Below are 144,179 nucleotides of genomic sequence, written 5' to 3'. Positions count from 1 at the left end.
ATATGAACCTTTGCAAAATTCAACAAACGGGTTAGAGTACCAAATCCGGGTGTAATCGAGGATTACACCGCAAAAGAAAACACAGCAGCATGAATGTCAGGCAAAACAGTGCATAATTAACATAGAATCGACCAGATACGCATAGGACATAACAAACAAAATATTGGCGACTGTCCCGTTCGCCTCTGCCTCGCCTAGCGAAGGCCTAGCGAATACTCGCTACGTGCTCGCTTAGCGATGTGCTAGCGAGCGGCTGCGGGTTTTGAATTTCGGAACAGTATGATCTCAGCATGCTACATGTCTTATGGCATTCAATTACAGAAATAATATCGTCAAACATTCAGGATATTCAGGCGTACTTAAGCTCACATGCAAAGTCTAATTACATATCCAAAAATTCAATTAAGACGCATTATGTATTTAGAGATTACAAATTGGAAGCATGAAACAACAATGATACGCAAACCTGTTTGCAATGGAGTGGTAATGCTGAATTGGCGGATCACTTTTGGTATTGAGTGGAGTTGGGGCGGCAGGAGCTTCGGTGCGGGTGAGCGGCCGTCAGGGTTTATGTGCCAGGGTTTCCGTCCGTCTCCCTCTCTCTCTCTCTCTCTTTTTCGTCCTCCTTTCATTACTGAAGTGTTGGTATTTATAATGCTCTTTTTCATGACCTAATGGGCTCAGAATGAGGCCCGAAATTTTCTGTTGTCTGTCAGCTTCGCTAGGCGAGCTGGTAGCGAACGCGTAGCGAACATTCGCTAGGCGAGCGTGTAGCGAACGTAACGTTCGCTAGGCGAGCGCGTAGCGAACAAGCCAGTTTGGGCCATTTTCTGGATTGGGCCATTCGTGAGCTGGGCCTTGGTTCCTTTAAGATCAGTGTCATAAAAATGAGTCGGAATGCCTTGAAAAATGTCTTGGAATATTAATGGGCAAATTTTGGGGTATGACAGCTGCCCCTGTTCAATATTCTTGAACCGAGAGAGTTAGAATGGTGTGTACGCCATTCGTGGTCTGGAGGTGGAAGATTATTGAACACTAGAATGCCCCAAAAAATTTGCGCTTGTCAATCAGGAGCTAGTCTTGATGGAGATGGGCTTAAAGATGCCATCCATAGAATTTGATGATGAGAGCTTCAGAGTGCGTCGTACATTAGACGATATCTGAAGACATGGATGTCGTACCGGGTCATACGCTAGCCCGTATAGTGAGTTATCCATTATGTTGTCGACTTCGTTGGGGAGTCAGAATGTGTTATACGCTGCTGGGGATAAGGGATCAGAATGGATCATACGCTAGACCGCATCTGAATACCAGAGTGAGTTGTTCATTGGGCGGATGACTTTGCTGAGGATGAAAAATCAGAATGGATCGTACGCTAGATCGTCTCTGAGTTGCAGAACGAAATCTCCATTAAGCGGGTGATTCCACTGGGGATAGAAGATCAGACCGGATCGTATGCTAGATCGTATCTGAGTTGAAGATCCAAATGGGTCTTATGCTAGACCGTATTGGAGTTGCAGGATGAGCTGTCCGTTAGGCTGTGTCTGATGATGAAAGGGGGTAGTCATGTGCTAGACTACAATTCAGAAATATACCGTACACTAGGTAGCATCTGAGCAGATGAAGGTCTAACTGGGTCGTACATTAAACCATATCTGAGCAGAATGAGCCTTCCATTAGGCTGAATCTGATTATAAAAAGGGGGTAGTCATATGCTAGACTACAACTCAGAAATGTACCTGTCACTAGGTAGCATCTGAGCAGATGAAGGTCTAACTTGGTCGTACATTAGACTGTATCTGAGCAGAGTGAGCAGTCCATTAGGTTGAATCTGCTTATAAAAGGGGTAGTCGTACACTAGACTACAATTCAGAAATGTACCTGTCACTAGGTAGCATCTGAGCAGATGAAGGTCTAACTGGGTCGTACATTAAACCGTATCTGAGCAGAATGAGCCGTCCATTAGGCTGAATCTGCTTATAAAAGGGGTAGTCGTACACTAGACTACAATTCAGAAATGCACCTGTCACTAGGTAGCATCTGAGGAGATGAGGGTCTAACTTGGTCGTACATTAGACTGTATTTGAGCAGCATCTGGTCTAACTTGGTCGTACATTAGACTGTATTTGAGCATCATCTGGTCTAACTTGGTCGTACATTAGACTGTATTTGAGCAGCATCTGGTCTAACTTGGTCGTACATTAGACTGTATTTGAGCAGCATCTGGTCTAACTTGGTCGTACATTAGACTGTATTTGAGCAGCTTCTGGTCTAACTTGGTCGTACATTAGACTGTATTGAGCAGCTTCTGGTCTAACTTGGTCGTACATTAGACTGTATTGAGCAACTTCTGGTCTAACTTGGTCGTACATTAGACTGTATTTGAGCCGCATCTGGTCTAACTTGGTCGTACATTAGACTGTATTGAGCAACTTCTGGTCTAACTTGGTCGTACATTAGACTGTATTCGATGACTGGAAGGTCTAACTTGGTCGTACATTAGACTGTATTTGCAGAATCTGACTTGAAGGTCTAACTTGGTCGTACATTAGACTGTATTTGAGTGGCCTCTGAGGGCTTGAAGGTCTAACTTGGTCGTACATTAGATAGTATTTGAGTGGCCTCTGAGGACTTGAAGGTCTAACTTGGTCGTACATTAGACAGTATTTGAGTGGCCTCTGAGGACTTGAAGGTCTAACTTGGTCGTACATTAGACTGTATTTGAGTGGTCTCTGAGGACTTGAAGGTCTAACTTGGTCGTACATTAGACTGTATTTGAGTGGCCTCTGAGGACTTGAAGGTCTAACTTGGTCGTACATTAGATTGTATTTGCAGAATCTGAGGACTTGAAGGTCTAACTTGGTCGTACATTAGACTGTCACTGAGCAGGATCTGAGAACTTGAAGGTCTAACTTGGTCGTACATTAGACTGTCACTGAGCAGGATCTGAGAGCTTGAAGGTCTAACTTGGTCGTACATTAGACTGTCACTGAGCAGAATCTGAGAGCTTGAAGGTCTAACTTGGTCGTACATTAGACTGTCTTTGAGTGGTTGAAGGTCAGAATGGATCGTATGCTAGATCGTATCTGAGTTGTTGAAGGTCAGAATGGATCGTCCGTTAGATCGTATCTGAGTTGTTGAAGATCAGAATGGATCGTATGCTAGATCGTATCTGAGTTGAAGGAGTCATATGTTGTGCCGAATCAGGATGAACCGTACGTTAGGCTATATCTGCTAGTATTTGTATATGTTGTATTGGCAATGAATATCTGGGATGTAGTCGAATCTTGAATGTAATTGATAAAGATGTCCGTCTGAACAGATCTTTATTTTGACTGTATCAGGAAGATAGTTAACCTGAAAAATAAAGTTAGCTTTATGCCATGTCATGATGCATGAGATGTTTTATGCTTTCGAAAATAACTGCGAACAATGTATGCATGTATGTTATGAAATGATGTAATGAATGAATTATGCATCTGAAAAGTTCTTCCAGAGGACTCTACTGGGGAAATAAACCTCAGTCTTCTGGTTGGGAGATACTGGTATCGATGCTCAGTTCTTCCCAAGGACTCTACTGGGGAAATAAACCTCAGTCTTCTGGTTGGAGACACTGGTATTGATGAACCTTTCTTAGCCGGGGATGCTTGATTTCTGTCTGATGGTAGAAATATTCGACGGAGCCTGGCTGGGGATGGAAGAGATAACCGGTCTGTCTGGTGGTGCCAACCTCTTCTGGGGAATAGCTGGTTTCGCTGGAGGAATAGGATTAGCAACGGATTCATTGGGAAGCATGGTTAGACCTTCTCCTCGATCCTGAAGTCTGTTAGTAATTGCTATTGCTATTTTATGCATGTAGTTTTGATAAATATCAATCATATCCAAATGCATATATTAATTCGAATTAAATCAATGGACGTTTATGCAAACAAAACAGAGAAAATAAAACAAAACACCTTTTTGGAAATGAAATTGTATTGATTTTGAAAGAGGGCCTATAGACAGGCAATTTTGTGTACAAGGAGACAGAAATCCTAGTAAGAGGAAATTGCCAAGAGAACGAAGAGAAAGCTATGCAGAAAAAGTCCTATTGATTCTAATTCTGCTACTGTCATTATGTCTTCAAGCATCTCATCTCCTGCTGTCGGATAGAAGTGATTGGCTTGTTCAGTCCCTTTGACTTGGGTGAAGCTGTCTGAGAACGGGACATAGTCATACGCTTTAATCCCTAATTTTTGCCTGGACCGCCTTTTCAGGTTTTCAGTCCACCAGGATACCCTTTTTTGCCCAAGCCGCCTTTTCAGGTTTTCGACTTGCCGGGTGTACATGCGTAGTATTTTTTAACTATGTCCGTGTTCACGGGATGCGGGGATTCTTCGTCATCCATTGTAGCAAGTATCATGGCTCCACCAGAGAATACCTTCCTAACTACAAATGGCCCTTCGTATGTGGGGAGTCCCTTTGCCTCTAGAATCACCTAGTGGTAGAATGATATGCTCTATTACCAAGCCGCCACTTCGGAATTATGGTGTTTTATTTTGAACGCGGAGTTCAGCAACCATCTTGTTGTTCAGATTAGCACCATTATCAGTGATAGCTCTCTCAAGATACAGCAGGTTTCTCAAATGTATATTTGATAAGATCCATCTTAGAAATCAATAAAGTGGTATGATTCAACATATACTGTCTTAGTCGGCGAGCAACCTAAGCCAAAGCATAGCAAGCTTTCTCGAACTGGGAGTATCTTGTTTCACAGTCGGTACCTTGTGCTAAGGTAGTATATTGCATGCTCTTTTCGACCGGACTCGTCATGTTGCCCCAACACACACACTCTGTTGAATTTTCTAACACGTCCGAATACATGATTAGAGGTCCTCCTTCAATTGGTGGCATCAAAAATGGAGGTTCTTGGAGATACTTCTTGATTTTGCCTCAGTAATTTGAAGATGGATTTTGCAAGTAGTGGTCAAATGGGAGCTAAATCGGGCGACGTGGTCCAGATTTATGATTTAGATGGATGCCCCATGCGGCTGAATAGTCTTTTCTTCTTGCAGTACCAGTCTGGCAAGTTCTCCAGGGACCTCGCAATCTTCCTCACTCCCATCGTCGGTTTGGTAGATCGGATTTTCAAAGTCATAATGAACAGTAGTAGAGTTATTACCAACAGGATCCAGAGTGGATATGGATCGGCAAATTGTTACGTGAGTGTGTGCAAGAATACATAGCTTTGTTTAAAAGATGACAGGAAAGATAAAGAGCACAATATTTGAATGCAAAAAGGTTCATTGATTTATTGAATGTGAATATGCTTATGAACACGACAAAAACCCTTGAAAAATTAGCTATCGTGCCCCGGGCATAGACACAATGCTTTAAAATGCTAAAATAGCAATAACAATCACTCATGACTAAAGGAAATTGGGATAGTGTCTTCAGCCTTCCAATTATTGAGTCCGTCACCAATTGTTGGGAAAATCCAGCTATCCAAGTCGCAATCATTATCAGCATCTTCTACAGCATTAACAGTCTTGTCATGATTAGGCAGAGGAGCAGTGATGACATTAGGAGTCTCCGGAGGATCAAATTCAAATTCTCCAGCGTCGATCATATCCTGAATCTTATTTTTCAACAACCAACAATCGTTTGTATCATGCCCGGGGCTATTGGAGTGATATGCACACCTGGCATTGGGATTATAACGAGGAGAAGTAGTGTTGGGTTTTGCAGGAGGATCTCTGAGGGTAATCAAATTTGCTTTCAGCATACCCTGCAGTGCTTGTGCTAAAGTCATATTGATCTTCGTAAACTGCCTTCTTCCCGGGTTAATGTGACTCACAGATTTCTTGTCCTTTTTCTTCTTGAGCAAGAGAGCCTTCAGTTCCTCCTGCCCCTTGGATAAGTTCAAGATCATCCCCTGAAGTTGAGCATTCTGAGCATGGATATCTTTGACAGTTTGTTCGAGATCCATTTTTCTGTTTGGAGGAAAACCGTGAGAACACTGATCCCTTTTAGAATACCTGTTATGCAATGTTGTGTCATGCTATGCAACGTATGAAATGTTTTCAATGTTTAAAGTCCTTGGAATGGTTAGTACAATGCCACGATGTCATGATGTTATGATGTTATGATGTTATGATGTTATGATGTTATGATGTTATGATGTTATGATGTTATGACGGTAAGTAAATAACAAGCACATACAAGTCACACAACCATCATTCCTAAGTTTAAAGGCTTGCATGAGTTCCATAGGTAAGTACCCTCCCCACTGAAGTTTGGTTGGTTCAACCTGTCCTAGAATAGTAACCGGGTTCTAAAAGGATCTCCAATCACTGACCTTCCTTTAAGTCCACTTCAGTGCAACACCAAGTGGTTGACCGAAGCTTCCCTAAAGTCCAATCTCAAGGAGTGTAGTATCGAGTCTCAACCAAGCCCCAGTCGGAACCGAAGTCAGCTAGCTCACTACTTTCTACTGGCCAGGATGAGTCAATTAGGGTTCTAAAGGTCTGGTTAATGCTTTGATGACACCACGCGGAAGCCAAATTTTTCCTCAAATAACATGAGGACCATCAGGACAACCAAAGTGTCACATTAACCGTAGCCATCATTTTAACCATTCCAGTATACGCCGGATAGTCGCGATGATCTATTGCTACTTACCTAAGGTACACTAGGTCCGGGTGTAGGATCTTTCACTCAAAAATACCCAAGCAATCCCTTAAAAGTAAATCAAACAATTCAAATAAGTGATCTTGTTTTAATGTAACCTCTCTTTTTAATTTCCCCAGCAGAGTCGCCAGTTCTGTCATACGGTGAACTGACTTTGGGTGTTTTGCTTTTAATCGCAATGTCGCGGATAGCAAGAGTCGCCACCGACTTTTCTTTTATCCAATAAGGAAAGGTGGAAAAGAACAGGAAAGACCTCAATAGATTTTGGGTTCGGGAGGTACATTATACAAAGGGAAGGTGTTAGCACCCTTTGTATCCATGGTTATCCATGGGCTCTTAATTGCTGGATCACTTATATTTTTGTTTGAAAAGTGTTGGTGAATTGCTTAAAAATGTTTTGAAAAGAGAGTTTAACTTTGTAATGACTCTCGTATGAATGTATACAAAGTGTTTATCTCGTTTGATTTTGAAAACTATTTAGAAAAATATAACTTGGCAATGATTCTCGTATGAATGTATACCAAGTGGTGATTTTCTAGTATTTGGCAAAATGTGAGGTGTGGAAAATGTTTTAGGTTATGATCCAGCAGTTGAGAGTTATACCTTCCTAAGGTCGTTTCGAGCATTTCCTATCCTTATGAGGGTAAAACTGTCCTTACTATTGAGAAGTAAGTAGTTTTAGCCTTTGGATGTTTAAGGGTCATCGTAGGGTCATCGATAGGTCATTGAAGGCAACAGTTGTAAGGATACCTTAGCATTCGAAGGGACGATCATCATTTAACCGTAGGCTACACCGAAGGGTCATCGAGGGACAAAATCGTATTTTCGAAGGCAACATCCGAGGGACCATGATTTATTTTATGATGATTTAACCGAAGGGTCTTTGCTAAGTGTATCCCTACATTCGCGGGACATGACCGTAATACCGTAATACCGTAAGGCAACAAAGAGAGGTCCAAGATCACTTATTTGAAGGCCATATTTTAAAATCAATTAGGTAATTAAGTCCATATTAAAATCAATACATTAAAATTAATACATTAAAATCAATACATTAAAATTAATACATTAAAATTAATACATTAAAATTAACACATTAAAATTAACTAAGCCATTTAGGGTGAGTCTCCACAAGGGTATCCCACAAATAAAGTGGAAGACCTAAACGGCGATCTTTTTCTGGGACATATGAACCTTTGCAAAATTCAACAAACGGGTTAGAGTACCAAATCCGGGTGTAATCGAGGATTACACCGCAAAAGAAAACACAGCAGCATGAATGTCAGGCAAAACAGTGCATAATTAACATAGAATCGACCAGATACGCATAGGACATAACAAACAAAATATTGGCGACTGTCCCGTTCGCCTCTGCCTCGCCTAGCGAAGGCCTAGCGAATACTCGCTACGTGCTCGCTTAGCGATGTGCTAGCGAGCGGCTGCGGGTTTTGAATTTCGGAACAGTATGATCTCAGCATGCTACATGTCTTATGGCATTCAATTACAGAAATAATATCGTCAAACATTCAGGATATTCAGGCGTACTTAAGCTCACATGCAAAGTCTAATTACATATCCAAAAATTCAATTAAGACGCATTATGTATTTAGAGATTACAAATTGGAAGCATGAAAAACCAATGATACGCAAACCTGTTTGCAATGGAGTGGTAATGCTGAATTGGCGGATCACTTTTGGTATTGAGTGGAGTTGGGGCGGCAGGAGCTTCGGTGCGGGTGAGCGGCCGTCAGGGTTTCTGTGCCAGGGTTTCCGTCCGTCTCCCTCTCTCTCTCTCTCTTTTTCGTCCTCCTTTCATTACTGAAGTGCTGGTATTTATAATGCTCTTTTTCATGACCTAATGGGCTCAGAATGAGGCCCGAAATTTTCTGTTGTCTGTCAGCTTCGCTAGGCGAGCTGGTAGCGAACGCGTAGCGAACATTCGCTAGGCGAGCGTGTAGCGAACGTAACGTTCGCTAGGCGAGCGCGTAGCGAACAGGCCAGTTTGGGCCATTTTCTGGATTGGGCCATTCGTGAGCTGGGCATTGGTTCCTTTAAGATCAGTGTCATAAAAATGAGTCGGAATGCCTTGAAAAATGTCTTGAAATATTAATGGGCAAATTTTGGGGTATGACACTTAGTTACTCTATCTCTCATCAATCCGTCCTTTGTGTGTGACCCTGTAGGTTTTCGCGGCGTTGGCAATTATATTAAATCACGTATTTAACATAATAAACAGTGAGCGGTATCTAGCAACACATCACTGCTACCCAAGACATGAAAATGTCATGTGATCTGACAATTCCTTCTGTGATAATAATTATGTGTATAATTACCCTTTTGCCCTTATGTCTATATTGAACACAAGGCATAGACCGTGTCATCCTTGTCCAGTTCAATATTGGGCCCATAGACATTTATCCTGTTATGCAGGATGGGCAAATTCCATCTAGGTCACTCATGTCCCTCAGCATGCTTCGTGGGGTACCCATCAACTATCTTTATGGTTATCCAGTTACGGACAACGTTGGATCAGCAATAAAGCACTCGACTCTATATCTAGGATCCATAGTGGTTTCAGGTCGAAGAGTGATATACACTATTATCACTATGAGAATAACTTATGACACTTTTCATAACTTTCTATATAGTATTCTCATAGCGGGTCAATCCGGTATAAATATTACTCATAATATTCATACCTATGTTTAAGACTTGATAACTCTTTATCCATGATCCATGAGATGTGATCATCAGTCTACAAACATAATAGTCTTAATGCTTTAATGTTATCCCACTTCACACTAAAGCTCGACTACGGATACTTTTAGAATAGTGTCCTTATGTTTAATGTGATCTCATGATTAAGTCATACTTGATACATTAAACAGACTAACTATTCCAGGGACTTTATTAAACAAACGTAATAAAGAAAAAGCCTTTTATTATTAATAAATAATTCGATACAAGTACCAAAAGTATTGGCCTCTAGGGCTTACACCAACAATCTCCCACTAGCACTAGAGCCAATCAGGCATACCCTTAATACCCATAGATCTAGTATGGCCATCATGCTTTTGCTGTGCAAGAGGCTTTGTCAGTGGGTCAACAATATTGTCAAGTGTAGGTACTCTGCATATTTTCACATCTCCTCTATCTATTATCTCTCGAATGAGATGATAACGCCTAAGTATGTGTTTGGATCTTTGGTGAGATCTAGGCTCCTTGGCTTGTGCGATAGCACCATTGTTATCACAGTAGAGACCAATGGGATCCACAATGCTAGGAACTATGCCAAGTTCACTAATGAACTTTTTGATCCAAACAGCTTCCTTTGCTGCACTTGATGCAGCAATATACTCGGCCTCGGTTGTAGAATCAACAACTGTATCTTGCTTTGAACTTTTCCAGCTCACAGCGCCACCGTTTAAAGAAAACACATAACCAGATTGCGATCTAAAGTCATCCTTATCTGTCTGGAAGCTAGCATCGGTGTATCCAATTACAGCCAACTCTTCCTGACCTCCATATATTAAGAATGATTCCTTAGTCCTTCTTAAATACTTAAGGATATTCTTGACAACCACCCAGTGAGCATCACCAGGATCAGATTGGTACCTACTCGTTGCACTTAAAGCATACGATACATCTGGTCGAGTACATAACATGGCATACATGATAGATCCTATTGCAGATGCATATGGAATCTTATTCATGCGATCCCTTTCTTCCTTAGTTGAAGGGGATTGTGTTTTTGATAGACACAGGCCATGTTGCATAGGTATGAATCCTTTCTTGGAATCATGCATATTAAAGCGTCTCAACACTTTGTCTATGTATGCACTCTGACTTAGGCCAAGCAGCTTTTGTGATCTATCTCTATAGATTTTGATACCTAATATATAGGCTGCTTCACCTAGGTCCTTCATAGAAAAGCATTTCCCCAACCAAGACTTTACTTGTTGTAGGGTAGGGATATCGTTTCCAATGAGTAATATGTCATCTACATATAATACCAGGAAAACGATCATGCTCCCACTAACCTTCTTGTAGACACAAGGCTCATCTTCGTTCTTGATGAATCCATATTGTTTTACTGTTTCATCAAAACAAAGATTCCAGCTTCTGAAAGCTTGCTTCAATCCATAGATTGATCTTTGTAACTTACATATCTTTTGGGCTTCCTCTGGTATGTCAAATCCTTCAGGCTGTGTCATGTACACATCCTCAAGAAGATTTCCATTAAGGAAAGCAGTTTTGACATCCATCTGCCATATTTCATAATCATGATATGCAGCGATAGCAAGTAAAATCCGAACAGATTTAAGCATTGCAACTGGTGAAAAGGTTTCATCATAGTCAATCCCATGAATTTGTTTATATCCTTTTGCAACCAGTCTTGCCTTATAGGTATGTACCTTACCATCCATGTCAGTCTTCTTTTTGAAGACCCACTTGCATCCTATAGGGTTAATTCCTACAGGAGGCTCTACCAAGGTCCAAACTTGGTTTGTGTACATGGAATCCATTTTAGATTTCATGGCTTCTAGCCACTTCTCAGACTCGGGACCAGTTATGGCCTCTTGGTAGGTCACAGGCTCATCTTGATCCATGAGTAATACATCACCTTGATCAGTTATGAGATATCCATATCTCTCAGGTAGTTGACGTATCCTGCTTGACCTACGTTGGTCTTGTTCTACTTGAGCAGGTTGCTCTTCCACAACTTCTTGTGTTTCCTGCTCTAATTCCTCCATAGGTGTATCTATGCTTTGTGATTCTTGAATTTCTTCAAGCTCTACTTTCCTCCCACTGGTTCCTTTGGAAATAAAATCCTTTTCTAGGAAAACTCCAGTTCGAGCGACAAATACTTTGCTCTCAGAAGGATTGTAGAAGTAATACCCCTTTGTTTCTTTAGGATACCCCACAAATAAGCATTTGTCAGATTTGGGCTCAAGCTTTGTTGAAATTTGTCGTTTCACATAAACCTCGCAACCCCAAATCTTCATGTAAGACATATGTGGTTTCTTACCACTCCATATCTCATATGGTGTCTTATCAACCTTCTTGGATGGAACACGGTTAAGTGTGTAAGCTGCTGTCAATAGTGCATGTCCCCAAAAGGAGTTTGGAAGATCGGCGTGACTCATCATGGATCGGACCATGTCTAACAGGGTTCGATTTCTTCTCTCAGATACACCATTCCATTGGGGTGTTCCAGGAGGGGTAAGTTGGGATAGGATCCCACACTCTTTCAGATGGTCATCAAACTCTAGGCTTAAATACTCACCACCTCGATCTGATCGAAGAGTTTTAATATTCTTACCTAGTTGGTTTTGTACTTCATTCTTGAATTCCTTGAACTTTTCAAAGGACTCTGATTTGTGTTTCATTAAATACACATAACCGTATCTACTGAAATCATCGATAAATGAAGTATTGAAAACCTCCTCTGGCTGGAATGTTCAGTGGTCCACATACATCAGTATGTATGAGGGCCAAAAGATCATTAGCTCTTTCACCTTTTCCTGTGAATGGAGATTTTGTCATCTTCCAAGTACTTTGGGCAGTTTCTCTTCCAGTGTCCGGTCTTACCGCAATGGAAGCATGTGCCTGCCTTTGTTATGCCTCCACTAGGCCTCAAAGCAGCAACAGTGGGTCTGGGTTTGGCAACTTCCTTGCCTTTCCCTTTATCACCCTGCTTAGTGGGCCTTTTGTTCTGTCTCTTTCCATTTCCGATCATCAGAATGAACTTCCCTTTTGACTTCAGGTTCTGCTCGGTAGTTCTTAACATGGCGAGCAGTTCAGGAAGATATTTGTCCATATCAATCATATTGAAATTTAGGACAAATTGACTGAAACTATCTGGCAACGATTGCAAGATCAAATCAGTCGCAAGTTCCTTTCCGAGGGGAAAACCCAACCTATCAAGGTTTTCCACATACCCAATCATCTTGAGCACATGGGGACTTACAGGGGCTCCCTCAGCTAACTTGCTTTGAAAAAGGGCTTTTGAAACTTCAAACCTCTCATGCCTTGTTTGCTCTTGATAGAGCATCTTCAGGTGTTCGATCATATCGAACGCTGTCATGTTCTCATGTTGCTTTTACAACTCTGAGTTCATGACATCCAGCATGAGACAAGCAGTTTCATTGGCATCATCGACATGCTTCTTATAAGCATCTCTTTCTGCCTTAGGTGCAGAACTAGGGGGTTCCTCTTCAGGAACAGGTGTCTCCAAGACATACAGCTTTCTATTATGTTTGAGGACAATCCTCAGGTTTTGGTGTCAATCCAGAAAATTTGTCCCAGACAATTTTTCCTTATCAAGGATTGATCGTAAAATATTGTTTAGAGGTGTTTGCTGTCATGGTAATCTACACAAGGATTAATGAAAATATAAGTATCATTGACATATTTAATTAGGCCTTTAATTAAATATGCTCCCACTATTTTACTCAAAACAAATGACCCTCATCATTTGATTCGGAAAATCCCGTTGGAAGATTTTCTAGTGGGTCGAGATCCATATTTCACTTCGTTCTAAGTCCGCGTAGGCGGATTACACAAAACTAGGTTATTTAGGTAGGAACTCCTTCCAATTGTATCTCATACAACTCTCGAAAATTTCAGTTGGGTGAATAACTCCTTATTCGAATCCATCATATGGATCATTCCCAACTCTTGCTTCTAAAACATATATGATATTATTATAATTAAGTTTGAACCATTGTTTTAGCAGTTGGATATTACAATTATCCCATCGCACCTTACTAATATAGAACATGCACCTCGCTTTGGCGAAACCTACATTATCCGATACTAGTCTTGATGAGTGCTAAAACTTGGAAAACAAACATATATAATATTCTCATAATTTGTTTAGTTAAGTTTGACCCATTGTTTTAGCAGTTGGATATTACAATTATCCCATCGCACCTTACCAATATAGAACATGCACCTCGCTTTGGCGAAACCTACATTATTCGATACTAGTCTTGATGAGTGCTAAAACTTGGAAAGCATAAACTTAATATTTTAGTTTGAGGGAATTGCAATTGTTATGATCTCACCGGCTTGTTTATCATATAAATCGTCTCTCACATGCATCAACATACATTCACATGCATCAACATACATACATAATGAAACAGTTATGGCCCCTAGCGCAATTGTTCTCCCAAGCCAATGAGAGAACCTAAGCTAACCTAATAACGATCTAAGCTTCTCCAAGCAATATCTTCAAGGTTGTCATCCTTTAATATTGAATTCTTCTCTAAGCTTCTCCAAGCAAGACCTTCAAGGTTGTCCTCCTTTGATCTTGAATTCTTCTCTTTCTTCATATCATTATTCTCCTTTGATATTGAATTCTTCTTTTTCTTCATATCATTACATTACAGAAGAAACTCGTTTTCATACGAGGGATTTGAGATGAGAAAAGAATTTACATTAAGAGATCAAAAGGAGAGGCACGACACGCAGGTCGTATTTAAAACCCAAAACAAAATAGAGGAAGACTAAGGCCATAACTGATCACAACAAGGCAATAACAACAATCACATTATTATTATTAATTTTTAATTCCTTTAATTAATTAAAACAAAATTAAATTTCGGCGACCGATCACACTACGCAGAGTTAGTCGGGGTTTCCGCTGCCCGGTCAGCGGATTGTTTTGCATCAACACAACCCTTGCGTAGTCACAAAACAAAACCCCAAAATTTTGACTCTGTGAGTGTGACGACCGTTGTAACACCCTTCTAAAATACCCCAAATATTTAAATTAAAACAACAAATATATTTATATATATCAGAGTAATCATGCACCAAGGGTGTCACACACAACTTTTCACCATAAAGTCATAAAAATTCAGTCACGCTCATTATTTAATTCAACATAACACTTCTTGCAAAATACGCAGCGGATAGAAAACATTCAACATCTGTAATACATTACACATAAAATTATTCAACACGTTAAAACATCCCGTCCCGATGTTACATCTATCAGAGCATGACCCACTTAAGAGACTACACTAGACTCCAAGCATTAGCTTCTACCCAACTCATTGCTCGTTACCTGAAAAATAGTTGTAAGGGTGAGTTCCTCAATCGATATAACAAATATTATAAATTATCATGTTATGTTAAGTAATTTTTCACGTTAATCACCCTAATCATATCATGCATTCAGTAACGGCACATCAACTCAAATATCATATTCAATAACAACGAAAAATGCAACTCAATAACAACATAAAATGCAACTCAAATGAGACTCGACTCGTCATGCATGTGGTACCATTCGGAGTAAACTCCCAACTTAGAATCATTGCCATTTTAGTGGGCATCAAGGCATAAGCCTTCAACTTTCAACTTAAAATTTTGCCAATCCAGGCCAACATGGTGTGAGCAAAGCTCCATAATTTTGCCAATCCAGGCCAACGTGGTGTGAGCAAAGCTCCGACTTTATGCATATGAATGTACATGGCATATACGACTTGAAATTTCAACAACATAATAATAACAGCAACACGACAATGTTTTCAACATAATCAACTTATAATCGACTTGTAATCAACTTGTAATCAACTTGAAATCAACTTAAAATCAACTTTGGCTCATCAAGCCTACAACTCAGCATCTTTAACAACTGGAACACAACTTATCAGCATATTTGTATCAACATTGCATCACATAAACTCAACAATTTTACTCATCACAATTGACTACAATAGGTCAACCACCAATTATGTTCACAACATTAAATTTAACAATTTTTCTACACTGCAACAGTGTTAACCGGTTAACGCCCTGGGTTAACCGGTTAACGCAGGAAAAATTACATTTTCTGGCAAAACGCAACAGTGTTAACCGGTTAACGCCCTGGGTTAACCGGTTAACGCAGGCAAAACAGCATATTTTTACAAAATATAACAGTGTTAACCGGTTAACGCCCTGGGTTAACCGGTTAACGCAGACGAAATAGCAGTTCCTGCGCTAACACAAGGCAGAATGCAGAGTTCTCCGCATTTTCCGCCGTTGGAGGACTTCCGGACCTCCGATTCAATTTCCGTAAAAAGCTATACGTTCGGAAATTCATAATACACTCAAACACGGATTCAATTACAGTCTAAACACAATTTATCCAACATAGTTTCCAGCATTCAAAATCCAAATTAGGGTCAATTCAACGGTTTCTCACTACCCATGACATGTTAATCGATAATACCCATTAAACGACAATAAACCCCCCTTACCTGAGATAATCCGGCAATCTCTAAGCTTCAAGCTTTTCCGTTCTTCAACCTTTGCTCTCTAGCTCTTCCTCTTTGCCCTTTCTCCACTTTTCACCTTTCAGCCGTTTCTCTGTTTCACGTGAAAATCTTTACCAACAATGAAACCCTTTTTCCATATTCCAACTTATATATTTTCCACTAATTATTATTCCAAATAATAATAATAATAATAATCCAATAGTATTTCCAATTACTTAATTAAATTAATAAATATTATATTAATTTAAATTAGATAATTAGTCTTATTTCATCGGGGTGTTACAACTCTCCCCCAGTAAAAGAGTTTTCGTCCTCGAAAACATACCTCAAGCAAATAACTCTGGATAAGACTCTTTCATCTGACTCTCCAGTTCCCAAGTCACATTACCACCTGCTGGTCCTCCCCAAGCTACCTTCACCAAGGCAATCTCTTTACCCCGCAACTGCTTCAACTCTCGATCCTCGATCCTCATAGGTGATGTTTCAACAGTCAGGTTATCTCTCACCTGTACATCATCTACTTGGACTACATGCGACGGATCATGAATGTACCTCCTCAACTGAGACACATGAAAAACCTCATGCAAATTCGCAAGTGACGGGGATAAAGCGATACGATAGGCTACTTCTCCTATCCTCTCCAAAATCTGATAAGGACCAATAAATCGCGGTGTCAACTTCTTTGACTTCAAAGATCGACCAACCCCAGTTATCGGAGTAACACGAAGAAACACATGATCCCCTTCTTGGAACTCAAGTGACTTCCTCCTCTTATCATGATAACTCTTCTGACGACTCTGAGCAATTCTCATCTTCTCCTGAATCATCTTAATCTTTTCCGTAGTTTGTTGAACAATCTCCGGTCCAACCACAACACTCTCACCGGACTCATACCAACATAACGGTGTCCGACATCTCCTACCATACAAAGCTTCAAACGGCGCCATACCAATACTCGAATGAAAACTATTGTTGTAGGTAAACTCAATCAAAGGTAAATAACAATCCCAAGCACCTCCCTTCTCCAAAACACAAGCTCTCAAAAGATCCTCCAATGACTGAATCGTCCTCTCAGTCTGACCATCAGTCTGCGGATGATATGCAGAACTCAATCTCAACTTAGTTCCCAAAGCCTTCTGCAAACCTTCCCAGAACTTCGATGTAAATCTAGGATCTCTGTCCGAAACAATACTCGACGGAATACCATGCAAACTTACAATCTTCTCAATATACAACTCAGCTAATTTCTCTAACGGATAGTCCATTCTGATCGGAATGAAATGAGCCGATTTCGTCAATCTGTCAACAATCACCCAAATAACTTCAAAATTCTTAGTTGTTCTCGGTAAACCAGAAACAAAATCCATACTGATACTATCCCACTTCCACTCTGGAATAGCCAACGGTTGCATTAGCCCAGACGGCTTCTGATGCTCAATCTTTGACTTCTGACAAGTCAAACAAGAATAAACAAAACTCGCAATTTCTCTTTTCATCCCCGGCCACCAAAATAACTTTTTCAAATCATGATACATCTTCGTAGCTCCAGGATGAATACTCAACCCACTACGATGTCCTTCTTCAAGAATACTCTTCTTAAGTTCTGTAACATCCGGAATACACACCCGACTACCAAATTTCAAAATACCATTCTCATCAACTCTGAATTCGCCACCTTGACCTTGATTCACTAGAGTCAACTTATCAACCAAAAGCACATCGGATTTCTGACCCTCTCTGATCTCATCCAGAATACCACTTGTTAATTTCAACATTCCCAATTTAACACTATTGTGAGTACTCTCACACACCAAACTCAAGTCTCTAAACTGCTCAATTAAATCCAATTCCTCAACCATTAACATAGACATATGCAATGATTTCCGACTCAGCGCATCAGCCACTACGTTTGCTTTACCCGGATGGTAATTCAAACCAAAGTCATAATCCTTCAGAAACTCTAACCATCTTCTCTGTCTCATATTCAGCTCTTTCTGATCAAACAAATACTTCAAACTTTTATGGTCACTGAAAACCTCAAATCTTGACCCATACAAGTAGTGCCTCCATAACTTCAGAACAAACACCACAGCTGCCAACTCTAAATCGTGCGTCGGATAGTTCCTCTCATGAATCCTCAGCTGTCTTGAAGCATAAGCTATAACCTGCTTATTCTGCATCAATACGCCACCCAAACCCAACAATGAAGCATCACAGTAAACTTCAAATGATTCCGACGAACTCGGTAATATCAGAATAGGAGCAGTAGTCAGCCTTCTCTTTAACTCTTGGAAACCCTCTTCACATTTTGAGTCCCAAACAAATGCTTGCCCCTTTCTAGTCAACATCGTCAACGGTAACGCCAACTTGGAAAATCCCTCAATGAACTTCCTATAATAACCAGCCAAACCAAGGAAACTTCGAATCTCAGCAACAGACTTCGGAGCTCCCCACTTAGATACCGCTTCTATCTTAGAAGGATCAACAGCAACACCACCTCTTGAAATCACATGACCAAGAAAACTGACCTCTTCTAACCAAAATTCACACTTAGACAGTTTAGCAAATAACTTCTTTTCTCGCAGAACCCCTAAAACCACTCTCAGATGCTCAACATGCTCTTCTTCAGATTTCGAATACACCAAAATATCATCAATAAACACCACAACAAACTTGTCTAGGAACGGATGGAAAATCCTATTCATATACTCCATAAATACTCCAGGCGCATTCGTCACACCAAAAGGCATTACAGAATACTCGTAATGTCCATACCTTGTTCTGAAAGAAGTCTTCTGAATATCCTCGGTTTTCACACGAATCTGATGATATCCCGATCTCAAATCTATTTTGCTGAACACACTCGCACCAACCAACTGATCCATCAAATCATCAATCCTCGGCAAAGGATACCGATTCTTGATCGTCACTTTATTCAGTTGCCTGTAGTCCACGCACAACCTCATAGTACCTTCTTTCTTCTTAACCAATAGCACTGGTGCACCCCACGGTGACACACTCGGACGAATAAATTTCTTATCCAACAGATCTTCCAACTGACTCTTCAATTCAGTTAACTCAACAGCAAACATACGGTACGGAGCCATCGATATCGGTCTAGTACCAGGCACCAAATCAATCGAGAACTCCACTTCACGCTCTGGCGGTAATTCATTCACTTCTTCCGGAAACACATCAGGAAAATCACGCACCACGGCTAGATCGCAAATCACCATTTTATCTTTAGCCTCCAAAGTCGCTAACAGCATAAACAACTCTGCCCCATCAGCTACTTGTAACACCCGATGAAATTAAGATAATTGTTTAAATTAAGTTAATATTTTATTTATTAATTTAATTAAATAATTAGAAAATTTTGGATTATTAATATTATTATTGGGATAATATTATTGGGTTTTATTATTGGAGTATATAAGTTGGAATAATAAAAAGTCCCAATTTTTTTGGAAAAGGGTTTTCACGTGAAAAGGAAAGGAGAAGCGGCTGAAAGTGGAAAAAGGGCAAAAAGGCAGAGCAAGAGAAGAGGAAAGGCTTGAAGGTAACGGAACTGCCGGATTAACTCAGGTAAGGGGGGTTTATCATCGTTTGATGGGTCTTATGGGATAGCATGTAATGGGTAGTGATAAACCTCTGATTTTGACTCTGATTGAAATGATGTATGATGAAATTTGTGACATATTGGATGAACGAAATCTGGATTATAATCGAAGGAAATTTGTAGGAATTAGATGTAAAAATGTTAGAATTTGTGAAATCGAATAGGGTATGATTCGTGTTAGATGATACGAACGATTACTGTGTAAAATTGGACTGTGAAAGGTGGAATTGGATAGATCTCGTAGTAGAGGAAGCCATAGCAGATCTGGAAATTCTGGGTTCTGGTCATACGCGTATGGCACTAGGCAATACGCGTATGAGATGGCCTGGTACGCGTATGGCACTAGGCAATACGCGTATGAGTGAAAAAGATGAGGTTTTGAACGTGAAATTGCCTCTGTTGGTACGCGTATGAGGATGTGGTACGCGTAGCATACGCGTATGAGAGTGGGCAATACGCGTATGGAATTGGTCAGGCGTGGGCAATACGCGTATGGGCATAGGCGATACGCGTATGGGCAGATTTGTGATTTTTCTGAACTGTTGTTGTGCAGTTTTGGTTGTTAGGCTGAGTGATGTACTTAGCTGAGGTATGATGTCGTAGGGATCATTTCCCGTTGTTCGAGTAGTATAGGTATTAGTAGAGTGTGCTAATACTATGATTGATCATGTGGCATGATATGATATGTTTCTGTGATGAATGTATTGATGATATGTGATGGTATACATGATGTTGTGAATGTATGCATTGTGAATAGACTATTTTATGGCTTAGAGTGTGAGCATATATCTATTCTTGAATTGTTGTTGATGTTGCATTGCTAGGTGATTAGCATGCATATGTGGCCTTTTATGGTGGTAGCTAATTCCCATGGTGAGGAATTAGTGATGTTAGTCAGTTTGGACTGTTGTTGATGTTTGCATGCTAGGTGATTTAGCGTGCATAGCATGGCCCTTTGGGGGTGGTAGCTAATTCCCATGGTGAGGAATTAGTGATGTGAGTCACTATGTCTCAAATGAGTGGGACTAGTGAGCTTGGTAGCCGTGCCTGGATTTGGACGGTGAGGTTGAACTATATGTTCACAAAATAGTCGGTACCGCATGCATGGAGTCTCATTGCACAAAATATGTATGGCGTATAATATGAATGGATGTATTCCAATATTATACGTGTGTTTGTGTTGGTATTGCTGTGTTGTTATTAAGTATAATGTTTGAGTTGATATGCTGTTCCTGAATGTGTGTTTTGATTAGGGTGATGAAGTGTGTTAAATTACTTAACATGACATGATATTCTATAATACTTATTATATCGATCGAGGAACTCACCCTTACAACTATTTTTCAGGTAACGAGAAATGAGTTGAGTAGAAGCTAATGCTCGAAGTCTAGTGTAGTCTCCGTAGTGGGTCGTGCTCTGATAGATGTAACATCGGGATGGGATGTTTTATATGTTTTACTGTGGTTGTTGAACTATTTACATGTAGTATGTTGCATGTTTTACATAATTGATGAGATTACTATCCGCTGCGTATTATGCAAATATTTACCTTGTTTTAATAAAGAGCATGACTGTTATTTGGAACATGGTGTGAAGTGATTGTGTGACACTCTTGAAGGGTATAATGACTCTGATTGATATATGTTTATTATTTTTAAGTCAATATTTTGGGGTATTTTAGAAGGGTGTTACACTACTGCCTCATCCACTTGCCTTGCTGATAGAAACAAACTCTGTCCTTCCTCAATCTCAGGAAAGACCACCGTCTTATCAAAACAATTGATAGAAACTCGGTTAAACACCAACCAGTTCATACCCAGAATAACATCAATCTGCACTAGTGGAAGACACACTAGGTCCATCCCAAAGTCTCTACCAAAAATACTCAAAGGACAATTTAAACAAACCGAAGTAGTAGTCAATGAACCCTTCGCAGGAGTATCAATTACCATACTACCAAACATCTCAGATATCTCTAACTTAAGTTTCACAGCACAATCCAAAGATATAAAGGAATGAGTCGCACCTGTGTCAATAATAGCTACAAGAGGAAAGCCATTAATATAACACGTACCTCGGATAAGCCTGTCCTCACTGGAGGTTTGAGTTCCAGTCAATGCGAACACCTTCCCAGTCTGAGATTTCTTTGGCTTCTGACACTGACTTCCAATATGCCCTTCTTCGCCACAATTAAAACAAATCACTTCCTTGTGCTTGCAATCAGCTATTGCATGCCCAGTCTTACCACAGCGAAAACACCTCTTTACTTCAGCAGTGCATACATTACTCTTATGACCAGCCTGACCACATTTGAAGCAAACTATACCAGCAGGAGCACCTCCCCCACTAGCTCTCTGAGCCGGAGCAGCTCTTTGCTTCCCCTTTCCAGCTGGAACATCATACGGTTTGCCACGGTTTTGATGTTGCTTGCCTCTGCGATCACTGACAATCTTGTAATGAGCATTATTGTCCTCTTCAAATATCCTGCAGCTATCAACCAATTCAGTAAAAATGTGTATCTTCTGATACCCAACAGCCTTCTTAATTTCAGAGCGCAATCCGTTTTCAAACTTGATGCACTTTGAAAATTCAGCACCAGCACCAGTGTAATGAGGATAAAATTTGTACAGCTCCACAAATTTCGCAACATAATCCGTGACAGACATGTTTCCTTGCTTCAGCTCAAGGAATTCAATTTCCTTCTTACCACGGACATCTTCCGGATAGTACTTCCTCAGAAATTCCCTACGGAATACATCCCAAGTAATGACTTCACCTGCCACGGTCAACTTCTCGTGAGTCTCTAGCCACCAGTCATCAGCTTCGACTGCTAGCATGTGAGTACCATACCGAACCTTCTGAGCTGGAGTGCAATCCATAACACGGAAGATTCTCTCAATCTCTTTCAACCATCCTAAAGCTGCATCTGGATCATGCTTCCCTTTAAACACCGGCGGATTCTCTCTCTGAAAAGTCGCCAAGCTACGTGATCCAGCATCTCCACCAGCATTTGGCAAGTTCTGCACAGCTTGTGCCATTGCTTGCATTGCGGCAGCCATTGCAGCGTCATTCCTTCCAGCCATTTCCACTTATCAATACAACACAACTTAAAGTTAGATTGGTAACAATACATAATCGTTAGACAGTAACGACACGACAACTGGCCGGACAGACCGACCTGCTCTGATACCACTAATGTAACACCCTTCTAAAATACCCCAAATATTTAAATTAAAACAACAAATATATTTATATATATCAGAGTAATCATGCACCAAGGGTGTCACACACAACTTTTCACCATAAAGTCATAAAAATTCAGTCACGCTCATTATTTAATTCAGCATAACACTTCTTGCAAAATACGCAGCGGATAGAAAACATTCAACATCTGTAATACATTACACATAAAATTATTCAACACGTTAAAACATCCCGTCCCGATGTTACATCTATCAGAGCATGACCCACTTAAGAGACTACACTAGACTCCAAGCATTAGCTTCTACCCAACTCATTGCTCGTTACCTGAAAAATAGTTGTAAGGGTGAGTTCCTCAATCGATATAACAAATATTATAAATTATCATGTTATGTTAAGTAATTTTTCACGTTAATCACCCTAATCATATCATGCATTCAGTAACGGCACATCAACTCAAATATCATATTCAATAACAACGAAAAATGCAACTCAATAACAACATAAAATGCAACTCAAATGAGACTCGACTCGTCATGCATGTGGTACCATTCGGAGTAAACTCCCAACTTAGAATCATTGCCATTTTAGTGGGCATCAAGGCATAAGCCTTCAACTTTCAACTTAAAATTTTGCCAATCCAGGCCAACATGGTGTGAGCAAAGCTCCATAATTTTGCCAATCCAGGCCAACGTGGTGTGAGCAAAGCTCCGACTTTATGCATATGAATGTACATGGCATATACGACTTGAAATTTCAACAACATAATAATAACAGCAACACGACAATGTTTTCAACATAATCAACTTATAATCGACTTGTAATCAACTTGTAATCAACTTGAAATCAACTTAAAATCAACTTTGGCTCATCAAGCCTACAACTCAGCATCTTTAACAACTGGAACACAACTTATCAGCATATTTGTATCAACATTGCATCACATAAACTCAACAATTTTACTCATCACAATTGACTACAATAGGTCAACCACCAATTATGTTCACAACATTAAATTTAACAATTTTTCTACACTGCAACAGTGTTAACCGGTTAACGCCCTGGGTTAACCGGTTAACGCAGGAAAAATTACATTTTCTGGCAAAACGCAACAGTGTTAACCGGTTAACGCCCTGGGTTAACCGGTTAACGCAGGCAAAACAACATATTTTTACAAAATATAACAGTGTTAACCGGTTAACGCCCTGGGTTAACCGGTTAACGCAGACGAAACAGCAGTTCCTGCGCTAACACAAGGCAGAATGCAGAGTTCTCCGCATTTTCCGCCGTTGGAGGACTTCCGGACCTCCGATTCAATTTCCGTAAAAAGCTATACGTTCGGAAATTCATAATACACTCAAACACGGATTCAATTACAGTCTAAACACAATTTATCCAACATAGTTTCCAGCATTCAAAATCCAAATTAGGGTCAATTCAACGGTTTCTCACTACCCATGACGTGTTAATCGATAATACCCATTAAACGACAATAAACCCCCCTTACCTGAGATAATCCGGCAATCTCTAAGCTTCAAGCTTTTCCGTTCTTCAACCTTTGCTCTCTAGCTCTTCCTCTTTGCCCTTTCTCCACTTTTCACCTTTCAGCCGTTTCTCTGTTTCACGTGAAAATCTTTACCAACAATGAAACCCTTTTTCCATATTCCAACTTATATATTTTCCAGTATTATTATTCCAAATAATAATAATAATAATCCAATAGTATTTCCAATTACTTAATTAAATTAATAAATATTATATTAATTTAAATTAGATAATTAGTCTTATTTCATCGGGGTGTTACAACCGTCACATGCATGTGACGACCGTCACATGCCACGTGAGTGTGACGACCGTCACACAAAGCACGTTACGACCGTCACGGGGCAGAAAACAGAAACGCCTAAAATTCTGTGAGTGTGACGACCGTCACAAGGCACGTTACGACCGTCACAGGTCATGTGAGTGTGACGACCGTCACACAACACGTCACGATCGTGACAGCTAGCTTGTTACATTCGTCACAAGCTCGTGACGAACGTCACGCGGCCAACGTAACAAACTTTGAAACAGTCAACATACGTGTTCCAAAAGCCCACAACTCTTTGACGACACAACCCTTGCGCCGTCACCAACCCTAATGCGCCGATTTCAGACTATCAAACACACCTCGATTGTTGATTCAGTATGATTGATCAATAGGTCATTGCTTCACCATACTAATGTCGGATTCCGAAGCAAATGACCATTAATCGCTCAAAGGAAAACAATCATTTAGTGTTCGAATGAATGAAACAGAAACAGTATATCACATATACCGTATTTTGCATTAGGATTACTTATATCATATATAAGTTGATCGGTCTCAATTGTGTAACCTATGGACGATCGATGTATCGCTGCTTCACCATACTAATGTCGGATTCCGAAGCATAGTCAACATCAATCATCCAATTTGTACACTCATGATGCCAAATTTAATTACCCGTTTAATTAATTGATTCATTCTGTCTTTTAATCATATTAATACAGAAATTAAACAGCTATCCGATTCATGGTTTCGTAACCAGGCTCTGATACCACTGAAGGAGAATTGCGGTCCAAAACGCAGCGGAAATTAAAAAATTTCTCCTTTAGAGATCCTTACGAATGGTCATGATCAGTGATAGAATATTTACCTCTTGTGACGGTTGAAACCTTTGGTGCAAATCTCTTGTGACAATCAAAACCTTTGATTCAAATCCACGAAACGATCACGAACGTTGAACGATGACAACGTCTCTACTCAGTCCACACGAACGGATTCCTTCAATCTCAGTGCTAGCTGGTACGAATGAAGGCTTTGAGTGAGAGAGAGAGAGAGAGAGAGAAAACGAAAATAATACAACCGCAATTAATGCTTCTGCACAAGGGTTCTATTTATAGAACCACTTGTGTGGACTTCAAGCTAAAAGCCCACTTAAGTGTATTTTGGCCCATATCTTATAATATGCCCAAAATCACTTAAGCCCATGGTATCTTACCATATTTCGTATTCTACTCAAGTACACCGTACCTTACGATGTTCCATAACTCACTTAAGGGCACCGTACCTTACGGTATTCCTTAGTTACTCTATCTCTCATCAATCTGTACTTTGTGTGTGACCCTGTAGGTTTTCGCGGCGTTGGCAATTATATTAAATCACGTATTTAACATAATAAACAGTGAGCGGTATCTAGCAACACATCACTGCTACCCAAGACACGAAAATGTCATGTGATCTGACAATTCCTTCTGTGATAATAATTATATGTATAATTACCCTTTTGCCCTTATGTCTATATTGAACACAAGGCATAGACCGTGTCATCCTTGTCCAGTTCAATATTGGGCCCATAGACATTTATCCTGTTATGCAGGATGGGCAAATTCCATCTAGGTCACTCATGTCCCTCAGCATGCTTCGTGGGGTACCCATCAACTGTCTTTATGGTTATCCAGTTACGGACAACGTTGGATCAGCAATAAAGCACGCGACTCTACATCTAGGATCCATAGTGGTTTCAGGTCGAAGAGTGATATACACTATTATCACTATGAGAATAACTTATGACACTTTTCATAACTTTCTATATAGTATTCTCATAGCGGGTCAATCCGGTATAAATATTACTCATAATATTCATACCTATGTTTAAGACTTGATAACTCTTTATCCATGATCCATGAGATGTGATCATCAGTCTACAAACATAATAGTCTTAATGCTTTAATGTTATCCCACTTCACACTAAAGCTCGACTACGGATACTTTAAGAATAGTGTCCTTATGTTTAATGTGATCTCATGATTAAGTCATACTTGATACATTAAACAGACTAACTATTCCAGGGACTTTATTAAACAAACGTAATAAAGAAAAAGCCTTTTATTATTAATAAATAATTCGATACAAGTACCAAAAGTATTGGCCTCTAGGGCTTACACCAACATGTCTCCCACTAAGCACTTTGTTTAATGTCGCAAGTTCGACAGTAGTGTCGCGTTGTACTAGGTTTGGGATTGAGCGGGAAGCTCTATGAGTTTGAGACTGTTCAAATAGTCTTTGTTTTCTATATTATGATAGTGCTTTAAGCGCTGCCCGTTTACTACAAAAGGGTCGCTATATCTACCTTTTATTTCTATCGCGCAACTAGTGAGAACCTTGGTGATCTCGAAAGGACCAGACCACCGAGATTTGAGTTTTCCTGGAAAAAGTTTAAGTCTTGAATTGAATAGCAGTACTACGTCGCCAACTTTAAACTCCTTCCTAGAAATGCGTTTGTCATGCCATCTTTTGGTTCGTTCTTTGTAGATCCTGGCATTCTCGTAAGCGTCCAATCTGAGCTCTTCTAATTCGTGGATGTCCAGAATCCGTTTCTCGCTTGCGAAAGTGTAGTTTATGTTAAGGGTTTTGATTGCCCAATATGTAACACCCTTGTAAAATACCCCAAAATTAATTAAAACAACAAAATATAAATCAGAGTAGATATGCAATTTTAAGGGTGTCACACTTGACACTTCACACCATTCACCAAAATAGCTTGTCATGCTCATTTATTAATCCAAAGAAAAACATTGCACAGTCCGCAGCGGATAAAATCTAACAACATGCAAACCATGTAACACATTACATGTAAAATTATTCAACAACCAAGTGAAAACAAGGTAAACATCCCGTCCCGATGTTACATATACCAGAGCATGACCCACTAAGGAACTGCACTAGACTCCAAGCACTAGCTTCTACTCAATCACTGCTCGTTACCTGAAACATAGTTGTAAGGGTGAGTTCCTCAATCGATATAATAAGCATTATAAAATATCATGTAATGTTAAGTAAATTAACACATTTCATCACCCTAATCATATCACACATTCAGCAACGGCAACAACAACTCATAAACATACTCAACACCAACACAAAACACACGTATAATATTGGAATACATCCATTCATATTATACGCCATACACACATTATGCAATGAGACTCCATGCATGCGGTACCGACTATTCGTGAACACATAGTTCAACCTCACCGATCAAACCCAGATACGGCTACCAAGCTCACTAGTCCCACTCATTTGAGACCTAGTGACTCACTCACTAATTCCTCACCATGGGAATTAGCTACCACCATAAAGGCCATGCTATGCACGCTAAATCACCTAGCATGCAAACATCAACAACAATCCACAACAACGCACTCACTAATTCCTCACCATGGGAATTAGCTACCACCATAAAGGCCATGCTATACACGCTAAATCACCTAGCATGCAAACATCAACAACAATCCAAGATAGACATATGCTCACACTCTAAGCCATAAACAGTCCATTCACAATTGCATACATAACAGATACATTCACAGCATTATGCATACCATCATACATCATCAGCATGTTTATCACAGAATCATATCATATCATGCCCAATAATAAATCACAGTATTAGCATACTCTACTAATACCTATACTGCTCAAAACAACGGGAAATGATCCCTACTATATCATACACTAATATAGGCCAATCGTCAAATATGTACATAACATTTGAACATCAATTTTCCACTTTTCCAACAGTGTTAACCGGTTAACGTCCTGGGTTAACCGGTTAACGCAACACAGAACACGCTTTCTGGCAATTTTTAACAGTGTTAACCGGTTAACGCCCTAGGTTAACCGGTTAACGCAAGACAAAAAGCAATTTTTCATAATTCGTAACAGTGTTAACCGGTTAACACCCTAGGTTAACCGGTTAACGTAGAACAGAAAGCTGTTCCTGCGCTAACACGAAAACAGAATGCAGATTTCCCGCATTTTCCGCCGTCGGAGGACTTCCGGACCTCCGATTTCGATTCCGTAAAATGCTACACGTCCAGCAAATTACGACTAACCCAATTATCGATTCAATTACAGTTTTAACATAACTTATCCATCACAATTTTGCAGCATTCATCATCCAAATTAGGGTCGATTCAACGGCTTATCACTACCCATTACATGTTAACCCATAATACCCATTAAACGACGATAAACCCCCCTTACCTGAGTTAATCCGGCGAATCCTTTAGCTTCAAGCTTTTCCCTTCTTCAATCCTCCTTCTCTTGCTCTTCCTCTTTGCCCTTCTCTCACTTTTCTGTCGCTTCTCCCTTTTCACGTGAAAAACCCTTTTTACCAAATGGGACCTTTTACTGATTTCAACTTTTATATTCCAATAATAATAATCCAATAATATTCCAATTATTTAATTAAATTAATAAATATACTATTAACTTAAATTAAATAATTATCATATTTTATCGGGGTGTTACAACTCTCCCCCACTAAAAGAGTTTTCGTCCTCGAAAACATACCTCAAGCGAATAACTCTGGATAAGACTCCTTCATCTGACTCTCAAGTTCCCAAGTCACATTGCCACCTGCTGGTCCTCCCCAAGCTACCTTTACCAAAGCAATCTCTTTACCCCGCAACTGCTTCAACTCTCGATCCTCGATCCTCATAGGTGATGTTTCAACAGTCAGGTTATCTCTCACCTGTACATCATCTACTTGGACTACATGCGACGGATCAGGAATGTACCTCCTCAACCGAGACACATGAAAAACCTCATGCAAATTCGCAAGCGACGGCGGTAAAGAGATACGTTAGGCTACCTCCCCTATCCTCTCCAAAATCTGATAAGGACCAATAAATCGAGGTGTCAACTTCTTCGACTTCAAGGCTCGACCAACCCCAGTTATCGGAGTAACACGAAGAAACACATGATCTCCCTCTTGAAACTCAAGTGACTTCCTCCTCTTGTCGTGATAACTCTTCTGACGACTCTGAGCAATCCTCATCTTCTCCTGAATCATCTTAATCTTTTCCGTAGTTTGTTGAACAATCTCTGGTCCAACCACAACACTCTCACCGGACTCATACCAACATAAAGGTGTCCGACATCTCCTACCATACAAAGCTTCAAACGGTGCCATGCCAATGCTCGAATGAAAACTATTGTTGTAGGTAAACTCAATCAAAGGTAAATAACAATCCCAAGCACCTCCCTTTTCCAAAACACAAGCCCTCAAAAGATCCTCTAGTGACTGAATCGTCCTCTCAGTCTGACCATCAGTCTGCGAATGATATGCAGAACTCAATCTCAGCTTAGTTCCCAAAGCCCTCTGCAAACCTTCCCAGAACTTCGATGTAAATCTAGGATCTCTGTCCGAAACAATACTCGACGGAATACCATGCAAACTTACAATTTTCTCAATATACAACTCAACTAATCTCTCTAACGGATAATCCATTCTGATCGGAATGAAATGAGCCGATTTTGTCAATCTGTCAACAATCACCCAAATAGCTTCAAAATTCTTAATTGTCCTCGGTAAACCAGAAACAAAATCCATACTGATACTATCCCACTTCCACTCTGGAATAGCCAACGGTTGCATTAGCCCAGACGGCTTCTGATGCTCAATCTTTGACTTCTGACAAGTCAAACAAGAATAAACAAAACTCGCAATTTCTCTTTTCATTCCCGGCCACCAAAATAACTTTTTCAAATCATGATACATCTTCGTAACCCCAGGATGAATACTCAGGCCACTACGATGTCTTTCTTCAAGAATACTTTTCTTAAGTTCGGTAACATCCGGAATACACACCCGATTACCAAAATTCAAAACACCATTCTCATCAACTCTGAATTCACCACCTTGACCTTGATTCACTAGAGTCAACTTATCAACCAAAAGCACATCGGATTTCTGACCCTCTCTAATCTCATCCAGAATACCACTCGTTAACTTCAACATTCCCAATTTAACACTATTGTGAGTACTCTCACACACCAAACTCAAGTCTCTAAACTGCTCAATTAAATCCAATTCCTTAACCATTAACATAGACATATGCAATGATTTCCGACTCAATGCATCAGCCACTACGTTTGCTTTACCCGGATGGTAATTCAAACCAAAGTCATAATCGTTCAGAAACTCTAACCATCTCCTCTGTCTCATATTCAGCTCTTTCTGATCAAACAAATACTTTAAACTTTTATGGTCACTGAAAACCTCAAATCTTGACCCGTACAAGTAATGCCTCCATAACTTCAGAACAAACACCACAGTTGCCAAATCTAAATCGTGTGTCGGATAGTTCCTCTCATGAACCTTCAGTTGTCTCGAAGCATAAGATACAACCTGCTTATTCTACATCAAAACACCATCCAAACCCAACAATGAAGCATCACAGAAAACCTTAAATGGTTCCGACGGACTTGGTAATATCAGAATAGGAGCAGTAGTTAACCTTCTCTTTAACTCTTGGAAACCTTCTTCACATTTTGAGTCCCAAACAAACGCTTGCCCCTTTCTAGTCAACATCGTCAACGGTAACGCCAACTTAGAAAATCCCTCAATGAATTTCCTATAATAACCTGCAAGTCCAAGAAAACTCCTTATCTCAGAAACTGACTTCGGAGCTTCCCACTTAGATACCGCTTCTATCTTAGAAGGATCAACAGCAACACCACCTCTTGAAACCACATGACCAAGAAAACTAACCTCTTCTAACCAAAATTCACACTTGGACAGTTTAGCAAATAACTTCTTTTCTCGTAGAACTCCTAAAACCACTCTCAAATGTTCAACATGCTCTTCTTCAGATTTCGAATACACCAAAATATCGTCAATAAACACCACAACAAACTTGTCTAGGTACGGATGGAAAATCCTATTCATATACTCCATAAATACCCCAGGCGCATTAGTCACACCAAAAGGCATTACAGAATACTCATAATGTCCATACCTTGTTCTGAAAGCAGTCTTCTGAATATCCTCAGTTTTCACACGTATCTGATGATACCCCGATCTCAAATCTATTTTGCTGAACACACTCGCACCAACCAACTGATCCATCAAATCACCAATCCTCGGCAAAGGATACCGATTCTTGATCGTCACTTTATTCAGTTGCCTGTAGTCTACACACAACCTCATAGTACCTTCTTTCTTCTTAACCAATAACACTGGTGCGCCCCACGGTGACACACTCGGACGAATAAGTTTCTTATTCAACAGATCTTCCAGCTGACTCTTCAATTCAGTTAACTCAACAGCAGACATACGGTACAGAGCCATCGATATCGGCCTAGTACCAGGTACCAAATCAATCGAGAACTCAACTTCACGCTCTGGCGGTAATTCATTCACTTCTTCAGGAAACACATCAGGAAAATCACACACCACGGCTAGATCGCAAATCACCAGTTTATCTTTAGCCTCCAAAGTCGCTAACAGCATAAACAACTCTGCTCCATCTGCTACTGCCTCATTCACCTGCCTTGCTGATAGAAACAAACTCTTTCCTTCCTCAATCTCAGGAAAGATCACAGTCTTATCAAAACAGTTGATATAAACTCGGTTAAACACCAACCAGTTCATACCCAGAATAACATCAATCTGCACTAGTGGAAGACACACGAGGTCCATCCCAAAGTCTCTACCAAAAATACTCAAAGGACAATTTAAACAAACTGAAGTAGTAGTCACTGAACCCTTTGCAGGAGTATCAATCACCATACTACCATGCATCTCAGATATCTCTAATTTAAGTTTCACAGCACAATCCAAAGATATAAAGGAATGAGTCGCACCTGTGTCAATAATAGCTACAAGAGGAAAGCCATTAATATAACACGTACCTCGGATCAAACGATCATCTGCAGAAGTCTCAGAACCCGATAAAGCAAAGACCTTGCCTCCCGACTGGTTCTCTTTCTTCGACTTAGGACACTGTGGACTGATATGACCCACCTCTCCACAGTTGAAACAAGTCAAAGTCTTCAACCGGCACTCTGCAGCCAAGTGACCACCTTTTCCACACTTGAAACACTTCTTCTCAGTACTGGTACACTCATGGATATGATGTCCAGCCTGACCACATCTGTAACACTTAGTAGGGGCACTGGAGTCTCCCCCACTAGGTCTCTTCATCCCACTCTGTCTCTGGAAACCTTTGCCAGTTGCATACGGTTTCCCACGATCATTCTGATTCTTGCCTTTCCTATCAACCCTCCGCTGATAGCTCTCCGCTCTGGCCTTGGTATCCTGTTCAAAAATCCTGCAACAGTCAACCAAGTCAGAAAACACTCTGATCCGCTGATACCCAATAGCCTGCTTGATCTCGGGACGTAACCCGTTCTCAAACTTCACACATTTTGAAAATTCCCCAGTAGCCTCATCATAGGGAGTGTAATACTTCGACAGCTCTGTGAACTTAGCAGCATACTCAGTAACAGACCGGTTGCCCTGCTTTAATTCCAAGAACTCTATCTCTTTGTTTCCTCTGACATCCTCTGGAAAGTACTTCCTCAGGAATCTCTCTCTGAACACCGCCCAAGTGATCTCAGCACTCCCAGCAGCTTCCAACTCAGTGCGGGCAGCAACCCACCAATCATCTGCTTCCTCTGACAGCATATGCGTACCGAACCTGACCTTCTGGTCATCAGCACACTCAGTCACTCGGAAGATCCTCTCGATCTCCTTCATCCACTTCTGAGCACCATCTGGATCGTATGCTCCCTTGAACATTGGAGGATTGTTCTTCTGGAACTCACTCAGTTGACGAGCAGCTCCCAATCCCACAACATTCGGATTCCCTCCAAGTACTCCAGCTAGCATACCCAGAGCCTCAGCAATCGCAGCATCGTCTCTACCTCTTCCAACCATCTCTATTTTGAAAGCCCAACAAGCTAAAACAATAAGTACCGATAGGGTTACACAACACCTATCCCGTACAGGGAAACAGAATAATTACGACTCGACTCGACCAACTATGCTCTGATACCACTAATGTAACACCCTTGTAAAATACCCCAAAATTAATTAAAACAACAAAATATAAATCAGAGTAGATATGCAATTTAAGGGTGTCACACTTGACACTTCACACCATTCACCAAAATAGCTTGTCATGCTCATTTATTAATCAAAGTAAAACATTGCACAGTTCGCAGCGGATAAAATCTAACAACATGCAAACCATGTAACACATTACATGTAAAATTATTCAACAACCAAGTGAAAACAAGGTAAACATCCCGTCCCGATATTACATATACAAGAGCATGACCCACTAAGGAACTACACTAGACTCCAAGCACTAGCTTCTACTCAATCACTGCTCGTTACCTGAAACATAGTTGTAAGGGTGAGTTCCTCAATCGATATAATAAGCATTATAAAATATCATGTAATGTTAAGTAAATTAACACATTTCATCACCCTAATCATATCACACATTCAGCAACGGCAACAACAACTCATAAACATACTCAACACCAACACAAAACACACGTATAATATTGGAATACATCCATTCATATTATACGCCATACACACATTATGCAATGAGACTCCATGCATGCGGTACCGACTATTCGTGAACACATAGTTCAACCTCACCGATCAAACCCAGATACGGCTACCAAGCTCACTAGTCCCACTCATTTGAGACCTAGTGACTCACTCACTAATTCCTCACCATGGGAATTAGCTACCACCATAAAGGCCATGTTATGCACGCTAAATCACCTAGCATGCAAACATCAACAACAATCCACAACAACTCACTCACTAATTCCTCACCATGGGAATTAGCTACCACCATAAAGGCCATGCTATACACGCTAAATCACCTAGCATGCAAACATCAACAACAATCCAAGATAGACATATGCTCACACTCTAAGCCATAAACAGTCCATTCACAATTGCATACATAACAGATACATTCACAGCATTATGCATACCATCATACATCATCAGCATGTTTATCACAGAATCATATCATATCATGCCCAATAATAAATCACAGTATTAGCACACTCTACTAATACCTATACTGCTCAAAACAACGGGAAATGATCCCTACTATATCATACACTAATATAGGCCAATCGTCAAATATGTACATAACATTTGAACATCAATTTTCCACTTTTCCAACAGTGTTAACCGGTTAACATCCTGGGTTAACCGGTTAACGCAACACAGAACACGCTTTCTGGCAATTTTTAACAGGGTTAACCGGTTAACGCCCTGGGTTAACCGGTTAACGCAAGACAAACAACAATTTTTCATAATTCGTAACAGTGTTAACCGGTTAACACCCTGGGTTAACCGGTTAACGCAGAACAGAAAGTTGTTCCTGCGCTAACACGAAAATAGAATGCAGATTTCCCGCATTTTCCGCCGTCGGAGGACTTCCGGACCTCCGATTTCGATTCCGTAAAAAGCTACACGTCCAGCAAATTACGACTTACCCAATTATTGATTCAATTACAGTTTTAACATAACTTATCCATCACAATTTTGCAGCATTCATCATCCAAATTAGGGTCGATTCAACGGCTTATCACTACCCATTACATGTTAACCCATAATACCCATTAAACGACGATAAACCCCCCTTACCTGAGTTAATCCGGCGAATCCTTTAGCTTCAAGCTTTTCCCTTCTTCAATCCTCCTTCTCTTGCTCTTCCTCTTTGCCCTTCTCTCACTTTTCTGTCGCTTCTCCCTTTTCACGTGAAAAACCCTTTTTACCAAATGGGACCTTTTACTGATTTCAACTTTTATATTCCAATAATAATAATCCAATAATATCCCAATTATTTAATTAAATTAATAAATATACTATTAACTTAAATTAAATAATTATCATATTTTATCGGGGTGTTACAACTCTCCCCCACTAAAAGAGTTTTCGTCCTCGAAAACATACCTCAAGCGAATAACTCTGGATAAGACTCCTTCATCTGACTCTCAAGTTCCCAAGTCACATTGCCACCTGCTGGTCCTCCCCATGCTACCTTTACCAAAGCAATCTCTTTACCCCGCAACTGCTTCAACTCTCGATCCTCGATCCTCATAGGTGATGTTTCAACAGTCAGGTTATCTCTCACCTGTACATCATCTACTTGGACTACATGTGACGGATCAGGAATGTACCTCCTCAACTGAGACACATGAAAAACCTCATGCAAATTCGCAAGCGACGGCGGTAAAGAGATACGTTAGGCTACCTCCCCTATCCTCTCCAAAATCTGATAAGGACCAATAAATCGAGGTGTCAACTTCTTCGACTTCAAGGCTCGACCAACCCCAGTTATCGGAGTAACACGAAGAAACACATGATCTCCCTCTTGAAACTCAAGTGACTTCCTCCTCTTGTCGTGATAACTCTTCTGACGACTCTGAGCAATCCTCATCTTCTCCTGAATCATCTTAATCTTTTCCGTAGTTTGTTGAACAATCTCTGGTCCAACCACAACACTCTCACCGGACTCATACCAACATAAAGGTGTCCGACATCTCCTACCATACAAAGCTTCAAACGGTGCCATGCCAATGCTCGAATGAAAACTATTGTTGTAGGTAAACTCAATCAAAGGTAAATAACAATCCCAAGCACCTCCCTTTTCCAAAACACAAGCCCTCAAAAGATCCTCTAGTGACTGAATCGTCCTCTCAGTCTGACCATCAGTCTGCGGATGATATGCAGAACTCAATCTCAGCTTAGTTCCCAAAGCCCTCTGCAAACCTTCCCAGAACTTCGATGTAAATCTAGGATCTCTGTCCGAAACAATACTCGATGGAATACCATGCAAACTTACAATTTTCTCAATATACAACTCAGCTAATCTTTAACGGATAATCCATTCTGATCGGAATGAAATGAGCCGATTTTGTCAATCTGTCAACAATCACCCAAATAGCTTCAAAATTCTTAATTGTCCTCGGTAAACCAGAAACAAAATCCATACTGATACTATCCCACTTCCACTTTGGAATAGCCAACAGTTGCATTAGCCCAGACGGCTTCTGATGCTCAATCTTTGACTTCTGACAAGTCAAACAAGAATAAACAAAACTCGCAATTTCTCTTTTCATTCCCGGCCACCAAAATAACTTTTTCAAATCATGATACATCTTCGTAACCCCAGGATGAATACTCAGGCCACTACGATGTCTTTCTTCAAGAATACTTTTCTTAAGTTCGGTAACATCTGGAATACACACCCGATTACCAAAATTCAAAACACCATTCTCATCAACTCTGAATTCACCACCTTGACCTTGATTCACTAGAGTCAACTTATCAACCAAAAGCACATCGGATTTCTGACCCTCTCTAATCTCATCCAGAATACCACTCGTTAACTTCAACATTCCCAATTTAACACTATTGTGAGTACTCTCACACACCAAACTCAAGTCTCTAAACTGCTCAATTAAATCCAATTCCTTAACCATTAACATAGACATATGCAATGATTTCCGACTCAATGCATCAGCCACTACGTTTGCTTTACCCGGATGGTAATTCAAACCAAAGTCATAATCGTTCAGAAACTCTAACCATCTCCTCTGTCTCATATTCAGCTCTTTCTGATCAAACAAATACTTTAAACTTTTATGGTCACTGAAAACCTCAAATCTTGACCCGTACAAGTAATGCCTCCATAACTTCAGAACAAACACCACAGCTGCCAACTCTAAATCGTGTGTCGGATAGTTCCTCTCATGAACCTTCAGTTGTCTCGAAGCATAAGCTACAACCTGCTTATTCTGCATCAAAACACCACCCAAACCCAACAATGAAGCATCACAGAAAACCTTAAATGGTTCCTACGGACTTGGTAATATCAGAATAGGAGCAGTAGTTAACCTTCTCTTTAACTCTTGGAAACCTTCTTCACATTTTGAGTCCCAAACAAACGCTTGCCCCTTTCTAGTCAACATCGTCAACGGTAACGCCAACTTAGAAAATCCCTCAATGAATTTCCTATAATAACCTGCAAGTCCAAGAAAACTCCTTATCTCAGAAACTGACTTCGGAGCTTCCCACTTAGATACCGCTTCTATCTTAGAAGGATCAACAGCAACACCACCTCTTGAAACCACATGACCAAGAAAACTAACCTCTTCTAACCAAAATTCACACTTGGACAGTTTAGCAAATAACTTCTTTTCTCGTAGAACTCCTAAAACCACTCTCAAATGTTCAACATGCTCTTCTTCAGATTTCGAATACACCAAAATATCGTCAATAAACACCACAACAAACTTGTCTAGGTACGGATGGAAAATCCTATTCATATACTCCATAAATACCCCAGGCGCATTAGTCACACCAAAAGGCATTACAGAATACTCATAATGTCCATACCTTGTTCTGAAAGCAGTCTTCTGAATATCCTCAGTTTTCACACGTATCTGATGATACCCCGATCTCAAATCTATTTTGCTGAACACACTCACACCAACCAACTGATCCATCAAATCATCAATCCTCGGCAAAGGATACCGATTCTTGATCGTCACTTTATTCAGTTTCCTGTAGTCTACACACAACCTCATAGTACCTTCTTTCTTCTTAACCAATAATACTGGTGCGCCCCACGGTGACACACTCGGACGAATAAGTTTCTTATTCAACAGATCTTCCAGCTGACTCTTCAATTCAGTTAACTCAACAGCAGACATACGGTACGGAGCCATTGATATCGGCCTAGTACCAGGTACCAAATCAATCGAGAACTCAACTTCACGCTCTGGCGGTAATTCATTCACTTCTTCAGGAAACACATCAGGAAAATCACACACCACGGCTAGATCGCAAATCACCAGTTTATCTTTAGCCTCCAAAGTCGCTAATAGCATAAACAACTCTGCTCCATCTGCTACTGCCTCATTCACCTGCCTTGCTGATAGAAACAAACTCTTTCCTTCCTCAATCTCAGGAAAGATCACAGTCTTATCAAAACAGTTGATATAAACTCGGTTAAACACCAACCAGTTCATACCCAGAATAACATCAATCTGCACTAGTGGAAGACACACGAGGTCCATCCCAAAGTCTCTACCAAAAATACTCAAAGGACAATTTAAACAAACTGAAGTAGTAGTCACTGAACCCTTTGCAGGAGTATCAATCACCATACTACCATGCATCTCAGATATCTCTAATTTAAGTTTCACAGCACAATCCAAAGATATAAAGGAATGAGTCGCACCTGTGTCAATAATAGCTACAAGAGGAAAGCCATTAATATAACACGTACCTCGGATCAAACGATCATCTGCAGAAGTCTCAGAACCCGATAAAGCAAAGACATTGCCTCCCGACTGGTTCTCTTTCTTCGACTTAGGACACTGTGGACTGATATGACCCACCTCTCCACAGTTGAAACAAGTCAAAGTCTTCAACCGGCACTCTGCAGCCAAGTGACCACCTTTTCCACACTTGAAACACTTCTTCTCAGTACTGGTACACTCATGGATATGATGTCCAGCCTGACCACATCTGTAACACTTAGCAGGGGCACTGGAGTCTCCTCCACTAGGTCTCTTCATCCCACTCTGTCTCTGGAAACCTTTGCCAGCTGCATACGGTTTCCCACGATCATTCTGATTCTTGCCTTTCCTATCAACCCTCCGATGATAGCTCTCCGCTCTGGCCTTGGTATCCTGTTCAAAAATCCTGCAACAGTCAACCAAGTCAGAAAACACTCTGATCCGCTGATACCCAATAGCCTGCTTGATCTCGGGACGTAACCCGTTCTCAAACTTCACACATTTTGAAAATTCCCCAGTAGCCTCATCATAGGGAGTGTAATACTTCGACAGCTCTGTGAACTTAGCAGCATACTCAGTAACAGACCGGTTGCCCTGCTTCAATTCCAAGAACTCTATCTCTTTGTTTCCTCTGACATCCTCTGGAAAGTACTTCCTCAGGAATCTCTCTCTGAACACCGCCCAAGTGATCTCAGCACTCCCAGCAGCTTCCAACTCAGTGCGGGCAGCAACCCACCAATCATCTGCTTCCTCTGACAGCATATGCGTACCGAACCTGACCTTCTGGTCATCAGCACACTCAGTCACTCGGAAGATCCTCTCGATCTCCTTCATCCACTTCTGAGCACCATCTGGATCGTATGCTCCCTTGAACATTGGAGGATTGTTCTTCTGGAACTCACTCAGTTGACGAGCAGCTCCCAATCCCACAACATTCGGATTCCCTCCAAGTACTCCAGCTAGCATACCCAGAGCCTCAGCAATCGCAGCATCGTCTCTACCTCTTCCAACCATCTCTATTCTGAAAGCCCAACAAGCTAAAACAATAAGTACCGATAGGGTTACACAACACCTATCCCGTACAGGGAAACAGAATAATTACGACTCGACTCGACCAACTATGCTCTGATACCACTAATGTAACACCCTTGTAAAATACCCCAAAATTAATTAAAACAACAAAATATAAATCAGAGTAGATATGCAATTTTAAGGGTGTCACACTTGACACTTCACACCATTCACCAAAATAGCTTGTCATGCTCATTTATTAATCCAAAGTAAAACATTGCACAGTTCGCAGCGGATAAAATCTAACAACATGCAAACCATGTAACACATTACATGTAAAATTATTCAACAACCAAGTGAAAACAAGGTAAACATCCCGTCCCGATGTTACATATACCAGAGCATGACCCACTAAGGAACTACACTAGACTCCAAGCACTAGCTTCTACTCAATCACTGCTCGTTACCTGAAACATAGTTGTAAGGGTGAGTTCCTCAATCGATATAATAAGCATTATAAAATATCATGTAATGTTAAGTAAATTAACACATTTCATCACCCTAATCATATCACACTGTCGCACCTCAAAAAATGATGATAATGCGATCCCTCGCGATAGGACGCGTAAAAAATGTTGTTCGAAACAGAGTCGCCACCGAACTTTATTCATTCCAATGAAGGAATAGGAAAATATCGAGAAAACCTTTAAAGATAAGAATAATGGTCGTCGCAACCATATTCGGGTTCGGGAGTCGATTACGCAAGGGGAAGGTATTAGCACCCCTTACGTCCGTTGTACTCAACGGGAACCTCTTAGTCTGATTTTGCTATTTGACTGTTTAATTGACTGTTTATCTGCTTGCTTCGAGTGATTAAAATTGATGATAGATATGGATGAAGACCTCAGGAGGGGGAAATGGGAGGTTTTTTATTAGTGTGCTCGCGAAGATACAACAATCTTCTGCCTACGTATCCTTATAGTGCAATAAGGAAATCAGAGCATTCGTAGTTCGGGCTACTACGAATATTGGTGGGTTTTGTTTTGATGAACGACTGTGTAGGTCGGCGTTCTAACGGCTAAACGCTGGCTTGTCTACTCTCGGGGGAGGCTCTAGCACTGGTTTGTTGTGCGCATTAGAAAGGATTGACATTGTTCTTTTTGGAAGGGTTTTGGTCACGCGGGGGTGACAAGTTGAATTGATGTGTTTGGGTTTGATGGTTGATTGGTTTCGATCGCTCGGGGGCGAGAAATTAGGTTTGACATGTTTGAGATGTTTTTTGGAGAACGACGAAAGATTGAGCAATGTGGTGTACACCAATCGTCCAATTCTTTCGAAGAATAATAAGGCGTACGCCTTCTATTCCTTTTTCGTTCGAATTATTTTGAAAGTTTGTTTGTGGATGCTGAATACGCACGGTAATGAGGCGTACGTCTCCTACTTGCTTATTCAAGGAATAATGAGGCGTGCGCCTCTGTTCGCTGTGACTTTTGACGAACAACCTCTGGTTTACCAAAACTTGTAGAATTGGGTTACTTGCAGGATCAACCACACAAATCCTAGGACATGTGCAGAACTATATGGTCTTGAATATGTTTAGAATGATTTTTGTATATTTCATTTTGGTTCTCTAATCGTTTTATGTCGAAAAGGTGTTAATTACAGCGTAAAAGAAATGATCTTGACGGAATAAAGTAAAATAGCAAAAGATAAACTAGCGAACTGTAAAGCGTCGAAATTAAAGTGCAGAAGAAGTAATAGACTGGAAGATGTAAAAAGAAAATATGAAGAACTTTGCTTTCTATGAAATAAAACTTTGAAAGAAATTGGTGTTTTACACATACATGTTCCGAATATGACTCTTTTCTCTCACACGGGTACTTTGAGTGTTTTCAGGAATTTTGTACAAGTAAAATCTCACACTTTTTCCGATAACAACTACCCTATTTATATACAAATAACATAACTGTTACTAACGGCTAAATCCTAAAACGGTGACGAACGACTTTCAATTTTTCGCCAGGTGCTTCCATGTGTCCTCTGCCAATCGTCACGACTTCTTTGAATTTGAATTTGAATTTGTATTTTGAATCGAAATGACGTCTTCCTTCAGGCTTTCGTTTGTCGAATTGTTGATGCACTGCAATGTTTTTCCATGTTTGTCAAAGATGTCCCCCCTAGCTGTAGATATCCTGTCGAAATATTGAGACCTCCGTTTTGTCGAAGTGTCGAACCAAACTTATTGGCCAGACGTTGATCTCATGTCATCATATGTCGAAGGAATCATCCTATACACCAAATTTCATGGCGTCGAAAATGCATGTATACAAATTGCCCCCCAGCAAAGACGTTTCGACTACTTTTCACTAGAGAAACCGTCATTTGTTGTCAACCAGTATTCCGATGCCATGTCATTTAATCTTTATTAAATTCAAATCTGAATATCTCAATTTCCAATGCAGATTCATCATTACATTTCTTTCCAAAATGTCACCTCCAGCCCACGTTCACAGCCTACTTCCATCATTTCCTCACATCATGCTTTCTTTTCAACTTCCACCTCTCTATCATTCCTATCAGAAATGGCCACGTGTCCCACTAACACCATTTACACCTTGAAACGCTTCATCACACTCTTCCTATAAGTACCCATAAAACTTCTCTTTAAACCCTTTTTACTTCAGATTCTCTTTCTTCATATCCATTTCTCAAGCTTTTCCCATTTTCTGAGAAATCCTCCTAAGTTCATCCCAACAATGGCACCTCAAAAACCTTCTAGCAGCAAACATTCCAAGAGGAAACAAGATCCAGCTCTTCCCCCTGCGCATGATTTGAAAGGGGCAACTACCATTGGGAATCAGCAGTACGTTCCAGAACCTCCAAATGAGAAGGAAAAAGAATGTATATATAAATCTCAGGTACTAATCCCTGTTCTCATTTCTGGAAATTGTCATGCTATGTTAGGTCCTCTTCCAAACCCAGAAATTAAACCTGAGCGCTTAGGAGAACTTTTTCCATCTTACTTCCACACAAAGCCCATAGGCGCTGGAAGAAAACCCAAACCTAGGGAAACAGTTGCAGAACAAGACGATTCATCTGACACTGGGGATTTGGACTTAGGTTATTTAAATTGCAACAGGACTTTCAGAACCTGTCCATGGTCGAAAGACCCTTCTGACTATGTGTCTTGGTTAGATAAAGTCGAAAAGGTAAAATGGGTCTTTTGGAAAGAAGTAGGCATTTTCGACCTTATTCAATTGTCAAGAGTAGGCCCCAATATCTGCCCAAATATGCTTTTGGCCTCTCTCTATTTTTGGGATAGCACCTATAACACCTTTCACCTTCCCTGTGGGATGGTTACGCCGACCCTTTTTGACGCAGCATCCATTGTTGGTCTTCACCCTAATGGTGTAGATTTCGACCCTACTGTCCTTAATGGGGACACCATCGCTTTCGAAACTAGCCTTGCTCCCTATTCCTTATTTACATCCCATTATCATGACAAGAGCACCGACGAAGTTTCAGACGTCGAACACATAGCTTTTCTGACTTTATGGTTATCCAAATATGTGTTCTGCTCCCGCTCTCTTCAAGTTGCCAAAAGATTTATCACCATAGCCAACCAGCTTCATGCAGGCACGAAACTACGTTTGAGTGAAATGATCTTGGCGAACCTTTACGAATCGCTGAGTGAGAGTGTCCATTTTTTAAAAAACGCCAAAACCCTGGGTAAAATTAACTTATCAGGACCCTTCTGGCTTTTACAACTATGGCTTAATGCCACTTTTGAGGCCTCCTTCCCTATACGGCCTAAAATAGACGAAGAGAAAGTAAGTAGCAGGACTGTCGAATGGCCAAGGTTGGTGCAACTAACACCAACTGATGAAGGGATCAGCCTTCGACAATCTTTCCAGAGCTATGTCATGATGTTCGCCAAGAGCTATCAGTTTACTTCTACCATGGCGCCCTTTGCTGATAGGAAAATTGGACCTAAGTGGTTCACCCAACAACTGCCTTTGGAAATGCAGAAAGATGAAAATACATTCCTGAATGTTTGGGAATCATTCCTAACCCCTAGGCTCCTCTTTTCTTATCGTAACACCACTAAAAATCAAGTTTCTTTGATAGTTTATCAACCCAACCTTGTCTCCAGACAATTTGGTCTAATCCAAATCAAACCTCGACCTATATTCCCCAAGAAAGGGTCCATTATCTTTTATAATTTACTCCATACTGAAGAAGAAGGCAGAGAGTTGTCGAACAAACTGACTGATGATTCTCTTGAAATTCGACCTGTTATTTTCCGACCCTCATATCCATGTACTCCTGAGTTCGCTGAGTGGTGGAAAGATTACTACTCCAACAAGTTTTTTGACGTGGCTGACTTTACTACCCAATTGACAAACGCTTTCGCTTTTGTGCAGGATCGGACCAAAAAAGGTATTCAACGCCACATTAAGGAAATACAAAAATTTCAGAAATATTTTGAAACTGCGTATAGACCTGATGATATTAGTCGAACCATATGCGAAGCAGCGGCCGAATTAAAACGTAAATTGACGGAGAAATTTGAAAAACTGTCATTGCCTTACAATCTTTCACCAGAGGCGCGCTATGACCTGGCTTTCAGTTGTCATCCACCAAAGTTTCCTCCTTTGCCAACTGCTGACTTTGGGGTGGCGTTTGGTTTTCCACTTCCAGACTGGTTCCTTTGTGGGGTTTTTATGAAAATTCTTCGTCAAAAGTATCAAAAACCTGCTGAGCGTGTGGTTCCGACTAAGTATCATCTGGGCGAATATCCAGGACACCTTCATATTGGAATAGAACACGTTCGCGTGGAAGATCCCATTCTTGAAGGTGTTCACAGAAAAAAACATGATTTTTCCTTATGTTATTCTAACTGTCTTATCATGTATCTCTTATATTTGTTTCTGAATTTTCTTTCTTTCCTTAGCCGTGAAGATCCCTGCTAAGAAAGCTTCTGTCGAAGCGTCGCCCAGTACTGCTAAGAAGCCTTCGACAAAAGTATGGATCTTTATTCTTCTTATTTATTTTCTCCTTTCTAACACTAACTGACTTTGATTTGCATGACCAGGTAAGTCGAAAACCTGCAATAGTCCAAAAGAGAAAGAATGAAGAGGAAAAGGAGAAAGACGATGTTCCCGACGAAGGATCTGGTGACGAATCTCCAGAACTAATCCCCCCTCCTCAGAAGAAAAAGAAACTTACTAAGGTGTCTTCCCAAAGGTCTATAGTTAAAACAACTAAGAAAGATTCCGAAGGTACTTCTCCCGCTAAACTTCAGTCGAAAGACCCGGCAAGTGGGAGATCCAGTTTTCAAACTGAGATTCCTGAGGTTAGTTTCCTATCTTGACAGTATATATTCCCCTTCCCTACACCTTTCTCTAACGCTTAGAGTTATTTTCAGGAACAGGTGGATGTCGAAAAAACACCTGAAAAAACTCTGGAAGGCACAATCCTGGAAGAAGATAACCCCGCAAGTGACCCGAACAGGCAAACTGTAGCAGACTTCGACACTGCAATGGGTGAAACTTCTGAGGATGATTCTCCTCCTCATCCAGGATTAGATACTGCCACTCATGGTGATAATGCTGACATGGGGGCTAGGGTCGAAGATGATCTTGAAGACGAAGCTGCCAAAGATGAGGGCGGCCAGTCGAAGCCTACCGAGGTCGATCAAACTTCAGAGCGAAATGTTCCACCTGCTCTTGGTCAGACCCATGAGAGTGGCAAATCAACTGGTTCGACCAGCTTTTCTCGTGAGGAGCTTGAAAATCTCAAAGTGCAAAGGCCCTTAGAGTATCTGAAGGCTATGCTTAGCGCTCGTTTCAACTTTCAAGATTCTTCTCAGAGCAGTTCGACCAATTCAGGGGCCAATTCTGGAGCGTCATCGCTCAACTATGTCTTGAACAAAATTAAAACAAAAATCCTTGATGTCGATTTGTTCAAAATTTTGGAAGAGAACTCCCTTGCCCACCTTGACCTTAAGAAACTTCTGAAGCAAGTTAATGTCTTGGAGGCTTCTGCTGAGGTTGGAAGTTTTGTGATGGAGTTGACGACCCTTATTGACCTGGCCACTGCAGACCTTCTTCGTCAGACAGACCTTACCAATCAAATCTCCTCAAAATCTGAAACGCAAGCTGCTGAGTGGAATGTTGTTTCGACTTCGACTGACAAAGTCTCGAAGCTGCAAAAACTTTCTGAAACCTATGTCAATGAGGTTGCTGCTTGCGACGATAACATCCAAAAATGGGAGAAACAGATAGCAGCACTTCAAGAAAAAATCTCCCAAGAGAAAAAGCGTAAGGCATCCATTCAACAACCTAAACAGAGCGAGATCGACGAAGAATTGAGGGTGGGTATTCAACACGCGGAGAAAGCCCAACTACTTAGCCAGGAAATTGAGACTCTCTCTACTCACAAGAGTCTCTGTGATCATCGACTCCAATTTCAGAGGCAGAAATTCGCCACTTTGCGGGATACCTTTTCCAATTTTAATTTGTAGTCGAATTCATCTAGCAACTTTTGGCCCTTTGAGGCTTTGTTTGTAATAACTTTGAATGCCATTTTTATTTGGCCAGTCTTATCACAATTATGTTTGCATTTATTCTGTTATTACCTTTACTTCCTGCAATATAGGCTTATATTTTTTCAGATACTTGCCGTTTATTCTTAGGATTCTCTTATCTTTCTCTATTTCTTCTATTTCGTACGCGCCGTTTGAAAATGTTTTCACAACTTGGAAAGGTCCTTCCCATTTGGGAGACCATTTTCCCATTACTTTATCCTTTCGATCCATAGGAAGGATTACTTTCCATACAAGGTCACCTATTAAGAAGGTTTTGAATCTTACTTTCTTATTATAAAACCTTTCGACTCTCTCTTTTTGTCTTCTTATTAGGTTCAGCGCGCGCAGCCTTTCTTCGTCTAAATCGACTAGTTCGTCCATCATCATACTCCAATAAGTCTCCGACGGGATCTCATGATGCCTTTGCACTCTAACCGACTGCAAATAGATTTCGACTGGCAAGACAACATCATGTCCGTAGGTCAACTTAAATGGAGTCGAATTCGTCGCCTCTTTGGGGGACGTTCGACAAGCCCACAGGGCTTGATCCAAAGTCTTATGCCAATTTCTAGGCTTCTTTCCCACATGCTTCTTAATCAAGTTTATCACTACCTTGTTGGCTGCTTCAACTTGCCCATTGGCTTGAGCGTAGTACGATGTCGAAGTAAGGAGCTTAAAGCCTGTTTCTTGTGCAAATTTCTGCATGTTTTTGCCAGTGAACACAGATTCTTGGTCTGTCGTTATTGTCTCCGGTATCCCAAATTTGCAAATTATGTATTTTTGGATAAAGTCTATGACTGCTTCTTGGTCTACATTCGCCAATGGTATAGCTTCGGTCCATTTTGTGAAATAGTCTATCCCAACCAAAATGTACCTTTGCCCTTTTGAGGAAGCCGGTCGAATTTACCCAATTAAGTCCAAAGCCCATCCTCTAAAGGGCCAAGGTTTTATAATTGAGTGCAACTCACTTGCAGGGACGTGTGGTATGCCTGCATGTACTTGACATTCTTGACATCCCTTCGCAAATTCGATACAATCTTTCAGCATTGTAGGCCAGTACATTCCTTGTCGAAATAATAACCACTTCATTTTGTGCCCTGCTTGGTGTGCGCCACATGCTCCACTGTGCACGTTCGATAATGCTATGTAGGCTTCATCCTCACCCAAGCATTTCAGCAATACCCCTTCTGCAGTCTTTTTGAACAATTCGTTTCCGAACAGTACGTAACTCAAAGCTCTGTATTTTATCCTTCTTTCTATTTTCTGATTTAGGTCTTGTAGGTAACTCTTAATAGGCTTTCTCCAGTCTGTGACTCCTGAATCGTCTATGTTGAATATCTCAAAGTTATGTTCGTCTCCGTATCCTAACTTTATTGATTCCAGATCTGATGGGGACAACCTGGTGGACACGACTCTCCCTCTGACTTCGATGGCTTCTTCTAACCTTTCTTTCGACACCCTATATCCGAATGCTAGTTGAGCAAGATCGTTCGCCTCTTGATTCTTCGACCTGGGAATGTGCCTGAGGGCCACATTGTCAAACTCCTTGAGAAGTCTATTGGCTATCACAAAGTACATGATTAAGTTTTCTTTCACGCACTTGTATTCTTTCGTCAACTGCTTTATCACTAGTTCGGAGTCACCCATTATTTCGACTCTCGTTGCCCCCAATTTCAACAAGATTTCGAGTCCAGCAATCAAAGCTTCATATTCTGCTTCGTTGTTCGAACACAGACTTTCGACTTTGTACTTGAATCTTGTTGGGATTTTGTTAGGCGAAATAATCAACATTCCCACGCCCGTTCCATTTTTATGACTGGAACCATCGAAGTACAATTTCCAGGGTTCTAATTCGACGTATTCTACGTCTTCGTTTATAGAATGGTCGGCTATGAAATCAGCGACCACTTGCCCTTTCATAGCCTTTAAAGGCAGATATTTCAGGGAGTATTCTGTTAAAGCTAGAGCCCATTTTCCAATTCGACTATGTAAAATAGATTTTGACAACATATACTTTATTACATCGAAATGGGAAGAAATATGTACATCGACAGGTTTTATATAATGCTTCAGTTTTATACAGGAGAAATATACACACAAACATAACTTTTCTATAATGCTATATCTAGTTTCGGCATCATTTAAGACTCTACTGAGATAATAAATGGCTCTTTCGACGCCATTTTCGTCTTCTTGACATAACATACTTCCTAATGTTCTGTCCGACGCCGAGATGTACAATCTCATATTTCTTTTCCTGCAAGGAGACATCAGGATCGGGGGACTAGCCAGGTATTCCTTGATTCTGTCGAAAGCAGCTTGCTGTTCTTGCCCCCACGCGAAGTCTTCCTTCTTTAGTCGAAGTAGAGGAGAAAAAGCTTGTGTCTTCCCGCTGAGGTTGGAGATGAATCTTCTGAGAAAGTTGATCTTTCCTAGTAGAGACTGCAACTCTTTTTTGGCCGATGGCGCTTTCGCTTCCATTATGGATTTGGTTTTGTTTTCGTTTATCTCGATCCCTTTCTTGTGGACCACAAAACCTAAGAAATCACCCGCCTGCACACCAAAGGCACATTTAAGTGGGTTCATTTTCAAACCGAACTTCCTCATCCTCTCAAAAGATTGTCGAAGATGATCTATATGACTTTTCTCTGAAACAGACTTAATCACAATGTCGTCAATATACACTTGCATGAAAGTGTCGATAAAGTCATGAAAGATAGAGTTCATTGCACGCTGGTAAGTCGCTCCAACGTTCTTTAAACCAAAAGGCATTACTACCCATTCGTACGTTCCTATTGCTCTAGGACAGCGGAAAGCCGTTTTAGGAACATCTTTTTCAGCGATAAAAATTTGGTTATAGCCAGAGTATCCGTCTAGCATACTTAAGTACTCATGGCCGGCTGCAGAATCTATGAGCATTTCTGCCACTGGCATAGGATATTCATCCTTTGGGGTAGCCGAGTTTAAGTCTCGAAAATCAATACATACCCTTAGTTTGCCATTTTTCTTAATTACTGGAACAATATTTGCAATCCATTCGACATACCTGGTTGTGCGGATGAACTTGCATCTTAGAAGTCTTTCGACCTCTTCTTTTATTTTCGACAGGATTTCTGGTGCGAAGCGTCTCGGAGTCTGCTTTACTGGCTTCTTTCCCTCCATTATCGGCAACTGCATTTCGACCAGACTTCTGTCAAGACCAGGCATTTCGTCATAATCCCATGCGAAGCAGTCTTTGAACTCTTTCAGCAACTGGACTATTTCGACCTTGAACTGGGGGTCCATTTTTGCGCTTATGTACGTTGGTCTATTCTCTATTCCCACCCCCAGGTTTATTTCCTCTAAAGGATCTTGCGCCACCATCTTCTCGTTAGTTGACACTGGATCCTTTTCGAACCCCAGAGGTTCGTCGTCGTAAATGGCGTCAAGCTTTTGGTGTTGCCATTCGCCCATTTGGTTGGTGATATGATCTTCCGCAACGTCTTCTTGGGGACATTGTTTGTTGGCGTTCTCTTGGTTGGCTTCGACAGCCATATTTTTTACTTCAGCCTCAAGGGCCTCTTTTAGTTTGTTTTCGGCTATGTAAGCCGTAATCTTTTCGATCGCTGATTGTTCACTCGTCATCGTCAAATTCACTTCCCCATCCCGTCGGCGCTATATGCGTGGTTCCCCATATGTAGGTTTCGCCGATCACTTCTTTATCCCACTGGAAACCATGCGTTGGATGCAAGTACATGGAGCAATAGGCATTGTCTGTCGTCTTCAAGTCGAATTCCGCCGGGCTGCAGGGAGGTATATGAGCCAGGTTTTTGTCGAAGCTTTGGCTGTTGACACTGTTCACCTCGGTCATGAAATAGCTTTGGTCAGCCTCGATGTTTTCGACGATTCCATCTGGCCTCCATATGGCTATCCGCTGGTGCATTGAAGAGGGTACAGCTCCCACGCCGTGAATCCATTCCCTACCTAGCAGTAGGTTGTAGTTGGCTTTTGAAGCGATGACTATGAACATTGTAGGCCTCGTTATGGTTCCCACAGTTAAGTTCACTTGAATGACTCCCATAGTGTTCCTATCTTCCCCTCGTAATTCGACAACACCATGTTATGAGGTTTGGCGTCCGAATCGTCTTTTCCAATCTTCTTCAGCATGTAATGGGGCATCAAATTCACTGCCGCTCCCCCGTCCACCAGTATCTTATTCACGCCAACATTTTCCACCTTTCCTTTTATAAACAGAGGTTTCAAATGCGCTTTCATGGAGTCGTCTGGTCTTTCGAAGAAAGCGTTCTGCTCTTCGACGCATCCGTTGTTCATCACGTAGTAGCAGACGGGCTTGTGTGCCATTGTTTCTTCTTCCATTTCGTCTCCTTCATCCTCAATTTCCATGACTCTGTCATAGTCTCTGGGGAGAACAGAGACCACGTTGCAAATCACGTTGAAAGATGCTTCTGAGTCAGAGTTAAAATTGTCGGTTACTTCATCATACTCCTGCATCTTCTCTTTCGACGCCACCGATTCGACAACTCTGCTAGGATTGATCTAGAGGGGAGTCTCTTTTCTGCTCTTTATCTGCCGATTGTTGCTAGATTCGGCCTCGTCCCTTCCGTTTACGTTCTTCTTTGCCATCTCTATCTCTGCCCTCTTTTGCCTTTGGAACCTCCTCCATTGGGATCTAGACATGGGGTTCTTGCCTTTGTAATTCTCTGACGGGTACGGTCTTGGCTTATGTTTTTCCATTTCCTTCTTGCCCTCCATCGACGCACCTCTCTGAACCTCGAACTTTCCCCACTTCTTCTGCCCCTGGGCGTCTCTAATGGGTTGGACCCATTTGTCGTCCGTCGCTTTTCCCGATGGTTTGTAGGTGTTCTGGCGTCTCTCCCCGTGTCTCCACTGGTGGTGATCACTCCTCCTTGGGTCATATCTCACTGCCCTCCAATTCTCTTTTCTCTTGGCCTTATTTACCGCTTCCAGGTTGGTTGCTGCCTTCCTATCGAAGACTGCACTGCAGCGGGGGCACATCATCACCTCGGTTTTCATCCTTTGGCATCTTTTGATGAACTCCACTAAGTTTTCCTCTTCTCTCGGATACGCCAACCTTTGGTATTCTTTCTGGCGACGATCTTCGCCTTCTTCGGTCTGGTATTCCTGAGATAGTTCCACCATATTTGTTCCCACGTTTCGTTCGTCGGCGATGCTTAATTCGTTCATCTTTCTAACAAGTCTCTCCTCTTCGCCTTCGACGCTGTTTGGCGTTGTGTCGAGCTCTTTCCCTGGGCAGCAGCACCAAGACATGGCCCTGGGACCATGTTTGCAACAGCATTTGTTCCAGTTTCTTCTGGGATCTTCCATTGTCCTGCGCAGAATTCTACTGATCACGGGCTCCGAAAGACAGTTGACGGCTTCCGTTTTGGTTTTTGTGACTTCCTCGCTGAAAGGTCTCATAGTGTTGACGTAGTTGGCAGTATCACCCTTCTTTGTTTGGTCAGAATCAAGGCCTTCAGTAGCCTTGTTGTCAATGAGGGGATCTTCAGTAATCCTCTCTTTTATCTTAGGGGAGTGTTCACTTTCTTCGACTATTTCCTCATTGTTGTCTGATGACGCATCTCCCCAACCACTTGGTTGGATTGTGTCGATATCGATCTGAGAGCTTGCTGGCGCATTGTACTTCACAAGATAATCATACTTTCCACTCGGCTGTCCCAAGCGGTCCCAATTCTCCTCTTGTCGAACCTTCTTGTCACCGCCCTTCTTGTCGAAGCATTCGATGGCTTCCATTCCTTTCTGGTTGTCGAAATCTTCAGTGACTTCGACTTCGTTCTGGCTTGCGAGATCATCAGCAATCTCGACCATGTTGACATTTGCGTCGAAACTTCCAGGGGTCTCCACCATTTCCAGGTTGCCGTCAGGAGCAACCTCGACCTCCACCATGTTCACGATGGACGGTTCCACGTAGTGGGCTTCGACTGCCTGCATAGGATTCAAATCGATCTTCATCTGTTGTTTTAGTTTGTCACCAAACTTCAGCCTTCCGTCACGAATAGCATTCTGAATAAAATCCCTGAAAAGGAAACAACGAGATGTTTTATGACCCAGAAAATTATGGTATTTACAAAACCCTCTCTTTTTCTGTTGTTCCATAGGCGGCTCTTTAGCGCCTGGTGGTTTTATTAATTGGCCGTCTTTTACTAACAGATCGAAGATTTCGTCACATTTGGTGACGTCGAACGTATAAATTCTTTTGGGGAACTTATCGTTGGTTTCGACTGGGTTTCCGTTCGATGGCGTTAGCACTTTGCACGAATAAGGTGGGCCTTGCTTTAGTTCCGCCAGGTCGATTTCTTGTGCGTCAAAGTCATTAGGTTCATTTTCGTCGAACTCATCATTTTGGCGAACCCCTACATAGGCTACCCTCTCTTTTTTATTCTTATTCGCTTTGAATTTTTCGTCCCTTAATCTTTCGACCTGTCTTACTCTATCTGCTAATTGTGCCATATCCCTCAGATACTGGGTATCTAGTTTCTTCCTTATAGAATAATCTAGTCCTCCTGCGGCCATTTCGACCAACTCATGTTCTGGCACCGGGGTGAAACATCTGGCCTTTAGCAATCTGAACCTATTTAAATAGTCATCAATTGGCTCTGAGTGTTTTCTCTTAACACTGGCTAATTCTTTCAGAATTATTTTTGTTTGTCCCATGTAGAATTGCTCATGGAACAGTCTTTCTAATTGGGTCCACGTATATACTGAGTTTGCAGGCAGAGACGTAAACCAAGTAAACGCATTTTTTGTTAAAGAACTAGGGAAATATTTTATTTTCAAATTTTCATTACGGGCTACTTCCCCCGCCTCGATCAGATAGCGTGCCACATGTTCTATGGTTGACTCACTAGTGTCCCCTGAGAACTTTGTGAACTTGGGTACTTTCCACCTTGGTGGGAGTTCTTCTTGCAGGATATATTCCGAGAGTGGGGATGCGTAACTAGGCCTTTGTAAACCCATGTTCATCCCATTTTGTGCCATTATCGTTTCTACCATGGCTGCCAAATTGTTTTCGACAGGCGGATTATTATACCGTATCCGTTGTTGCAATACAGCATCCGCGTCTTGGCCTCTCTGGATTACTATCCTTCTAGGCTCTTGTGGAATAGGCATTTCGACACGAGGCTGTTCGACTACATCCTCTTGGTTTCTGAAGTTCGTTTGAGGATTTTCCAACGGCATCTGGTTTATCGTGGGCTCTTCCTGGACTGCTACCGCTGGGTTATGAACCATTCGCTCTCTGTGTTGCGTTTGAGGGACCCCAAAGAAATCAGCGATGCGCGTCATCTGCGCTGCCAATAATTGGTTTGTTTGGGTGGTGTTTTGTATAAGAGGGTTAAACACTGCACCCATCTGTTGCGTCAACATTTGGACCATATCGTGATTACTCTCGTCCATTTGTTGTCTAATTACTTGTGCCGAATTATTTGTTATCGGCGGCACGTAAAATGGTTGTTGGTTTAGTCTACTCACGTTTCCACCATATCCTGACCCTTGTAAGGGTGAAGACACGTTGGCCATCGAATCCGAATATATCAACGGGGAATTGTGCAAATTTTCCATTACCGAGGTTGGCATTCCGAAGGGTTGTTCCCTACCAGGCGGAGGCATGGCGAAATTTGTTACAAAAGGCCTAGAAGTGTTTCCCACGGGAGGGGGTGTCCTAACGGGCATTTGTTGTGCCCTGAAGGACGAACTAGGCGCGTTTTGTGATATCGAAACCGCTGGCACTGATCCTGTTGACGAAGGTACAACTTTTGACACCGCTATCGGTCCTATATTGCCTTCTGTCGAAGGGACGGGGTTGAGTACTGGGATGGATTCGTTTGGATTACTTGGATGGTTCGCCATTTCTCTTACTCTCGTTCTTTTAGGTATTTCTACGTCGGATACGGTCAATTTACCGCTTCTTAGTCTCATGCAACGAAGAAACAATTTGGCTAACGGTTATCTGCGTTTTTAGATTTCTGCACTGTCCCACTGGGCGTGCCAATTTGTTCGCTGTGAATTTTGACGAACAACCTCTGGTTTACCAAAACTTGTAGAATTGGGTTACTTGCAGGATCAACCACACAAATCCTAGGACATGTGTAGAACTATATGGTCTTGAATATGTTTAGAATGATTTTTGTATATTTCATTTTGGTTCTCTAATCGTTTTATGTCGAAAAGGTGTTAATTACAGCGTAAAAGAAATGATCTTGACGGAATAAAGTAAAATAGCAAAAGATAAACTAGCGAACTGTAAAGCGTCGAAATTAAAGTGCAGAAGAAGTAATAGACTGGAAGATGTAAAAAGAAAATATGAAGAACTTTGCTTTCTATGAAATAAAACTTTGAAAGAAATTGGTGTTTTACACATACATGTTCCGAATATGACTCTTTTCTCTCACACGGGTACTTTGAGTGTTTTCAGGAATTTTGTACAAGTAAAATCTCACACTTTTTCCGATAACAACTACCCTATTTATATACAAATAACATAACTGTTACTAACGGCTAAATCCTAAAACGGTGACGAACGACTTTCAATTTTTCGCCAGGTGCTTCCATGTGTCCTCTGCCAATCGTCACGACTTCTTTGAATTTGAATTTGAATTTGTATTTTGAATCGAAATGACGTCTTCCTTCAGGCTTTCGTTTGTCGAATTGTTGATGCACTGCAATGTTTTTCCATGTTTGTCAAAGATGTCCCCCCTAGCTGTAGATATCCTGTCGAAATATTGAGACCTCCGTTTTGTCGAAGTGTCGAACCAAACTTATTGGCCAGACGTTGATCTCATGTCATCATATGTCGAAGGAATCATCCTATACACCAAATTTCATGGCGTCGAAAATGCATGTATACAGAGTCACCACCGAACTTTATTCATTCCAATGAAGGAATAGGAAAATATCGAGAAAACCTTTAAAGATAAGAATAATGGTCGTCGCAACCATATTCGGGTTCGGGAGTCGATTACGGAAGGGGAAGGTATTAGCACCCCTTACGTCCGTTGTACTCAACGGGAACCTCTTAGTCTGATTTTGCTATTTGACTGTTTAATTGACTGTTTATCTGCTTGCTTCGAGTGATTAAAATTGATGATAGATATGGATGAAGACCTCAGGAGGGGGAAATGGGAGGTTTTTTATTAGTGTGCTCGCGAAGATACAGCAATCTCCTGCCTACGTATCCTTATAGTGCAATAAGGAAATCAGAGCATTCGTAGTTCGGGCTACTACGAATATTGTTGGGTTTTGTTTTGATGAACGACTGTGTAGGTCGGCGTTCTAACGGCTAAACGCTGGCTTGTCTACTCTCGGGGGAGGCTCTAGCACTGGTTTGTTGTGCGCATTAGAAAGGATTGACAGTGTTCTTTTTGGAAGGGTTTTGGTCACGCGGGGGTGACAAGTTGAATTGATGTGTTTGGGTTTGATGGTTGATTGGTTTCGATCGCTCGGGGGCGAGAAATTAGGTTTGACGTGTTTGAGATGTTTTTTGGAGAACGACGAAAGATTGAGCAATGTGGTGTACACCAATCGTCCAATTCTTTCGAAGAATAATAAGGCGTACGCCTTCTATTCCTTTTTCGTTCGAATTATTTTGAAAGTTTGTTTGTGGATGCTGAATACGCACGGTAATGAGGCGTACGTCTCCTACTTGCTTATTCAAGGAATAATGAGGCGTGCGCCTCCTATTCCCTTATCCAATTTTATTTAACATGTTTTAGTCGGAAGTCGATAATTTGTGCAATATGGCGTACGCCAATTATCCAAATAATTGAGAGATGGTGAGGCGTACGCCTCCCCTCTTTTATCATCCGAGGTTTAAATTGTAAACGATATGTTTTTTGATATCGTATTTGATTTGTGAAAATCGTTTGGATTTGAATTTGGTAGGTTTGCATTGATGACGAAGATTCGAGCAATGTGGCGTACGCCAATTATTCGAATAATCGAAAGATAGTGAGGCGTACGCCTCCTATCCTCTTTTCATCTGAAATATGGAATTAAAAGGATTTGGAATTTGTAGTTGATTTAGAAAATGAGGTTGGAATGTATATGATTAAGGTTTTAATTTGATGACGAAGATTCGAGCAATGTGGCGTACGCCAATTATTCGAATAATCGAAAGACAGTGAGGCGTACGCCTCCTATCCTCTTTTCATCTGAAATATGGAATTTAAAAGGATTTGGAAATTGTAGAAATGTTTTGAAATATTATGATTTGAAGTGTTGTGGTTTGAATAATGTTTTAATCGGGTGACGTCTAGCTCCCTGATAGCTAATCCTGGTTTACACACAAATGGTATGGTTAACTCTCATCACAGTCCCGTGATAGCATTTCCTTACACCATTTTAATCATGACGAACTATGTGCATTGGCAGTTTTTATTGGCTTTCTTCTATGTACACCTGCAGTTGATTCACAAGCTCGGTCCTTGTCATTGACGGCTAGCCAACAATCTCAGTCCTTGTTGAGACCTCCTAGTCAATTCTGCAGAAACTGTAGTAACAGGTTTTATTATGTGCCTTTTGTCTTGGTTTGTGTACTGAATCTGCAGCAAGTTTGTAAAGGAATAGGCCCTGGTTTAAGTGGCATATTCATGTCTTTAATTCACGTTATGCATTTCCAGACTGTAATGTAGAATTCACTGTTTTGCCGAATATACCGTCCTCATGATTAATGTAATTTTCTCGTGATGAATGACTGGAAATGGTGGCATGCTAAGTTATGTTCCACGGTTTTGCGCAACCTGGTTATGGTCTTAAGTTCAGAACACTGCCTGGTATTGTTTCCCCTCTTGCAACAACATGAAATCCCACGATAATACTGGCCTTTTGGCTTCGGCTAACCTTACTCACTCTAGCTGGTATATTATGTAATCGGCATCTGGATTGCAGTTTGCGGTATGCTTATCAGGACGTGTCTCGCGAATTCTTGGAATTACTTGATGAAGAGAGTGCTTTGTATTGCTCAGCTGCCATGCTATTTCACTGCTTGAATAATATTCTCTTGTATTGCCAACATGTCTTCAGATCATAGGCTAGGACTTCTGTGAACCGTGAAGTTTAAGAATACAAATTGTAAACTTATGCCTTCGCTTGCTGTTTGTATTAATGTGGAGCTTCTGCGGTCTTTGCAGGTTGCAGTTTTGGGTTTATGTTATACACGTTTGGATTTGGCTTGCAGCAGGTACTATACTTATAGCAAGTGGCGACAACAGAAACAAACCATGTATTCATTTGCCGGTCAGAGTATGGTGCTGGAGGATACCCCTGCGGTTCCTAAACGGTTTATGGAAGCATAATGCAGGGAAGGGCATGGGCGACTGTCATGACAGGATGATGTGTATTCTTGATTTTTTTAGAAAATTATTTCTTCCATTTGGCTTGGCTGTAATATTATTCAGAACCTAGGATTGCTTGTAATCGAAAACAATGATGTATTTCCATTAATGGCAATTGAAACAATTATGTTTGTAAAAATCCAAAATTTGTTCAGCTAATGTAATTCTACATTGATATTTTTAAACCATGCCATATTGTATTTTGGGATTCTTGGCCATTTGACACACGTCTGAACACTTGGTCTTTATCCTAAAGACCTCTTAATCTGTGGCCTAAATGATGATTACAAATGAAGAACAAAAATCGTGAATTTAAGTCATTCATTTAATATCTTGTCAACTCTTGCCAACTTGGTTCAGTAAGGTGCAAAAAACAAAATAAGCAATGTTCTCAAACCAACCGTGATCTCATTAAAGGTTATGGACTACTTTGGCATGTCAGCGATTGCTGTCTGTAATAAACCATGTTCATGACTTTGCTTAAGGATTTAGCATTATGGTGTTGGCAAGACGAAACTCAAACCTGACCTTGATCCATACTAGCATTCCACCTCAAGAAGATATCCCTTTTCCTTGTATTTGTGCAATAAACCATACTCCTAGACGAAATTGATTTTATTGAAATGCATGTTTTTATGCATTATTTATGATGGAATGCATGTTATGCTATGCATATGATGTAAAAAAAATGAAATTGATTTTTTTATCGAAATTTAAATATGCCCGGACAAAATTGGGGTATGACAGTTGCCCCTATTTAATTAACTTGAACCAGAGGGTAAGAATGACGACAGTCTTCGTACATTCGTGGTGGAAGGTAATTAAATATAAAAAGACCCAAATTTGTCCTTTGAAATGAAATGCAATGGATTCTAACGGCACCAAGGTATTGGGGTAGGATGTCCGATCAATGTCAACCCTCGAGTCAACATTCAAACCTTGTAAAGGTCGTTTCTGATGTAAAGACAAAATTGGGATCGGTTTTCTGACACCAAAAGGATGACAGAGATTCACCATGATTTTGAGGATTGTCATCACCAAAAGGATGATGGATAAGTTGAGTTTCAAAGGTAGTCATCACCAAAAGGATGATGGTTACAGTGGCTACAACAAAGATCGCCATCACCAAAAGGATGATGGTAAGATTAACAACAAATCTCGCTATCACCTAAAGGATGAAAGCTAGACACAATCCAAAGATTCCCATTACTGAGAGTATAGTATCAAGACTATCACCAAAAGGATGATAGTTAATTCATCAACTTCAAAGATCACCGTCACCAAAAGGATGAAGGTAATATCCAACAATCAAAACTTGTTATCACCAAAAGGATGATAATAAGTCAAACAACTTCAATGATCACCATTCACCAAAAGGATGAAGGTATAGTCACACAACAAACTTGTTATCACCAAAAGGATGATAATAAATCAACACACAATCGATCATCGTCACCAAAGGATGAAGGTAAGATCAAGACAAACTTGTTATCACCAAAAGGATGATAATCACCATCACCAAAAGGATGAAGGTATAATTAAAAGATAAAACTTGTTACCACCAAAAGGATGATAATAAGCACACAACGCAATTGATCACCGTCACCAAAAGGATGAAGGTAAGATCAAGACAAATTTGTTATCACCAAAAGGATGATAATCACCATCACCAAAAGGATGAAGGTACTGTCAAACGACAAAACTTAGTTACCACCAAAAGGATGATAATAAGCACTCACGCAACTGATCACCATCACTAAAAGGATGAAGGTAGGATCAAGACACAAACTTGTTATCACCAAAAGGATGATAAGAAGTCAACAATCACCATCACCAAAAGGATGAAGGTGTTGTCAAACGACAAAACTTAGTTATCACCAAAAGGATGATAATAAGCACACACGCAATTGATCACCATCACCAAAAGGATGAAGGTAGGATCAAGACACAAACTTGTTATCACCAAAAGGATGATAAGAAGTCAACAATCACCATCACCAAAAGGATGAAGGTATTGTCAAACGACAAAACTTAGTTACCACCAAAAGGATGATAATAAGCACACACGCAATGATCACCATCACCAAAAGGATGAAGGTATGATCAAGACACAAACTTGTTATCACCAAAAGGATGATAAGAAGTCAACAATCACCATCACCAAAAGGATGAAGGTATTGTCAAACGACAAAACTTGTTACCACCAAAAGGATGATAAGAAGCACACACGCAATTGATCACCATCACCAAAAGGATGAAGGTAGGATCAAGACACAAACTTGTTATCACCAAAATGATGATAATAAGTCAACAATCACCATCACCAAAAGGATGAAGGTATTGTCAAAAGACACAACTTGTTACCACCAAAAGGATGATAATAAGTCGATAGTCACCATCACCAAAGGATGAAGGCACTACAACACAACAGAAATCGTTATCACCAAAAGGATGATAATGAATCCACAATCACCATCACCAAAAGGATAAAGGTGAGATCATAACTTCAAAACATGTTACCACCAAAAGGATGATAATAAGTTATAATAACTTCAAATATTGCTGACACCAAAAGGATGACAGTGGGAATGGACTTTCCAAATGTCACCATCACCAAAAGGATGATAGCTTAAACTGAACTCCATAGTCCCTATCACCAAAAGGATGATATTGGATTGAACTGGACGTCATCACCAAAAGGATGATGGTTGAACCAAAATGACAAGGATTGCTTATCACCATAAGGATCGCCGACACCAAAAGGATGACGGTAGGCTGTAATAATTGTAGAGGTCACCATTCACCAAAAGGATGAAGGTTGGACCAAAACTTCAAGGATCTTCGACACCAAAAGGATGACAGTAAGATCGCAAATATCAAGGATTTACCATTACCAAAAGGATAACGGTGATCGTAAACAGGGTGATGATCAATATTATTCCTCATTGGGCTTCCACCAAAAGGATGATAGTGAGAAAAATATTGGAAAAACAAAGCTACCGACAAAGTTCAGTAAACCTGATTTGTTAGGTAGCATTGGAACATTGCTGGATGAGACTTGCTCGGGGTATTGACAACAAAAGGTTGCAAAGCCAATATTCTCTGGGGAGATGTAGTTTCTGTCAACAAAGGTTGCAAAGCCAATATTCTCTGGGGAGATGTAGTGTCTGTCAACAAAAGGTTACAGGAAACGACTCATTGAGGGACGCTCAATGTGAAACAAGGTAAGTGTTTAAAGAAACATTGCTTGACTTAGCTGAGGATGACATCTTATTAACCAAAGATTAAAGGATATAACTCAATGGGGAACGCCCAATAGGGTAGGAACTCACTCAGAGAAAGTGACAATGACTCAATTGAGGATTGGCCTGGATGCCTATGACTAAACCTTGGGTTTTGATTCGTGTTATGTACATGAATGATATGTATGCGTTATGTATGAGGTGATGTATGTGATGCATGTTTAAATGCAAAGAATGATTGGTTTGTTTGGGATTGGCCCCCTTTTAAAGGTGATGTATTTTTGGAAACCAATGTTGGTTATTTTTGTTTTGTGTAGGTGCCACCAAGGCGGGCTTTGGTTTTTTTGGTAATTGTCAATGTGGATTGGACTGTTGATTGGTGACATGATCTGACTTCCCGACACTCGGTAGCTGATGATGTGATGAACACGCAATAGATGCGGATACTCTTGGTGCCCCAAGTTTGATCTCTTGCTGATATATTATGTATTTGTCTTCGAGAAGATCTCGATTCTTCTTCTAAGATGCCTGGCCAGCCTGTAACTGAGCATAGCGACGTGATTAACGCATGATGATTGTGCTTTTGACGTGCTCTAAGGATTCTTGTCAAGGTATGATGTTGTACTGGTAGGAACTTTCGACGTTTTTGTTGTGAATTCAAGTAGTCGCTAATGTCTTGATGCAATCTGCTTGACTGACTTGAAGATATGAAGGGAATTTTGCCCCTTGCAACTTGTCTTGCCCCTGACTGTAGGGTGTTCAAAGGAATTTTCCTTGAAAGGTAACCTTAGGAGTGATTATCCCATGACATGGCCTGAGTTTATTTTTCCCAACTCCTGAATCTTGCAATGGTCTGCCCCTGATTAGCCTTTGAGGGACTTGCCCCAGACGGACTGAGTATTGAAGTGTTTTTTTCCCTGATCAACCGATGCTTGGAGATTTGTCTTACACAGACTACGTCTTAGGTCAATATGATCAAAAGATGCCATGCCCCTGATTCACAAGATGGTCTTGATATGTGTCAGCACCATCAATCAAGTGCCCCTTGAATTGCCCTTTGTAGGATCTTTCTCGATATCAAGTACTGACTGATAATTAAGAATTGTTATTCAAGAAATGGTGATTTTAATGCAACGATTATGCAAATTTTAAAAAACAATCATTCACTCAGAGTGTTGTGGTAGTGTGTGACGAGTGGACCATGAGTCCAAACGCGGTGCTGATTCAGCTAGTGTGTGAATGATATAGTGAGAAGAGAATATTAGCAAATCTTTGGGAGTCAGTTTACTCAACCTTGCTATAGTATGCCTTCAGAACAAACCTTACTTCAATTAGGTCTTTTGAGGGTTGTAACGTGGCTTGGTTCATGGTTATTGAAACAAAAGGATATAAGGCTCAAAGTTTATTTTAACCCACCCCTTCTTCATGATGACCTCCAATCCTACGTTCAGTTAATTCACACACGTTCGTCTTTTGCAGGTGTAAGGGTAAAGATGGTGATTCAAGGTCTCTTGGAATGGCAGCCACCTTATTTCGTTTTTTGGATGTCGGTGACCTTTTGATTCTTGATATGGTGGTCACTGAATCTTGTTTTGTTTTTGTTGAAGATTTTCATTGCCTCTTTTGATTTTTGCTTTGATCCCTAACTTTTGCATGGACCGCTCTGTTTGAAGCTTTAATCCATCGGGATTGCCCCAGTTTTTGCCTAAGTCTCCTTTCAGGGTGTTAGACTTAGCGGGTTTTTTCTTTGATTTTTTTTTTGGAATTGTGACTGCCAAGTCATTGGTCATTGAAGAACAACGAACCTAAATTTTGGATTTGTATGGTTTCTTCGACACTTCAATATGTGTGTGAAGAATATCATGTGATTGATCCTTGTATGGGATATTTCATCTTGTAATTTGAATGTGTAGTCAAATCAACTGAACACTACCCTGCCCCCGGTTAAGCATAAGGGTTTGTAGATCTGAAAGAAACTCCTACTTCTAGGCTCGAAGTGGTTGACTATGGATTAACTCCTTATCTCTCCAGTATTTGGGGATTTGAAACAATGCCTGTACATCATCAGCAAGGTTTTATCCGAAAGCATACAATCAGTAATTATGAGTATTTTGTTTTCGTCATCCTCCTTCCAACATTTACTAACAATAGTGTGATGAAAGAAAGTGAGGTGGAAAAGTATGTGTTTGTGATTTGCAAATGTGATAGATGAGTGAATATGAAAGATTGATTCAAAGCATGCATAATCATCCCATTAATAAAACCAAATACAAATGACAATGTTTAGAGCATACAGTACTTAGACAAACAAGATCAAATTACAAGAATGCAAAAATGGTAAAAATGGCACAATGATTGCCTTCATTCAGATGAACAGGCCTTCATCTTTTGATTCTTCGGAGGAAATGCTCTGCTTGTTCAGGCTGGTGGGAAGCTTTACCTTCGAGCTTCACTTGACTCTGCATGCGCCAGCATGGGGTTCGTTGCAACGTTTGGCCTCACTGGTGTGAATGTAAGTGCCTTACTATCAACCAAGTCCTGGACCTTGTGCTTGAAAGCCTTACAGTTCTCTATTGTGTGCCCTGGGGCACCCATGTGATACTCACAGTGAGCATTGACGTTGTAGCCTGGTAGATATGGCGGAGTTGCAGGTGTTAGCTCCTTCAAAACAATTGATCCATCCTTTAGCAGGTAGGGAAGGATCTTGCTGTATGGTACTGGCAAAGGATCGAAATGTCTTTCTGGCCTCCTTGCCCTTTGCTGGTTAGGTGGACGTGGTTGTGGAGCACGTTGCTGTTGATTTTGATGCGGCTGTTGGTAAGCCGGCTGTTGATAAGGCTGTTGATACTGTTGTTGATAGGGTGGCTGATATGGTGTCGGGATGACCGCAGAAACTGATCGTAAGGCATAGGAGCATACGGACGTGCCCTATATCCTCCTCCTCTCATTATGGCATTGGTTTGCCCTTCTGGCTTCTTTGGGAGATTAGGATAAGGTTTCTTCATCCCATTTGAGGCATTAGCAGCACAAGGTAGCTTTCCCTTCTTGATCTGGCTCTCAATTCGTTCTCCCACAGAGACGACCTCAGAAAAAGTTGGGAAACTGGATCCTACCATCTTCTCCATGTACTGGGTGTGCAGGGTTCCCATAAACATATCAATTAGTTCTTTGTCGAGGAGAGGAGGTTGAACACGAGCCGCTAGCTCTCTCCAACGTTGTGCATATTCCTTGAATGGCTCATTATTGCGCTGAGTCATGTCTTGCAGCTGTGTGCGATTGGGTGCTAGATCAGTATTGTACTGGTAATGCCTGAGGAATGCTTCAGCAAGGTCTCTCCATGACTGGACCTGACCTTTCTCCAATTGCATGTACCACTCCAAGGATGCCCCACTGAGACTATCTTGGAAGTAATGAATCAGGAGTTGATCATTACTGATGTGGGCAGCCATCTTACGGCAATAAGCTCTGAGGTGAGTTCTCGGGCAGCTGATCCCTTTGTACTTGTCAAAGTCTGGGACTTTGAATTTTTGTGGAATCACGAGTCCTGGCTCCAGGCACATATCAACGGCGTCTAAACCGGGAGTAGTGTGAACCTCCAAGGACTTAAACTTTTCCTCCAAAGCCTGGAGTCTATCAACATTTGGGTTTGGGAGACCTCCAACAGCAAGCTTGGCGGGTTGTGGCATGAAGAAAGCGTCATACGGATCTTCATCGCCCATCACGGATCCATGGCGAGCAGATGTAGCAGAATGCTCACGGGGGTTCATGTTGACCATGGGAACAGGAATAAGGATCGGTCCTCCCTCAGGATGGGCAGGATTACCATCAAGGTTAGTTACTCCAGGGATGCTAAGTGATGGCGATCCAAACTCGGCAGCAACTTTCCTAGCTTCAGCGTTAGTCTCAGCATCCTTCTCCTTTTGGGCCAAGAGTAACATGGTTTCCAGCAAGCGATCCATCTTTGCCTGCATGGAGTCAATGTCGGTCCTCATCGAAACTTGGTTGGCTTCAAGCTGTTCAAGTGTCATCTTGTAATTGCAGCGTGTCTCGTACCGGTGTCGAGTAGTCAGCGTTTACTGGACAAAGGGTAGAATATGGTGTAAGTTTTTGTTTCTGGAAGATGAAATGCAATGCATGTTTATGATATGCGAATGCATGAAATTGTGCCATGTTCTTCGGAAAGGAATACAGACTCAAGATTATTCACACGTCAGGTACGTCAGGATAAGAGGAAGAAGTACAAGTTTCTCTGATTAGAAATTCCCAAAGGTAGGTTCTAAAGTTATGTTTTCAAGGAAGGAACTTAGACTCACGGATCAAGTTCAAAACTTCCTCGCAATGGTGGGCTAGCCACAATGTGATGGGAGTTCTGAAATGATCTAATCTAAGTGGGATTCTCGTATTGTACGAACAGGGTGTACACCCTTCGGTTCAATACTACATAATCACCGATTATGAAAACAAAACTTGGTTTTAAGGCAAGGTCCCTAGAGTCACGGATCGTGTTTAGAACCTCCACCGCAATGATGGGCTAGCCATATTGTGATGGGAACTCCAAACAGATCTAATCTAGGTGGAGTCTTCGTATTGTCCCAATAGGCGTACGCCCCTCGGTTCAATACTACACAACTCCGGGTTCTAAGTTTTTCTCGAAGCTCGGGTATGGAGCTTATCTCACAACATACATCAAGCCCCATATTATAGCATCAAGAGGAAATACATACAACACAAACAATCAGAATAAAATACAGAAATATAAACGTGGAAAGAAAGAATATCTTTCAACAGTCATAGCAAAATCAGACTAAGTTAGGTTAGACTCTCTCTTGCTTGGAGCAGGGTCCCCAGCAGAGTCGCCAGTCTGTCGCACCTCAAAAAATGATGATAATGCGATCCCTCGCGATAGGACGCGGAAAAAATGTTGTTCGAAATAGAGTCGCCACCGAACTTTATTCATTCCAATGAAGGAATAGGAAAATATCGAGAAAACCTTTAAAGATAAGAATAATGGTCGTCGCAACCATATTCGGGTTCGGGAGTCGATTACGCAAGGGGAAGGTATTAGCACCCCTTACGTCCGTTGTACTCAACGGGAACCTCTTAGTCTGATTTTGCTATTTGACTGTTTAATTGACTGTTTATCTGCTTGCTTCGAGTGATTAAAATTGATGATAGATATGGATGAAGACCTCAGGAGGGGGAAATGGGAGGTTTTTTATTAGTGTGCTCGCGAAGATACAACAATCTCCTGCCTACGTATCCTTATAGTGCAATAAGGAAATCAGAGCATTCGTAGTTCGGGCTACTACGAATATTGTTGGGTTTTGTTTTGATGAACGACTGTGTAGGTCGGCGTTCTAACGGCTAAACGCTGGCTTGTCTACTCTCGGGGGAGGCTCTAGCACTGGTTTGTTGTGCGCATTAGAAAGGATTGACAGTGTTCTTTTTGGAAGGGTTTTGGTCACGCGGGGGTGACAAGTTGAATTGATGTGTTTGGGTTTGATGGTTGATTGGTTTCGATCGCTCGGGGGCGAGAAATTAGGTTTGACGTGTTTGAGATGTTTTTTGGAGAACGACGAAAGATTGAGCAATGTGGTGTACACCAATCGTCCAATTCTTTCGAAGAATAATAAGGCGTACGCCTTCTATTCCTTTTTCGTTCGAATTATTTTGAAAGTTTGTTTGTGGATGCTGAATACGCACGGTAATGAGGCGTACGTCTCCTACTTGCTTATTCAAGGAATAATGAGGCGTGCGCCTCCTATTCCCTTATCCAATTTTATTTAACATGTTTTAGTCGGAAGTCGATAATTTGTGCAATATGGCGTACGCCAATTATCCAAATAATTGAGAGATGGTGAGGCGTACGCCTCCCCTCTTTTATCATCCGAGGTTTAAATTGTAAACGATATGTTTTTTAGATATCGTATTTGATTTGTGAAAATCGTTTGGATTTGAATTTGGTAGGTTTGCATTGATGACGAAGATTCGAGCAATGTGGCGTACGCCAATTATTCGAATAATCGAAAGATAGTGAGGCGTACGCCTCCTATCCTCTTTTCATCTGAAATATGGAATTAAAAGGATTTGGAATTTGTAGTTGATTTAGAAAATGAGGTTGGAATGTATATGATTAAGGTTTTAATTTGATGACGAAGATTCGAGCAATGTGGCGTACGCCAATTATTCGAATAATCGAAAGACAGTGAGGCGTACGCCTCCTATCCTCTTTTCATCTGAAATATGGAATTTAAAAGGATTTGGAAATTGTAGAAATGTTTTGAAATATTATGATTTGAAGTGTTGTGGTTTGAATAAGGTTTTAATCGGGTGACAAGAACTCGTGTAATATGGCGTACGCCAATTATTCGAGTAATTGAGAAATAGTGAAGCGTACGCCTCCTATCTCCTTTTCATCCCACGTTATATTTAAGAGAAAATTCCTTTTTTAGAAGTTGAATGGTTTGAAAATTGATTTGAATTTAGAAATTATATTGATTTGAAAAAATTGATTTGAAAAAATTGATTTGAAAAAATTGATTTGAAATTGTATGATTATTAGGGTTTAGTCGGGTGACAAGAACTCACGCAATATGGCGTACGCCAATTGTTCAAGTGCTTGAGAAATAGTGAAGCGTACGCTTCCTATCTCCTTTTCATCCCAAGCTATATTTAAAAGAGAAAAATCTTTTGAAATTATATTATATTTTGAAAAGTGATTTGAAATTGTGTTTAAGGATGTAATCGGATGACAAGAACTCGCGCAATATGGCGTACGCCAATTATTCGAGTAATTGGGAAATAGTGAAGCGGAGGCTTACTATTCTCCTTTTCATTTAAAGATTAAAAGTAAAATACTTAGACATTTTAATTAATTATGATGTTCTAAAATTTGATTAGAAATAATAATCAAAATTAAGCTACTGTAATTATTTTTTATAAAACATACAAAATAAGAAATTAATAAACCAAAGAATTAGGGGGTATGGAAAATGAACAGGGGGTAAAGCCCTAAAAGCTGGCTAGGGTTCGCAATAGGCCCCAAGGCCCTAAAATCCTTTTTTATACTCAGCAACAAAAATTTGAAATGGGCCTTAAGCCCAAACTCTTCTAGACTCGCCCAAAAGGTTCCGAGTGAAAGGAAAAAAAAAAAACCCAAAACACTGAGTCCGCGTGACCACGGTCTTCCCCAGGTGGTGGACAACGCGTGCGTCTAGGGAAATGTTAGCACTTTATGATTAATTAATTGACCTGCATCTAGCTATGATTCATACTTTCCATCATCAACATAATTAAAATGCAATTAAAAAACCACCACAAAAACAAATCTCCACTCTCTTCTCTCAGATCTTCGACCCTCTCCATCTCCGAAACAATGCCATCATGTTTTTAACCAAAGTCCTAAGCAAAGATCTAGCAACAAATTGATTCATCCCTGGTGAACATCAAAACCGATCATACATACCCAGTTATCGATTATACCCTAAATCCCAAATCCCCAAAAAAATCAATAACCAACGAATTGTGCATGTATAGAGAAGCAAAGAAGCGTAAGGACTTCAAATGATATAGTCTAAACAAACCGACACACTCATTCAACAATTACCAAGTCACTATATGCTATGGTGGAAGTTGAAATACAAACTCAATCATGAACAAATAACAGTTATGTTAAAGGTTTCAGCGTGAAGGAAGTAAATGTGAAAGGATACCGACAACAAGGAGGTTTGATCTGCTTCAGGTATTTCTCTATTCTTTTTCCTTCCTTCGTGTTCTTCTTGTATGTATGGTTATCATTGGTCCGTTCCGTGTAGTGGTTTTTAGCTCAAACTTGTTGAGATCCAATGTGAAATCTCAACAAGCTCAGAAATTTTAGAGCTTTGATAAGGGTTTTGGACTTTTTTCTGCAGAGTACCGGTGCAAATTTTTTTTCCCCTTTCAATGATTAGAGACTCCTTATTTATAGAGGAAATCCAAGGTCCCCAATAATGTATTCATTGTGAGCTGGCGGAGGATCCCAAGAATCATTCTATTAGAATATCTCAGACTTAGTGGGGGACAAAAATGATTGTGGTAAGGCGAGTTTGTTGGTAGTGGAATCCCTCTATGATGCGTGGTCCCTCCAAACAGAAGTGGTCCCAAAGTGATAAGCATTAGCGGAAGAGTTTGTTGGTAGTGAAATCTCTTCGATGCAGTAAAATACATGCTTCCTGTGGTAAGAAAATTTGATTTTTACTGTTATGTAATTTCATCCTCAAAACACTTAACTATTCCTTGTTTTGCCAACGTGGCCTTTTTTTCAACTGATATGACAGGGCGTTTCCTCATAACTTCCAGAAATTTAAGCTTCTCTTGGTTTATGCAGGTAACGTGATGCTATTGCACTCGCATTTAAGCTGTTACGCAGTCCATGCCGGTCTGTTGTGGATTTGTTGGTTCGGCAAGGCTTCTGTCAAGGTTCAGCCCAGGTTTTTGATTATTTCTCATACCTTCATTCACTATGAATTTTGATGGTGGTTTGCCTTCTGACCTGTAACTCTGTCTTGGCAGGTTTATGGAATTGTTCCTTGCCTTTGGTTATTCCTGTTCGCACGACAACGATGTCTTTACTTGATTACCGCTTGTTTTGCTACCAGTGAACCGGTTTCCTTTAAACAGAGTAAGATGGATCAACTATGGCCCTTCTGATTTTCTTTTTTTCACTCTCTGCACACCTGGATCATAATTTATTCTTTTCTTGTAAGTTCAGAATTTGACGCTTGGGAATTAAGGACCAACTTCTGCTTACGATTTCTTGCGACCTGCTTCAATGTGCCATTGACATTTGAGCTTGGTATAAATAATGATTTTGATCTATTTATCCTGCATGGAATCCTGTACAATATGCTTATTATTATAACCTTGCTCTTACTTATTCATGATTTTACTTCTGATCAAACTGTTGTTTTACCATTCAGGTATTGCAAAACTTGTGTCCTGTATGTTCCTTGGCTCATTTATGGTATGCAGGCTGCAGCGGGCCTACTGACACGTCTAGCTCCCTGATAGCTAATCCTGGTTTACACACAAATGGTATGGTTAACTCTCATCACAGTCCCGTGATAGCATTTCCTTACACCATTTTAATCATGACGAACTATGTGCATTGGCAGTTTTTATTGGCTTTCTTCTATGTACACCTGCAGTTGATTCACAAGCTCGGTCCTTGTCATTGACGGCTAGCCAACAATCTCAGTCCTTGTTGAGACCTCCTAGTCAATTCTGCAGAAACTGTAGTAACAGGTTTTATTATGTGCCTTTTGTCTTGGTTTGTGTACTGAATCTGCAGCAAGTTTGTAAAGGAATAGGCCCTGGTTTAAGTGGCATATTCATGTCTTTAATTCACGTTATGCATTTCCAGACTGTAATGTAGAATTCACTGTTTTGCCGAATATACCGTCCTCATGATTAATGTAATTTTCTCGTGATGAATGACTGGAAATGGTGGCATGCTAAGTTATGTTCCACGGTTTTGCGCAACCTGGTTATGGTCTTAAGTTCAGAACACTGCCTGGTATTGTTTCCCCTCTTGCAACAACATGAAATCCCACGATAATACTGGCCTTTTGGCTTCGGCTAACCTTACTCACTCTAGCTGGTATATTATGTAATCGGCATCTGGATTGCAGTTTGCGGTATGCTTATCAGGACGTGTCTCGCGAATTCTTGGAATTACTTGATGAAGAGAGTGCTTTGTATTGCTCAGCTGCCATGCTATTTCACTGCTTGAATAATATTCTCTTGTATTGCCAACATGTCTTCAGATCATAGGCTAGGACTTCTGTGAACCGTGAAGTTTAAGAATACAAATTGTAAACTTATGCCTTCGCTTGCTGTTTGTATTAATGTGGAGCTTCTGCGGTCTTTGCAGGTTGCAGTTTTGGGTTTATGTTATACACGTTTGGATTTGGCTTGCAGCAGGTACTATACTTATAGCAAGTGGCGACAACAGAAACAAACCATGTATTCATTTGCCGGTCAGAGTATGGTGCTGGAGGATACCCCTGCGGTTCCTAAACGGTTTATGGAAGCATAATGCAGGGAAGGGCATGGGCGACTGTCATGACAGGATGATGTGTATTCTTGATTTTTTTAGAAAATTATTTCTTCCATTTGGCTTGGCTGTAATATTATTCAGAACCTAGGATTGCTTGTAATCGAAAACAATGATGTATTTCCATTAATGGCAATTGAAACAATTATGTTTGTAAAAATCCAAAATTTGTTCAGCTAATGTAATTCTACATTGATATTTTTAAACCATGCCATATTGTATTTTGGGATTCTTGGCCATTTGACACACGTCTGAACACTTGGTCTTTATCCTAAAGACCTCTTAATCTGTGGCCTAAATGATGATTACAAATGAAGAACAAAAATCGTGAATTTAAGTCATTCATTTAATATCTTGTCAACTCTTGCCAACTTGGTTCAGTAAGGTGCAAAAAACAAAATAAGCAATGTTCTCAAACCAACCGTGATCTCATTAAAGGTTATGGACTACTTTGGCATGTCAGCGATTGCTGTCTGTAATAAACCATGTTCATGACTTTGCTTAAGGATTTAGCATTATGGTGTTGGCAAGACGAAACTCAAACCTGACCTTGATCCATACTAGCATTCCACCTCAAGAAGATATCCCTTTTCCTTGTATTTGTGCAATAAACCATACTCCTAGACGAAATTGATTTTATTGAAATGCATGTTTTTATGCATTATTTATGATGGAATGCATGTTATGCTATGCATATGATGTAAAAAAAATGAAATTGATTTTTTTATCGAAATTTAAATATGCCCGGACAAAATTGGGGTATGACAGTTGCCCCTATTTAATTAACTTGAACCAGAGGGTAAGAATGACGACAGTCTTCGTACATTCGTGGTGGAAGGTAATTAAATATAAAAAGACCCAAATTTGTCCTTTGAAATGAAATGCAATGGATTCTAACGGCACCAAGGTATTGGGGTAGGATGTCCGATCAATGTCAACCCTCGAGTCAACATTCAAACCTTGTAAAGGTCGTTTCTGATGTAAAGACAAAATTGGGATCGGTTTTCTGACACCAAAAGGATGACAGAGATTCACCATGATTTTGAGGATTGTCATCACCAAAAGGATGATGGATAAGTTGAGTTTCAAAGGTAGTCATCACCAAAAGGATGATGGTTACAGTGGCTACAACAAAGATCGCCATCACCAAAAGGATGATGGTAAGATTAACAACAAATCTCGCTATCACCTAAAGGATGAAAGCTAGACACAATCCAAAGATTCCCATTACTGAGAGTATAGTATCAAGACTATCACCAAAAGGATGATAGTTAATTCATCAACTTCAAAGATCACCGTCACCAAAAGGATGAAGGTAATATCCAACAATCAAAACTTGTTATCACCAAAAGGATGATAATAAGTCAAACAACTTCAATGATCACCATTCACCAAAAGGATGAAGGTATAGTCACACAACAAACTTGTTATCACCAAAAGGATGATAATAAATCAACACACAATCGATCATCGTCACCAAAAGGATGAAGGTAAGATCAAGACAAACTTGTTATCACCAAAAGGATGATAATCACCATCACCAAAAGGATGAAGGTATAATTAAAAGATAAAACTTGTTACCACCAAAAGGATGATAATAAGCACACAACGCAATTGATCACCGTCACCAAAAGGATGAAGGTAAGATCAAGACAAATTTGTTATCACCAAAAGGATGATAATCACCATCACCAAAAGGATGAAGGTACTGTCAAACGACAAAACTTAGTTACCACCAAAAGGATGATAATAAGCACTCACGCAACTGATCACCATCACTAAAAGGATGAAGGTAGGATCAAGACACAAACTTGTTATCACCAAAAGGATGATAAGAAGTCAACAATCACCATCACCAAAAGGATGAAGGTGTTGTCAAACGACAAAACTTAGTTATCACCAAAAGGATGATAATAAGCACACACGCAATTGATCACCATCACCAAAAGGATGAAGGTAGGATCAAGACACAAACTTGTTATCACCAAAAGGATGATAAGAAGTCAACAATCACCATCACCAAAAGGATGAAGGTATTGTCAAACGACAAAACTTAGTTACCACCAAAAGGATGATAATAAGCACACACGCAATTGATCACCATCACCAAAAGGATGAAGGTATGATCAAGACACAAACTTGTTATCACCAAAAGGATGATAAGAAGTCAACAATCACCATCACCAAAAGGATGAAGGTATTGTCAAACGACAAAACTTGTTACCACCAAAAGGATGATAAGAAGCACACACGCAATTGATCACCATCACCAAAAGGATGAAGGTAGGATCAAGACACAAACTTGTTATCACCAAAATGATGATAATAAGTCAACAATCACCATCACCAAAAGGATGAAGGTATTGTCAAAAGACACAACTTGTTACCACCAAAAGGATGATAATAAGTCGATAGTCACCATCACCAAAAGGATGAAGGCACTACAACACAACAGAAATCGTTATCACCAAAAGGATGATAATGAATCCACAATCACCATCACCAAAAGGATAAAGGTGAGATCATAACTTCAAAACATGTTACCACCAAAAGGATGATAATAAGTTATAATAACTTCAAATATTGCTGACACCAAAAGGATGACAGTGGGAATGGACTTTCCAAATGTCACCATCACCAAAAGGATGATAGCTTAAACTGAACTCCATAGTCCCTATCACCAAAAGGATGATATTGGATTGAACTGGACGTCATCACCAAAAGGATGATGGTTGAACCAAAATGACAAGGATTGCTTATCACCATAAGGATCGCCGACACCAAAAGGATGACGGTAGGCTGTAATAATTGTAGAGGTCACCATTCACCAAAAGGATGAAGGTTGGACCAAAACTTCAAGGATCTTCGACACCAAAAGGATGACAGTAAGATCGCAAATATCAAGGATTTACCATTACCAAAAGGATAACGGTGATCGTAAACAGGGTGATGATCAATATTATTCCTCATTGGGCTTCCACCAAAAGGATGATAGTGAGAAAAATATTGGAAAAACAAAGCTACCGACAAAGTTCAGTAAACCTGATTTGTTAGGTAGCATTGGAACATTGCTGGATGAGACTTGCTCGGGGTATTGACAACAAAAGGTTGCAAAGCCAATATTCTCTGGGGAGATGTAGTTTCTGTCAACAAAAGGTTGCAAAGCCAATATTCTCTGGGGAGATGTAGTGTCTGTCAACAAAAGGTTACAGGAAACGACTCATTGAGGGACGCTCAATGTGAAACAAGGTAAGTGTTTAAAGAAACATTGCTTGACTTAGCTGAGGATGACATCTTATTAACCAAAGATTAAAGGATATAACTCAATGGGGAACGCCCAATAGGGTAGGAACTCACTCAGAGAAAGTGACAATGACTCAATTGAGGATTGGCCTGGATGCCTATGACTAAACCTTGGGTTTTGATTCGTGTTATGTACATGAATGATATGTATGCGTTATGTATGAGGTGATGTATGTGATGCATGTTTAAATGCAAAGAATGATTGGTTTGTTTGGGATTGGCCCCCCTTTTAAAGGTGATGTATTTTTGGAAACCAATGTTGGTTATTTTTGTTTTGTGTAGGTGCCACCAAGGCGGGCTTTGGTTTTTTTGGTAATTGTCAATGTGGATTGGACTGTTGATTGGTGACATGATCTGACTTCCCGACACTCGGTAGCTGATGATGTGATGAACACGCAATAGATGCGGATACTCTTGGTGCCCCAAGTTTGATCTCTTGCTGATATATTATGTATTTGTCTTCGAGAAGATCTCGATTCTTCTTCTAAGATGCCTGGCCAGCCTGTAACTGAGCATAGCGACGTGATTAACGCATGATGATTGTGCTTTTGACGTGCTCTAAGGATTCTTGTCAAGGTATGATGTTGTACTGGTAGGAACTTTCGACGTTTTTGTTGTGAATTCAAGTAGTCGCTAATGTCTTGATGCAATCTGCTTGACTGACTTGAAGATATGAAGGGAATTTTGCCCCTTGCAACTTGTCTTGCCCCTGACTGTAGGGTGTTCAAAGGAATTTTCCTTGAAAGGTAACCTTAGGAGTGATTATCCCATGACATGGCCTGAGTTTATTTTTCCCAACTCCTGAATCTTGCAATGGTCTGCCCCTGATTAGCCTTTGAGGGACTTGCCCCAGACGGACTGAGTATTGAAGTGTTTTTTTCCCTGATCAACCGATGCTTGGAGATTTGTCTTACACAGACTACGTCTTAGGTCAATATGATCAAAAGATGCCATGCCCCTGATTCACAAGATGGTCTTGATATGTGTCAGCACCATCAATCAAGTGCCCCTTGAATTGCCCTTTGTAGGATCTTTCTCGATATCAAGTACTGACTGATAATTAAGAATTGTTATTCAAGAAATGGTGATTTTAATGCAACGATTATGCAAATTTTAAAAAACAATCATTCACTCAGAGTGTTGTGGTAGTGTGTGACGAGTGGACCATGAGTCCAAACGCGGTGCTGATTCAGCTAGTGTGTGAATGATATAGTGAGAAGAGAATATTAGCAAATCTTTGGGAGTCAGTTTACTCAACCTTGCTATAGTATGCCTTCAGAACAAACCTTACTTCAATTAGGTCTTTTGAGGGTTGTAACGTGGCTTGGTTCATGGTTATTGAAACAAAAGGATATAAGGCTCAAAGTTTATTTTAACCCACCCCTTCTTCATGATGACCTCCAATCCTACGTTCAGTTAATTCACACACGTTCGTCTTTTGCAGGTGTAAGGGTAAAGATGGTGATTCAAGGTCTCTTGGAATGGCAGCCACCTTATTTCGTTTTTTGGATGTCGGTGACCTTTTGATTCTTGATATGGTGGTCACTGAATCTTGTTTTGTTTTTGTTGAAGATTTTCATTGCCTCTTTTGATTTTTGCTTTGATCCCTAACTTTTGCATGGACCGCTCTGTTTGAAGCTTTAATCCATCGGGATTGCCCCAGTTTTTGCCTAAGTCTCCTTTCAGGGTGTTAGACTTAGCGGGTTTTTTCTTTGATTTTTTTTTTGGAATTGTGACTGCCAAGTCATTGGTCATTGAAGAACAACGAACCTAAATTTTGGATTTGTATGGTTTCTTCGACACTTCAATATGTGTGTGAAGAATATCATGTGATTGATCCTTGTATGGGATATTTCATCTTGTAATTTGAATGTGTAGTCAAATCAACTGAACACTACCCTGCCCCCGGTTAAGCATAAGGGTTTGTAGATCTGAAAGAAACTCCTACTTCTAGGCTCGAAGTGGTTGACTATGGATTAACTCCTTATCTCTCCAGTATTTGGGGATTTGAAACAATGCCTGTACATCATCAGCAAGGTTTTATCCGAAAGCATACAATCAGTAATTATGAGTATTTTGTTTTCGTCATCCTCCTTCCAACATTTACTAACAATAGTGTGATGAAAGAAAGTGAGGTGGAAAAGTATGTGTTTGTGATTTGCAAATGTGATAGATGAGTGAATATGAAAGATTGATTCAAAGCATGCATAATCATCCCATTAATAAAACCAAATACAAATGACAATGTTTAGAGCATACAGTACTTAGACAAACAAGATCAAATTACAAGAATGCAAAAATGGTAAAAATGGCACAATGATTGCCTTCATTCAGATGAACAGGCCTTCATCTTTTGATTCTTCGGAGGAAATGCTCTGCTTGTTCAGGCTGGTGGGAAGCTTTACCTTCGAGCTTCACTTGACTCTGCATGCGCCAGCATGGGGTTCGTTGCAACGTTTGGCCTCACTGGTGTGAATGTAAGTGCCTTACTATCAACCAAGTCCTGGACCTTGTGCTTGAAAGCCTTACAGTTCTCTATTGTGTGCCCTGGGGCACCCATGTGATACTCACAGTGAGCATTGACGTTGTAGCCTGGTAGATATGGCGGAGTTGCAGGTGTTAGCTCCTTCAAAACAATTGATCCATCCTTTAGCAGGTAGGGAAGGATCTTGCTGTATGGTACTGGCAAAGGATCGAAATGTCTTTCTGGCCTCCTTGCCCTTTGCTGGTTAGGTGGACGTGGTTGTGGAGCACGTTGCTGTTGATTTTGATGCGGCTGTTGGTAAGCCGGCTGTTGATAAGGCTGTTGATACTGTTGTTGATAGGGTGGCTGATATGGTGTCGGGATGACCGCAGAAACTGATCGTAAGGCATAGGAGCATACGGACGTGCCCTATATCCTCCTCCTCTCATTATGGCATTGGTTTGCCCTTCTGGCTTCTTTGGGAGATTAGGATAAGGTTTCTTCATCCCATTTGAGGCATTAGCAGCACAAGGTAGCTTTCCCTTCTTGATCTGGCTCTCAATTCGTTCTCCCACAGAGACGACCTCAGAAAAAGTTGGGAAACTGGATCCTACCATCTTCTCCATGTACTGGGTGTGCAGGGTTCCCATAAACATATCAATTAGTTCTTTGTCGAGGAGAGGAGGTTGAACACGAGCCGCTAGCTCTCTCCAACGTTGTGCATATTCCTTGAATGGCTCATTATTGCGCTGAGTCATGTCTTGCAGCTGTGTGCGATTGGGTGCTAGATCAGTATTGTACTGGTAATGCCTGAGGAATGCTTCAGCAAGGTCTCTCCATGACTGGACCTGACCTTTCTCCAATTGCATGTACCACTCCAAGGATGCCCCACTGAGACTATCTTGGAAGTAATGAATCAGGAGTTGATCATTACTGATGTGGGCAGCCATCTTACGGCAATAAGCTCTGAGGTGAGTTCTCGGGCAGCTGATCCCTTTGTACTTGTCAAAGTCTGGGACTTTGAATTTTTGTGGAATCACGAGTCCTGGCTCCAGGCACATATCAACGGCGTCTAAACCGGGAGTAGTGTGAACCTCCAAGGACTTAAACTTTTCCTCCAAAGCCTGGAGTCTATCAACATTTGGGTTTGGGAGACCTCCAACAGCAAGCTTGGCGGGTTGTGGCATGAAGAAAGCGTCATACGGATCTTCATCGCCCATCACGGATCCATGGCGAGCAGATGTAGCAGAATGCTCACGGGGGTTCATGTTGACCATGGGAACAGGAATAAGGATCGGTCCTCCCTCAGGATGGGCAGGATTACCATCAAGGTTAGTTACTCCAGGGATGCTAAGTGATGGCGATCCAAACTCGGCAGCAACTTTCCTAGCTTCAGCGTTAGTCTCAGCATCCTTCTCCTTTTGGGCCAAGAGTAACATGGTTTCCAGCAAGCGATCCATCTTTGCCTGCATGGAGTCAATGTCGGTCCTCATCGAAACTTGGTTGGCTTCAAGCTGTTCAAGTGTCATCTTGTAATTGCAGCGTGTCTCGTACCGGTGTCGAGTAGTCAGCGTTTACTGGACAAAGGGTAGAATATGGTGTAAGTTTTTGTTTCTGGAAGATGAAATGCAATGCATGTTTATGATATGCGAATGCATGAAATTGTGCCATGTTCTTCGGAAAGGAATACAGACTCAAGATTATTCACACGTCAGGTACGTCAGGATAAGAGGAAGAAGTACAAGTTTCTCTGATTAGAAATTCCCAAAGGTAGGTTCTAAAGTTATGTTTTCAAGGAAGGAACTTAGACTCACGGATCAAGTTCAAAACTTCCTCGCAATGGTGGGCTAGCCACAATGTGATGGGAGTTCTGAAATGATCTAATCTAAGTGGGATTCTCGTATTGTACGAACAGGGTGTACACCCTTCGGTTCAATACTACATAATCACCGATTATGAAAACAAAACTTGGTTTTAAGGCAAGGTCCCTAGAGTCACGGATCGTGTTTAGAACCTCCACCGCAATGATGGGCTAGCCATATTGTGATGGGAACTCCAAACAGATCTAATCTAGGTGGAGTCTTCGTATTGTCCCAATAGGCGTACGCCCCTCGGTTCAATACTACACAACTCCGGGTTCTAAGTTTTTCTCGAAGCTCGGGTATGGAGCTTATCTCACAACATACATCAAGCCCCATATTATAGCATCAAGAGGAAATACATACAACACAAACAATCAGAATAAAATACAGAAATATAAACGTGGAAAGAAAGAATATCTTTCAACAGTCATAGCAAAATCAGACTAAGTTAGGTTAGACTCTCTCTTGCTTGGAGCAGGGTCCCCAGCAGAGTCGCCAGTCTGTCGCACCTCAAAAAATGATGATAATGCGATCCCTCGCGATAGGACGCGGAAAAAATGTTGTTCGAAATAGAGTCGCCACCGAACTTTATTCATTCCAATGAAGGAATAGGAAAATATCGAGAAAACCTTTAAAGATAAGAATAATGGTCGTCGCAACCATATTCGGGTTCGGGAGTCGATTACGCAAGGGGAAGGTATTAGCACCCCTTACGTCCGTTGTACTCAACGGGAACCTCTTAGTCTGATTTTGCTATTTGACTGTTTAATTGACTGTTTATCTGCTTGCTTCGAGTGATTAAAATTGATGATAGATATGGATGAAGACCTCAGGAGGGGGAAATGGGAGGTTTTTTATTAGTGTGCTCGCGAAGATACAACAATCTCCTGCCTACGTATCCTTATAGTGCAATAAGGAAATCAGAGCATTCGTAGTTCGGGCTACTACGAATATTGTTGGGTTTTGTTTTGATGAACGACTGTGTAGGTCGGCGTTCTAACGGCTAAACGCTGGCTTGTCTACTCTCGGGGGAGGCTCTAGCACTGGTTTGTTGTGCGCATTAGAAAGGATTGACAGTGTTCTTTTTGGAAGGGTTTTGGTCACGCGGGGGTGACAAGTTGAATTGATGTGTTTGGGTTTGATGGTTGATTGGTTTCGATCGCTCGGGGGCGAGAAATTAGGTTTGACGTGTTTGAGATGTTTTTTGGAGAACGACGAAAGATTGAGCAATGTGGTGTACACCAATCGTCCAATTCTTTCGAAGAATAATAAGGCGTACGCCTTCTATTCCTTTTTCGTTCGAATTATTTTGAAAGTTTGTTTGTGGATGCTGAATACGCACGGTAATGAGGCGTACGTCTCCTACTTGCTTATTCAAGGAATAATGAGGCGTGCGCCTCCTATTCCCTTATCCAATTTTATTTAACATGTTTTAGTCGGAAGTCGATAATTTGTGCAATATGGCGTACGCCAATTATCCAAATAATTGAGAGATGGTGAGGCGTACGCCTCCCCTCTTTTATCATCCGAGGTTTAAATTGTAAACGATATGTTTTTTAGATATCGTATTTGATTTGTGAAAATCGTTTGGATTTGAATTTGGTAGGTTTGCATTGATGACGAAGATTCGAGCAATGTGGCGTACGCCAATTATTCGAATAATCGAAAGATAGTGAGGCGTACGCCTCCTATCCTCTTTTCATCTGAAATATGGAATTAAAAGGATTTGGAATTTGTAGTTGATTTAGAAAATGAGGTTGGAATGTATATGATTAAGGTTTTAATTTGATGACGAAGATTCGAGCAATGTGGCGTACGCCAATTATTCGAATAATCGAAAGACAGTGAGGCGTACGCCTCCTATCCTCTTTTCATCTGAAATATGGAATTTAAAAGGATTTGGAAATTGTAGAAATGTTTTGAAATATTATGATTTGAAGTGTTGTGGTTTGAATAAGGTTTTAATCGGGTGACAAGAACTCGTGTAATATGGCGTACGCCAATTATTCGAGTAATTGAGAAATAGTGAAGCGTACGCCTCCTATCTCCTTTTCATCCCACGTTATATTTAAGAGAAAATTCCTTTTTTAGAAGTTGAATGGTTTGAAAATTGATTTGAATTTAGAAATTATATTGATTTGAAAAAATTGATTTGAAATTGTATGATTATTAGGGTTTAGTCGGGTGACAAGAACTCACGCAATATGGCGTACGCCAATTGTTCAAGTGCTTGAGAAATAGTGAAGCGTACGCTTCCTATCTCCTTTTCATCCCAAGCTATATTTAAAAGAGAAAAATCTTTTGAAATTATATTATATTTTGAAAAGTGATTTGAAATTGTGTTTAAGGATGTAATCGGATGACAAGAACTCGCGCAATATGGCGTACGCCAATTATTCGAGTAATTGGGAAATAGTGAAGCGGAGGCTTACTATTCTCCTTTTCATTTAAAGATTAAAAGTAAAATACTTAGACATTTTAATTAATTATGATGTTCTAAAATTTGATTAGAAATAATAATCAAAATTAAGCTACTGTAATTATTTTTTATAAAACATACAAAATAAGAAATTAATAAACCAAAGAATTAGGGGGTATGGAAAATGAACAGGGGGTAAAGCCCTAAAAGCTGGCTAGGGTTCGCAATAGGCCCCAAGGCCCTAAAATCCTTTTTTATACTCAGCAACAAAAATTTGAAATGGGCCTTAAGCCCAAACTCTTCTAGACTCGCCCAAAAGGTTCCGAGTGAAAGGAAAAAAAAAAAACCCAAAACACTGAGTCCGCGTGACCACGGTCTTCCCCAGGTGGTGGACAACGCGTGCGTCTAGGGAAATGTTAGCACTTTATGATTAATTAATTGACCTGCATCTAGCTATGATTCATACTTTCCATCATCAACATAATTAAAATGCAATTAAAAAACCACCACAAAAACAAATCTCCACTCTCTTCTCTCAGATCTTCGACCCTCTCCATCTCCGAAACAATGCCATCATGTTTTTAACCAAAGTCCTAAGCAAAGATCTAGCAACAAATTGATTCATCCCTGGTGAACATCAAAACCGATCATACATACCCAGTTATCGATTATACCCTAAATCCCAAATCCCCAAAAAAATCAATAACCAACGAATTGTGCATGTATAGAGAAGCAAAGAAGCGTAAGGACTTCAAATGATATAGTCTAAACAAACCGACACACTCATTCAACAATTACCAAGTCACTATATGCTATGGTGGAAGTTGAAATACAAACTCAATCATGAACAAATAACAGTTATGTTAAAGGTTTCAGCGTGAAGGAAGTAAATGTGAAAGGATACCGACAACAAGGAGGTTTGATCTGCTTCAGGTATTTCTCTATTCTTTTTCCTTCCTTCGTGTTCTTCTTGTATGTATGGTTATCATTGGTCCGTTCCGTGTAGTGGTTTTTAGCTCAAACTTGTTGAGATCCAATGTGAAATCTCAACAAGCTCAGAAATTTTAGAGCTTTGATAAGGGTTTTGGACTTTTTTCTGCAGAGTACCGGTGCAAATTTTTTTTCCCCTTTCAATGATTAGAGACTCCTTATTTATAGAGGAAATCCAAGGTCCCCAATAATGTATTCATTGTGAGCTGGCGGAGGATCCCAAGAATCATTCTATTAGAATATCTCAGACTTAGTGGGGGACAAAAATGATTGTGGTAAGGCGAGTTTGTTGGTAGTGGAATCCCTCTATGATGCGTGGTCCCTCCAAACAGAAGTGGTCCCAAAGTGATAAGCATTAGCGGAAGAGTTTGTTGGTAGTGAAATCTCTTCGATGCAGTAAAATACATGCTTCCTGTGGTAAGAAAATTTGATTTTTACTGTTATGTAATTTCATCCTCAAAACACTTAACTATTCCTTGTTTTGCCAACGTGGCCTTTTTTTCAACTGATATGACAGGGCGTTTCCTCATAACTTCCAGAAATTTAAGCTTCTCTTGGTTTATGCAGGTAACGTGATGCTATTGCACTCGCATTTAAGCTGTTACGCAGTCCATGCCGGTCTGTTGTGGATTTGTTGGTTCGGCAAGGCTTCTGTCAAGGTTCAGCCCAGGTTTTTGATTATTTCTCATACCTTCATTCACTATGAATTTTGATGGTGGTTTGCCTTCTGACCTGTAACTCTGTCTTGGCAGGTTTATGGAATTGTTCCTTGCCTTTGGTTATTCCTGTTCGCACGACAACGATGTCTTTACTTGATTACCGCTTGTTTTGCTACCAGTGAACCGGTTTCCTTTAAACAGAGTAAGATGGATCAACTATGGCCCTTCTGATTTTCTTTTTTTCACTCTCTGCACACCTGGATCATAATTTATTCTTTTCTTGTAAGTTCAGAATTTGACGCTTGGGAATTAAGGACCAACTTCTGCTTACGATTTCTTGCGACCTGCTTCAATGTGCCATTGACATTTGAGCTTGGTATAAATAATGATTTTGATCTATTTATCCTGCATGGAATCCTGTACAATATGCTTATTATTATAACCTTGCTCTTACTTATTCATGATTTTACTTCTGATCAAACTGTTGTTTTACCATTCAGGTATTGCAAAACTTGTGTCCTGTATGTTCCTTGGCTCATTTATGGTATGCAGGCTGCAGCGGGCCTACTGACACGTCTAGCTCCCTGATAGCTAATCCTGGTTTACACACAAATGGTATGGTTAACTCTCATCACAGTCCCGTGATAGCATTTCCTTACACCATTTTAATCATGACGAACTATGTGCATTGGCAGTTTTTATTGGCTTTCTTCTATGTACACCTGCAGTTGATTCACAAGCTCGGTCCTTGTCATTGACGGCTAGCCAACAATCTCAGTCCTTGTTGAGACCTCCTAGTCAATTCTGCAGAAACTGTAGTAACAGGTTTTATTATGTGCCTTTTGTCTTGGTTTGTGTACTGAATCTGCAGCAAGTTTGTAAAGGAATAGGCCCTGGTTTAAGTGGCATATTCATGTCTTTAATTCACGTTATGCATTTCCAGACTGTAATGTAGAATTCACTGTTTTGCCGAATATACCGTCCTCATGATTAATGTAATTTTCTCGTGATGAATGACTGGAAATGGTGGCATGCTAAGTTATGTTCCACGGTTTTGCGCAACCTGGTTATGGTCTTAAGTTCAGAACACTGCCTGGTATTGTTTCCCCTCTTGCAACAACATGAAATCCCACGATAATACTGGCCTTTTGGCTTCGGCTAACCTTACTCACTCTAGCTGGTATATTATGTAATCGGCATCTGGATTGCAGTTTGCGGTATGCTTATCAGGACGTGTCTCGCGAATTCTTGGAATTACTTGATGAAGAGAGTGCTTTGTATTGCTCAGCTGCCATGCTATTTCACTGCTTGAATAATATTCTCTTGTATTGCCAACATGTCTTCAGATCATAGGCTAGGACTTCTGTGAACCGTGAAGTTTAAGAATACAAATTGTAAACTTATGCCTTCGCTTGCTGTTTGTATTAATGTGGAGCTTCTGCGGTCTTTGCAGGTTGCAGTTTTGGGTTTATGTTATACACGTTTGGATTTGGCTTGCAGCAGGTACTATACTTATAGCAAGTGGCGACAACAGAAACAAACCATGTATTCATTTGCCGGTCAGAGTATGGTGCTGGAGGATACCCCTGCGGTTCCTAAACGGTTTATGGAAGCATAATGCAGGGAAGGGCATGGGCGACTGTCATGACAGGATGATGTGTATTCTTGATTTTTTTAGAAAATTATTTCTTCCATTTGGCTTGGCTGTAATATTATTCAGAACCTAGGATTGCTTGTAATCGAAAACAATGATGTATTTCCATTAATGGCAATTGAAACAATTATGTTTGTAAAAATCCAAAATTTGTTCAGCTAATGTAATTCTACATTGATATTTTTAAACCATGCCATATTGTATTTTGGGATTCTTGGCCATTTGACACACGTCTGAACACTTGGTCTTTATCCTAAAGACCTCTTAATCTGTGGCCTAAATGATGATTACAAATGAAGAACAAAAATCGTGAATTTAAGTCATTCATTTAATATCTTGTCAACTCTTGCCAACTTGGTTCAGTAAGGTGCAAAAAACAAAATAAGCAATGTTCTCAAACCAACCGTGATCTCATTAAAGGTTATGGACTACTTTGGCATGTCAGCGATTGCTGTCTGTAATAAACCATGTTCATGACTTTGCTTAAGGATTTAGCATTATGGTGTTGGCAAGACGAAACTCAAACCTGACCTTGATCCATACTAGCATTCCACCTCAAGAAGATATCCCTTTTCCTTGTATTTGTGCAATAAACCATACTCCTAGACGAAATTGATTTTATTGAAATGCATGTTTTTATGCATTATTTATGATGGAATGCATGTTATGCTATGCATATGATGTAAAAAAAATGAAATTGATTTTTTTATCGAAATTTAAATATGCCCGGACAAAACTCAAGTCTCTAAACTGCTCAATTAAATCCAATTCCTTAACCATTAACATAGACATATGCAATGATTTCCGACTCAATGCATCAGCCACTACGTTTGCTTTACCCGGATGGTAATTCAAACCAAAGTCATAATCGTTCAGAAACTCTAACCATCTCCTCTGTCTCATATTCAGCTCTTTCTTATCAAACAAATACTTTAAACTTTTATGGTCACTGAAAACCTCAAATCTTGACCCGTACAAGTAATGCCTCCATAACTTCAGAACAAACACCACAGCTGCCAACTCTAAATCGTGTGTCGGATAGTTCCTCTCATGAACCTTCAGTTGTCTCGAAGCATAAGCTACAACCTGCTTATTCTGCATCAAAACACCACCCAAACCCAACAATGAAGCATCACAGAAAACCTTAAATGGTTCCGACAGACTTGGTAATATCAGAATAGGAGCAGTAGTTAACCTTCTCTTTAACTCTTGGAAACCTTCTTCACATTTTGAGTCCCAAACAAACGCTTTCCCCTTTCTAGTCAACATCGTCAACGGTAACGCCAACTTAGAAAATCCCTCAATGAATTTCCTATAATAACCTGCAAGTCCAAGAAAACTCCTTATCTCAGAAACTGACTTCGGAGCTTCCTACTTAGATACCGCTTCTATCTTAGAAGGATCAACAGCAACACCACCTCTTGAAACCACATGACCAAGAAAACTAACCTCTTCTAACCAAAATTCACACTTGGACAGTTTAGCAAATAACTTCTTTTCTCGTAGAACTCCTAAAACCACTCTCAAATGTTCAACATGCTCTTCTTCAGATTTCGAATACACCAAAATATCGTCAATAAACACCACAACAAACTTGTCTAGGTACGGATGGAAAATCCTATTCATATACTCCATAAATACCCCAGGCGCATTAGTCACACCAAAAGGCATTACAGAATACTCATAATGTCCATACCTTGTTCTGAAAGCAGTCTTCTGAATATCCTCAGTTTTCACACGTATCTGATGATACCCCGATCTCAAATCTATTTTGCTGAACACACTCGCACCAACCAACTGTTCCATCAAATCATCAATCCTCGGCAAAGGATACCGATTCTTGATCGTCACTTTATTCAGTTGCCTGTAGTCTACACACAACCTCATAGTACCTTCTTTCTTCTTAACCAATAACACTGGTGCGCCCCACGGTGACACACTCGGACGAATAAGTTTCTTATTCAACAGATCTTCCAACTGACTCTTCAATTCAGTTAACTCAACAGCAGACATACGGTACGGAGCCATCGATATCGTCCTAGTACCAGGTACCAAATCAATCGAGAACTCAACTTCACGCTCTGGCAGTAATTCATTCACTTCTTCAGGAAACACATCAGGAAAATCACACACCACGGCTAGATCGCAAATCACCAGTTTATCTTTAGCCTCCAAAGTCGCTAACAGCATAAACAACTCTGCTCCATCTGCTATTGCCTCATTCACCTGCCTTGCTGATAGAAACAAACTCTTTCCTTCCTCAATCTCAGGAAAGATCACAGTCTTATCAAAACAGTTGATATAAACTCGGTTAAACACCAACCAGTTCATACCCAGAATAACATCAATCTGCACTAGTGGAAGACACACGAGGTTCATCCCAAAGTCTCTACCAAAAATACTCAAAGGACAATTTAAACAAACTGAAGTAGTAGTCACTGAACCCTTTGCAGGAGTATCAATCACCATACTACCATGCATCTCAGATATCTCTAATTTAAGTTTCACAGCACAATCCAAGGATATAAAGGAATGAGTAGCACCGGTGTCAATAATGGCTACAAGAGGAAAGCCATTAATATAACACGTACCTCGGATCAAACGATCATCTGCAAAAGTCTCAGAACCCGATAAAGCAAAGACCTTGCCTCCCGACTGGTTCTCCTTCTTCGGCTTAGGACACTGTGGACTGATATGACCCACCTCTCCACAGTTGAAACAAGTCAAAGTCTTCAACCGGCACTCTGCAGCCAAGTGACCACCTTTTCCATACTTGAAACACTTCTTCTCAATACTGGTACACTCATGGATATGATGTCCAGCCTGACCACATCTGTAACACTTAGCAGGGGCACTGGAGTCTCCCCCACTAGGTCTCTTCATCCCACTCTGTCTCTGGAAACCTTTGCCAGCTGCATACGGTTTCCCACGATCATTTTGATTCTTGCCTTTCCTATCAACCCTCTGCTGATAGCTCTCCGCTCTGGCCTTGGTATCCTGTTCAAAAATCCTGCAATAGTCAACCAAGTCAGAAAACACTCTGATCCGCTGATGCCCAAAAGCCTGCTTGATCTCGGGACGTAACCCGTTCTCAAACTTCACACATTTTGAAAATTCCCCAGTAGCCTCATCATAGGGAGTGTAATACTTTGACAGCTCTGTGAACTTAGCAGCATACTCAGTAACAGACTGGTTCCCCTGCTTCAATTCCAAGAACTCTATCTCTTTGTTTCCTCTGACATCCTCTGGAAAGTACTTCCTCAGGAATCTCTCTCTGAACACCGCCCAAGTGATCTCAGCACTCCCAGCAGCTTCCAACTCAGTGCGGGCAGCAACCCACCAATAATTTGCTTCCTCTGACAGCATATGCGTACTGAACCTGACCTTCTGGTCATCAGCACACTCAGTCACTCGGAAGATCCTCTCGATCTCCTTCAACCACTTCTGAGCACCATCTGGATCGTATGCTCCCTTGAACATTGGAGGATTGTTCTTCTGGAACTCACTCAGTTGACGAGCAGCTCCCAATCCCACAACATTCGGATTCCCTCCAAGTACTCCAGCTAGCATACCCAGAGCCTTAGCAATTGCAGCATCGTCTCTACCTCTTCCAGCCATCTCTATTCTGAAAGCCCAACAAGCTAAAACAATAAGTACCGATAGGGTTACACAACACCTATCCCGTACAGGGAAACAGAATAATTACGACTCGACTCGACCAACTATGCTCTGATACCACTAATGTAACACCCTTGTAAAATACCCCAAAATTAATTAAAACAACAAAATATAAATCAGAGTAGATATGCAATTTTAAGGGTGTCACACTTGACACTTCACACCATTCACCAAAATAGCTTGTCATGCTCATTTATTAATCCAAAGTAAAACATTGCACAGTTCGCAGCGGATAAAATCTAACAACATGCAAACCATGTAACACATTACATGTAAAATTATTCAACAACCAAGTGAAAACAAGGTAAACATCCCGTCCCGATGTTACATATACCAGAGCATGACCCACTAAGGAACTACACTAGACTCCAAGCACTAGCTTCTACTCAATCACTGCTCGTTACCTGAAACATAGTTGTAAGGGTGAGTTCCTCAATCGATATAATAAGCATTATAAAATATCATGTAATGTTAAGTAAATTAACACATTTCATCACCCTAATCATATCACACATTCAGCAACGGCAACAACAACTCATAAACATACTCAACACCAACACAAAACACACGTATAATATTGGAATACATCCATTCATATTATACGCCATACACACATTATGCAATGAGACTCCATGCATGCGGTACCGACTATTCGTGAACACATAGTTCAACCTCACCGATCAAACCCAGATACGGCTACCAAGCTCACTAGTCCCACTCATTTGAGACCTAGTGACTCACTCACTAATTCCTCACCATGGGAATTAGCTACCACCATAAAGACCATGTTATGCACGCTAAATCACCTAGCATGCAAACATCAACAACAATCCACAACAACTCACTCACTAATTCCTCACCATGGGAATTAGCTACCACCATAAAGGCCATGCTATACACGCTAAATCACCTAGCATGCAAACATCAACAACAATCCAAGATAGACATATGCTCACACTCTAAGCCATAAACAGTCCATTCACAATTGCATACATAACAGATACATTCACAGCATTATGCATACCATCATACATCATCAGCATGTTTATCACAGAATCATATCATATCATGCTCAATAATAAATCACAGTATTAGCACACTCTACTAATACCTATACTGCTCAAAACAACGGGAAATGATCCCTACTATATCATACACTAATATAGTACAATCGTCAAATATGTACATAACATTTGAACATCAAATTTCCACTTTTCCAACAGTGTTAACCGGTTAACGTCCTGGGTTAACCGGTTAACGCAACACAGAACACGCTTTCTGGCAATTTTTAACAGTGTTAACCGGTTAACGCCCTGGGTTAACCGGTTAACGCAAGAAAAACATCAATTTTTCATAATTCGTAACAGTGTTAACCGGTTAACACCCTGGGTTAACCGGTTAACGCAGAACAGAAAGCTGTTCCTGCGCTAACACGAAAACAGAATGCAGATTTCCCGCATTTTCCGCCGTCGGAGGACTTCCGGACCTCCGATTTCGATTCCGTAAAAAGCTACACGTCCAGCAAATTACGACTCACCCAATTATCGATTCAATAACAGTTTTAACATAACTTATCCATCACAATTTTGCAGCATTCATCATCCAAATTAGGGTCGATTCAACGGCTTATCACTACCCATTACATGTTAACCCATAATACCCATTAAACGACGATAAACCCCCCTTACCTGAGTTAATCCGGCGAATCCTTTAGCTTCAAGCTTTTCCCTTCTTCAATCCTCCTTCTCTTGCTCTTCCTCTTTTCCCTTCTCTCACTTTTCTGTCGCTTCTCCCTTTTCACGTGAAAAACCCTTTTTACCAAATGGGACCTTTTACTGATTTCAACTTTTATATTCCAATAATAATAATCCAATAATATTCCAATTATTTAATTAAATTAATAAATATACTATTAACTTAAATTAAATAATTATCATATTTTATCGGGGTGTTACACAATACGCTTTGTGTTCCAATTCTACAGGGAGGTGGCATGATTTATCATAAACTAGTTTAAAGGGTGTGGTTCCTATCGGGGTTTTGTAAGTCGTCCTGTAGGCCCACAAAGCTTCGTTTAGTTTGGATGAGCAGTCTTTTCTCGATATTCCTATGGTCTTCTCAAGAATTTGTTTTATTTCTCGATTCGAGACTTCGAGTTGCCCGCTAGTTTGTGGATGATACGGTGTTGCTACGTGGTGTCGGACTCCATACTTCAGAAGGAGTTTCCCAAATATGTTCGATATGAAGTGGGAGCCACCGTCACTGACTACTAATTTTGGCACACCGAATCTGGGAAAAATAATGTTTTTGAATAACTTGATCACTACTCGTGTGTCATTTGTTGGAGAGGCTACAACCTCGATCCATTTTGAGACATAGTCGACAACAACGAGTATGTATTTATTACCAAAAGAAGCTGGGAACGGTCCCATGAATTCAATCCCCCATACGTCAAAGACTTCGACTTCTAAGATTCCTGTTTGTGGCATTTCATCGCGTCTTGAGATGTTGCCAGTGCGTTGGCACCAGTCGCATTTTATAACCACATTATGGATGTATTTCCATAGAGTAGGCCAAAATAGGTCGGATTGCAGGATCTTAGTGCAGGTCTTTGAGGTACTTGCATGCCCTCCATAGGGGGCGGAATGGCAATTAGAGATTATATCATCGATTTCATCCTCAGGAACACATCGACGGAAAATACCGTCGGTCCCTCTTTTGAAAAGAAGAGGTTCATCCTAGTAATACTGTTTTAGGTCATGAAAGAACTTCTTCTTTTGTTGATAAGATAGGTTCGGTGGAAGTACTCTGACGGCTAGGTAGTTGACAAAGTCAGCGTACCATGGCAGAGTTGCATTCGCGTGTACTTCTTCCACGGATTCTTCTATTTCTGTATCGTTTAATGTCAGTTCAGACATATCACTTTCCATTTGGGCTATGAGTCGTTCGTAAGGTAAATTATCATTAATTGGGATTTGTTCAGGCTTGTTCCCTTCGATACAAGATAAGTGGTCTGCTACTACGTTTTCAGTACCTTTCTTATCTTTTATTTCTAAATCAAATTCTTATAAGAGTGGGATCCATCTTAAAAGTCTTGGTTTGGTATCCTTCTTAGTTAACAGATATCTAATAACGGCGTGGTTGGTATAGATGATAATTTTTGCCCCTACCAGGTAGGAACGGAATTTGTCCAAAGCGAACACGACAACTAGAAGTTCTTTTTCAGTGGTGGCGTAGTTCATTTGGGCAGGATCAAACGTTCTACTCGCATAGTAAATAGCATGAAGCTTCTTATCCTTCCTTTGTCCTAGTACTGCGCCTACCGCATAATCACTTGCATCGCACATGATTTCAAATGGTAATCTCCAGTCAGGTGGTTGCATTATGGGTGCGGTGATTAAAGATGTTTTCAGTTGGTTGAACGTTGTTAAGCATTTTTCATCAAATATGAAGTTAGCGTCTTTCATTAATAATCCTGTAAGTGGCTTGGTTATTTTTGAGAAATCTTTAATAAAATGTCGGTAGAAACCGGGGTGTCCTAGAAAGCTTCTTATTTCTCTAACGATTTTCGGAGGTTGAAGGTTCTCTATAATTTCGATTTTAGCTTTGTCTACTTCAATTCCTCTGTCAGATACCACGTGACCTAATACAATTCCTTGTTGAACCATGAAGTGGCATTTCTCCCAGTTTAAAACGAGGTTTACTTTCACGCATCTTTCGAGTACCATTTCGAGGTTAGATAGACATTCTTCAAAACTCTTCCCGCAAACAGAAAAATCGTCCATAAAGACTTCCATGATGTCGTCTATAAAATCGACGAAGATTTCCATCATGCATCTTTGAAATGTTGCGGGAGCGTTACATAAGCCAAATGGCATTCGGCGGTAGGCGAATGTACCATAAGGGCATGTGAAGGTAGTCGTTTCTTGGTCGTCAGGATGGATTGGGATTTGAAAGAATCCTGAATAACCGTCTAGATAGCAGAAGTGAGAATGCTTAGCTAGTCGTTCAAGCATTTGATCAATGAAAGGTAGGGGAAATGATATTTCCGAGTGGCTTTATTTAGTTTTCTATAGTCAATGCACATTCTACTTCCGGTCACAACTCTTTGTGTTATGGATTTGCCCTTCTCGTTCTTAACGACGATAACACCTCTTTTCTTGGGTACTACATGAACGGGGCTAACCCATTGACTATCGGAGATCGGGTATATGATTCCAGCGTCTAGAAGTTTCTTTACCTCATCCTTGACTACGGTATTTAGGATTGGGTTGATCCTTCTCTGGTGCTCTCTAGAGGTTTTACAGTCTTCCTCCAGCATAATACGATGCATACAGATCGAAGGACTTATTCCTTTTAGATCGGCGATGTTATATCCTACCACTGTTGGATATTTTCTTAGGACATCTAGTAATCTCTCAGTTTCCATCTGTCCTAAGTCAGCGTTGACTATTACTGGTCTTTTCAGTTCAGTGTCAAGGAATTCGTATCTTAGGTTCTTTGGTAGTGTTTTTAGTTCCAAGTCAGGTTTCTTTGGGCATGGCATGTGGTTGGGTGTAAGTGCTAAGCATTCGCTTAGACTTTCGTTTTGGTATGGTTCATGCCAATTATTGTCTTCAAAGATTGGAGGGATTTGGATTTTCATTATCTCAGAGTACGTGGTTTCTTCCATCTCCATCTCTCTCACGCATTCGTCTATGACATCAAGCAGATAGCAGGTGTCGTCTATGGTTGGCGCTTGTAAGAATTGGGTTAAGATGAATTCAACCTTTTCCTCTCCAACTTCGAATGTCAACTTACCTCTCTTTACGTCTATTATTTCTCCTGCGGTAGCTAAGAATGGCCTTCCTAGTATGATAGGTGTACTAGCATCTTCTTTAATGTCCATGATTGTCGCATTACGCGAAAAACCGGCGGGAAAACAAGAACAACAGAGCCGCCACCGTGCGTTATTTATCCCAAAAGAGGGAAAGGAAACGCTCAGAGTAAACCTGGAAAAAGCATGGTCTCGCGACCAAAGAGAATGGGATCGGGAGTCGGTTATGCGAAGGGAAGGTATTAGCACCCCTACGCATCCGTCTACTCGACGGGATCCACGCACAATAGGAAGGAAAATGGTTGCTATAAACACTGCTCACACACACACTGGCTGGAAGAGACACAAGAAAACAGACTGAAACTGACTCGGCAGGATATCGCATCCTGGGCCTACTTAGTCTATCAAGCATAGACATCAGAGTCGAAGTAGTTCGGACTGGGGAAACGACACAAGCTCGCTAGGATATCGCATCCTATGCATACGTATCTCCTTTGGACGAAGGAGAATCAGAGCATTCGTAGCTCGGCTAACACGCACACAAACAAACACAAGCAAAGGCAAACGTGGAGCCTGAATGCCAATCACTAGACTTACATCAGCATCCGAACCAAAACACACACAAGAAGGCAAACGTGGAGCCTGAATGCCAATCACTGGACTTACATCAGCATCCGAACCAAACAAACCCACACTGGAGCCCGAACGCCACTCGATGGACTTACATCAGCTTCCAAGCACACAACAACACAAAACAAAGACACAGGCGCCCGGAGAGATCTGCTCATCTCCTGCCTACGTACCTCATCTGGTATGAGGATCAGGGCGACGTAGTTCCCTTACGGAGGGACACAGGACTAGCTTAACCAGATGACAGAGGGAAACACAACTAGGGAGACTAACTCGAGCCTAGATGTTATCATGCAAGATTGTCCCTAAGTCAAGGTTTCTAGCTAACTTGCACAGGAAGCAAGCCTATCCTATTCAACACAAGTAAACAGCAAATCAAGCATTCACAAGTAGCACACACTATATGCACACAAAAGGGGCTCAATCAAAGGGTAAGACTGCAAGAGCAAGTCATCTGTACAGGGGTAGTGTTAGCTCTTAACCTTGCCATTGAGGGGATAAGGTGAAGCTGATGAAAGGAGAGTGAAGATAAGACTTCACAGCTCTTATCCCTGGTTAGGGAGAGCTTCAGACAAAGGAGCATGGGTCCAGAAAGTGGGAACCCTTCTATACTCAAAGACTCTGACACAATGTGCACTGCACAAGATCTTGGGTTTGTATCCCAATGCATCAACACCAGTTGTGTGAGCAAAGGGATGACTCAATAGAATAATGGGGGATAGATTGCATATCCCTAGCTTCCACCAATTGCCTCATAGAGGTCTTTACCTGCTTGGGCACAAAAAGTAAACAACCACAATCATTGCCTCTTAAGGAGGACTTCAGACATTTGCCCGGCCCGGTAACAGGCCCGGTCTCCCAGACTACATGAAGTCAGAAAAGTTATACCTCAGTGCAAATTGCTTAGCAAGCAAAGCAAATCAATATTAGCAACTAATGTACCTGAAATCAATCAAATATCATCAGTATACTAATCACACAACTAAACAGCAAATAGTTTACAATTAGCTATACACAGACAAACACAATCCAATGCACCAAAGTGCAAGCAACTCAAAAGCCAAACATCCTACAAAACAAAACATGTTAGTGTACAATGTCAAATGACATCTCAATCAAAAGTGAATCCACCTCCTTAAGGTACTTTGCCCCTTAACCTGAAAATCACATTCAAACATGAGATACAAGACCACTAGGACAAGCCTAGGGTCAAAAAGAAGGAAAAAAGTCAAAACAGCAAGTCAAACATGATCAACATCAACTTTAATCACATACAAAGAGAATCCAATTGGCCCCATGTCAAAACTATACACCAAGTTAATTTCATGTACAATTTAAGTCAAGCTAGGCAAGTAAGAACCACATATACACAACCAGAATGATTTCAATTAAAGCCACACCAAAACAATTCCAAAATTCCTCAAATAATTTACACCTAAACAGGACATATTCAAGGTATAGCATGTCAATTTTCAGCTTAATTGGACAAAAGGAACTATGTCAATGAAAATCAAGAAAAACAGACACAAATATTTAAGCCAAATCATGACCTCAACACATGCATTCACTTCAAAAAATCATAAGTCAATTAAAACAATTAAGAAATGAATGGGACCAAAACAGGGATGTCCTACAATGTGTCTACAACCATCATACCAAATTTCATGTTCATCTAATACCATATGAGGATTTCACAAAGATAATGCCAATACATGTCATACAAGCTTGCATATTGGACACACAGTGAAGAAAAATACCAATCAAATTGAAAATGGCATAGAAAAATCCAGCAAAAAACACATAGCATCTCAACACATCCATAATCCATCATGCAAAATTTCAATTCATTTGAACAATCATAGGCTAGGCAAATAATTTCATGAAATTGCGCTAATTAGGTGTGACACAAATTGTCACACCTAAGTTCAAAAAATCATATCTCATTCCACAGGTATCCAAAATTCATGAACTTTACATGTAAATCACCAGCAACATGTCTAGAATCACCACAAAAAATTTCAAACATTTCTTTTTAAGTATGAGGATTTCACATCAAAAATGGCAAAATGTGCACAAAACTAGAGACAAAATGGAAACTCTAGAAAAAATCCTCACATTTTTTTTACTTTCCAATAATTTTCTATGAATTTTTTAATGTTTGTGATTTTTTAATAATTAATTGAATTAAATTAACTAATTAAATGTTATAATGGCAATATGGTAATTCACGGAGCCAGGATGCAAAACGCATCGTTCCACTTAATGTGGTGGCTGCACGCGATTGGGCGAAACAGGCGCCAAACACCAAATTCGAAAATCCAGGCGAAGGAACGGATCAAAGCCTGAAATATTTCCAGAATTCTGCTGTTCTTCATCGTGTCCAGGTGTTCTTCGTTCTTCATCATCCAAAATTCGGTTACAAGCAAATCTCCACCAAAATTCGCAAACAATATATGAATGGAAAGGTCTAAATGCGTAGATTACGAATATCATGACGAAATCGTTCAAAAGTTTATGTACAGAGCGAATCGAGCGAATGAAGTTATTGCATACGAACTTTAATCGATGATATCTCAGCCAATTCACAACGAAATTACAAACTACAAGTTTCAGACTACTCTACAATGAATGCTCTATCAAATCCCTAACATAATTGAAGCAATCGCGAGATTTGATTTCCAACCTTGCTCGAAGTGCAGCTATGGAATTGCGCTCGTTTTGCTTGGAAAGGTGAAAACAGGTGCGTGTTGAGGTGTGGAGAAGATGATGGAATCAAGATCCTGGCTCGAAGCAACTCCAATTCTTGGAAATCTCCAACTGTTCTCTCTTGGAGCAAACTTGGACAGTGTAATTTCAATGGATTTGAGCTTTAATGGATTTCAACAGTTCTCAATCAACACTTGCAGATGAGAGATTCACCAAGAAATAGCACGAAAATTGATGGATTATTGGTGAAAAATTTAAAAAAAGTGAATATGCTATGTGTGAAAAGTGAGAGAAATGAGAGATTTTCTTGAGATTTTGTGTTTGGATCTGGAAAAAAAATGATTAGTGTTAGTGCAATACAGTTACAATTAACTACTTATACCAATGCTTAATCTCAAAGTTAATCTCAATTAGCAAAAATGGAAGATTTAGTGTTAATATGAAATTTCAAGTGTGGCCAAAATACCCTCTCTCAAACCAGCTAATTTTTCTGTCCAAACTTGGTTCCAACAGGTCACAAATGACTTTTAGAAAGTGTTGCAAAAAGCCTCATCTCAAAATTCCAAGTAATTCTCAAATTGGACCATTTTGCCCTTGGTTTTTTAATTGTGCACTTGAAAATTGACCTTTTGCATTGACCATTTTTGATGAAATCCAATTATGCACCATGAAAGTACATGTCAAATGGAGTTTGTGCATAAAAAGAACATCCAATTTGGACACTCCATGTGGAAGTTATGCCACTTTGATTTCAGGCATTTTTGGAAAATGACTGGACCATATCTTGCTAACCACACATGGGAATTTCAAGTTCTTGGACTTTTTGGAAAGGTGAGATCAAGATATTCAACTTTCATGTTGGACAAAAATCCATTTGAAGCTTGTATGATGAAGTTATTTTGAGGAGAAAAAGTTTCCATTTTGGGCAGCTGAAATTACAGGTCACCTGCTATTTTTTGAAACTTTCTGTCTGACCTCCAAATCTTCAACCTTGGTCTTTGATATGTCAAATGAGACTTATATGGACATGAATGAGGCCTTTCAAACCATCTCACACCTTCCAATCCATAAAATCAGGCACAGTTGACCACAGTTGACTTTCTAGGGTTTCTGGTTGACTGAACAATGACTGGTGACTTCTGAGCATCCAATCTTTGGCCAAACCACTTCAAAATGATCCTTGGACCATATGAGCTTGAAAAATCAACCCTAGGGCCTTGTCTCAATGAAAATGGCACTTGCTTGCTTGATTGACTGATTCTCCTAATCAGTTTGACCTGATTCATCAACTGAGCTTGCACTTGGGCAAATGGACAATGCAATGTTATGCAGTGGACATTGTTAATGCTATGACCTAATATGAAATGAATGTACAAAATGGAGGGTGCAAATTTGAGGTGCTACAGCTGCCCCTATTCAATCAACTGGGAACCCGAACGGATGAGAGCAACGGCTGTCAGACTTTCAGGGTAAACAGGGATTGAATACCAAGAACCGTAGAATTTGCACACTGCTGGGAAATTTTTGTTTTCTTCTTTTTCTGTTTCAGGGTACAACCACCTCCAGACATCGACACACGATGAATGGGAACAGAAATCATCTCAACTAGATGCCAACGGACAACTAGGAAACACTCAACGTTTACCAACACCAACGGAGAGGTAACCAATCAATAATGAGTGACTGGAAGGATAATGATACAACCATACGTCAGCGGATGTAATGGGGAAAAACTCAACGTTTACCAAGACCAACAGAGAGGTTACCAGACATCATATGATGAATGGGAAGACTCGACCAGACGTCATCGGACGAAAGGGAGAAGCTCGACGTTTATCGACACCAACGGAGAAGGAGAATACTCAACCAGACGCCAACGGACGAAAGGGAGACTCGACCAGACGTCATCGGACGAAAGGGAGAAGCTCGACGTTTATCGACACCAATGGAGAAGGAGAAAGCCACTTCACGAGGGAAAGGCACCACAACCGGAAACCGAATAGGACGTCTACTGGGGATTCTGGCTGGGAATCAACCAGACATTAATGAATGATTGGGAATAGGGTATACAATCAGACGTTCACGGACGAATGAGAAAAACACAACGTTTATCGAAACCAACGGGGAGGTAAATTCACATGGGGAAGGGTACAACTAGACATCATAGGACGAATAGGAAAAACTCGACGTTTATCGACACCAACGGAGAGGAGGAAACTCTGAGGGGATTCATCTGGTATTACCAAATGATCTGTGAGGAACAAGCAACTATACGTCATTGGACGCATAGGAAAAACTCGACGTTTATCGACACCAACGGAGAGGAGGAAACTCTGGGGACGACCCTGCGGGGAAAGATATCAACTATACGCCAATGGACGCATAGGAAAAACTCGACGTTTATCGACACCAACGGAGAGGAGGAAACTCTGGGGACGACCCTGCAGGGAAAGATATCAACTATACGCCAACGGACGCATAGGAAAAACTCGACGTTTATCGACACCAACGGAGAGGAGTAAACTTCACTAGGGAAGGAGGACGACGTTACGAACATCGAAAGATGATGTTTACCGACATCAAAGCAAACCAGACACTTACGCATGACTGGGAAAGCACCGAAAGATGGTGTTTACCGACACCAAAGAAGACCAGACACTCGGGTGCTGACGGTATACTGACATCTACAAGATGACAGGGCAAGGCTGAACACTTGCAGGGGGTCTCACTGGGGAGAGACAGGCTTTCCTTTCACCAACGGATGAGGAAATAAACCTCTGTGGGGATTAATCCCGAACACCATCAGGAGCAACAGCAGCAACTGTGCCGTACAGGTTGAACAAACATCCGCCTCTACCGGGGATACGGTCTGACTGGGTTTCGAACACATGAATGCATATGTTTGAATTTTTCTATGGCGTAATACTCCATATTGAATGGAAATGCTACGCGTTTTGAGGATGCAATGATCACTACATGCAAAATGCAAATGCACTCTGGCTACGGAGCCAAAAGATCAGATACTCCAACTCTGCAGGGAGACCCTGACCGAGGAATACTCTGCGGGGAGAGCCTTCATCTAGGAATGCTTTGTGGAGAAAGTACCGACGACTTCTCACTCATGCTAGTGAAACAAAACTGTTGCCGGGAACAGGATAGACTTCGCTGGGGACATCCTTCACAGGATCCAATCCACTCGGGAACTTCGCTTGGGAAGCAATCAATACTCCGCTGGGGAAGATAACACCAAGAAACTCTTCGGGGATGATACTCGTTGAGGAGTAACAAGATCACCTTACTGGGGAATGATATAGCACTTCACTGGGGGAAGACTTAACCAAACCTCAGGTAGGACAACTCTGCTTTGGGGAATAACTTCTACTCCACTGGGGACGACCCACACAATCCACAGGTAGACTAAACTCAGCTGGGGATGCAAATACCGATCCGCCACGGAAACTCGTCCAATCCACAAGTAGGATGATTCTGCTGGAGAAATTTTCTTTGAAACCCGCTCCACTCGGGGAACTTGCTGAAGAAAATCCACACCTTTCTGCTGAGGAGAACAAATCTGGTGGGGAGAAGCATTCACGACCATGCTGGGGATAACAATATCACAAAACCAACTGCTGGGGAACAACATTCTCATGACAAACTCCGCTGGGGGAACTCCTGGGGAAACATCTGCCAGGCACTCAGTGGGGATCCCAGCTGGGGAACCTGCCAACACAAGCCTACTGGGGGTAGGCAATCCTTAGATCTGCTGAGGAAAGAAGATACTATCCACAGGCACCTCTGCAAGGGAACACAGCTCTGACAGCTCTCAAACTTGCTCCGAGAAGGACCTGCTAGGGAGATGATCACAGAAGACGACCCGTAAGACAGCACAACACAATGCCCCAGGGGTACACGGACCAGCTATGCTCAAGTGTCCTCAACATTCAAAATGATTTTCAAATGTTTTATCTTCCTGCAAGTTATTGTTTAGCCTTCATGTTTTATTATATGCAATGTTTATCAAAAATTCGAACGTTTTTGCAAACAAAACAGTAAAAATAAAAACGAGAGAGCTATTTATCTGAATAACGACTTTTATTGATTGAAAATGTGCCTGAAAAGGCAAATACATTGGGAAGCAATTCCTAGAAAGAGGTAATTGCGCACAAAAGGAAAATAAACTATCCTAATGGCAACGTGAATACGGCATCCACTATTTCCCAATTCTGTTATAACCCACAAATCATCAGTTTTCCTCCCCACTCCTTGCTTTCTGAGAAGAATGACTGGACCGATCACATCTTTTGAGATGGCAGACGAATGAAGCGCGATGAAGTACAGATAACTCAGACTGTAGTCTTCGCTTTAATCCCTCTTTTGGCTGGATCGCCCCTTCGGGTTTTCAATCCACCGGGATACCCATTTTTGCCTAAGTCGCCCTTGCGGGTTTTCGACTTACCGGGTGTACAAATTCTTTTCATTCTAATCCTAACTTTTTCCCGAACCTTTTCTTTCTGTTTTTTTGGTTCGCCGGGATGCCCATTTTTGCCTGGACCCTTTTTGTTCTTTTTGTCCAGCGGTTCAATTTACGCGAAGTATTTTTTGACTACATCTGAGTTAACAGGGGACGGGAAATCTTCACCATCCATTGTTGTAAGCATCAAGGCTCCACCGGAGAAAACCTTCTTCACAACATATGGACCTTCATAATTAGGAGTCCACTTGCCCCTGTTATCTGTACCGGGAGGAAGGATCCTCTTCAGAACTAGATCGCCAGTCTGAAATGTCCGAGGACGCACTTTCTGATCAAAGGCTCGCTTCATCCTTCTCTGATATAACTGCCCATGGCACACAGCTGCTAGCCGTCTCTCTTCGATAAGGCTCAACTCATTAAACCTTGTTCGAATCCACTCGGCTTCGTCCAACTTGACATCCAATAATACCCTCAGAGAAGGGATCTCCACTTCAACTGGTAGGACTGCTTCCATACCATACACAAGGGAGAACGGGGTTGCCCCGGTCGACGTACGCACTAAGGTACGGTATCCATGCAAAGCGAAAGGCAGCATCTCGTGCCAATCCTTGTACGTGACGACCATCTTTTGCACAATCTTCTTGATATTCTTGTTAGCTGCCTCTACAACACCATTCATCTTTGGTCTGTAAGGAGAAGAATTGTGATGTTCAATCTTGAAATCCTTGCAAAGCTCTTTCATCATTTTGTTTTTGAGATTTGAACCATTGTCAGTGATGATTCTTTCAGGAACCCCATAACGACAGATGATTTCTTTCTTGATGAACCGGGCAACCACTTGTTTGGTAACATTAGCATAGGAAGTCGCTTCCACCCATTTGGTGAAGTAGTCAATCGCAACCAGGATGAAGCGATGTCCGTTAGAAGCAGTAGGCTCAATCTTCCCAATCATATCAATGCCCCACATAGCAAACGGCCAAGGCGAGTTCATGACATTCAACGGGCTTGGTGGTACATGCACCTTGTCAGCATAGATTTGACACTTATGGCACTTCCGAGCGTACTTAAAGCAATCGGATTCCATAGTCATCCAATAATATCCGGCTCTCAACAATTTCTTCGACCTTGCATGACCACCAGCATGGGTACCAAATGAACCCTCGTGCACTTCTTGCATCAACATGCCTGCTTCGTGTCTATCCACGCATCTGAGCAAGACCATGTCAAAGTTCCGCTTGTACAGCACATCATCCTGATTCAAATAAAAGCTTCCAACTAGCCTTCTCAGGGTTTTCTTGTCATTCTTCGACGCACCTTCAGGATACTCCTGAGTCTTGAGGAAGTTCTTGATGTCATAATACCACAGCTTCTCATCAATAGCAACAACAGACTCGGCTGCAAACACATACGCAGGCCTCTCGAGTCGATTCACCGTAACATGTGGCACATGATTCCACCAATGAACTTTTATCATGGAAGATAAAGTAGCCAAGGCATCATCCATCTGGTTCTCGTCCCGGGGGACATGATACAACTTCACCTTCTTGAAGAACGTCAGTATTCTTCTGGTGTAATCTCTATATGGAATCAAATGAGGCTGATTCGTATTCCAATCTCCATTGACTTGGTTGATCACTAGAGCTGAATCTCCGAATATGTCAAGTGTTTTGATTCTTAAATCAATGGCTTCTTCTATTCCCATGATACAAGCCTCATACTCAGCTTCGTTGTTGGTGACATCAAAAGTCAATCTGGCAGAAAAAGGCATATGAGCACCTTTAGGATTGATCAGCACCGCACCAACGCCATTACCATTCACATTCACGGCCCCATCAAACATCAATGTCCACTTGTCATCAGGATCCGGTCCTTCCTCGACAAGAGGCTCGTCACAATCTTTCATCTTTAGATACATGATGTCTTCATCAGGGAATTCAAACATCATAGGCTGATAGTCGTCGATCGGTTGTTCGGCGAGATAGTCTGACAATACACTACCTTTGATAGCCTTCTGCGACGTGTACTGGATATCATATTCAGTTAAAATCATCTGCCAGCGGGCAACACGTCCAGTGAGAGCAGGTTTCTCAAAGATGTACTTTACTGGATCCATCTTAGAAATCAATAAGGTAGTATGGTTCAGCATATACTGCCTCAGTCGGCGAGCAGCCCAGGCCAAAGCACAGCAAGTTTTCTCGAGCAGTGAATATCTTGTTTCACAGTCGGTAAACTTTTTGCTAAGGTAGTATATGGCATGCTCTTTTCGACCAGACTCGTCATGCTGACCCAATACACACCCCATCGAGTTCTCAGTAACTGACAAGTACATTATCAATGGTCTCCCTGGAACTGGAGGGATCAGGATTGGAGGTTTCTGTAAATACTCTTTTATCTTGTCAAAAGCTTTCTGACAATCATCGTTCCACTTGATAGCCTGATTTTTTCTGAGCAATTTGAATATTGGCTCACACGTGGCAGTTAGGTGAGATACGAACCTTGCGATGTAATTCAATCTCCCTAAAAACCCACGGACTTGCTTTTCTGTTTTCGGTTCAGGCATCTCCTGAATAGCCTAGACTTTAGCTGGATCAACCTCAATCCCTTTCTCACTGACAATGAAGCCTAACAGCTTCCCTGATCTCACTCCAAACGTACACTTGCTTGGGTTCTGCCTCAGTTTGAACTTGACCAACCTGTCAAACAACTTCTGTAAATTAACCAGATGCTCCTCTTCTGTCTGCGACTTCGCGATCATATCATCCACATACACTTCGATCTCTTTGTGCATCATGTCATGAAAGAGAGTCGTCATTGCCCTCTGATAGGTAGCACCGGCATTCTTCAGCCCAAATGGCATCACCTTATAGCAGAACATGCCCCAAGGTGTAATGAATGTCGTCTTTTCCATGTCCTCTGGCGCCATCTTAATCTGATTATAGCCCGAGAAACCATCCATGAAAGAGAATACCGAGGATTGAGCCGTGTTATCAACCAATACATCAATGTGAGGTAATGGGAAATCATCTTTCGGGCTCGCCCTGTTCAAATCCCGGTAATCGACACACATCCTGACTTTGCCATCCTTCTTCGGCACAGGAACGATGTTGGCAACCCACGGCGGGTAAGTTGTTACTGACAAGAACCCAGCATCGAACTGCTTCTGAACCTCTTCCTTGATTTTCACTGCCATATCAGGACTCGTTCTACGAAGCTTCTGCTTGACCGACGGACAGTCATCTCTGAGAGGTAGTCTATGAACCACAATATCAGTATTCAGCCCAGGCAATCTTGATAAGACCAGGCGAATATCTCAATGTACTCTCTCAGCATCTCAATCAACCTGCTCTGGACCTCAGGTTTCAAAGCGGCCCCGATCTTGATCTCCTTTCTGGCGTCCTCAGTGTCGCATCCTGCGAAAAAACCGGCGAGCTAAAAAGAAATAAAACACACAGAGCCGCCACTAAACGTTATTTATCCCAAGAGAGGGAAAGGAAACGCTCAGAGAAACCCGGAAAGACATGGTCTCGCGACCAAAGAGAATGGGTTCGGGAGTCGGTTACGCAAGGGGAAGGTATTAGCACCCCTCACGTCCTAGGTACTCCTAGGGATCCACATTCTAAAACAAAGAATAGGTTGCTAAACATCACACACACGCACGGGGAACGCAGGTGGGGTTAAGAAGAAGGAGCTCGATAAGGCATCGCACCTTATGCCTACATATCTCGTCGTCTGAAACGAGAATCAGAGCCACTGTAGTTCGGCTTACGCACGCCAAACAACACCAACACAATCAAACAAACACACAAGGGTGGCAAACATGGAGCCCGACAACCACTTGATGGAATTACGTCAGCATCCGAACCAAAACGCACTCAAATGGGCAAACATGGAGCCCGACAGCCAATCCTGGGCTTATGTCAGCATCCGAACCCAAAACAATCAATAGCATACAACACACATACAAACAAACAACAACTGGCTAAGGAGTCGGGGACTCGAGCCTAGCATTTGTCAAACAACACACACAAAAAGAAAAAGGCGCCCGGAGAGGTCTCGCACGACCTCCTGCCTACATACCTTGTCTGGAACAAGGATCAGGGCGATGTAGTTCCCCTACACAGGGGAGAAACTCTCCTAACCAGAAACAGAGGGAAAGACACACTACCAGGGAGCTGAGACTCGAGCCTAGCGTTATCATGCATCGTTGCCCTAAGTTCAGGTTTCTATCCTACTTGCATAAGCAAACTATCCTAACCAGGAAAGAAGCAATCACACAAGCATACAATTATCAAATGAGAACAGGCATCTCAATCAACACAAGCATAACAATCAAATATCCACATAACACCCGCTATAGCCAAACAAGGGGGCTCAATCAATCAGGTTTGACTGCCTAAGCAAGTCGTCTGTACAGGCTGTTTTTGCTCTTAACCTTGCCATTGAGGGGCTAAGGTGAAGCAGATGAAAGGATGAAGTGAGGATGAGACCTCACAGCTCTTATCCCTAACCAGGGAGAGCTTCTGACAAATGAGCATGGGTCCAGAATAGGGGAACCCTTCTATACTCGAAGACTCTGACACAACAGATCTTGGGCTTTTGATCTCAATGCTACAACCATGTAATGGGAGCAAGGAGAAGACTCACTGAATAGTGGGGGATAGATTGCTTATCCCTACCTTCCACCAATTGCCTTACTTGAAGGACTTTTCCTGCTTGGGCTTAAAAAATAAACATACACAAGCATTGCCTCTTAAGGAGGACTTCAGACAATTGCCCGGCCCGGTAACAGGCCCGGTCTCCCAGACTACATGAAGTTAGGAAGTTATACCTCAATGCAAGTTGCTTATGCAAAGCAAAGCAAAGCAATAGTTCACAAGGAACTGAGCAACTAAAGTACCTGGAAACAATCAAACTCAGTCAGTACTCAAGCAGACAAACTGTAAACAACAAACAGTTAACCAGTCAAACTATACAAGCTATTGTACAACACAAAGCAAGCTCAAGGCTTAAGCCCAAGCTCCACAACCTACAAAACAATGTTATGTTAGTGTACAAACATCAATAACATCAATCAAAATTGATTTGGACCATTATCCATCTGCATTGCTTTTTAATCCTGAAAAATCAAGCAAACATTAGCAACTAGACCACTAGGCCAAGCCTAGGGTCCAAAAGCAAGAAAAAATTTAAAACAGCAAGGCATTCACCAACCAATCTCAAATTAACATCAAACAAGAGCAAACATCATTGGTCTCATGTTTATATCATCCATCATGTTCATATTATGCACAAAACAAGGCACATTGGTTCATATGAAGCATCAAACATACCAACAGAAGTATTGCATTCAAATCCATACCAAGACATATCCAAAAATTCTCAAATTAATTGCACCTAAACAGGGGATATTCAAGGTCTACCATGTCAAATTTGAGCTCAATTGGGCAAATGGAACCATGTCAATGAAAATCAACAAAAACAGACACAATTTCATGCTTCAATTCACAACATCAATGCATACATCCACTTCAAAAATTCATATCTCATTGAAAACAAAAAAGAAATGGATGAGACCAAAACAGGGAGGTCCTAATATGTGTCTACTACATGCATATCAAATTTCATGACCACACAATACCATATGAGGATTTCACAATCATTCTACCAACCTATGCCATATGATCTTGCAAATTCAATCACCAGAAATGAAAAATCATGATCAAATTGGAAATGCAACATAAAATTCCACAAAAATTCATACAATATCTCAACATGCCAACCAATTATCATGCAAAATTTCAATCAATTCTAACAAGCCTAGGTCATGTAAAAAATTCCAGAAAGTTGACATCAAGAGGTGTGACACAAATTGTCACACCTAAGTTACAAAAATCATATCTCAATGGCCAGGTATCAAAAATCCATGAAATTTATATGGAAAAAAACCTCATCCAGTCAACATTCATCACAAAAATTGGCAAGAATTTCTTTTACAATATGTGCATTTCATGAACAAATTGGTGCAAGGTAACAAAAATGGACATGTGTGAAAAAACCCTAAGGAAAATGATTTTTCTACCAAGCACAACTTTGACCAATAGGTCAAAAAAAATTCTACACTCAACAAGGAAACCATAGAAAAAATTTCCATATTTTTATGATTTTTCTACTATTTTTTATGGATTTTTTAATGTGCTAAAATATTTTTGTGAATTAAACAAATAAATCAAAATTACACAGTGGCATTATTGTAAATAAAAGGCGCGGGGGAGGGAAACATGAAATTTGAAAATTCAAATGGAAAATTGGATCAAACAGGCTTCTGCGCAAAGCTTCATCATCTTCTCGCACGCGATTTCCAGAAATCCAAAAAATTCGAAGAACATCAAATCTTAATGAAAATGGACAAGCATGGGATCATTCGAACCGTATGAACATCAATAACACGAATATGAACTTGATTTTGGCTAAATATTTCTCTATTTCGTGAATCGAGCAAGTTAGGGTTTATGTTCATATCTTAAAATCCAGATTTCTCCTCCTACGGTTCACTATTTGCTAAGCTACAACTATCACCATGATCTACAATCACTACACTACAAAACGCATATAAGCATACAACAAATCTTGATATTCGAATTTCTTTCAAACCTGGAATGGCAGTGCTTGTTCGTGCAGCTTCGAGCCTTACTTCCACAAAACAGATGAAGAAAAGCTATAATGAAGATGATTGATGCATCCAAATCCACGTGCCTTGGCTTCTATCGCTCAAAATCCGATCTCACCATGGATGAAGCTTCTTGGCACAGTCGCGATTCAATGCTCCTCATGCTCCAATCTTCCAAAACAGTTGATGTTGATGATGATGTGAATTCAGATCAAAAAATATTTCGAAAAATGGTTGAGAATTGGTGATGAATTTTGGAAATGAAGGTTTTGAGTTCTTGATGATTTTGAGAGAGTTTGAGAGATTTCAGATCCGATCTTGGAGTGTGTGAATTCTGTTATGATTAACAGATGATTATGATTATATATGATAGCTTAAACCATGCTTAAGTGTGTGATTAACCAAATTAGCATTGTTAGTGTAAATGGTATTTTCAAATGAAGGGTAAAATTGTCAATTCCATATGCCAGCTAGTGCCACCTGTTTTGACAGCACATACACCTTCCAATCATCATATGTGAGCTGTAGAAACTTGCCTCATGCTCATTGGTTGTGTAAATCTCAATTTCACTATGTGATACCATTTGTCCATTTTTAACCATTGCATTTTTCAAGCCACATCTCAATTTACAAGGCCTATGCAAGAAATGATGATTCCAACACACTCCAAATTCCATTTATGAGGTGTAGAAAAAAGTCCCATCTCCAAATTCCAATTATTTTGAGAGTTGGACAATTTTGCCCCTGGTCCAATTCAGCTGTCCAGTTGAAAAGTGACTTTTTGCCTTGGCCAATTTTGGAAAAATCCAATTATGCACCCTCAAAGTACATATCAAATGGAGTTTGTGCATATAAAGAACTTGCAATTTGGACAAAGTATGTGGAAATTATGGCCTCCTGATTACAGGTCATTTTTGAAATTCACTGAGCCCTAATTTCCAAACCATATATTGGATTTTCAAGTTCTTGGACTTTTTGGAAAGGTGAGAACAAGATCTACAACTTTCATGTTGAAAAATTTTGCATTTGAAGCTTCCTTGGACATCTTATTTTGAGGTCAAAAACTTTCCATTTTTGGAAACTTCAGTTACAGGTCACTTTCTATTTTTGGCAGTTTTTGTCCTGACTTGATTTTCTTCATTTTTAAGCTTTGCAATGTCATTCAACACTTGTTTCAACATGAATGAAGTGTCTTCAACTCATTTCCACCTCCACATCCATCAAATCATGTACAGTTGACCACAGTTGACTTTTTCAACTGACAGATGAATCTGGCAATGCACAGATCAAATTGAGCCCCAATCTTCAACTGAAATGGCTCAAGGGTGAAGCCCTAGCCTCAATTAGCTCAATATAATCCAAAATGAACCTCATCTCCATCTCAAACCCCATCTCCTGATCCAGCCCTGATTGGCCCAATACAACTGATTAGGGTTGACCAGTGGTCAAAACCCTAATCTCAAGGAATCTTCTTCAACCTCCTGATGACATCCAACCATGATGATGATGATGTATCAATTCAATAAATATGAAGACCAACACCCTTGAGGATCATGAAACCCTAATTCACAGCCCAATCCTCAGATGGCCATGATCAATCAATAAACCCTAGGCTTGCACCCTCTGACTTCCTCATCTTCTGATCAAGACTTGGGAAGATGGCTTGCACAATGTAACCACATGATATGCAATATGAAATGCCTAATGACCTAAAATGATATGCAAATATGTTAATGCTAGTCCCAAGAGAGGAGGGCAAATTTTGAGGTGTTACAGCTGCCCCTATTCAATCCACTGTGAACCTGTCGATACGAAATAGCCTCGGCTTTCGGATGATCAGGATGAAGAGTGATTGAATACCAAGAACAGACGAACAATTTGCACTCTGATGGGATAATAATTAACAACGCCTGTCAGCATCGGCGAAGAAACAATCTCGAAAAACGTCGACCTGGATACCAAAATAAATGGTAACACAAGGATAACCATGGCCTGATCACCACACATCCGCTCGGGATGAGTATTCTCTTCTTTTTTATTCTTTTCTTGAACCCCGAAATTTTCTTTTCTTCCCCTTTTTTTTTTATTTTCTTGAACCCCGAAATTTTCTTTTCGCAAACGATCCTCGGATCTCTGCATTTGAACCCCGGAAAATGCCTCAGCACTCCTTTTTGCCAGAATAATGAACCCCGATCTCCAATTTGAACCCCAGTCGCCTGACGATCACTCGCGATCGCCAATATGAACCCCGTTCTCCAGAAAATGTCGCAACATCTCCCTTTCTCCATTTGAACCCCGTCTCCAGAAAATGTATCCACATTTCCCTTTCTCCATTTGAACCCCAGAAAATGCCTCAGCATCTCCTTTTCTCCAATCTCTCGTGATAATTCCGCTGGCAACGTCGGAAATAACACCAAACCACTCTGAGGGCGACATGTCAGAGGGTAAACCTTCATAAAGAAGGTAGCATGTGTATCTCTTCCTCAGAAGACACCTGTAACGACCTCCATCGGCCTCAGCCAGAGCCTAAGGTGACACACGAACAGAAGATAATCCTAAGGACCTCATCCCGGATAAAATCTTCAACTCCATCTCTGTTTGAACCCCAGAAAATGCCTCGGCATTTCTTTTCTCCATTTGAACCCCGAAATTGCGCTGATCGCGTAACGTCCTCTGATTTCATTTCCATCTCCGTTCGACGGAAACATTTCCTCCAATATCGCATTACTGGGGAACATTGCTGATCTGACGTCATGACGCTAAACTCCTCAGAGTAACATCTTCACCATCTGTCTCGCACGACAGAAACCTCCTCCAGTATCACACTACTGGGGAAATACCTTTGATCAAGTCATGAGGTTAAACTCCTCGGAGCAACACCTTCATTGTCGGGCAAGAACCACTTCTCAAACGGTAACCACAGCTTGAGACTAGCTTATGCTCGTAATGATGCATGATCGATTTTTTCTGCGTAATGCTCCATAACCATGGAAATGCTACGCTATTGTTTATTTTTCTATGCAATATGCCATGTTATTTTTTCATGATGAATGCATAAAAGAAATATCCCCCTCAAGGGACTTTTCTGGGGAATACGAGACACTTTGCTGAGGAACTCGTCACCGCTCCGATTCCGCCCTGCTGGGGAATAACACTGCTGCTGGGAAAAGGCAACCCTTGCTGGGGAAGAACCTCCTTTGCACCTAATCCACTCGAGAAACTGCTGGGGATAAGCACCACCAACATTCTGTGGGGATACAACAGTCTTTGACTTGCTGGGGATATCAATCCTGACTCCACTTCGGGAAAACCCTCACAGATACCTGTTGACTTCATTGGGGAAATACTCACAGAAACTCTGCTAGGGGAATAGCAACCTCCAGGCTCAACTGGGGAAGCATCGAATCATCACCTGCTGGGGATAACCATCCCGACCCTGCTAGGGAACTGCATACTACTCCGCTGGGGACAACCCATGCAATCCATAGGTAGAAACCATCTCAGCTGGGGATGCAAAATCTGTCCGCTACGGGGACTTGTTCAATCCACTGGTAGGATGAACACTGTTGGAGATATATTTCTTTGAAAAAAACCCGCTCCACTCGGGGAGTAGCAACCTTCAGGCTCGGCTGCTGAGGAAACACCGTTGTAAACCTGCCGGGTATAACCATACTAACTCGGCTGGGGAAGTACAGATCTGGAACCTGCTGGGAGTTGGTCCCCTAAACTCTGCTTGGGGAACTAGCCGAGAAATGAGAAAAGTTGGTACAGAACACCCGTCGACTCGTCGAACCACGGTATATACCTCCAATACTCATATCAACTTTCCACTTTTTGAGAACTCCCAGACTCATCTGGACCTTTTCTGCTCCATCATCTTGTATTCCAAATCGCTCCGCGCTCGACGAGAACGCACTCCGTTCTTTACTCACACTCATCCCTGATTGGACTCTGTGGGGAATTACATACTTTCAAACCTTCCGATTTTGAAGAGTCTTCTTGATTACCATCATGGATCGCCGTACGTCGCAACGTCTTCGTCATTCTTTTTATACATTCGTTCCTGAGCGAACTCTCTGGGGATTTCTCCTGTCAAAGCTTCCATATCACAACCTGCAAGTGAGTGAAAATGTCTAACAGTTCCTGCAAAACAGACCGTCAGATAAAACCGTGCCCCAGGCGTGTCAAGATTTCAACACTTGGGTCACTCAACCTTCCAAATAAGATTTCAAGCTTTCAATCTTACAAACATGCATTGGAAGGAACCTGTATGTATTAAAATGCAAAGTTCTTTATCAAAATAATCAGATGTTCTTGCAATCAAAGCGGTAATGAAAAACAAAAACAAAATTATTTGACTGAATGTGCATTTTATTGATTGGAAAAATGTGGCTCAAACGAGCAATACAAAAGGAAGCAACTCCTGAAAAGAGGTAATTGCGCTCAAAAGGAAAAATCTATCCTAATGGCAATGTGAAACCCGTAATCTCATCGAGTTCCAACTCGGTTACACCCCATATGTCCTCAGATTCTCCTTGCTTTCTGCCTTCTGAACAAGACGATTCCAACTGATCCCTACCGGGTATTATCCATGATGCCTTAACCAAAGCGCAAACGATCGTGCTAGACGCAATTGTTCGTTTCAATCCCCCTTTTGCCTGGACCGCCCTTTCGGGTTTTCAGTCCACCGGGATACCCATTTTTGCCCAAGTCGCCTTTTCAGGTTTTCGACTTGCCGGGTGTACATTTTTCATTTATATCCCTAATTTTTGCCCGAACCTTTTTTCTGTTTTTGGTTCGCCGGGATGCCCATTTTTGCCTGGACTATTTTGTTCTTTTCGTCCAGCGGGTCTATTCATACGAAGTATTTTTTAACTGCGTCCGCATTCACAGGGGATGGAAAATCCTCACCATCCATGGTCGTTAACAATAAGGCTCCACCAGAGAAAACCTTCTTAACCACGAATGAACCTTCATAATTCGGTGTCCATTTGCCCCTTCGATCGTTTTGCGGAGGAAGGATCCTTTTCAGCACCATATCACCTACGTGATACACCCGAGGTCGCACCTTCTTGTCAAAAGCACGCTTCATCCTCTGCTGGTACAACTGCCCGTGACAGATGGCTGCTTGCCTCTTTTCCTCAATCAGGCTCAACTCCTCATACCGGGTCTTTACCCATTCAGCCTCTTGCAATTTCACGTCCATCAGGACCCTCAAAGAGGGAATCTGAACCTCAACAGGTAATACAGCCTCCATCCCATATACCAATGAGAAAGGAGTTGCCCCAGTAGACGTGCGTACCGACGTTCGATACCCATGCAATGCAAACGGCAACATCTCATGCCAGTCCTTGTAAGTTACCACCATTTTCTGCACAATCTTCTTAATGTTCTTGTTGGCTGCCTCAACCGCCCCATTCATCTTCGGACGATAAGGAGAAGAATTGTGATGCTCAATCTTGAATTCCCGACACAGTTCTGCCATCATCTTATTGTTCAAATTAGAACCATTATCAGTAATGATTCTCTCGGGAACCCCATATCTGCAAATGATGTCTCTCTTGAGAAATCTGGCTACTACCTGCTTCGTCACATTCGTATAAGAGGCTGCTTCAACCCACTTGGTGAAGTAATCAATAGCCACTAATATGAATCTGTGCCCATTCGAAGCTGTAGGCTCAATCTTTCCGATCATGTCAATGCCCCACATAGCAAACGGCCACGGAGACGACATTAAGCTCAACGGATTTGGAGGCACGTGCACCTTATCAGCATAAATCTGGCATTTATGACACTTCCGCACGAAATTGAAACATTGGGCCTCCATTGTCATCCAGTAATAACCTGCTCTCAGCAGCTTCTTCACCATTGCATTCCCACTGGCATGGGTACCGAATGACCCCTCGTGAACCTCTTTCATCAATTGGCTTGCTTCTGCATCATCAACGCATCTGAGCAAGACCCAATCAAAATTCCGCTTATACAAAACCCCATCCTTATTCAGATAGAATACCATGGCTAACCTCCGCAGAGTCTTTCTATCTTTCTTTGACGCCCCCTCGGGATACTCTTGAGTTTCAAGATATCGCTTGATATCATAATACCACGGCTTCTCATCATCAGACGCTGTATCAACAGCAAACACATAAGCCGGTCTATCCAGACGACCCACTTCCACACTGGGGCACTGATTCCACCTCTGGACCTTAATCAAGGCAGCCAGAGTAGCCAAGGCATCTGCCAAAGGATTCTCCTCTCTGGGCACATGATGCATCTTCACCTTGGTGAAAAACGTCAACAATCTCCTCGTATAATCTCGATACGGAACCAAATGAGATTGATGCGTATACCATTTCCCGTTAACCTGATTTATCACCAGGGCTGAATCTCCATATATCACAAGGTTCTTGATTCTCAAATCAATCGCCTCTTCTATACCCAATATGCAAGCTTCATATTCAGCTACGTTGTTGGTGCACTCAAATGTTAGCCGGGCAGCAAAAGGAATATGGGATCCTTTCGGCGTAACCAAAACAGCACCAACACCGCTTCCATTCACGTTAACGGCCCCATCAAACATCAGAATCCATTCGGATTCAGGGTCAGGCCCCTCCTCCGGGATTGGTTCCTCGCAATCTTTCGATTTGAGAAACATGATGTCCTCATCAGGGAATTCAAACTTCATCGGTTGATAATCATCAATAGGTTGCTGGGCGAGGTAGTCAGACAATACACTCCCCTTAATCGCTTTCTGAGAAGTATACTGAATATCATACTCAGTCAAAATCATTTGCCACCTCGCAACCCGTCCGGTCAATGCTGGCTTCTCAAAAATGTACTTGATTGGATCCATCTTGGAAATCAACAAAGTGGTATGAACCAGCATGTACTGCCTTAGTCGGCGAGCAGCCCAGACCAAAGCACAACAAGTTTTCTCGAGCAGTGAATATCTTGTTTCACAGTCGGTAAACTTTTTGCTAAGGTAGTATATGGCATGCTCTTTTCGACCAGACTCGTCATGCTGCCCCAATACACACCCCATAGACCCCTCGAGGACTGTCAGGTACAGTATTAATGGTCTTCCCTCCACAGGAGGCATCAGAATCGGAGGCTCCTGCAAATATTCTTTTATTTTTTCAAATGCCGCTTGGCAATCCTCATTCCACCTGACCGTTTGATCCTTTCTCAACAATTTGAATATTGGCTCACACGTGGCTGTTAGATGAGATATGAACCGTGAAATGTAGTTCAATCTACCTAAGAAACCACGAACCTCCTTCTCCGTTCTCGGCTCAGGCATTTCTTTTATTGCTTTTACTTTTGCAGGATCAACCTCGATTCCTTTCTCACTTACAATGAACCCCAGCAATTTACCGGACCGCACTCCAAACGTGCACTTGTTTGGATTCAACCTCAGTCTGAATTGTCTCAGCCGGTCAAACAACTTGGCCAGATCTACCAAATTCCCCTCTTCTGTTTGGGACTTTGCTATCATGTCATCAACATAACATTCAATTTCATGATGAATCATATCATGAAACAAAGTCACCATGGCTCTCTGATAAGTAGCACCGGCGTTTTTGAGACCGAACGGCATCACCTTGTAACAAAAGGTACCCCACGGTGTAATGAACGTTGTTTTCTCCATATCATCTGGCGACATTTTGATTTGATTATAGCCAGAAAAGCCATCCATGAAGGAAAACACCGAGAATTGAGCTGTATTATCAACCAACACATCAATGTGAGGTAATGGAAAATCATCCTTCGGACTAGCTCTATTCAGATCTCGGTAGTCCACACACATTCTCACCTTTCCGTCTTTCTTCGGGACTGGCACAATGTTCGCAACCCATGGCGGATAATTAGTGACAGCAAGGAAACCAGCATCTCACTGCTTCTGCACTTCTTCTTTGATCTTCATCGCCATATCAGGTCGAGTTCTGCGCAACTTCTGCTTTACTGGAGGACAATCTGTTCTTAACGGTAGCTTGTGTACAACAATATCGGTATCCAACCCTGGCATATCTTGATAAGACCAGGCAAAGATGTCGACATACTCTTTCAACAATGCCACCATTCTGCTCTTGACACTTTCCTCCAACGCAGCCCCGATTTTCACCTCTTTCTTAGCTTCGTCGGTACCCAGATTTACAACCTCGATCTGTTCCTCATGCGGCTGAATCACCTTCTCCTCTTGTTTTAACAACCTGGCTAATTCCCCTGGCAGTTCACAATCTTCTTCGTCTTCTTCTTCAGCAAGATAGATCGGATTGTCGAAGTCATACAAGGGTGTAACAGGATTGTTATCAATGAGATCCGGAGAGGAATCGCATCTGCATGAATGTTGATTCATGCATTGCTTTAGAACCGGTGTGAAAAAACAAAAAGAAAAATGAAAATAATGCCATTTTTATTTGTTTTTATTTTTAAACTGCAAAAATAAATGAAAAACAGGGAACACCGCTTTTGATTGAAAACCATCCTTTATTAATGATGCAAAATCTTGCAAATTTAAACATGAGGTGGCCCTTACAATGGACCATTACGTGTCGGGCAACACGTATGGTTTGCATGCAAATAAGAAAGAAAACCAGAAAAATATTACTCTTCAAGGAGAGTGACCCGGATGATCTCTTCGGCCTTCCAGTTGTGGATTTCCATCCCTGGTGCGCACGGCTTTATCCACCGGTCAATATCGCAGTCACTGTCAGAGTCTTCACTCAGCATGCAGATACGATCCGGATCCAGCATTCTGGCGCTTGTGAAGGTAACTGGCGCACGACGTCCTCTTCCTCGTCCGGAGCCTCGGCCCGGTTGATATCCAACCCCAAAACGGTCCTTCTTCTCAGGGACCTCCATCATTTTGCCCCAACCAGGAGCCTCTCCGCTCTTGACCACCTCAGCAGCTTGCTTGTATGAAGCGATGGATGGTTTCTCTTCCTCCTGCTTCGCGAACAGAGCATTCTCCACCTTAACGGTTTCGAATGCCTGGCTAGGCGTCTCCCATATTTCTCCATCCATCTCCACATATTTAAACGAGGACAAGTGGCTGACAAAAATGTCCTCCTCTCCGCACACGGTGACGACTTGGCCTCCCCAGACATATTTCAGCTTCTGGTGCAAAGTCGATGTAACTGCTCCCGCAGCATGGATCCATGGGCGACCCAACAGGCAACTGTATGCCGGCTGAATGTCCATAACATAGAAAGTCGACTTGAACACCTCTGGTCCAATCTTCACCGGTAATTCCACTTCCCCAAACACGGCCCTTTTCGACCCATCAAAAGCCCGCACGATCAAATCAGTTGGGGTCAAAATCAGCCCTTCACAGTTAAGCTTCGCCAAGGCTTTCTTTGGCAACACATTCAATGAGGAGCTGGTATCAACCAGCACATGCGAAAGCACGGCTCGTTTGCATTCCATCGCAATGTGTAAAGCCCGGTTGTGGTTTCTACCATCCACGGTCAAATCCATATCAGTAAAGCCCAACCCATGGCTTGCATGCACGTTGGATACGACCGTCTCTAGTTGGTTGATTGTGATCTCCTGAGGCACATAGGCTTTCTTCAGAATCTTCAACAAAGCTTCCCTATGACCTTCAGAACTCAACAGCAGTGAAAGGATCGAGATCTTTGAAGGAGTCTGCTGCAAGTGATCCACCAACTTATACTCCGACTTTTTGATTATTCTCAGAAACTCTTCAGCTTCATCATCAAATTTGTTATCCGACCCCGCAGGCGCCGGTGTCATCACAGGAGTATTATCACCTTCAACCACAGCCTTCCCCTTTGCCCTGGCTAAAGCCTCGGCCTTTTCTTTTTTATCTTTTTCTTCCTCCCCTCTCCTCAGAGCATCTGGAGCAAACAACCTTCCACTGCGAGTGAAACCACTGGGACCGGCATTATCCACCTTTAGCACGGTGGTTTCACTAGCAGATTGCTCTTCAACTTTCTCCCCATTACAGTACACCTCTCCCCCATAATGCCATGGCACGGCATCATCTTTGTCATATGGAATCGGCCCAGGTACCGTGATGGTAACTGGAGCCTCCTCCACCAGGTTAGACAAATCAACCGGGTCGTAGAAAATGGTTATGGTGGAGACCTCTTCCTTCTTTCCTCCAGCCTTCTCAATCAGAATATCTCCTCTGTCCATCAGACCCTGGACATGCTTCCGCAGAAGCTCACACCCATTCACAGACACCGTGCATTCAACACAACCATGGCCGCAGCCCGGATAGACCCCATTTCTTAACAACTGCCTTTTGACCTCAGTCAAAGGCGTCTTCAGCTGATCAACATCAAACAGCCCAACTCTGCTCTCCTCAAAGATTGCATTCACCCCCCTCTGACCATGCGCAGGCATGGGATTGGCATTGACATTAGGGGATGGAGCAAAATTGATGGCCTTGGAATCCACTAAATCTTGAACTGTGTGCTTAAAAGCTTTACAGTTCTCAATGTTATGCCCGGGCGCACCCGAGTGGAATTCACACTTCGCATTCTCATCATAGCTGGCCGGCCTTTGATCAGGTCTCAAAGGCGCCAGAGTTCTAGTCTGCACAAGGCCCAAATCCTGCAGCTTCTTAAACAAGAAAGCATAGCTCACTGGTGGCCTATCAAATTGACGATCCTGCGCTCTGCCCCGGATCTGATAACCAGCCCTTTGTTGCCTCTGCTGAAAGGGTTGTTGTCTCTGTTGCTGTTGCTGCTGTTGTTGCTGTTGCGGTTGTGCTGAATGAGACTCAGCAGGGATTGTTACCGCAGCAGTGTGCTGGAAGTAACGGTCCCTACCGGGTCCGCGCTGAGTGTACACTGCACTGGTGTCTCCTTCCTTCTTCCTCTGCCCACCGTTACCAAAAGGTTTCTTCGAACCGGAAGAAGAAGAAGACGCACCCTGGATCTTGCCCAACTTTAACCAGCTCTCAATTCTTTCGCCTGCCACCACAATATCTGAGAAGTTGGTGACAGGACAACCCACCATCCTCTCTGCAAACGGCCCTTGCAATGTCCCCATAAACAGATCTGACATCTCACGGTCAACCAGAGGAGGTTGCACCCTAGCAGCCAGTTCTCTCCACCTCTGAGCATACTCCTTAAAGCCCTCATTGTGCTTTTGAGACATACCCTGCAGCTGGGTACGGCTCGGAGCCATATCTGCATTGAACTGGTACTGCTTAAAGAAAGCATCTCCCAAATCCTGCCAGCTTTTGATATCAGAAGATCTCAACTTGGTGTACCATTCCAAGGAACCTCCGGACAGGCTGTCCTGGAAAAAGTACATCCACAGCTTTTGATCTACGGTGTATGCAGAGATTTTGCGGACGAATGCCTGGAGATGAGTTTCCGGGCAAGAACTACCATTGTATTTATCGAATGCGGGCGCCTTGAATTTCTGAGGAATCACAATCCCCTCCACCAGCCCCATGTTGGACATGTTTACCACCCCAGGCGTGGTATAGCTCTCCAGCACTTTTATCTTCTCAGCCAGCAGCTGAATTTCTTTGTTCTGTGGAGGAATATTGTAAGGCACGAAAGGCTCGTTTTGTATGGAAAATTGATCCGCCTCTCTATCCTCTTCTTGATCGTCATCAAAACCATAAAACGGAGGCACCAGATTGTCCCTCAGATTTTGACTTGGCCCAGGTTGACCACCAGCATTATTCACCAACCCAACCGTTGTTCTCTTCCCACCATCACGAGATCCTTGCCCCTGGTTGGAGACTCCATCCAGGTTGACCCCACTGTTCACAGCAGAAACCCGCTCGAGTTTCTCAACCTTGTCCGCGAGAGCCTTCTGACCAATGGCAAAACCTTGCATTATATTGATCAATTCGTTCATTTTCTCCTTCAATTCCAGCATATCAGCACTGGGAAGCTCCATGAGTCTGGGCGTATTTCTCCGGGTATAATATCTGTGAGGGCGAGTAGCGTGCAAAGGTACTATCCTCCGAGCGCGAGCAATGATTCCTGTCATAAGCAAGCACGTTAGTACCAAACACCTGCAAAATAAAGCACATTTATTATGATTATGCATGAATGCAGTGTCTATCCATATGAAGGACACTCTGTCTCTCGATCCTGGCGTCACTGAGACAAATAATAATCTGGCATCAATATTCAGTCATTCAGCATTTGATTTTGTCGTGCAAATCGGAGATATGTGATTTAGCATGAATACCCCAACCATGTGTGTGCTTGTGAGAGTACATACGGCAAAGCAAATAAAGCTCGAAAACCATCACTGAATAAAAAAACATCACATAACCAAAAGCGCACAAACAGTGCTATAGTCATACATCAGATCAAATATCAAATACAATCCTCCAGAATAGGAAAGAAATACAGACAAGTGAATTCCGTCAACAGGCCTGACGGTAATCCAACACAAATGAAAGATCTAACTGGATGAGGGTCCCGCAGGTGGCCCTATCTCGTCTTCCATCCTCACGAACTCTGCGGCGAACCGGAGCTCAGTGTTCTCCTGCTGTAGTCTCCCAACTTCCTTCTGATGAATCTTCATCTGTCTGAAGTAGTGGTCTCTTTCCGCCATGTAATGATCTCTCTCAGCCCTGATCTTTGCTTTCTCCGCTTCCCACTCTGCAGCGAGGACTCTGGCTCTCTCATCTCTCTGATCTTTGACAAGGATTTGCCTTCTCTTCTCATCTTCAATCACCTTTGATGCTCTGAACAGCTTCTCCTTTGTGATGTCATGTTCCCGGTTGGACGATGCTAAAGCTTGGCTGATCTTCCCATAATAGGCTGTATCCATCTCGAAGCACTTGGCATCCATGGCATGTCGTTTGTCTCGATCTTCCATCTTTATTTTGATCTCTTGATTAGCTGCCTGAAAATGAGCAACACTTCTCTCCAACTCAGCTTTCTCTGCCAGTAACTGGTCTCTGGCCCTCTTCATCTCAAGGAATTCTTCCATGCCGACAGAAGAACTTGGACCCTCGATCATAGGACACCCCAAATCACCCCCAGGAAATGGTAGAAATGTAACCTCAATTCTCTTCCGCAACCAATCCTCAAACAAAGGAAAATACCGACAGTTGACTTTGCCGAACGGAACCTTACCCTTCCTCTGAACATTGCGCCATTCATCCAATACCTGCCTCAGCTTGGTCTGGTTACCGTCAATCGGGAAATAGAAGGACTCCTGAATCTCCCGCCCGAGAGGAGGACCCTCTATAGCAAACCCCATCTGTCTCCTGAGAAGCGTTGGGTTGTAATTAATGCAACCCTGAACTCCCACCAAAGGCACATTAGGTAAACTCCCGCAACTGCATATAAAGTCTCTTCCAGCCAGACCATTATGAGTCCAAGAAATATCATCAGCCCGCAGACCTATCAATCGAAAGGACCACTTCACACTAGGATCAATCTGAACAAAGGCACCTCGGGAAGGCAAATACCCCATGAACCACTTGAAGAGCAACTGAGAACAGCATCTGATGAAGCCACCACGCCTCTTCTCATTCCTGTTATGCACTGAATAGTAAACATCCCCGACCAGAGTAGGAATAGGGTTCCTCTGCATGAACAATCTGATAGCATTATGGTCTACAAAATTCTTCTGATTAGGAAACAGAACAATCCCATAAATGCTCGCAGCAATCAATGCGCACACCGTCTTCCAGTTACCCTCAGCAGCATGTTCCTTGGTATTAGCCTCCAAGAAACTCAAATGAAACCCAGGTAGCTTTCCCTTTTCCTTCAACCCTTCCTTGACCATTTCCGGACTCAAATAAAGAGCACGTGAAATTCCAAGGACATCTGGCTCTGCTCTGGTGACATGGAAAGGAATCTGATCACGGATCTGCATACCCAGGATGCTAGCATAGTCTTCCATCAGAGGTCCCAACAGGTAGTCTGGAAATACGAAACATCTCAGCCCAGGATCATAGAACTGAAGAAGTGTATGGATGGCACTTCTATCACTGTCAGCGAGTCTGAAAACCATCTTCAGGATACTACCATATGCCTCTCGGAACATCCCCACATGGTCAGGAGTAATCAATGCTATCATCTCCTTCAGCACACCAATCTCAGGGTCAAGGAAACTGTAGACAACATCGGGCTTCAAACCGGTCCTCATTTCGGAGCAAAGGAATCTCTCAACCAGGATCTCAATCAAAAGTGTCCCTGCATATGGGTAAACATGTGTTAGATGCAATTAATGCAAGATGTAATGATGCTGATGAATGAATGCAATGCGTTGCCATCCTCCAAACCATCTGATCATCTGCACTGAATCTGGGCTCTGAACTGATCATAACCATCTGAGAAGCAAACAATCACAATTCTGACCCACGGGTTCCGAAATAAACGGAAGACAGATACATCATCATCACCACCGATCTCTGAGCAAACACACCATCACCATCTGAATCGGCCCAGGGAATCCGAAATAAACGGATCCCCACTGATAAATATCTCGGCCCGAGGAATCCTGAAATAAACGGATCCCCGCTGATAAATCACGGGCAGCACTCCGGCGTCACGGCAATAAATGACCATAAATCCGACTTATAAATATGTCTCTGCATCACTGATCAAAAAGTCACCATCTGAAGGCTCCATCTGAACAAACATCTGACAGAACAACCCTCCCCTCACAGGTGAGTTCTAAACAAGTCATCCTAAGGCGGATAATAGTCTCGACAATCGGGCGGAGATACTCAATGGGTTTGCCCTTTCGGGTGTGCCATTGTAGCTCCCTTAAGACCGTCTAAACCAAAGATCCGGGAAATGATCGGTTACCAGAGTCAATAGTTCAGATGAAGTCGCTCAACCAAAGTGGATACTCCACAAAGGAAGAGTTACCTCAAGGGAACCTCATCCGGCTTGCGGTACATCACGCCGCCAGGCACATGTTAACCTAACATGAAAGAGGCGACATGAGACCACACTAGTCCTAGGTGTATACTCGGGCCTGGGTTTTAGCCCCACTCAGAACACCCACCCCCAAATAACAGAACCACCTGCAGAGGATGGCAACAGCATGATAGAATGATGCATGCAAACATTTAATGCAAATATATATACATGGGTTAGAATAATAAATGCAATAAATAACACACAACAAGCAACCTAAACCAATCTTAGAACGCTAGGAGAGACTCGCTTAGGGACGATGGACCAGCATAGGTCTACATCATAGTCCCCAGCAGAGTCGCCAGCTGTCGCATCCTGCGAAAAAACCGGCGAGCTAAAAAGAAATAAAACACACAGAGCCGCCACTAAACGTTATTTATCCCAAGAGAGGGAAAGGAAACGCTCAGAGAAACCTGGAAAGACATGGTCTCGCGACCAAAGAGAATGGGTTCGGGAGTCGGTTACGCAAGGGGAAGGTATTAGCACCCCTCACGTCCTAGGTACTCCTAGGGATCCACGTTCTAAAACAAAGAATAGGTTGCTAAACATCACACACACACACGGGGAACGCAGGTGGGGTTAAGAAGAAGGAGCTCGATAAGGCATCGCACCTTATGCCTACATATCTCGTCGTCTGAAACGAGAATCAGAGCCACTGTAGTTCGGCTTACGCACGCCAAACAACACCAACACAATCAAACAAACACACAAGGGTGGCAAACATGGAGCCCGACAACCACTTGATGGAATTACGTCAGCATCCGAACCAAAACGCACTCAAATGGGCAAACATGGAGCCCGACAGCCAATCCTGGGCTTATGTCAGCATCCGAACCCAAAACAATCAATAGCATACAACACACATACAAACAAACAACAACTGGCTAAGGAGTCGGGGACTCGAGCCTAGCATTTGTCAAACAACACACACAAAAAGAAAAAGGCGCCCGGAGAGGTCTCGCACGACCTCCTGCCTACATACCTTGTCTGGAACAAGGATCAGGGCGATGTAGTTCCCCTACACAGGGGAGAAACTCTCCTAACCAGAAACAGAGGGAAAGACACACTACCAGGGAGCTGAGACTCGAGCCTAGCGTTATCATGCATCGTTGCCCTAAGTTCAGGTTTCTATCCTACTTGCATAAGCAAACTATCCTAACCAGGAAAGAAGCAATCACACAAGCATACAATTATCAAATGAGAACAGGCATCTCAATCAACACAAGCATAACAATCAAATATCCACATAACACCCGCTATAGCCAAACAAGGGGGCTCAATCAATCAGGTTTGACTGCCTAAGCAAGTCGTCTGTACAGGCTGTTTTTGCTCTTAACCTTGCCATTGAGGGGCTAAGGTGAAGCAGATGAAAGGATGAAGTGAGGATGAGACCTCACAGCTCTTATCCCTAACCAGGGAGAGCTTCTGACAAATGAGCATGGGTCCAGAATAGGGGAACCCTTCTATACTCGAAGACTCTGACACAACAGATCTTGGGCTTTTGATCTCAATGCTACAACCATGTAATGGGAGCAAGGAGAAGACTCACTGAATAGTGGGGGATAGATTGCTTATCCCTACCTTCCACCAATTGCCTTACTTGAAGGACTTTTCCTGCTTGGGCTTAAAAAATAAACATACACAAGCATTGCCTCTTAAGGAGGACTTCAGACAATTGCCCGGCCCGGTAACAGGCCCGGTCTCCCAGACTACATGAAGTTAGGAAGTTATACCTCAATGCAAGTTGCTTATGCAAAGCAAAGCAAAGCAATAGTTCACAAGGAACTGAGCAACTAAAGTACCTGGAAACAATCAAACTCAGTCAGTACTCAAGCAGACAAACTGTAAACAACAAACAGTTAACCAGTCAAACTATACAAGCTATTGTACAACACAAAGCAAGCTCAAGGCTTAAGCCCAAGCTCCACAACCTACAAAACAATGTTATGTTAGTGTACAAACATCAATAACATCAATCAAAATTGATTTGGACCATTATCCATCTGCATTGCTTTTTAATCCTGAAAAATCAAGCAAACATTAGCAACTAGACCACTAGGCCAAGCCTAGGGTCCAAAAGCAAGAAAAAATTTAAAACAGCAAGGCATTCACCAACCAATCTCAAATTAACATCAAACAAGAGCAAACATCATTGGTCTCATGTTTATATCATCCATCATGTTCATATTATGCACAAAACAAGGCACATTGGTTCATATGAAGCATCAAACATACCAACAGAAGTATTGCATTCAAATCCATACCAAGACATATCCAAAAATTCTCAAATTAATTGCACCTAAACAGGGGATATTCAAGGTCTACCATGTCAAATTTGAGCTCAATTGGGCAAATGGAACAATGTCAATGAAAATCAACAAAAACAGACACAATTTCATGCTTCAATTCACAACATCAATGCATACATCCACTTCAAAAATTCATATCTCATTGAAAACAAAAAAGAAATGGATGAGACCAAAACAGGGAGGTCCTAATATGTGTCTACTACATGCATATCAAATTTCATGACCACACAATACCATATGAGGATTTCACAATCATTCTACCAACCTATGCCATATGATCTTGCAAATTCAATCACCAGAAATGAAAAATCATGATCAAATTGGAAATGCAACATAAAATTCCACAAAAATTCATACAATATCTCAACATGCCAACCAATTATCATGCAAAATTTCAATCAATTCTAACAAGCCTAGGTCATGTAAAAAATTCCAGAAAGTTGACATCAAGAGGTGTGACACAAATTGTCACACCTAAGTTACAAAAATCATATCTCAATGGCCAGGTATCAAAAATCCATGAAATTTATATGGAAAAAAACCTCATCCAGTCAACATTCATCACAAAAATTGGCAAGAATTTCTTTTACAATATGTGCATTTCATGAACAAATTGGTGCAAGGTAACAAAAATGGACATGTGTGAAAAAACCCTAAGGAAAATGATTTTTCTACCAAGCACAACTTTGACCAATAGGTCAAAAAAAATTCTACACTCAACAAGGAAACCATAGAAAAAATTTCCATATTTTTATGATTTTTCTACTATTTTTTATGGATTTTTTAATGTGCTAAAATATTTTTGTGAATTAAACAAATAAATCAAAATTACACAGTGGCATTATTGTAAATAAAAGGCGCGGGGGAGGGAAACATGAAATTTGAAAATTCAAATGGAAAATTGGATCAAACAGGCTTCTGCGCAAAGCTTCATCATCTTCTCGCACGCGATTTCCAGAAATCCAAAAAATTCGAAGAACATCAAATCTTAATGAAAATGGACAAGCATGGGATCATTCGAACCGTATGAACATCAATAACACGAATATGAACTTGATTTTGGCTAAATATTTCTCTATTTCGTGAATCGAGCAAGTTAGGGTTTATGTTCATATCTTAAAATCCAGATTTCTCCTCCTACGGTTCACTATTTGCTAAGCTACAACTATCACCATGATCTACAATCACTACACTACAAAACGCATATAAGCATACAACAAATCTTGATATTCGAATTTCTTTCAAACCTGGAATGGCAGTGCTTGTTCGTGCAGCTTCGAGCCTTACTTCCACAAAACAGATGAAGAAAAGCTATAATGAAGATGATTGATGCATCCAAATCCACGTGCCTTGGCTTCTATCGCTCAAAATCCGATTTCACCATGGATGAAGCTTCTTGGCACAGTCGCGATTCAATGCTCCTCATGCTCCAATCTTCCAAAACAGTTGATGTTGATGATGATGTGAATTCAGATCAAAAAATATTTCGAAAAATGGTTGAGAATTGGTGATGAATTTTGGAAATGAAGGTTTTGAGTTCTTGATGATTTTGAGAGAGTTTGAGAGATTTCAGATCCGATCTTGGAGTGTGTGAATTCTGTTATGATTAACAGATGATTATGATTATATATGATAGCTTAAACCATGCTTAAGTGTGTGATTAACCAAATTAGCATTGTTAGTGTAAATGGTATTTTCAAATGAAGGGTAAAATTGTCAATTCCATATGCCAGCTAGTGCCACCTGTTTTGACAGCACATACACCTTCCAATCATCATATGTGAGCTGTAGAAACTTGCCTCATGCTCATTGGTTGTGTAAATCTCAATTTCACTATGTGATACCATTTGTCCATTTTTAACCATTGCATTTTTCAAGCCACATCTCAATTTACAAGGCCTATGCAAGAAATGATGATTCCAACACACTCCAAATTCCATTTATGAGGTGTAGAAAAAAGTCCCATCTCCAAATTCCAATTATTTTGAGAGTTGGACAATTTTGCCCCTGGTCCAATTCAGCTGTCCAGTTGAAAAGTGACTTTTTGCCTTGGCCAATTTTGGAAAAATCCAATTATGCACCCTCAAAGTACATATCAAATGGAGTTTGTGCATATAAAGAACTTGCAATTTGGACAAAGTATGTGGAAATTATGGCCTCCTGATTACAGGTCATTTTTGAAATTCACTGAGCCCTAATTTCCAAACCATATATTGGATTTTCAAGTTCTTGGACTTTTTGGAAAGGTGAGAACAAGATCTACAACTTTCATGTTGAAAAATTTTGCATTTGAAGCTTCCTTGGACATCTTATTTTGAGGTCAAAAACTTTCCATTTTTGGAAACTTCAGTTACAGGTCACTTTCTATTTTTGGCAGTTTTTGTCCTGACTTGATTTTCTTCATTTTTAAGCTTTGCAATGTCATTCAACACTTGTTTCAACATGAATGAAGTGTCTTCAACTCATTTCCACCTCCACATCCATCAAATCATGTACAGTTGACCACAGTTGACTTTTTCAACTGACAGATGAATCTGGCAATGCACAGATCAAATTGAGCCCCAATCTTCAACTGAAATGGCTCAAGGGTGAAGCCCTAGCCTCAATTAGCTCAATATAATCCAAAATGAACCTCATCTCCATCTCAAACCCCATCTCCTGATCCAGCCCTGATTGGCCCAATACAACTGATTAGGGTTGACCAGTGGTCAAAACCCTAATCTCAAGGAATCTTCTTCAACCTCCTGATGACATCCAACCATGATGATGATGATGTATCAATTCAATAAATATGAAGACCAACACCCTTGAGGATCATGAAACCCTAATTCACAGCCCAATCCTCAGATGGCCATGATCAATCAATAAACCCTAGGCTTGCACCCTCTGACTTCCTCATCTTCTGATCAAGACTTGGGAAGATGGCTTGCACAATGTAACCACATGATATGCAATATGAAATGCCTAATGACCTAAAATGATATGCAAATATGTTAATGCTAGTCCCAAGAGAGGAGGGCAAATTTTGAGGTGTTACACTCAGTACCAAGATTCACAATCTCCAATTCCTCTTGATGAGGTTGGATGACCCTTTCCTCCTGCTTCAACAATCTAGCCAATTCTTTCGGGAGTTCACTGTCTTCATCACTCTCCTCTTCAGCTTGGTAGATGGGATTGTCGAAATCATACTGAGCCATAACAGATTTGTTCATAGTGGATGCCATAAGATCATTTCTGCATGTTAATGCTTTATTTTAGAAAAAGAGTTCAAGAAAGTCATAAAAACAAAAACATTGCCATTTTTATTTTTTTGAAAAATGAAAAACAAAATAGAAAGACATGGATCACAAAATTGTTTGCAAAACGTCCTTTATTAATGATAAACAATGAAAACATGTGGCCCTACAATGAACCAACTACGCCTTGGGCAGAACGTAGGGTTTTGTGCAGAATGAAAAAAACAAAAGAAAATTACTCTGTATGAAGAGTAACTTGGACTATATCCTCGGCAGTCCAGTTGTTGATCACTTCCCCTGGCGCACTCGGGCGAACCCAGCAGTCGAGATCATAATCACTGTCCACATCTTCACCCTCAGTAGCAAAGACATCGCCATGATTCATCAGCCCAACGCTGGTAAAGGTACTTGGACCTACTGCCCCCTGCTCTGCTCGGAGAGGCTCATAACCAATGCCAAATTTGTCTTCTTTGACAGGCAAGTCCACCATCTTGCCCCAGCCCTCGGTCTTGCCGGAATTAACCACTTCCTTAGCTTGCTTGTAAGAAGTGATTGAAGCACCTGGCTTCTTCTACTCAGCGTAGGCCACCTTCTCAAGAGCCACCGTCTCAAACACCTGGCATAAAGTTTCGTGGATCTCGCCATCCACCTCGACATATTTAAACGAGGACAGATGACTCACCAGGATGTCCTCTTCACCGCACACGGTCACAATCTGACCGTTCCAGACATATTTGAGCTTCTGGTGGAGAGTCGATGAGACTGCTCCTACTGCATGGATCCATGGACGCCCCAGAAGACAACTATAAGCAGGCTGGATGTCCATGACATAAAAGACAATGTCAAACTCCTCCGGACCTATCCTTATAGGCAAAGTGATTTCACCAAAGACAGAACGCTTGGATCCATCAAATGCACGAACAACTAGGTCACTCGGCGTCAGCACAACCCCTTCAACCGGTATCTTCTTCAAGATCTGCTTCGGCAGCACATTCAACGAAGAACCGGTGTCGACCAAGACATGTGACAGCGCAGCCCCCTTGCACTCCATAGTGATGTGCAAGGCCTTGTTGTGATTCCGCCCCTCCGGTGTCAAATCAAGATCTGTGAACCCCACGCCGTGTCGGGTACTCACATTTGCAATTACACCTTCCAGTTGATTGACCGAAATCTCCTGAGGTACATACGCCATATTTAACATCTTCAGCAAGGCGTCTCTATGTGCCTCAGAGCACAACAGCAGGGAAAGGATAGAGATTTTGGAGGGATTTTGATTGAGTTGATCTACAATCTTGTAGTCACTCTTCTTTATTATCCTCATGAATTCCTCCACATCCTTCTCAAACGAGCCACCAGGCACATTCGTTTGAGCAGGCGATTCGTCAACAACGGCCTATTTGCCCTTAGCTTTAGCAGATGCCTCAGCATTGGCATCTCTCAATTGTTGAGGCGCAAACAGCCGTCCGCTGCGGGTGAAGCCTCCTGGTCCACCCACATTGTCCACAGCAGGACTCACCACGACCGGAGCTTTACTAGCAGGTGCGTAGATCGTTACAGGCACTTGATTCGAAGGCTTGACCCTGTTCTCAGCCCTCCTGTTGCTTCGGTAGGCATTATCATACCTCCAAGGCACAACATTATTATTCTCGGTTCTTCTAACCGGAGCGACGATTGTTGTTGGAATATTGGTGGAAACTGGCGTGGAGATGGTAACTGGACTACCACTCGTTGTAGGTGCACGCCCTTCAGATGGCTTGAAAAAGATAGTGACAGTAGACACTGCCCCATGATCTCTACTATCAGCCCTACCAAACTGAACATGGCCCTGATCCATCAAACCCTGGATACTAGCCCTTAACAGATCGCACCCATTAGCTGACTCTGCACAGCCCAAACAATTTTCATCACAACCCGGATGAACACCACCACTTAGCAGACGGCCCTTAACCACAAGCAGAGAAGTCTGAATCTCTTCAACATTGACCACCAGATCTTCAGATTCGACCCTTTCAATACAGCTTACCCGGTGAGCGCCATGCGTGGGCATGGGATTGTTAACAACATTCGGCACAGGGGAGAAATTGATCGCCTTAGAATCGATCAGATCTTGGACTTTATGCTGAAAAGCCCGACACTTCTCAATATTATGTCCCGGTGCACCTGAATGGAAATCGCACCGGACATTTGCATCGTATCCTGGTGGCAAGACAGTTGGTGGAGCCATGGTTCTCAGTTCCACAAAACCCAATCTGAGCAACTCGGGCAGAAGCTCAGCATAAGTCATGGGCAACGGGTCAAACCTTCTATCAGGTTGCAGCCTCTGCCTTGGCTGATAAGGACGATGTTGTTGTTGTTGTTGTCTTGGTTGTTGCGGAGGTTGACGTTGTTGCGGAGCAGGAATGGTTACTGCAGCAACCTGTCTATATTGATGTTGATTTCTGTTCGGCCCTCGGCGATGCTGAACAACACTGGCTTCACCTTCTCTACGGCGGGGTGCCCCAGAGAAAGGTTTCTTTGATGAAGAGGAACCCACATCGTTGATCTTCCCGGCCTTGATCAAACTCTCGGTTCTTTCACCGCAGATAACAACATCAGAAAAGCTTCCGAATGGGCAACTCCCCATTCGGTCCATGAACACTCCCTGAAGTGTGCCAATGAACATATCCGTCAACTCCCTTTCCAGCATAGGGGGTTGAACTCTGGCAGCAAGCTCACGCCACCTCTGGGCGTATTCCTTGAAGCTTTCATTATTTTTCTGGGATAGACTCTGCAGTTGAGTCCGGCTCGGTGCCATGTCCATGTTGTGCTTATATTGTCTGAGAAAAGCTTCTCCCAGATCCCTCCAACATCGGATAGAATCCCGCTTGAGTTCCATGTACCAATCCAGAGATGCCCCAGATAGGCTATCTTGGAAGAAGTACATCCACATTTTCTCGTCATCTGTATATGCCGAGATCTTCCGATAGTAAGCCTGCACATGGGTGCGAGGGCAAGAAGTACCGTTGTACTTGTCAAAGGTGGGCGCTTTGAATTTGTGGGGAATCCTCAGACCTTCGACCAACCCCATATTCGTGACATCGAACCCAAGAGAGTTCTGGCATTCCATCGCCCTTATTTTTTCAGCCAGGGCATCAACCTTACGATCCCTATCTTCCATTCTAGCAACATCGCCATCATCCTCACTCAGCATTGTGAACATGTCCTCTTGTCTGTCAACAAGAGGAGCCGGATGACGCGCCAGAGCCCTGGTAGCCCTGGCATTGACCTCTGCAGCAAGAGGCTGACCATCAACCCTTATACCCCTGAGTTCTTCTCCTGTAGCATAACTATGAACGGGAGCAGCAACAACATTAACAGTTTCGAAACCAGGTGGAGCAATAGGTGAACCACGGTTAGACGCCTGAATAACCGTCTCCTATCTCTGAACCAAAGCACGGAGCTCCTCCTGACCTTGAGCAACCCCTTGCATCATCGTTATGAACTGGGACATGTTCGCCCTCATCTCAGCCAACTCAGTCTGAACCTGATCCATACTTCGCTGTTGATTGAGTCTGGTTGAATACCGGTGCGGTCTTCGATCAGCTATCCTGCCTGACACAGGAACCAGAGTGAGAAGTCGGCACAAGAACACCTATTATGCAAATGTTATGAATATGATGCTAATGCATATGATGCACATGATAATGATCATCTCTCAAGCATTCAAAGAGCCTGATTCATCTCAAGAAATGACAACCTGCAACAACACAAAGCAACAGGGAGATACAGAATCATCATACAACAGGGTACTGAGTATTGAAAATCTCATCTATAAAGGAGCAACTAGATCATACAACAAAGATCAAAATATCCAACAAAGTACAACAAAAGAATCCCACCCAACAAGCCTGGGGGTGATTCTCAACAAAACATCAGGAAATACAAGCTAAGACAAGCTACTTCCAGGAATGAGCGTCTTCAAGTAGTGGCACTGGTCTATCAACAGTTCACACTCTGAACATTCTGGCAAGGGAGTGATCTTCTCCTTCAACTGTCTTCTAAGCTCGACAACTTCTGCCCCAAGCTGGGTCTCTGATGCAAGTCTCTGGTCGACTTCCTTCTTCAACTGGATATCTTTGTCTCTGAGTTGCTTCTCCAAGTCTTTGATCTTCTTCAAATAACTGGCTTCAGACCTCTGCAACCTCAAACACTCTCTGTGCTCCGCATCTAGAAAATTCTCCATCTCTGAATAAGATCTCTTCTTGCTCCTCACACCACTAACACCTGCACTCTAGGCATCTCTGAGTTGATGAGACAGACTCAGCCTATCAGCTTTGGCTTGATACAATTCCATCTGGGCATCTTGCTCTTTCTCCTTCAGGCGGCGATTCTCCATCAGAGCTTGCTTGTACTGCTCAGCAGGCACAGTATCATCTAGAATCAAGGGTGGTTGCACTTGCAACGGATTCATCCTATCATAGGGCAACAACAAAGTTTCCACTCTCTTCTTAACCCAATCAGTGTAATCCGGCATGGCAATGGCAAACTTCTTTCCTAAAACGGATCCATCTCTGACACCAATAGACTTCCAAGCTCTCCCAATCTGCTCCAATCTAACAGGGTCAGTACGCTTCTCAAAATACACACTCTTAGCTATTTCAGCTTCAAGTGGCCTTCTACTCATAATGAACCCCAACTGGCGAAGATAAAGAACTGGGTTGTAATTGATGCAACCCTTGGTCCCCACAAGTGGCACATTCCGGAATTCTCCACAACTCATAATAACATCTCGCACATCCATCCGGTAAGAATGCCATCTGATGTCATATGACGTAAGAGACATCACCCTCTGAGTCCACCTATAAGTGCTCTGAGCATCAACAAACGGCCCACTGACTGGTAGGAGAGACATAAACCATCTAGGCAACAGTGGGAGACAACACCGGATGGCCCCACCCTTACCATGCCTACTGTGGATAGCATAGTAAGTGTCAGCTAACAGAGTAGGGACTGGATTCCCTCCAATAAAAATGCAGACTGCAGCATAGTCAACAAAGTTGGGCATACTCGGAAACAGAACGATCCCATAGATCATAACAGCGAGCTGGGCATGAAAAGCTTTCCAATTTCCCTTCTCCGCTTCTCCTCTAGCAACTCTCAGCAGGAACTTCAAAGGTAGGCCCACAACATCTCCACTAGTCTTCCAACTATCACTGATCTCTCGGATACTCAGATGAAGAGCTCTAGCAGTAACCCTGAAGTCAACTTCCTTCGGTACGTCCAAGAAAGGAATCTGGTGCTGAATCGGGACACCCAACAGAATGGAGTACTCCTCGAGAGTAGGCGTCAACTGATAGTCCTGGAAAGTGAAACATCTAAGCTCTGGGTCATAGAACTGAAGAAGCGTCTGTAACGGCACCGGGTCAACTACCATTTTCAACAAAGTCAACAGATCTCCATACTGGTCAATGAATCCCTTCAGATGATCACTGGTCACACAACTGCTCAACTCGATCAGAGACGTCAGAGGCTCACGGTGAAAGCTATAGGAACAGGTCTTCCGCTTCGACTCGGGAACTGTTGCCATCTCTATCAATGAATCAAGCTCTGGAATGTACCTGAGAAATGATATGCATGCAGGGATTAGTTTTTTCTCTTTTTCTTTTTTCATTTTTTTCAATTTTTTCATTGCATTTCTTTTGAAAAATAAACATGCTATGATGCACATGATGCAGACACGACTGGCAAGCTGTGCATCTCTGAACACAGGATCGAAGCTTCGGCTCGAACTCTGAACAACAATTCATCTGAAACCCAAAGTCAATTGGTCAACTGTCATCTGAACCCAATCTGAGAATACTGAGTCACCAACAGAACCCTGAGTCACCATCAAGTCACCAACCGGTCACCAACAGTCACCATCTGTACCTGTTAAAATGATCATTCCCTCCCCACTCACGGGTGTCATCTAGGCCAGGGTAAGGTCGGAAGAAACGCAACATAAATAACCTTTCGCAGAATACCATCATATACACACCTGAAGTATGCAATGATGATACCCCACCAGGGTCTGAACTGCTCGTGACGTCAATGTTCCGCTAAGTGGCGCATACCACCCGCTTCCCATGACTCACTCTATTCCTAGGTTTCCTAGATTGCACTCATAGCCTGGGTATTGGGCCTTTTACCTCAAGTGTCACCCACCCCCAATCAGAGAACACATAGCCAGCACAGCAGATGAAATGAATGAATGCAAACATTAATGCACACATTGAATGCAAACAGTAAATGAAATGAATGCAATAAATAACAGCCAATAGCAACCAAAGCCCTAACCTAGAGAGCGCTAGGAGAGACTCGCTTAGGGAAGAAGGACCAGCACAGGTCAACTTCTAAAGTATCCCCAGCAGAGTCGCCAGCTGTCGCATTACGCGAAAAACCGGCGGGAAAACAAGAACAACAGAGCCGCCACCGTGCGTTATTTATCCCAAAAGAGGGAAAGGAAACGCTCAGAGTAAACCTGGAAAAAGCATGGTCTCGCGACCAAAGAGAATGGGATCGGGAGTCAGTTATGCGAAGGGAAGATATTAGCACCCCTACGCATCCGTCGTACTCGACGGGATCCACGCACAATAGGAAGGAAAATGGTTTCTATAAACACTGCTCACACACACACACTGGCTGGAAGAGACACAAGAAAACAGACTGAAATTGACTCGGCAGGATATCGCATCCTGGGCCTACTTAGTCTATCAAGCATAGACATCAGAGTCGAAGTAGTTCGGACTGGGGAAACGACACATGCTCGCTAGGATATCGCATCCTATGCATACATATCTCCTTTGGATGAAGGAGAATCAGAGCATTCGTAGCTCGGCTAACACGCACACAAACAAACACAAGCAAAGGCAAACGTGGAGCCTGAATGCCAATCACTAGACTTACATCAGCATCCGAACCAAAACACACACAAGAAGGAAAACGTGGAGCCTGAATGCCAATCACTGGACTTACATCAGCATCCGAACCAAACAAACCCACACTGGAACCCGAACGCCACTCGATGGACTTACATCAGCTTCCAAGCACACAACAACACAAAACAAAGACACAGGTGCCCGGAGAGATCTGCTCATCTCCTGCCTACGTACCTCATCTGGTATGAGGATCAGGGCGACGTAGTTCCCCTACGGAGGGACACAGGACTAGCTTAACCAGATGACAGAGGGAAACACAACTAGGGAGACTAACTCGAGCCTAGATGTTATCATGCAAGATTGTCCCTAAGTCAAGGTTTCTAGCTAACTTGCACAGGAAGCAAGCCTATCCTATTCAACACAAGTAAACAGCAAATCAAGCATTCACAAGTAGCACACACTATATGCACACAAAAGGGGCTCAATCAAAGGGTAAGACTGCAAGAGCAAGTCATCTGTACAGGGGTAGTGTTAGCTCTTAACCTTGCCATTGAGGGGCTAAGGTGAAGCTGATGAAAGGAGAGTGAAGATAAGACTTCACAGCTCTTATCCCTGGTCAGGGAGAGCTTCAGACAAAGGAGCATGGGTCCAGAAAGTGGGAACCCTTCTATACTCAAAGACTCTGACACAATGTGCACTACACAAGATCTTGGGTTTGTATCCCAATGCATCAACACCAGTTGTGTGAGCAAAGGGATGACTCAACAGAATAGTGGGGGATAGATTGCATATCCCTAGCTTCCACCAATTGCCTCATAGAGGTCTTTACCTGCTTGGGCACAAAAAGTAAACAACCACAATCATTGCCTCTTAAGGAGGACTTCAGACATTTGCCCGGCCCGGTAACAGGCCCGGTCTCCCAGACTACATGAAGTCAGAAAAGTTATACCTCAGTGCAAATTGCTTAGCAAGCAAAGCAAAGCAATATTAGCAACTAATGTACCTGAAATCAATCAAATATCATCAGTATACTAATCACACAACTAAACAGCAAATAGTTTACAATTAGCTATACACAGACAAACACAATCCAATGCACCAAAGTGCAAGCAACTCAAAAGCCAAACATCCTACAAAACAAAACATGTTAGTGTACAATGTCAAATGACATCTCAATCAAAAGTGAATCCACCTCCTTAAGGTACTTTGCCCCTTAACCTGAAAATCACATTCAAACATGAGATACAAGACCACTAGGACAAGCCTAGGGTCAAAAAGAAGGAAAAAAGTCAAAACAGCAAGTCAAACATGATCAACATCAACTTTAATCACATACAAAGAGAATCCAATTGGCCCCATGTCAAAACTATACACCAAGTTAATTTCATGTACAATTTAAGTCAAGCTAGGCAAGTAAGAACCACATATACACAACCAGAATGATTTCAATTAAAGCCACACCAAAACAATTCCAAAAATCCTCAAATAATTTACACCTAAACAGGACATATTCAAGGTATAGCATGTCAATTTTTAGCTTAATTGGACAAAAGGAACTATGTCAATGAAAATCAAGAAAAACAGACATAAATATTCAAGCCAAATCATGACCTCAACACATGCATTCACTTCAAAAAATCATAAGTCAATGAAAACAATTAAGAAATGAATGGGACCAAAACAGGGATGTCCTACAATGTGTCTACAACCATCATACCAAATTTCATGTTCATCTAATACCATATGAGGATTTCACAAAGATAATGCCAATACATGTCATACAAGCTTGCATATTGGACACACAGTGAAGAAAAAATACCAATCAAATTGAAAATGGCATAGAAAAATCCAGCAAAAAACACATAGCATCTCAACACATCCATAATCCATCATGCAAAATTTCAATTCATTTGAACAATCATAGGCTAGGCAAATAATTCCATGAAATTGCGCTAATTAGGTGTGACACAAATTGTCACACCTAAGTTCAAAAAATCATATCTCATTCCACAGGTATCCAAAATTCATGAACTTTACATGTAAATCACCAGCAACATGTCTAGAATCACCACAAAAAATTTCAAACATTTCTTTTTAAGTATGAGGATTTCACATCAAAAATGGCAAAATGTGCACAAAAATGACCTAAGTCAAACATCTCTAAGTCAAACCAATTATTCACCATGCACAATTTGCAAAATCATACTCATAAAAAACTAGAGACAAAATGGAAACTCTAGAAAAAATCCTCACATTTTTTTGACTTTCCAATAATTTTCTATGAATTTTTTAATGTTTGTGATTTTTTAATAATTAATTGAATTAAATTAACTAATTAAATGTTATAATGGCAATATGGTAATTCACGGAGCCAGGATGCAAAACGCATCGTTCCACTTAATGTGGTGGCTGCACGCGATTGGGCGAAACAGGCGCCAAACACCAAATTCGAAAATCCAGGCGAAGGAACAGATCAAAGCCTGAAATATTTCCAGAATTCTGCTGTTCTTCATCGTGTCCAGGTGTTCTTCGTTCTTCATCATCCAAAATTCGGTTACAAGCAAATCTCCACCAAAATTCGCAAACAATATATGAATGGAAAGGTCTAAATGCGTAGATTACGAATATCATGACGAAATCGTTCAGAAGTTTATGTACAGAGCGAATCGAGCGAATGAAGTTATTGCATACGAACTTTAATCGATGATATCTCAGCCAATTCACAACGAAATTACAAACTACAAGTTTCAGACTACTCTACAATGAATGCTCTATCAAATCCCTAACATAATTGAAGCAATCGCGAGATTTGATTTCCAACCTTGCTCGAAGTGCAGCTATGGAATTGCGCTCGTTTTGCTTGGAAAGGTGAAAACAGGTGCGTGTTGAGGTGTGGAGAAGATGATGGAATCAAGATCCTGGCTCGAAGCAGCTCCAATTCTTGGAAATCTCCAACTGTTCTCTCTTGGAGCAAACTTGGACAGTGTAATTTCAATGGATTTGAGCTTTAATGGATTTCAACAGTTCTCAATCAACACCTGCAGATGAGAGATTCACCAAGAAATAGCACGAAAATTGATGGATTATTGGTGAAAAATTGAAAAAAAGTGAATATGCTATGTGTGAAAAGTGAGAGAAATGAGAGATTTTCTTGAGATTTTGTGTTTGGATCTGGAAAAAAAATGATTAGTGTTAGTGCAATACAGTTACAATTAACTACTTATACCAATGCTTAATCTCAAAGTTAATCTCAATTAGCAAAAATGGAAGATTTAGTGTTAATATGAAATTTCAAGTGTGGCCAAAATACCCTCTCTCAAACCAGCTAATTTTTCTGTCCAAACTTGGTTCCAACAGGTCACAAATGACTTTTAGAAAGTGTTGCAAAAAGCCTCATCTCAAAATTCCAAGTAATTCTCAAATTGGACCATTTTGCCCTTGGTTTTTTAATTGTGCACTTGAAAATTGATCTTTTGCATTGACCATTTTTGATGAAATCCAATTATGCACCATGAAAGTACATGTCAAATGGAGTTTGTGCATAAAAAGAACATCCAATTTGGACACTCCATGTGGAAGTTATGCCACTTTGATTTCGGGCATTTTTGGAAAATGACTGGACCATATCTTGCTAACCACACATGGGAATTTCAAGTTCTTGGACTTTTTGGAAAGGTGAGATCAAGATCTTCAACTTTAATGTTGGACAAAAATCCATTTGAAGCTTGTATGATGAAGTTATTTTGAGGAGAAAAAGTTTCCATTTTGGGCAGCTGAAATTACAAGTCACCTGCTATTTTTGGAAACTTTCTGTCTGACCTCCAAATATTCAACCTTGGTCTTTGATATGTCAAATGAGACTTATATGGACATGAATGAGGCCTTTCAAACCATCTCACACCTTCCAATCCATAAAATCAGGCACAGTTGACCACAATTGACTTTCTAGGGTTTCTGGTTGACTGAACAATGACTGGTGACTTCTGAGCATCCAATCTTTGGCCAAACCACTTCAAAATGATCCTTGGACCATATGAGCTTGAAAAATCAACCCTAGGGCCTTGTCTCAATGAAATGGCACTTGCTTGCTTGATTGACTGATTCTCCTGATCAGTTTGACCTGATTCATCAACTGAGCTTGCACTTGGGCAAATGGACAATGCAATGTTATGCAGTGGACATTGTTAATGCTATGACCTAATATGAAATGAATGTACAAAATGGAGGGTGCAAATTTGAGGTGCTACAATGATTATAAAGTCGGTAGGAATGTAAAATTGTCCTACCCGTACAGGGACATTTTGTAGTATACCGACAGGATATTTGATTGAGCGGTCAACTAATTGAACAAACATCTTTGTCGATCTTAATTCTCCCATACAGAGCCTTCTACAAATGGTTAAGGGCATTACACTAATGTTGGCTCCTAGATCGCATAGAGCTTTGTCTATGACGAATTTTCCAATGACACAGGGTATGGAGAAACTACCTGGGTCTTTTAGTTTGGGAGGCATGTTATTCTGGATTATGGCGCTACACTCGGCAGTAAATGTAACTGTTTCGTCATCCTCAATCTTTTTCTTATTGGACAGGATTTCCTTCAGAAATTTGGCATAGGAGGGAATTTGTGTGATGGCTTCTGTAAAGGGTATCGTAATGTTTAGTTGCTTCAGAAGTTCAACAAATTTACTAAATTGATTCGTAGTTTTAGAACTTTTGAGTCTTTAAGGATACGAAATGGGTGGTTTATAAGGAGGTGGAGGCACATAAGGTTTCTCTTTCTCTTCGGCCTCCTGGGTATTATCTTCTGTTTCCTTTGGTTCATTCACCTGCTCAGTTGAGGTTTTATCTGGTTTTTAGTACATGGTAGGGTTTTGGAGTCTTAGATCTATGGGTCCGTCTACTTCTTTTCCACTCCTCAGTATAATGGCATTTGCATGTCCCTTTGGATTAGGTTGCGGCTGTCCAGGAAATGTTCCAGCTGGAGCGGCTATAGATGCTTGATGTTAAGCCACTTGCGAAATCTGTGTTTCAAGAATTTTATTGTGGGTGGCTAAGGCGTCTACTTTATTCGCTAGTTGTTTAAGTTGCTCGCTAGTATGTATGTTTTGGTTCAAGAAGTCCTTGTTTGTTTGAGCTTGGGTAGCTATGAAGCTTTCCATCATCAATTCAAGATTTGACTTCCTAGGCATGTTAGGAGCATTATTAGCTGGCTTTTGTTATCTAGGCGGAACAGCTGGTGCTTGGCCAGGTGCATACATGGCATTGTTATTCTTATACGGGAAATTTGGATTGTTTTTCCAACCTGGGTTGTAGGTATTTGAATAGGGATTTCCTTGTGTGTAGTTCACTTGTCAGTTGGGACTCCTACTAATATTTGACATTCTTGTGCAGTGTGTCCAGGGTTTCCACATAACTCACAATTTGGAGTTACAGCAGCCACGGTGGTTGCGGGTGGTATGGTTAAGTTGTCTAATTTTTGGACAAGGGCATCTACCTTTGCATGAACATGGTCAAGGCTAATGATTTCGTGCATTCCACCCTTAGTCTGGGATTTTTCCACTAGAGTTCATTCATCTCCCCATTTGCAATGGTTTTGGGCCATGTTTTCAATGAGTTGATAGGCTTCGGTGTATGGCTTATCCATAAGTGCACCGCTCGCGGCAGGGTCTATTGTAAGTCTTGTGTTATACAGAAGCCCATTATAAAATGTGTGAATGATCACCCAGTCTTCTAGACCATGATGTGGACATATCCTCATCATGTCCTTGTATCTCTCCCACGCTTCGTAAAGAGATTCTACATCTTTTTTCCTTAATCCGTTGATTTGAGCTCTCAGCATAGCAGTTTTGCTCGGCGGAAAGTATCAAGATAAGAAGACGTTCTTCAGTTCTTCCCATGTTGTAACGGAGTTGGAGGGCAAGGATTGCAACCAAACCCAAGATCTGTCTCTTAGTGAGAAAGGAAAGAGGCGCAGTCTTATCGCATCTTGAGATACACCCTTCGCTTTTACAGTATCGGCGTACTTCACAAACTTGGTCAGGTGTTCATTAGGATCTTCTGTTGGATTTCCAGCAAATTGATGTTGTTGGACGGCTGATAAGAGTGAGGGGTTCAACTCGAAATCGTTTCGATTAATAGCGGGGGCAACAATGTTGTTGTGAGGTTCTTGTTGTGACGGGGTAGCGTAGAATTTAAGAGGACGATTCTGGGGTCCTTCTTCAGCCATGTTTGGTTTTTCTTCTGGTTTAGGAGGAAAAGAGATATCGGGAATACCGTACTTTTGTTGATATTCGTGTATTCAGCTTCTCACGTATAGGAAACGCTCTAATTCAGGGATTGGTGGTGCTAAGTTATCGCCTTGTGAGTGAGTACTTGGCATACAACCACGGAAAGAAAAGAGAGAAGATTAATTTTTATTTTTACCTTAGTCTATACCGTGCAACGAAAGAATCGCAATATTTGACTAAAACAACTCCCTAGCAACGACACCAAAAACTTGATGCTTGATCTGGCTATATATAAAATATAGTCTGTCGGGTACTTGACTGCAAGTGCACAGTCCAGTCGCTTTAGTTTTAAAAGATATCGATCCCACAAGGACCTATGGTCAAACTAGTGTTACTAACGTCACTATGTTTAGCTAAGGGAATGATTAGTAGAAGTTTGAGGGAAAAATAGTAAATCTAAGGGAATTTTTAGTTTTAAGAAAGAAAAAATTGAAGGAATCAGTACGCAGCGTATTAATTTTCAAGGATTAGATAAGTCACCGGTGAATAGTTTAAATGCCAAATATCTCTCAGTAGAAAATGTTTATTTAAAAGACTTTATCTCACACTCTCGTGGTTATTAATTCGGCTAAAACTTTAAGTCAGAATGTAAGCTCTCGCTGTCCCATTTGAAGTCAAAATTACTTTTTGAAAATAAATAAGTTCTAATTGCTTTTAAAGTACTCTCGCTGTTTTTAAACTCAATGCCTAATTTTTACTATCCAGCTCGAGCCTCACGCTCTCGCGATTGTCGGTTCTCACCTTAGTTAATTTCCCACTCTCGTGGCAAAATCGTATTAAATAGCTTTTCACGCTTTTGTAATAAAGTTAATGAAATTTAGATTAAAAACTTCAGCCTAAAAGGTTATTTGAGAAAAAGGGTTTTCACCGATTATTATTAAATCCCATTAGATTAAGTTGCTACATACCGATACCGGTAGTTTAGCCGGACTAATTAAATAAAGTAAACGCAAGGCATAAGAATAGGCCAAGATGGGCTTGGTAAACTAAGGTCCTTGGCTTCTAAAGTCTATATTGGAAAGAGTAATGTCTAACCACAACTACTTGTGTGACATCATTGATCCCAACATGACCTCCACCAAGTGAATGGGCTTGCAAGTCAACTTACTAAGGAATAACTCCACACAAGGCAACAAGACTATGCCATTCTCCTATCCTAAGTGCACTCGAGTTCGGGTATAAAACTCATCTCACAAAGACCACCAAGCATACAAGGAATTAATATTCAAGCAATTCAATCATTACATACAATACAGTAATCCTAAATTGCAAAAAAAATGTCATAAGACAATACACAATATAACAAACATGAAAAGTAGGCAAAACCCAATAGTCTTATCTTCCCCAGCAGAGTCACCACTTTTCTGTAGCGGGGTATTCGTTACCCTTATAGATATTGACTAAATCCAAGGTAAACCATACAAGTCGAGTCGCCATCGCACTTCTATTTATCCAAAGGAATGGTTAGAAAGCGAACAAAAACCTAAAAGTTTTATCGAATCATAAACTAGTAAAAATGTCAGAGATCTGGGTAAGGGGGTTGGTTATGTAATGGGAAGGTGTTACGCACCCAAAACAATCTAGGTACTCCTAGGGAGCCCTTTTCACACTTGTTGTAAGGTTGTTGTTTTGTGAAAGTTTATTTGTGCAAACATGATTGGAGAGATGATAAAAGAATATACAAGTTATTTACATTTTGTGTTTGAATGGATGAACCCATTGACTACGTACCATCTTAAAAAAGATTAGGATCAAAACCTTGTAGTTCGGGGTAAAAATCTCAAAATGAGTTGGTGAATTGATTGATCCAAAAGCCTTAAGGTCTTTTGTTATCCAAGGGAAAAAACTCAACCTAAAACCACAAATCCACCATGTGAGGATAGCTTCAACATGCTAGTGAGGGGTTAACCCTATAATAAGCATGGAAGACTCATTGTCCATCACTAAGGATAAAGGTGAGTATTACATCTACCTCAAGGATAACTCAAACCTAATAGCTAAAGGTTATGAAAAATTTGATTAAGAAAGTGGCCATTGAAACCACAAAAGACATTTGAATGGGTTATATTTACTAATTAGAAGTATATACAAAATAGTCAAAGTTGACTTAAAGAGTCAATTCAAAATAAGTGTTATGAAAAGAAAGTTTGAAAATCAAAAGCATAAGGCTTAGGTTTCTAATGTTGAAAACAAGTGTTAGATGTTTGCACAAAACTTTTGGGTTGGGTTAGAGTGGGGAGAATAAGAAGAAGGGCTAAAGTCCTAAGCATACAAGAGGTAAGGGAGAAGAGAACAAAACCACACAAGGAGTTCCTCTCTTGAGATCATATTGATGATCCAAGTAGCTCCCATCCTTTGGAATAAGCAAGAAAAATAATAGTAAGCTCAAGCAATCAACAATCAATTAAGCTCTTGGAAAGTTCCTGAATGTCTCTTAGATCTCTCTCTCTTAGAAGCTCATGGTAATGGTTCCTCAATTAAGCTCAAGTTGGAACTCCTAGCACAAGAAAAACACACATCAAAAGGTTCTATAATACAATCAAAGAATGGACAAGAGGGAGTTTAGAATATGGTCCTTTCAATGTTCATCCTTAAGCTTTAAGAATTCTAAAGGCATGAGGCCTAGTTGCTCTTTGACATTTAAGCACTCTAAAGGCATGAGTCCTAGTTGCTCTTCACACTCCATTTGCTTGGGTAATGTCCTAAAATCTAAGTCCATTTTTTCCAATTCTTCACTTTTGAGTTCACAACAAACAGACAAACACAAGCACAAAAAGATATATTCACAATTATATACCCAAGTGGGTAAAAGGCAAATAGAATTAACATAAACATGTGCTCCAATGAGCAAAGGAAAAAAGCAAATGAATAATATGTACAAGAATGATAAATTGCATAAGAGTAAAGTGCAAAAAGTAAATGTTAATTGTTAGTGGTTAATAGTTAGTGTGCCATAAGGCAAAATTTAGCGCTATGTTAAACAATCGTAATTGGACTGATGTAGAAGTCACAAC

The 144,179-nt window shown here is 41.4% G+C and overlaps 1 protein-coding gene, 2 long non-coding RNA genes and 1 other non-coding gene across 31 annotated transcripts; 3 read left to right on the top strand and 1 right to left on the bottom strand.

Moving 5' to 3' along the window:
• Positions 1–33,743: 33,743 nt before the first annotated feature.
• LOC127124671 (uncharacterized) lies at positions 33,744–82,384 on the bottom strand. Of its 6 annotated transcripts, none has more exons than XR_007804177.1 (3): positions 82,186–82,384; positions 68,853–75,585; positions 33,744–33,980 (listed from the first exon to the last, which is right to left on the bottom strand). XR_007804177.1 is itself a non-coding variant. In XM_051054174.1 (3 exons), the coding sequence occupies exons 2-3, from the start codon at positions 39,941–39,943 to the stop codon at positions 33,967–33,969; spliced, it is 1,041 nt and encodes a 346-aa protein (XP_050910131.1). In that variant the 5' UTR covers positions 39,944–39,950; positions 82,186–82,384; the 3' UTR covers positions 33,744–33,966. The 6 variants fall into 6 exon arrangements, 4 of the variants coding, with proteins under 4 accessions (XP_050910131.1, XP_050910130.1, XP_050910128.1 ...); XM_051054174.1 differs by lacking the exon at positions 68,853–75,585 and adding an exon at positions 38,917–39,950; XM_051054173.1 differs by lacking the exon at positions 82,186–82,384 and adding an exon at positions 38,917–39,950 and having other exon boundaries at positions 68,853–69,051.
• LOC127124844 (uncharacterized) lies at positions 56,814–58,086 on the top strand. 2 transcript variants are annotated; one of them, XR_007804332.1, is made up of 2 exons: positions 56,814–56,856; positions 56,970–58,086. It is a non-coding gene; the product is annotated as an uncharacterized LOC127124844 (long non-coding RNA). The 2 variants fall into 2 exon arrangements; XR_007804326.1 differs by having other exon boundaries at positions 56,815–56,856; positions 56,937–58,086.
• On the top strand, positions 66,871–84,787 carry LOC127124727 (uncharacterized). Of its 22 annotated transcripts, none has more exons than XR_007804303.1 (8): positions 66,871–68,881; positions 69,051–69,355; positions 69,506–69,608; positions 69,691–69,799; positions 69,890–69,973; positions 70,098–70,212; positions 83,659–83,755; positions 84,384–84,787. It is a non-coding gene; the product is annotated as an uncharacterized LOC127124727 (long non-coding RNA). The 22 variants fall into 22 exon arrangements; XR_007804309.1 differs by lacking the exon at positions 83,659–83,755 and adding an exon at positions 70,326–70,422; XR_007804225.1 differs by lacking the exons at positions 83,659–83,755; positions 84,384–84,787 and adding exons at positions 70,326–70,422; positions 71,051–71,454.
• Positions 84,788–140,610: 55,823 nt separating this feature from the next.
• LOC127116084 (small nucleolar RNA R71) lies at positions 140,611–140,717 on the top strand. The gene has a single exon (XR_007801069.1). It is a non-coding gene; the product is annotated as a small nucleolar RNA R71 (small nucleolar RNA).
• The last annotated feature ends 3,462 nt before the right edge of the window (positions 140,718–144,179 follow it).

This window comes from Lathyrus oleraceus, chromosome 1 (assembly GCF_024323335.1).
Source record: "Lathyrus oleraceus cultivar Zhongwan6 chromosome 1, CAAS_Psat_ZW6_1.0, whole genome shotgun sequence".
Taxonomy (NCBI): Eukaryota; Viridiplantae; Streptophyta; class Magnoliopsida; order Fabales; family Fabaceae; genus Lathyrus; species Lathyrus oleraceus.
Note: the sequence above shows the minus strand (reverse complement) of the source record. Positions and strands in the feature narration are given on the sequence as shown.

What these genes read in the sequence shown, in the direction of transcription:
- LOC127124671 (XM_051054172.1), bottom strand. Translation starts at nt 78,529, where the DNA reads ATGACACTTGAACAGCTTGAAGCCAACCAAGTTTCGATGAGGACCGAC.